Genomic DNA, 140,981 nt, shown 5'->3' on the forward strand with positions numbered 1-140,981 from the left:
GGAGAGGTACTGACCTGGCTGAGTAGTGCACCCCAGAAATCTGAACAGGATTTGGGGGGGGGGGCTGGGTTCTTGAACCCGGGAACACATAAGTTTAAAGCACTTGAAAGCTTTCAAGGAAAAGAAGCAATGTTAGAGTCATCTGTAACTGGCAAGTAATCTGTGACAGGGAATCTGAATGCAAATAGAAGGACGAACACAGGGTGTGGGGAGGAATCACAAGCAAAGGGAAGTCAAGTAAATGATCCATTTTGTTTCCAAGGGACAGACACCCCTCCACCCTGGTGGAGCCATCCTAAGTACCCCTTCTGTGGGCCTCAGTTTCCTCTTCTATATTATGAAGTGCTTGGATTAAACACTCTCTTTTGAGTCCCTTCTAATTCTGAATTTGTATTCACAAAACTGACTCAGAGAAAATGTGAGTATATCTGTGAAAAGCTACCAATGTCCCAAACTCAGACTGAACTGGATGAGTGAGCACTGCCCAGAGTGCCAGCCTGCTGGGCACTGGGGCTCTGGGGTCAGCTGGTGGCAGGTGGCAGGTGCTGCTGGGGTGGGACTGGGGTTTGAATCCTTCTGCCAGGAGCAAGTTGCTTTTCTTCTTAGAACTGCAAAATCTTCATTTGTAAAATGGGGAGGATACGAACACATTTGGAATTGTGGGTTTAAATTAGATAATGCAAGCAAAATGCTTGTATAATAATATCTAAAAGCTTCCATCTATCAAGCACATGGCCAGTATCTATTGTATTAATATTCTTGAAATGAGAATTTTTAAACCTTTCTCACCCTTTTATTTCTATCTCTATTAAATTTGTAGAAAATATTGCAACCAAATCAGGTAATTTGTTGTAGTGGTGTTTGTTTTTTAACACACTTGCCTTTTCTCGTTTTAACAGAATGAATCCTAATTCATTCAGCCTTCCTGAATATCGTATTCAGATACACACACCATCCATGCTTACATCTCTAACTGCCATCACTCATTCTCTGTTCTTTTTCATTTGTGAAATAGAACCGAGAGAGTAATTATTTAGCAGCTCCCGTGTGCCGGCGGCAGCCAGTCGGGATTCCTTATTCCGTTGATGTCACCATTTAGATGCTCTTCTCTACACCTTGGCCTATTCCTCCGGAACTTCACTTTGCTCGTTTCAACAATGTTTCCACGTCCACCTCGTCCTCCATCTGACTCGTCATGAGGCTGGATGCCCCACTCCCAGCTTCGCACCCGGTTGATACAGAATTCAGCTCCACCAAGCTGAGAGGGCGCGCCTCCCCGGGCCAGGGTGGGGCACCAGGTTACCAGCGGCCTCCTGCCTTTTGGGTTTAGTTCCCCGCAGGGGACACCGTAGGCGGCTATGCGGTCCGGCCACTGCCCCCCACCCCTCGCGTCCGGCCGCGCCATGGGTTGCGGTCTCCGTGGGGGCGGCAGCTCCTGTACTGGAGGTTTGCGCCTGGCGGGGCACCCCGGAGCCGCGGGGAGCCCAGAGGCGAGGCCAAGGCGGGGTGGGGCGCGTCCGGGCGGGGAGGGCACACTCAGGCAGTGCGGGGGGCGCAGAGGGCAGGGGCGGGCGGGCGGGCGGACGCGCGACGGAGGAGCGAGAGGAACGAGGGCTGGCTAGTGCCGGGGCCGCCCGCCCGAGGGGGAGGAGGCTGCGCTGCCCTTGCCGCAGGTTTGCTGTCGAGCGCGCAGGAGGCAGGGACATGGGTAGGGTGCGGTCTGCGCGGGGCCCGAGCCCGGATCTCTTCCATTTCCCCTCTCACTCGGCCCCGGGCTGCGCCGCAGACGGCAGCAGCTCCCGCTCCGCCCCAGCCGCCTGACCGCGGGGCCGGGGTGCTAACCGCGGGGCCCGCCAGCCGGCCGGCCCGGCCAGCCCAGCCCAGCCCGGCGGCCCGCAGCCCCGCCGCCCGCCGCCCCCCGCCGCCGCCGCGTTGCCAAAACAAACGGGCCGGCCTATTTATTGGCGGCCGGCGAGCCGGGCAGCTCAGAGTCGAGGCGCCGAGGGGGACAGCGCGCCGCCACCAGCCAGGGCCCCGGGCCCCCGCCCCGCACCTGAATCCCGCCGGCCGTGCGCCGCGCCGCGCAGCCCATGGCGCCCCCACCTGGAGCCCCCAGAAGCCACCCGGACGCCTGAGCCCCCGCAGCGCTCCGGTCGACTCGCCCACCCACCAGCCCACCAGGCGTCCTCGCCCGCCGCTCCTCGGGGCTCCCTGGCCATGTCTCCCGCCCGGCTCCGGCCCCGCCTGCGGTTCTGCCTGCTCCTGCTGCTGCTGCTGGTGCCGGCGGCGCGGGGCTGTGGGCCGGGCCGGGTGGTGGGCAGCCGGCGGCGGCCGCCGCGCAAGCTCGTGCCGCTCGCGTATAAACAGTTCAGCCCCAACGTGCCCGAGAAGACCCTGGGCGCCAGTGGCCGCTATGAAGGCAAGATCGCGCGCAGCTCGGAGCGCTTCAAGGAGCTCACCCCCAACTACAATCCAGACATCATCTTCAAGGACGAGGAGAACACCGGCGCCGACCGCCTCATGACCCAGGTGAGCGCGACCCGCCCTCGCAGGGCGCCGCCGCCGAAGCACCGCCACCTGCCCGGCCCTACCCGCCCCCTGGCACCTTTCCTTGACTGGCTGGCACGCCCCCTGGCACCTGCCCCTCTCGCCGAGATGGGCCGGCTGGGGTCCCGGCGGAGTGCTGGCAATCCCCGAGCCCGCCGGAGGCTGTGAGAAGAGCTCCCCTCTGCCAAGCGCCACAGCCCAGCGGGTTGGCGGTGGCCCCTTCGGCCCTAGAGTGCTGGCAGCTCAGGTCAGACGCGGCTCCTGGAGGTACCTCTGCCCGACTGCCTCCCGCGCCTGCAAGATGCACCAGTCCCTCTGGCCTAACCTTCCGCACGGCTGCGCCCCTTTCAAGTCGAGGCGATTCGGCAACCCGAGAGGCGAAGCTCCGGGCGTGGAGGGTCCCACTGACCTTTCCTCCCCGCGCGCTCTCGGTTCGCTGGGAGGCCCGCTCCGGGGTCTGGGTTAAAGGAACAGCGGGCAATGGTAGAGCCAAGAGGCGGAGGTAGGGAAGGGATCTTGCCGGGGAGCCCACGTGTCTATCCCCAGAGCCAAGCGGCGCAGCTGCAGTTGAAGGGTGGGGGTGCCGGGCCGCCGGGCTCTGGGACCGAACTTGGGGGAATCCCTGGGTTTGGTACTGTGGATGGATTGAAAGAGAGGGGCTGGGGTGCCGGGAAGCCCCACAGCAGAGCTAAGGCTAGTCGTAAGTGCTCGGAACAGGAGGCGCGCTCAACCCAAGTACCTGGGGGAAGGGTGGGGGCGGCGGGGCGGGGAGCACACTTTCTTCCTTGAGGCCGAGTTCGAGGGAAAGTGACCTAGGTCCCCTTCCTCGGTGGGCTTCCACTGCAGGCAGGCAGCCTGCTTTCTAGATGCTTTGCGAAGGGCAGTTAGACCACGGCCCGCAGCACGCGCCCAGGCGCCGGGGCTGGCCGGCGGTGTCGGGCGAAGGTTGACTGGTGGCTGGGCCGGGCCGGGCGCTGAGGAATGCAGATAAGGATCCGGGCCACGGACTGGGCAATCATTGACAGCGCGTGCCCGGGCTCTGGACCCGAGTAGGGGAGGGGTGGGGGGGAAACAGGGGCGGGGAGCAGGGGCCGCGGGACAGACAGAGGTGGGTGGCTAGAAGCCTGGCGGCCAGGAGCACGCGGAGCTCCCTCTGGGGGCAGTGAGCGCCCCCAGCTAGATTGCAGCCTCGGAGGACCTACGGGGTCTTGGGTTTTAGCCTCTGTTGGCTCCTGGGAGACCGAGTCCAAGGGTCTGTGGGGGCCCTCGGCTCTGAGGGGTGGAGTAGGTTGAGAGGTGGGCTGCCCACATCTGGCAGCTCCTGGCACCTCTGTGTGAAGGACTGTGGAAGGACTCCTCTTCCCAGGCCCCTCTCCTAAGGCAGCTGCGGGGTTCCTCGGGTTCCAGGTACGAAGAGAGCCAGCGCAGACGATGGTCTCTACAGTCCTTCCCCCAGCGCGGCTCGTCTCCCACTTCATGGGAGGCGGAGCATGAAGTGAGCACCCCGAGGTCAAACGCTCCGTTTCTCGGGTCCTTTCCCAGATAGGGGCGGCGCGGGGGTGCTGAGTGCTCTTGACTCAGGGAGAACGCTACTTGGCGTTTATCAACCTGGAGCCCACCCCTCGCATCGGGAGACAAGCCGCGCGGTCCTCCATCTGGCCGGGTCAGACGGTAGCCGTATCACCAGCTCTGGTTCCCGGGCTGCCGCTTCCCCGGAGCGGGCGTAGCCGGTTTGGGATCGTGAGGGTCCCAGCGGGAATGCCTCGTGGCGCCGAGGAATCCCGGCAGGCTTGGGATTCCCCTCCAACACACCCCTCAAGCTGCCGAGCCGCTCCGCACCTGCCGCGCCCCGGCCGCTTCTCGGGCCTCAGCCCTGGGGCTACGGTGACACCTACTGGGCACCTCTAGCCTTGCACGCCTAGCAGGCCGGCCGCAGGCAAGTCAGCTCCGGTACGTCCTTTACCTTCTAGGCAGCAGGCGGTCCCCTGCTGGTCCCCTGGTGAGACAGAAGGGCCCGGCGCTCAAAAGGTGCCGTAACTCCAACAAGAGAGAGAGCTCAGAGACAGGTCCCCACGGGTGAGCGGATGGACGCGCCTTCCAGATTTGTGGCGCCATCGCGCGGTCCAGATCCCGGTGGGGTCAGGGGATGCTAGAATGGAAGGAAGCACTTTAGGGCTCTCTGTTTCTAAGAGAGAAGGACGGAGCACCCTCCCGGGTTTCCAGGCTCCAGCGAGTGCTGTAGGAGAGTAAGGGGCGGGGCTGCGCGCTCACCTGCACGCGGGCTAGCCCCTCCCCCAACTCTGCTCCCTCCCCTCCCGCAGCGCTGCAAGGATCGCCTGAACTCGCTGGCCATCTCGGTGATGAACCAGTGGCCCGGGGTGAAGCTACGGGTGACCGAGGGCTGGGACGAGGACGGTCACCACTCGGAGGAATCGCTGCATTACGAAGGCCGCGCGGTGGACATCACCACGTCGGACCGCGACCGCAATAAGTACGGACTGCTGGCGCGCTTGGCAGTGGAGGCCGGCTTCGACTGGGTGTATTACGAGTCCAAGGCCCACGTGCATTGCTCCGTCAAGTCCGGTGAGCCGCTGCCGGGGGACTGGGCCCGGGGCCGGGGCCGCAGGGCGTGGGCAGGCGGCGCTGGGCCCGCGGGAGCCAAGAAGGTGAAGAGGCCCACCCAGGGATGGAGGCGGGGACCCCGGGGACCAGGACGTCAGCGGCGCTCCCCACTGCTGCCCTTGACCACCTGCTCGGCCCGTGCCTGATAGTGTCATGGCAGGAGCCTAGGGAGACAGGGTCCTGTCCCAGCGATGCTGGGTGCTGACCAGGCGGTCCACAGTCCAGAGCCTGCTGCAAGTGGTGCAAGACAGAGCAAGCTGGCCAGATGGAGAAAGCCAGGCTGACAGAGAGACGGCCTCCCCATACACAGTGGTGCAGAACTGGGAGGTGGGGGTGGGGCCAGGGGCCAGGCTGTGCCCAGACATCCGCATGACTGACTGGGAGCCAGGAGCTCAGAGGTTCAGAGCGCACAGCCTGGCTGCAGGTCAGGCCCTTTAAGGCACTGTGTCTGCTCCTCTCAGGGGGCGCAGGCGTCCCCAACCTCTTCCCCAGGGCCCTGAAGCTGGACTTTGGGGGGCAAGGACAGCCGTGAGGGCAAGAATAAACAGAATGGACTTAATAAAGTGGATTTTCCCATACTGGCCGCTTTGTTGATCAGAATTGGCAGGCGCTGGGGCCTCGTCCCCTCCCTCAAATCTTGTCTGCATCCCTGCCACGTGCACTGAACCCCATCATGGATGCTTCACATGGCTCCTATGTGGACTGCCTGCAGAGTCCCCTGACTGCAGGCTCGGCCCTCTGTGCTGGCCCCATGCAGCGATCACACTCACAGACCTGGCGCATTGAGACCAGGCTCTCTTTTGTTCCTCATCCCACTGGGCTCACAGTGGTGACCCTATCCTGACCTTTCCCCTCTGTACTTCCCTGTCAACTGTATTTACTTCAAGTCACATCGACCCCTCACTTGCAAACACAGGCCCGATGCCAGTTCCCAGAGGGACCACTTCCCTGCATTACTACTGACCTCCAAATAGTATCTTGCATCCCACCCACTGATGCCATTGTGTCCTGTCCCCGCACAAGGACCCAGCACATGAATTGAAGATGGTGATTTCATCCTGGCCACTGAGTCACGCCCTGGCCTGGCCATTCACTCTGAGCTTCCCCAGGAGTCTGTGTTCTTGCCACTGACTGGCCCTCCTCTTGCTTGGTATATAGACGCCAAGGGCCAGTTCTGGCATAGAACTTGGGATGTCAGTCCAAGAGGACAATTTTGGGGGGGCATCTGAGAGATGGGTGAGAAATAATGGGACATCCAGACCCCAGAGGCATGAAGTGACTTACCTTCTCCTCGAGGCTGCAGCTTTGGGGTGTCAAGTCACAGCTGACCCCTTCCTGGCCCAGCTGACCCTCAGCCTCTCTGACTGCTTCAGTCTTATCAGGATTGGGAGCAGGTGGGGGAGGGGTTTCACCTGGGCTTCTGGAGGACCCTTTCCCTCATGCTCCCTGGGCTTGGAGCCTCAATATGCTCCTCTCATGAGCAAAGGATTAGGCTAGGGAGGAAGGCAGATCATACTGTGGGCTGGGGGTGGGTTCAAGGCTGCAGAGAAAGTGGGGGGCAGGGAACATGACATGGTGATGGGGAAACAGCCTGGGAGTAAGGGGCACCTTTGGCTGTGCTGGGGAGGATTGCAGTGACTGGGAATCCGAGCTCCACCCAGTAATGCCTTCATGTCCCTTCTTCCCACAGAGCACTCAGCCGCAGCCAAGACAGGCGGCTGCTTCCCTGCTGGAGCCCAGGTGCGCCTGGAGAGCGGGGCACGTGTGGCCTTGTCAGCTGTGAGGCCCGGAGACCGAGTGCTGGCCATGGGGGAGGATGGGAACCCCACCTTCAGCGATGTGCTCATTTTCCTCGACCGTGAGCCGGACAGGCTGAGGGCCTTCCAGGTCATCGAGACCCAGGATCCCCCGCGCCGCCTGGCACTCACACCCGCCCACCTCCTCTTCACGGCCAACAATCACACTGAGCCAGCTGCCCACTTCCGAGCCACGTTTGCCAGCCAAGTGCAGCCTGGCCAGTATGTGCTGGTGGCTGGGGTGCCAGGCCTGCAGCCTGCCCGAGTGGCGGCTGTCTCCACGCACGTGGCCCTGGGAGCCTACGCCCCGTTAACAAGGCATGGGACACTGGTGGTGGAGGATGTGGTGGCCTCTTGCTTTGCGGCCGTGGCTGACCACCACCTGGCTCAGTTAGCCTTCTGGCCCCTGCGACTGTTTCACAGCTTGGCGTGGAGCAGCTGGACCCCAGGGGAGGGTGTGCACTGGTACCCCCAGCTGCTCTACCGCCTGGGACGTCTCTTGCTGGAAGAGGGCAGCTTCCACTCGCTGGGCGTGGCCGGGGCAGGGAGCTGAAAGGATCCTTCTACTGCCCTCCCAGAACTGCCCACATGGGTCCAAAGGCCTCCCCACCAGGAGGGCATTGGCCTTGCAAGGGACCTGAATGGGGACACTGGTTCCCACCATCTCCTCCACCACAAAGATACATCACTGAGACTTGTACTGGGTGATGCCAGCGTCCCCCCAGCCCCATCTTGGTGTAGTGACAAAGCTGCAAGCTGAGCTGGCAATGGGGCGTGGTCTCTCCTTCTATCCTAGAGACCAGTGGGTCCCAACCCAGCCAGCCCTCACTACAATTTTTCATTCCTGCCTCCCCCAATGGGGAGGGCCCATTCTGTCCATCTTAGGCCCCTCTTGGGTGGGCTTGCACCTCAGTTGATGCTGCTAGATTCCCTGGGAGCCAGCAGGGAGCTGGCTGGACTCAATGCTGCCCAGAACTGAGCAGGCTGCAGGGTAGGACAGCCAGCCTGGCCATCCTGAGGCATGACCTTCCTCTCTGGCCACACTCTTCGGGACACATCCAGAGACTGTTGCTGTCAGTACACAGAGCTGTGTGTTCCAGCCAATGTGATCACAGTGCCCAGGACGGGGGCAGTGGGCTAGATGTCCTGCCCACCCTCTGCCCAGGCTATACATTCCCATTTCTGCTGAACCATGACCCCCACCCCCTCCTCCGGTCAGTCTCCCCCACCTTATTTATTGGCACCGAGGGGGAAGCCCATGGGAAAATTTGGGGATGTTTTGGTCTTTTCTTCCTTTTGTAATAAAAATTATTTAAGTTGTTAGAGCCCTAGAGTCCAGAACACCAAGTAGGGCTGATACACTGCTAGCCTAGAACCATGGGTGGGGCCGTCCAGGGCTGTGTGCACCTTCCTCCAAAGACAAAACCTTCAGAGCTACCACCCTCTTTGCAGGGCCTTTCTCATCCAGTAGGTCTGCCAAGTCACAACAGAGGGCAATTCAGAATGGGCCACAAGGCAGATGTGAATTCTACAGAATCTCTTCATGATCCACAGTGAAAAGTCAGAGACTCATGCCCCAAGAAAGACCAGAATAAGTAGGGGAAGCCCCTTTACTTGGAAACAAGGAGATGTTTCTAGATAAGTAAAGTGATCATGGAATTTTTAGATCAGTTCTTTCTCTAGTCTGTGTTAGGCAAACTTTGGGGTCAGCATGCAGAGGCCTTGCCTGGCCCAAGTTAAGGTGCCTCCCCTGCTTATTCTGGTCTCTCTCAGGGCCCAAATCCTGATTCTTGGTCCCACTTCTAGGATTCTTCTTTAACAGATCTAGATCAGGGTGACCCTTGTGGTCCAGTAGATTAAGAATCTGCCTGCCAATGCAGGGCACACGGGTTTGATCCCTAATTCAGGAAGATTCCAGATGCCTCAGGGTGACTAAGCCTGTGAGCCACAGTTACTGAACCCGGAGCTTCTAGAGCCCATGCTCTGCAACAAGAGAAGCCACCATGGCGAGAAGCCTGCACCCCAAACTTGAGGACGCCTATGTGCCGCAACGAAGACCCAGCTCGGCAAGAAAAAAAAGAAGATCCAGATTGAGGCCTAGGAACTGATTTTTACAAATACTCCAAACATGGCAGGTAGTCCATAGATTACACTTTGAGAAACATTGCTTAGTCGGAAGGACACCAGTTTATTGCCAAAACAGGATGACCCCTGTCTTCATTTTCTCTTGGTCTCTGCATCCACAGCAAGTTTTACCGTACTCATTATAGACCAGCTGAGAGTCCCAGATCCATTGATAACATTGTTAAATATTCAGGAATACTCTGAAGCAGTTGAAATAGGCCATAGTGGGAATATTTACATCATATTGGCATATGCTGCCAATTAGGGCTCCCTTGAGTGTGGAGAGCTAGTTGTGAAAGCACACCCCTGCCCAGGTTCTAGCCTCTGATAGACATTTCTGTCAGAAAGTGGCGGGGGGAGGACTGCCCTGACTCTTACTTTACCATCCCCACTTCCATGGAGGAATGCTCTAGAGAAAACTTCATTGCTCTGGAGAATGTCATCTGGGAGGAAGAGGCTGTAATGACAACTGCTATCATTTAATGAAGACTAGATCCAACCAGTCCATCCTAAAGGAGATCAGTCCTGGGTGTTCATTGGAAGGACTGATGCTGAAGTTGAAACTCCAATACTTTGGCCACCTCATGCCAAGAGTTGACTCATTAGAAAAGACCATGATGCTGGGAAGGATTTGGGGGCAGGAGGAGAAGGGGACGACAGAGGATGAGATGGCTGGATGGCATCACTGACTTGATGGACATGGGTTTGAGTAAACTCTGGGAGTTGGTGATGGACAGGGAGGCCTGGCATGCTGCGGTTCATGGGGTCGCAAAGAGTCGAACATGACTGAGAGACTAAACTGAACTGAACCATTTCCAAACATTGTTCTAAGTAGTCTACATGTAGCACCCACTTCATTTTCGTAACAACCCTTTGTGGTATATATTATGCATGCATGCTAAATAGCTTTAGTCATGTCTAACTCTTTGTGACCCTATGAACTGTAGCCCACCAAGGATGCAGTAATTTTTGTCCATGGGATTCTCCAGGCAGGAATACTGGAGTGGGTTGCCATGCCCTCCTCCAGGGGATCTTCCCGACCCAGGGATTGAACCCACATCTGTTATGTCTCCTGCACTGGCAGAAGAGTTCTTTACAACTATCACCACCTGGGAAGCACAGTATATACTATATTCTTACCATTTTCCAGATGAGAACACAGAGGTACAGCAAGGTTAAGTAACTTGCCCAGGATGATGCAACAAGTGACAGAAGCAGGATTTGACCCCATGCATCTGGCTTGCCTTTTCATACTGTTCATGGGGTTCTCAAGGCAAGAATACTGAAGTGATTTGCCATTCCCTTCTTGGAAGAAAAGTTATGACCAACGTCGACAGCATATTAAAAAGCAGAGACATTACTTTGCCAACAAAGGTCCATCTAGTCAAAGCTATGGTTTTTCCAGTAGTCACGTATGGATGTGAGAGTTAGACTATAGAGAAAGTTGAGCGCCAAAGAATTGATGCTTTTGAACTGTGGTGTTGGAGAAGACTCTTGAGAGTCCCTTGGACTGCAAAGAGATCCAACCAGTCCATCCTAAAGGAAATCAGTCCTGAATATTCATTGGAAGGACTGATGCTGAAGCTGAAACTCCAGTACTTTGGCCTCCTGATGCAAAGAACTGACTCATTATAAAAGACCCTGATGCTGGGAAAGATTGAAGGCAGGAGGAGAAGCGGACGACAGAGGATGAGATGGTTGGATGGTATCACCGACTCAGTGGACAAGGTTAAGTTACTTAACCTTGCTGTACCTCTGTGTTCTCATCTGGAAAATGGTAAGAATATAGTATATACTGTGCTTCCCAGGTGGTGATAGTTGTAAAGAACTCTTCTGCCAGTGCAGGAGACATAACAGATGTGGGTTCAATCCCTGGGTCGGGAAGATCCCCTGGAGGAGGGCATGGCAACCCACTCCAGTATTCCTGCCTGGAGAATCCCATGGACAAAAATTACTGCATCCTTGACATGAGTTTGAGTAAACTCTGGGAGTTGGTGATGGACAGGGAGGCCTGGCGTGCTGCAGTTCATGGGGTCGAGAAGAGTCAGACACGACTGAGCGACTGAACTGAACTGATCTGGCTCGCAGGTCCACTGTTCTTACCAGAGGCTTTTCCTTTGGTAAACTTGGGTCTTTTCCAGAAGGCATGCTCAGCATTTCAGGACTGGAAATCTGCTTTGTCATGCCACCTGGAGTGGACTACACATCGCCTTGTGGAAGACACTCACAGACCAGGTTCATAGGGACCAGAACATCTATGAACACCTTTGCAATGAGAAACAAAAGGTCAAGGTCAGGAGGCTCTGGTCCATTCATTTGCACATTCTGTCTTTTACAGAAATTTTGCATGGGGTGGGGGAGAGAGTGAAAGAGAGATTGAGGCTCTCTGTTATGGGGGGCCTACCTTCCCCTCTTATGGGGACTGGGGACACTTTGTCCTGTAGACACAGAGCCATTTGGTGTCCCTAGACCTTCTGTTCTAAAAGAGCTTCCTCAGGAAATACACTTATCTTCAGAGATGGCTGCAGAGATTCAGAAAAGCATTTTGAATCCAGACCCTGGAAAGACCAACCTTGGGATAGAGGTGAGGCCCTTCAGTTTTTCGGGGAATCCTGACCCAGAACTGTGGTGATGGTACCAGCTGGACAAGTAGAGTCAGCCTGGAAAGTTATCCTTCACCTCTGCAGTGCTATAGTCCAGTTCCTCCCACCAGAACCAGCTTGCTTATCCTCCTTAAGATGCTGAGGCCCAGAGGAAGGTCAGCCATACCACCCAGACCCAGAGAGCTACTGCTCCGATGCGTGCTGTTCTTCATGGGCCTAAGCTCAGCCCTGAAGGCCGTTACATCCACAGTGGTCATTGCTCTCCCGCAACTTTTGCCTGCAGGGGGCTGCCTGGGGAATGGCTTCTGACAGTGAGCAGCGGTGTGTTGGAAAAGGCTGAGCCAATGCAACAATCCTTTAGGCAACCAGGCCTGCTGTTAGCACTTGCAGCCCCAGGATGGGAAGTGGAAATAAGTGAGTGAAAAAGTGAAGTGTTAGTCGTTGTCTGACTGTTTGCAACCCATGGAGTGTTGCCTGCCACACTCCTGTCCACGGAATTCTCCAGACAAGAATACTGGAGTGGGGAGCCATTCCTTTCTCCAGGGGATCTTCCCAACTCAGGGATCAAACCTGGGTCTCCTGCATTGCAGGCAGATTCTTTATTGTCTGAGCCACCATGAAAAATCTTAGTAAAATGCCCCTTCAGGAGATCCAACTAGAAAAGGCAGCACTCCTGGCCTGGCACCAGGAAGTCTGTTTAGGAGAAAGCCTCACACCATGGGGAAGGAGCTCACAGAAGGTCTGGATTTCAGGCCCCGCCCCCTTGTCTGACCAGCCCTTGTGCAGGGTACAACTTGTAGAGACTTCAACTCTGGCCCCAACTGGTCTGGGTCTCTGCCAGGCTCAGACAGATTCTGCCAGTGGTGACAATTTGGAGAGAAGTTCCTACAGCATCACACAAGAGGGGCTGGGGAGAAATAAGCAGGGGTGAGGATGGGATCTGCAATGTCTGGAGACTTCCTGGAAGTGGTTTGGGGCTTGGCATAAATGACTTGGGCAAGAGGAGGTGGATGGATCATTGGGAGCAGGTGTGTGGAGGAGAAGCGTAGGGCATGCTCAAGGACTAGGAGTGTGACTGGGGCTCAAAGGCACCAGGAGGGGAAATGGAAGTAGGGGAGGAGAAACGCTGAACCCCATGAAAGGGCAGAGGTGAAGGCCTGGTGAGAAGTGCTGAAGCAGAAAACACCCCCAAAGAAGGGATGGAGGCCCTCGGTGGGGAGCACAGGCTCTGCTGCCCACCTGAGAGGGTGTCCCTGCAGCAGGAAAACTTTTTGGCAGGGGTTGGTGGCAGCAGGTCTTCCAACCCATGCCCTCTGCCCCCTGGGTGGAGCAAGCCTCCCGGAGCTTGGGCCCACATCCCACACCCCAGCCTAGTTCTCAAAGCCTCTTTGTTCCACTGGGCCAAGCTTTGGCCAGCCCAGATCTGATAAGGCCATGGTAGGACAGATAGCAGCCCCACCCTGCAAGCCTCAAGCCACACCCAGGCTGCCTCGCACGCACACATGCACGCACATCTCTTCTGCCCCAGAAGGGCCTAGATGCAGGGACCTTCCCACCCACACCAGAGTTAGGGAGCCTCAACCTCTGGGCTGGCCCCCTCCTGCAGTCCACTCAAGACCCCTCTCATATGCATGGGTAAGCAGGATAAGGGAATTACCTCCCATTTCAGAGAGAAATAAATGAAGTGTCCCAGAGGGAAAATAACTTGTCCGCAGTTATTTCTTCCACAATCAGGAGTATCAATTGCTAGCTCTGCTCTTTACAAAAGTGAAAGTAAAGTTGCTCAGTCATGTCCAACTCTTTGCGACCCCACGGACTGTAGCCTGCCAGGCTCCCCTGTCCATGGGATTGTCAAGGCAAGAATACTGGAGTGGGTTGCCAACCCAACGCAGGGATCGAACCTGGATCTCCCACATTGCAGGCAGTCTCTTTACCCTCTGGGCCACTAGGGAAGCCTCTGCTCTTTATATTATCTTTTAAACCCTAACATCGTGTGAAGTTAGGTTATTCTCAGTTCTTTTTTGGCAAAGAAGAAACAAAAGCCCAGAGAGGTGAAGTTACTTTCCTAAGGTCACACAGCACATTCCAGAGCAGAATTCAGGTCCCGTGCAGCAGCAAACTGAGGGAGATAGGAACTGACAAGTTACCCACCCCAGAAGGAGAGGAATGCACTCCCAGCCTTCACCTAAAAGATCTGATGGGGCTGAGGTGGCCAAGAATCTCCAGGAAGGTGATCCTGGAAAAACAACACTCTAGATACTGTGTGTGTGTTAGTTGTTCAGTCATGTCCAACTCTTTGCAACCCCATGGAGAAGATCTCATTTTGATGCAAGTGGCAATGTTTAAAATATGTCCATGAATTACTTGACACTCCTCTCCCCTTGAATCTGGCCTGAGACTAAGTTAGGAAAGACATATAGCTTCTGTCTGGTTCTACCCTGAGCTTGCCAAGCTGGAAAGGCTATGGATAGGTGTTCCCAGCCCTAACCTAGTTGAGCTCCCAGCCAATAGCCAGCATCAATTGTTAGCTGTGTGAATGCACCATCTTGGATGTCCAGTCCAGTGGAGCCTTCAGGAGGCTGCAGCCCTGGCCAACACCTGACTGCAACGGCATGAGAGAGTCCAGTTGAGAACTGCCTGGCTAAGCCTGTCCTGAATTCCCAACCCACAATATCACAAGCAAAATAAAACGGTTGTTTGGAATCTTGGTGTACTTTCTTACACAGCAATGGTAACCAGAACAAAATGCAAAGAGGAGATGGGGTTTGGTGAGGACAATTTTGGAGGCTTTCCAGAAGCCTTTAATACACTTTTGCATGAAAGTTTTTTTTAAAAAATGAAGTGTGCATGAGGCTGGGAGAAGGGTGGTGCTTCTTCATCTTCTAAAGGGGCAGCGTGAGAAGACACAGTGATGGGATAAACTCGGAGCAGACAGAGACAAAGGGAAGGGCTGGATAAGCTAATCTCCACACTCAACTGATTGAAAGGATGCTCCTTACCTACTCTGGTAGCAGGGTCTCTGGTGACAGCAAACTTGGAGGAGTGGAGAGCCTCTGGAAGGAAAGGAGTTTCTGCATGTGGGCTAGTGGGTAGCAAGGAGTTATACACAGCCAATAAGGAAGGCTACTAGAGGTTTTTAAAAACCCAAATGTTGGATGCTGAAGAAAGTGCTCAAAGTTTGGGGCCAGACCTGAGAGAGGGGCTGGACATTCCCATGGATGGTTGGACACTTACCAGGCCTTGACAAGAAGGTCCATGAAAATGAACTGAGAAGCGCACTGTTACCCTCATGAACTCCCCCTGTGTCTGCATCTAGTTTTTAACATATGCCTCTGAATGCCCAACATCAGAAAGCTACTCTTGGCATTCCCTGGTGGTCTCTGCATTTTAGGTGGTTAGAACTCTGCCCTTTCACTGTTGAGGGCTGGGTTCCATCCCTGGTCAGGGTACTAAGATTCCACAAGCTGCATGGCATTGCCAAAGATAAATAAGTAAAGGAGTGTGTGTGTGTGTGTGTGTGTGTGTGTGTGTGTGTAAAACTCAGAGAAAGGTGACCAGGCAGGTCATAGGGAATGGTATTTCTCCGTGGAGTGGTTGGAAGAGTATAGATGGATAGGTTTCTTGGTTCTGAATGCTTAATTCTAGAGAAGCAAAAGATAGGTGGGTTCGGCATCTAATAAAGAGGAGGAAAGTGCAGTTTATGGTAGAGAATCCTAGCAGACACCACTCTAGTCAAGTGATCAAGCTCATCACCGGTAATACATATCAACAAGATGTACCCTCTGATATTTTGCACTGAGAAGGGCCTATAACTCTGTTATGCTTCCCAATAATGCACATCATACTCTAATCACAAGGAACAAACCCAGATTGAGGAATATTCTACAAAATAATTGACTCTACTCTTCAAAAGAATCAAGATCATGAAAGACAAGGAAAGATTCAGGAAATGCCGAAAGTGGGATCCTGGATTGCATACTGAAACAGGAAAAGGACATTAGTGGATGAGCTTGTGAAACCCAAATAAATTCTATGCTTTTCTTAACAGCATTATTATACCAATGTTAATTTCTTCTTTTTTATAAGTGTCCTATGATCATGTAAGAAGTTAACCTAGGAGGAAGCTAGATGAAAGTTTTTAGAGAACCACCTGTACTATTCTTGTGCACATCTAAAATTAACTCAAAACTTTTAAAATTAAAAAAGAAAATCTAATAAAAAGAGAATCTCATGGACCAAAAAAGGTAGGCTTCCTTACCATCTCTAAGTCCAAGTCAACTTCCACAACCAAAGGAAGCCAGTTACACTAAACTGGTGGTCATGTTATAACATCTTTACTTGAGAGAGGGCTCTAGTCAGATAGGGATTGGAAAAGGGTTTGAGGAATTAAATAGGGTAGAAGGCACAGAATAATGGTGTTCTTCATTTATTCAAAATATATAATGAGTCAGGCTCTGTGCTGAGCTCTGTAAACCTTTTATCCTGCTTAAACCTCATGACTTTTGAGCCATCTGTTAGAAGTTCTTACAGAAATGAAGGAATAAGATCCGACAGCTGAGGGCTGATGGAGTTGGGGTTTAAATCCAGTCTGATTTACTCCAGAGCTTGCTCTGAACCACTCCACTGTACTGTCTTCTTAGCTGTGACCTGCATTCAATTCATGCCTCAGGGTTCTGCACTGGTGTGGGTGGGGGAAGAGGAGAGAGGAGGCAGGAGGAAGGGGATGGCCTAGGATGGGCTGGTCAGCTGGAGCTGTCCATGGTTCTGGCCAGAAGGACGTGGAGCTCAGGAGCCTGTAGGAGATGGTGATGAGGAAGACAGCTAGGAGAGCTAGTACAGAGAAGGAGCCTGCTCAGACTAGAGGGAAAGAGCAGTCAGACATGGTGGTAGGTACCAATAAGAAGGAATGAGAGAGAGAGAAAAACTTCAAGCTTTGACTTAAAATAAATAACCACGTCTACAGAAGCTGGTAAGGTAGGATTTATCCTCAGGTCTCACTTGCAGTCAGTACACCAGTATTATCCTGTGTAGCTCTACTGGTTGTTAAAATCTGGAAGTACTGTTAGTGGGTGCCCTCCGTCATATCCAACTCTTTGTCACCCCATGGACTGTAGCCCACCAGGCTCCTCTGTCCCTGGGATTCTCCAGGTGAGAATACTAGACTGGGTTGCCATTTCCTTCTCCAGGGGATCTTCCCAACCCAGGGATCGAACCCGAGTCTCCTGAGGCTCCTGCACTGGCAGGCAGATTCTTTACCTCTGAGCCACCTGGGAGAGACTCACTTTGTTACTAGTTAGCAGATAGTCACTGACAGAGTTCTCCACTACTATGGCTGCTCTCCATACCTCACAACCTGACACCTAAAAGGTTCAGGCTGGCACAGTATGGGCTCTCAGGACCCAGCTCTGGCTCTAAGTCTCCCTGGTATCCATTCTCATAGGTCAGTATGCATACTGTACCAATTGTATTTTGAATACTGCCCCTGTTTGCCCCATTTTACAGATGGGGAAAGTGAGGCTCTGACCTGTTTAACCATTTGCCTCAAATTGTTCAGTTCTTAAATGGTAGAATCAGGACTTGAACTTAGTCTTCTAGGATTGAGCCTCATGTCCTTCTCCCTCCGTCTCCCCTACTGCTGGCCTTGTGCTTGTTCACCACTTGGTGTGGACAATGAGGGGGCAAGTTGAACAGGTTCTTTGGGTTGGCACAGGAGAGTTAGAAAACCCTATAAGGGTCCCAGGCAGAATGGAACTCTTTCCTTTGAATTGTATTGCCATATGGCAGTCTTCCCCGGCCCCTGACAATTTGTATCCCAGAAGCCCTTTCAGGCTGGAGGTGTCATCAATCTCTTGACATTCTCTCCACACCCAGCAACTTTAGGGGGCCATGGCAGCTTAATGGAGAGAATGCTCCATGCCAGCTCCTAGACGCCCTCTTATCTACAGTCTTCTTTTCACCTCTCAGGCTGGGCTTATACAATTTACCTTACTAATTTTGGAGCTCAGGCACTTCTGTGGGAGGACCTACCACTTCATTTCCTTCCCCAAACTTAAGTACATCTTCTGATTTCAGAAGCAACGCTGGAAACTGAGTCACAGTTGCAGGTGAAGAAAAGTGGGAGAGGGGTCTTCAAGTACTGGAGCTGGGTGCCTTGCCAACTGGGCAGCAGATCATCCTGGCTTGTCATTTTGTCTTTCTCCACCCTAGAGCCACAGGCAGCCTCCTTCTTGGAGAAACAAAAGAGGAGGATGTGGAGAGGAGAGACACTTTCTACCTCTCCTGTGTGCAGTAGAGAGATGGGGAGATGGGAGGAGGTGAGGATGCACAGAAAGCTGAGTAGCCAAATTATAGGGACCTTCGGAAGCCGTAGTTGCTCAGTGGTAAAAAAAAAAAAAAACCTGTCTGCCAATGCAGGAAACACAGGAGATGCAGGTTCGACCCCTGGGTTGGGAAGATCCCTGGAGGAGGAAATGGCAACCCATTCCAGTATTCTTGCCTGGAGAATTCCACGGACAGAGAGCCTGGTGGGATACAGTCCATGGGGTTGCAAAGAGTCGGGCACAGCTGAGCAACTGAGCACACACCCATTTAGCAAGTGACCTTCTAGTGTGTGTGTGTATGTGTGTGTGTGTGTCTATCTTTGTTGACAAAGCATGCATCAAATACTTTACATAACTGACCACTCAGTCCCTATGTAGGCCTTTTGATAATTATCCCCAGGGTAAAAGAAGAGGCTCAGAGAGGTCATGGGACCTGCCCAGGGTAACACAGCCAGTAAGTGGCAGTCAGGTCTCCCTGATGAATTAACCTCAGATCTGTCTGATTTCCCAGCCCAAAGTCTTCTGTCTTTCACGGGAGGGATATTGGGGGAAAAAAGCTTAGAAAAGATATTTTTGTGTGTGCTGAAGCCCAAATCACTGAATGTGCTTTGTCTTTATCACCATTGGCTTCCAGCCAGGAGGACTGGAGTCCTACCCATCCTCCTTCTTCCCTTTCTTCTACATCTGGTCTTTATCCAGGTACTGAATCATCACCTACCCTCGTTCACAGCCTTGAACAAAACAGTGCCCACCCTGTTGTCTTTCTTGAGCCCACAAAGGAGATGGTCCCCAGGACCCAGCACCCATTGTTCCCTACAGGTTCTGGGATCCTGAAATGAGGGACTTCTGAGACAAGCCCAGCTTCCTCTCCCCTCCCCAGGTTCATCCACTGCCACACTCCTTTCCATGCTTTTTGCTTCCTGGGGCTAAGTCCAGCTTGGGCCTCTCCCTGGGAGTACACCATGCTAGTCAAGGTCACTCATCAGCAGAGCTCCCAGGAGGCAGGCAGAACCCTGTCGAAGTAGAGCCCGCAAGGGACCAACCAAGAATTCCCTCTCACGGTCCCAAGCCCAGAAGCCACCACTGACTGGACAGACCAGCTCTGGAGGGACGCTCCTTCAGTGAAGAGGCACAAGGGTGTGTGGCTCCTGGAATAAGCTTTCTAGCTCTAATCTCCTTAGGGTTTTCTCACTGGGATTTCTGAGGCTACCACTGAGCCGTGCCTCCAGAGTTACTGCCCCTTACTTTTTCGTGGCCTAAGAATAGACAAACAGGTCCTTTTCCCTGTTCCTCAGGTTCAGCTGAGTCAGGCTGACCATTTCAAAAAGAGCTTAAAGGAAAACAAAAAGGAAATCATTATAGAAACCACAAACAACATAGAAGTGGTAATGTCCAAAGTGCAGGTTTCCTATTCTGAGAATAATGTTAAAACCAGTGAAAAGCTCACCAAGTTCCACATTCCTTGATCCCAAGAAAACTCCAGACCTAATTGTGCTGGCATAACGTAATGGGCCTCTGGCCTGACCCTTCATTTCAGCCTCTGGCCATGTGATCTCCCAGGCCAATTAAGGCAGCACTGTCATCTAAGTGTATCTTTTACCTTTAAACTCCAACTTTCCCAAAATGAGAGTTTATTTTCTGGGTTTATCCGCAGAGTCTCTCCCTCTAACATCCACCCTCCATCATTGTCCCGGGTAGTGAAGCATCTTTAATTGCCCATGAATGAACTCAGATTTTCAGCTTCAGTCACCTAAGGAGTCTTCACCAAATGAGACTCTTCCCTGCAAAGGACATAGGAACAAATGAACCAGTGGGCTTCCAAAAATCCATATTATGTGTAATAATGCCTTCTTCAAACATCCACCTTCAGATCCCTTCAAAAGAGTTAGCTTTGTGCTGGGCTGGAGGAAATGCCAGGAGAAAATGCCTAGGAGACATTCCCTTCCACCTGCAAAAAAGAATTCATTTGCAATGCAACAGGCAGGTAAGAAATAACTACTGCTTTTAAGTTAACAATTGCAATCACAGAATGAAGTTCCGGGTGAGATTCTGACTCTATCACCAAAGGGTATCACAAAAGAACAGAAACGACTCCCACTGCTCTGACAAGTCCTTGGATTAGCCTCCTTCGAATTTGGTCGTCAACTAAAGCCAAGATTTCGGGGACGTCCCAACAACTGGTAGAAGACAGTTACAACCAGCAGGGAAAGTTGGAGAATAAAAAATACGGGTGAACGGTGAAGTTGGGCGGAGTCTTCGCTTTCTCTGATCCGTGACTCCTGCGGGTAGCCGTCGTTGCCCTGGGATATCAGGAGACGCCGTGACTCGTGCGTCTCGTATCTATAGAAACGACAGCATGGCGGCGGTGTGAGTTCTGAGCGTTGGTCCCAGCGACCAGGCGAGCCGCGCGAGTGGCCAGGAAGGTATCTGTCTTAGGAGACCGTCTCCTTTGGGATGTCGTGACGGGGTCCCCTCAGTGTCTCTCGGAGAGCCCCGAGGGACTAAGACTTGGGCGAGATCAGCCTGGAGATGTCTTAGAGGATAGTGAAACCGCTCTAAGTATATTTTATTTTTTCTTGGCAACCCGCCACTTTTTACACTGGTCATCTTAGGAATTTTTAGGTTGGAAATTAGGCAAATAAAGGAAGCTGGTTTTTTTTTTTTTTTTTTTTAAGGTTCTCAAGATATAAAAAAGATACGAAAAACAACACCTCCCTTGCCCTGTGTCCTCGCAATGATTGCAGTCTTTGGAAGAGTAGCACATGCTAGTGTGGAAGTTATCATTGTTAATTATAGTAACATAGGTTTGCCTAGGGCTTTTTCAAATTCTGTTTCTTTCACAATTAAAGTCAATTTTGTGAAATAGGATAACCTTCATTTTACAGGTGAGGAGACTGAGGCTTGAGGAGATGGAGAAACTTGCCCATCTCAAATGAATCGGAGCAGATGCTGGGACCCAACTTTTCTTGCTCCAGGACCAGTGCTCACTTCCCTAAGCCCTAAGCCCTGGTCTGGACCAGCTTTCTACCCTGTTATCTCTCTTTTTTTCCCTACAAATGCTGATCAGAGATTTTTTTTTTTTTTTTTTCCAGAGGCAGAGGCTGTTTGTAGAATCCCCTACAGTTACAGGCGTTACTGAGCCAGGTAAGTACTAAAAAGCCATCCAACAGCAGAAAGGTAACAGGGCCTTCCTCCCTGTCTCACCAGCTTGCATCTCTTTAATTCCATCTGAATGTTCACTTCCAACTGAAGGTAGGAGCTTTGCCTGTCCTGTCTGGTGCCTAGCACTGGTACATAGCAGGCATTCAGTAAATGCCTTGTGAATGAATGAATGAGTGAGTGAATGTAAGATAGTCCCCTTCAGAGGGTTTGGTTGCTATTGTTTAGTTGCTCTGTTATGTCTGACTCTTTTGTGACCCCATGGACTGTAGCCCACCAGGCTCCTCTGTCCATGAGATTTCTCAGGCAAGAATATTGGAGTGGGTTGCCATTTCCTTTTCCAGGGGTTCTTCCCAACCCAGGGATTGAACCCACATCTCCTTCTTGGCAGGCAGATTCTTCACCACTGAGCCACCAGGGAAGCCCCTAGATGGTTTGGACTTGTTGCCAATTAGGAAAAAAGTACATCAACAGAATCTTTTGGTCTGGATGAATGGTGAGGAGGGTATGGGAGAGTGTCTGATGGAAGTGTGGAAATTTCTAAAGGGCGACCATAAAACTGTTTCCTAAAGCATAATATGTTATAATAAGGGGTTGAACCCCAAACTGGAAAATAAATAATTTCAGGCCAAATAAAAGATGACTCACATCTAATCATAAATTGTTGTAAGGATTAAAATACATGTGAAAGACTTACAACACTGCTTGGCACATGATGAGTTCTCAATAGACGTTCTTAGAAGTTGTTATTATTTTTGAAATTGTTATTCAAAGAGGTGGGGGAAGATACTGAGTAATCTTTAAAATGCACATATGTTCAAAAAAGGAGTACATTGATGCTGTCAAATATGGTAGCCACACCTGGGTGTATATGCAGAAGGAAGGGGAACTTGAGATGGAGCCAGAGCCAGTTTGGGACCCTTGTGTGTCCAAAGCAGGGCCAAGCACCCTTTTGAGCATTTGATGAAAGCTGTGGACACTCTCCCTGGAAAAGAGCATATGCCCATACCCATGAAATTTGCGTATAATTTGCCTATAACATTTACATATAATTTCCAGACACAGCATATCAGTGGATCCCTCTGCTTTAGAGGTTGATTCATTTATCCTTAGATTGAATCATCATTTCAGTGAAGGCTTCCTTTAAACCTGGATTAAAAGCAGAGACATTACTTTGTCAACAAAGGTCCGTCTAGTCAAGGCTATGGTTTTTCCAGTAGTTATGTATGGATGTGAGAGTTGGACGATAAAGAAAGCTGAGTGCCAAAGAATTGATGCTTTTGAACTGTGGTGTTGGAGAAGACTCTTGAGAGTCCCTTGGACTGCCAGGAGATCCAACCAGTCCATCCTAAAGGAGATCAGTCCTGGGTGTTCATTGGAAGGACTGATGTTGAAGCTGAAACTCCAATACTTTGACCACCTGATGCAAAGAGCTGACTCATTGGAAAAGACCCTGATGTTGGGAAAGATTGAGGGCGGGAGGAGAAGGGGACGACAGAGGACGAGATGGTTGGATGGCATCACCAACTCAATGGACATGGGTTTGGGTAGACTCTGGCAGTTGGTGATGGACAGGGAAGCCTGGCTTGCTGCAGTTCATGGGGTCACAAAGAGTCAGACATGACTGAGCAACTGAACTGAACAGGTTGTGTGCTGATGGAAAAAACTCAGAAGCCCAAGAAGCCTTCAGTCTCATTTGCCTTTCCTTTGTCCTTTATTTCTCTTCTCAGAGGAGGCCAGCCATGTTCTGAGGCAACACGTAGAGAGTAAAAGCCAGGTAAAAGCAATGCATATGCTTCAGTGACACTCATTGGGGACTTACTGAGAAATGCCACGTGTGGCTGTGGAGAGCAGTGCTGCATGGGCCTCATCCCCAGTTCCCTTTTCCAAATGGCCTTTCCTGAATGGTGAGCCTCTAGGCTCCCAGGCAAAGCCCTGGGTCTTGTATTCAGGCTCGTTCCTCACGTGCCACTTCACACCTGTTGCCAGAGCTCGGGAGCAGGCAACTCCTCCATGATCACAGTGCCCATGGTGAGTCTTCTCCATTGATGTCTCTTTCTCATGCCCCTCCTGTCTCCTCTCTGGTCTCTTTCCAGCTCCTGACTGGCAGGAACTCTTGGCTTAGCCAGAGAGCTTCCTTCGGACTTGTGTTCCCGGCACCCGATGCTCATTGAAGCAGCCCTCAGCCTCCTCATGAGGACTAGGGACAGCGGGGACTGCACCATGAACTCCGGATCGTGCCTGAGTGCCAGCACGGTGGCCTTTCCCACCATCACTGGCAGCAGCATGGCCATAAGTGCCTCCGGCAGCAGCAACGCCAGTGCCTTTGTGAGGACGCCTGTGGGGCCGAGCGGGGTGGATGGGCAGCAGGGCGCCAGGGGTCGGAATCTGGGAGGGCCCCTCTCTCCTGTCCCAACCCCATTACTAGACGGAGGGATGGAATACACAGAGCCCCAGGCCAACTGGAGCGGTGGCAGCTGTGAGCATGATGGCGGAGAGGAGAAGAATGTCGGCGAGATGGGAGTTTGCGGCTGATAAGAGTAGCCTGTAGTTCTCTCTTCCTTCACAAAGGTCTTCTGATCTTGATGCCTAGGGCTTTGCCTTTGTCCAATGGGTGCATGTTGTTTGCTTTTTTGCAGCTCTCAGGGCTCTCTCTGACAGCACTGGGTCAGGGTGGCCGGTGCTCGTCTAGGGAGGTAACATAGGGGTCCGACTGCGTTTTGTGCAGCATGTGTCTGTATCATGTGGGAGCTCTCGGGTTGACTTAGATGTGATGCTGGTTGCATCTGCCTCCCTGTGGACCATGGTCATCTCTCCCCTGCATCTGTGCCGTTCCAGGCCAGTTTGCACACAGATTCATTCAAGGCCCTTCCCCACTCTGCTCTGAGCTGGCTGGAGACTGGAAGGTAAGAGGAGGGGTGAATCTCTGCTTTTGACAGCGTCTCGGTCGGCATCTCTCTGTGACTCCCATCGGCACCAGACAGTGCTCTGGGTTCTGAGAACCCCACCTCTTCCCCTCACTTGTGTACAGTGGCATCTTCTTTGTAAAATTATATTAAATTAATTTGTTTATTTCTTTTTGGCTGTGTTGGGTCTTTGTTGCTGCACATGGGCTTTCTCTAGTTGCAGTGAGCAGGGGGCTGCTCTTCGTTGTGGTGCATGGGCTTCTCATTGCAGTAGTTTCTCTTATTGTGGAGCCCATGTTCTAGGTGCACGGGCTTAGTAATTGTGGCACATGGGCTTAGTTGCTCCTCGACATGTGGAATCTTTGTAGACGAGGGAGCAAACCCATGTCCCCTGCTTTGGCGGGCTGATTCTCAACCACTGGACCACCGGAGACATCCCTGGTGGCAGCTTCTTGATGTTGTTAACTTTGAGGTTACTTCACTAGCCGCTGGTTGTGCATTGAACTCCTTATTTTAAACACCCAGAGGGGCTTCTGTTTTTCTGGTTGGACTGATTGATGCATCAGCTGATGTTTATAATAAATGACCCTCGGTCACCCATGTCACCTTTCCTCCGTGGGCAGTTCAGGCCATCTGACACTCTGTATATTTTGAAACCGAGATGTAAGCTCCAAGAGAGAAAGGATTTGATGGTCTTGTTCACTATTATAGGCCTGGCACTAATCTCTACAGTGTCTGGTGCATCATAGGTAGTGAAACACATATCTGTTAAACACATACATTTACCCTTTGTTGTTGCTCAGCTGCTAAGTTGTGTCCCCACGGACTGCAGCATGCTGAGCCTCCCTTATATAGTGATGTAAAAACAATACTTGGTCAAAGTTAAAGGAAAATGGCAGTGAATTTACATTCACTGCCATGAATGGTAGGAAGAGGCACCTGGTTCCTCCTGCCATCTTGCTGCCGCAGAAGTTTTCCATTCCCCTCCCTCCTCAGATAGTTAAGGGTTAGGGATCAGCCTGTGAAAGGATTTGCTGTTACAGACAAGGAGTGTTGGTACAGTGAACCTCTAGCATCCTTAGGAGAAGTGCTTGGAGTGACCTCAAAGCCAAGGCATCGGGTGTGGGTTGGCCCCAGGCAAGTTGGCTCTGTCCTCTGTTCCACCAGCCAGGTGAGGGATGGGAGAGGAAACGGTGGAATATCCCTGTGCCCTGGAGAAGTTCCAACGAGGGACGTCTTAGAGAAGTTCTCTACAGGCTTCTGCAGAGAAGGGGTAGGATGGGGAGGATGAGGAGGAGAAGGCAGCATCTGAACCGAGCGGTGTCTGAGGGCCCGCTGGGGAACAGAACAGGCCAGCTAAGGCTGCTGAGTGTGCTGGGTTAAGTGGCTGACAGAGTGGTCTGGGGAAGGCTTCAGGGGCAGTGTCTCAGGGAATCTAGTTGGAAAGCCATTCCAGTGACCTCAGAAGAGGTAATATCAGACTCCAGGGCCTCCCTGCCTCTCACCTTCTCTCTCCAGACCATCCCCCATGGGACAAGGAGTGGTGTAATTCATTACCTTCTAGAGCTGGGGCGATCTTAGCCCATTCTCTGGGTCTTTGAAGTCTTCTCTCCTTTCTCCCTGCCAACCGGACAGCCTGCCAGCTCCATGGATACTCAGATGTGCTTCCCAAAGAAGCAGGAGAAAGTGAAGAAGAGGGTCGTCTGGGACATTGAGGTGGCTGAGGAGCTACAGTGGAAAGGCTGGGTGTTGGGGAAGGAGATCACCAAAAACCTGGTTCTGAAAAATCTCTCCTTGAAAATCCAGAAGATAAAATACAGGTACCAATATGAGGGATCAGAGACTAAGTCCCTGAGCCCTCAAACCCCCAAGGCAGCCACTTTTAAAACAAAAGTCATACAAAACCAAAAGAGTGTATAGAACATGTATAGTTTGAACAGTTGTTGAAAGTGGAACCCATGTGACCAGGTTAATTAATGGAGTAATAACAGTGTCTGAAGCTCACCTTCTCTCATCATGTGTCCCCCCAGCACTGGAACACTTTCCCTACTGGTAAAGGTAACCACTGTTCTGACTTTCATGATAATGATTTTCTTGTTTTTCTCAAAAGGGTTTGCCACTTATGTTTGCATCCCTAAATGATATAGTTTGTTTACCTGCTTTTCTTATGAACTTTATGTAAGTGGGATAACATGATATACTTTTGTTGTTGTTGTTCAGTCACTAAGTCATATCTGATTCTTTGCAACCCCATGGACTGCAGCATGCTAGGCTTCCCTGTCCTTCACTATCTCACAAATGCTCAAACTCATGTCCATTGAGTTGATGAGCCTTCCAACCACCTCATTCTCTGTCTCCCCCTTCTCCTCCTGTCTTCAACCTTTCCCACCATCAGGGTCTTTTCCAGTGATTCAGCTCTTCACATCAGGTGACCAAAGTACTGGAGCTTCAGCTTTAACATCAGTCCTTCCAATATTCAGGATTGAATTCCTTTAAGAGTAAGTGGTTTGATCTTGCTGTCCAAGGGACTGTCAAGAGTTTTCTCCAGCACCACAATTCAGAAGCATCAGTTCTTCGGCGCTCAGCCTTCTTTATGGTCCATCTCTCACATCCATGCATGACTACTGAAAAATCCATGGCTTTGACTGTATGGAGCTTTGTTGGCAAAGTAATGTCTCTGCTTTTTAATATGCTGTCTAGGTTGGTCATAGCTCAGTTATATTCATAAGACTCATCCACATGCATACATAGTTTATCCTTTTTAATCACAGAGTAATAGTTCAATGTATGCTTCTATGTGTTTGTGCATTCTTCTGCTGAGGAACATTTTGGTTGTTTGAAGTCTGAGACTGTTAGCAACATTGTTCAGCTATTGCACAAGTTCAGGTTTTTCTTGGGTAGATACAAAGGAATAGAACTACTGTGACTTAGAACATGTACATGTTTGCTTCTTACAGATGTTTGTACATGTTTGCCAAACTCGTTTCCAAAGTACTTATATCCATTTATATTCCCACCAGCCACATATGAGTATTCCCATTCCTCTTTATCTTTACCAACAATTGATATTCTTTAGACTTAAATTTGTTGCCAATAATGCTAATTTGTTGTAGGTTTAATTTGCATTTCTCTGATTTCTATTACAATTAAGTGTTTTTTCCTATCTTATTGGCCATTTCGTTTGTGAAATTCCTGTTTAAGTCTGTGCCCATTTTTCTGTTAGATTATCTTTTTTTCATTTTTCAAAAAGAATTAAAATGTAGCTGATTTGCAATATTATATGAATTTCATCTGTATAGCATAATGATTGAGTACTTCTATAGATTATATACTCCCTTAAAAGTTATTACAAGATAATGGCTATCATTTCCTGTGCTATGCAGGATATCCTTGTTGCCTAACTTTTATTTTATTATTTTAAGTTTAGGTTTATTTACTTATTCTATTTTTGGCTGTGCTGGGTCTTTGTTGCTTTGCATGGGCTTTCTCTCGTTGCGTCAGGCGGGGTCCACTCTTCACTGCAGTGCTTGGGATTCTCATTGCAGTGGCTTCTCAGGCTGTAGGCACATGGGCTCAGTAGTTGCGGCTCGAGGATTCTAGAGTGCGGACTCAGTAGTTGTGGCATGAGGGCTTAGTTGCTCCTAGGCATGAGGAATCTTTCCAGAGCAGGGATGGAACCTGTGTCCCCTGCATTAGCAGGCAGATTCTTATCCACTGTGTCAACAGGGAAGTCCTGCTTATCTATTTTAAATTTGGTAGTTTGTTTCTCTTAACCCCATACGCCTATCTTGATCTTGCCCCTTCCCACTTCCCTCTCCCCACTGGTAACAACTACTTTGTTTTCTGTGTCTTTGAGTCTGTTTCTGCTTTGCTATAGACATTGGTTTGTTTTAGTTTTTAGATTTCACATACAAGTGATATCATGTAGTATTTGTCTTTGTCTGACTTACTTCACTAACCATAATATTCTCTAGGTCCACCCATGTTGCTGGATTTCATTATTTTTTTGTGGCTGGGTAATATTCCATTGTGAGTGTGTATGTGCGTGTGTGTGTGTGTGTGTATGCCACATCTTCTTGACCTATTTGTCTGCTGATGGTTGCTTGGGGTGCTCCAGTATCTTGGCTATTGTAAGCAGTGTTGCTATGAACATTGGGGTACATGTATCTTTTCCAATTAGTATTTTTCTTGTTTTTTTTTTTTTTTTCCTGGATATATGCAGAGGAGTGGAATTGCTAGATCATATGGTAGTCCTATTTTTAGTGTTTTTAGAACCTCCATACTGTTTTCCAGGATGGCAGACCAGTTAATATTCCTACCATTAGTATACAAAGGTCCCCTTTTCTCCACATCCTTGCCAACGTTTGTTATTTGTAGACTTCTTGATAATAGTGCAAGGTGATATCTTGTTGTTATGATTTGCATTTCTCTAATAATTAGCAATGTTGAGCATCTTTTCATGTACCTGCTAGCTATCTTTACATGTTCTTTGTAGACTGTCTTTTTTTAATAGATGTTCTTATTGAAGATACTAATTCTTTGTCAGTTATGTGTTGTGAATATCTTCTCCCACCTTGTGATTTGTCTTTTCTTCTATCATGTATTTTGAAGAAAAGGCATTCTTAATTTCAAAGGAATCAAATGTACCAATATTTTTTCTTTTATGGTTGATACCTGCAAGTTCTTCTCTACCCTTATCTAGTTCATGAAGATTTTCTCCTATAGTATCTTCTAAAGACATTATAATTTTGCCTTTCATATTTGTCTTTTATCTACATGGAATTGATTTTTGTGAATGGTTTGAAGTAGGGATTCAGTGACTTTTTTTCCTCTCAAATCAATTTCCAGTTGTCCCAGCACCATTTATTGAAAATTTTATACTTTGCCTTATGATCTCCCTACCACTGATGTTTATCAAGTGTCCATACATGTAGGAACCATTTCTGAATCCTGTTTTGTTCCCTTGCTCTATTTATCTCTCCCTGGGCCAATAAATATCATCTGGAATTGATTATTAAAGCTTATAATAAGTTCTATAATAAGCTTATAATAAGTCTTGATTATCTTGTAGTTTAAGTCCTCCAACTTCATTCTTTCTTAAGATTGTCTTGGCTCTCATTGGACCTTTTAACTTTCATAAATGTCTTCAAATCAACTTAAATAGATGCACGTAGACAACCTTTTAAGATTTTGTTTAGGATTTAGTTGAACATATAGATCAATTTAGGCTTTCCAGGTGGTTCAGTGGGGTAAAGAGTCCGCCTGCAATTCAGGAGACGCAGGAGACACGGGTTTGATTCTTGGGTCGGAAAGATCCCCTGAAGGAGGGCATTGGCAACCCACTCCAGTATTCTTGCCTGGAGAATCCCATGGACAAGAGGAGCCTACAGTCTATAGGATTGAAGAGTTGGACATGACTGAAGTGACTGAGCACACAGGCATACACACATAGATCAATTTGGGGAGAATTGACATCATTACAAATTGAGTCATGAACATGGTGCCTCTCTATATTTCTTTAGGTCTTCTTTCATGTCTTTCAGTAAAATGTAAAATTTTCTCCATAGATGTCTTACACATCTTTAGTTAGAATTATACCCAAGTGTTTTAAATTTTTAGTGATGTTGAGTATATCTTTTAAAGTTGTTTTATTTTTCTGCTTGTTGCTGGTTTTTTAGAAAGTCATTTTTTAAAAATATAGATGCTTTGTCCACACCCTTGTGCCCAGCAACCTTGGCAAATTCTCTTGTTAATTCTAATGATGTGTTTGTTAATTCTGTCTTCCATGTACATGTTCATATCTTAAATGAAAATGGCATTTTTTTCCCTCCCTTTCCAATCCCATATCTTTTCTTTCTTTGTCTTTCCTTCCTGCACTATTGAAAAGGAAAGTGCTGAACAGAAGTGGTTATAGAAGACATCCTTGTTTTGCTCATGATCTCAACGTGAAAGATTCCAGTGTTTCACCATTAATTTGCATGTTTCCTGTAGTTGTTTTTTTTTCTTCTTTTTTTAGACTTTATCAGGTTAAGGAAGTTCCCTTCTATTCCTAGGTTGCTGAGAGTTTTTGTCATAAACATATGTTGAAGTTTATTTAATGTTTTTCTTTATTGAGATGGTCATTTGTTTTTTTCTCTCTTGATTTGTCAATACGGTGAATTACATTAAATGATTTTTAATTTTCTTTTTTTTGGCTGCACCACAGGGCATGTGGGATCTAACCTGCACCCCCTGCAATGGAAATTTGGAGTCTTAACCACTGAACTGCCAGAGAAATCCCCTGATTTTTAAAAAAATTAATTATTTTTTGGCTGTGCTGTGTCTTTGTTGCTGTACATACACTTTCTGTGAGCGGGGGGCTTCTCTTGTTGCAGCGCGTAGGCTCTGGGGCGCACAGGGTTCAGTAACTGTGGCCCACAGGCTTAGTTGCCCCGAGGCATGTGGAATCTTCCCAAACCAGGGATTGAACCCATGTCCCCTGCATTGGCAGGAGGATTCCCAACCACTGGATCATCAGGAAAATCCATCCCCACACTTTTTTTTTTTTCCCAATGTTAAACCAATGGTGTATTCTTAGAATAAACCCAGCTTGTTCATGATTGAGTATTCTTTCTATACACATTGCTAAATTGTTTTTGCCAATATTTTGTTTATGGCTGGTACTGGCCTGTAATTTTCCTTTCTTCTCATAACTGTCAGGTTTTGATAACAACATTATGATAGACTCACAGAGTATTTTGGGGAGGGTTTCCTTGTTTTCTGTTGTTGGGAAGACAAGGCTAGAATTATCAAGTGCTCCATGCTGCTTGCTGCAAAGCCATCTGGCCTGGTCTCTTCTCTGTGGGATGGTTCTTTGACTATTTATTCAATTTTTTGGATAATTTTAGGTTAGGGTGGCCACAAAATGTATAATTCTTGAGTAACTTTTGGTCAATTATACATTCCTAGAAATGTGTTTATTTTATCTGAACCTACTGGTATAGAGTTTTTGGCAGTATTGTCTTTTTTTTTTTTTAGTAATTTTGTCTATTTATTCATTCACTCTCGGCTGTGCTGGTCTTCGTTGCTGCGTGGGCTCCTCTCCACTTGCGGCGAGCAGGCGTCACTCTCTAGCTGCGGTGCGCGGGCGGCCCCATGCAGCGGCCCCTCTCGCTGCAGAGCGGGGCCTCGGTAGCTGTGGGGGCACAGCCTTAGTTGCCCCCCACAGCATGTGGGATCTCCCCAGGCCAGGGATGGAACCCGCATCCCCTGCGTTAGCAGGTGGGCCCTTAACCACTGGACCACCAGGGAAGTCCGCTCCTGTATCTTTCCCTTCAGCGCTCCGTCCTGGAGTGAAGGTTTGGGATAAAAATGGTGGCACGCGAGAGGCAATTCCTACTGGGACATAACCCCTGTGTTTCCCCTTCCACAGTCCCACCAGCTGCTTAGCTTTCCAGGGTCTCCCCTAATCTTTCTGCCTCTTCTAGTTTTCTGATCCCAAAGTGTGTATTCCTTGGCTCCCTCCCACAGGCCCCCCAAGACCAAGTTCTTCTTCACGGTTGTCCCCCAGCCCATCTTCCTGAGCCCAGGCCTAGCCCTCTCACTCCCCGTCATCTTCCGCCCTCTGGAGAAGGTAAGGCCTGCCGTGGCAAGTGGAGGACAGGGAGGGACATGGGCACAGTGACCTCGGAGCAGGGGGCCAGGGCAGAGCAGTGAGGAGCCCCCCTGAACCCAACCACCACACCCACATCCTACCACTTGGAGCCAGAACTCATTAGACAGAAGGGGCTTCCGGTTGGATGTGTGGGGTGGCGGGGCGGTGGGGGCAGCAGGGAAGGCTGCGCTACTCTGTTGGCCATCAGAAAGCCCTGTATTCCTTGGCTTCTTCCTGCTCTCAAAATATTCTCCCAAAACTTTGTCCCTCACAAAGAGGCCCCATATCTCTGAGACCAAGATGGCACTACAGCTCAAGTAACTGACCTTGTCTTCAGAGACTGAGAAGGAGGAGGGCCATGGCCTGGCCCAGCCCTCCACGGTTATGTTGGGGAGATGGCCAGGGCCAGGGGGAGGTGGGTACCACCCGGATACACTGATCAGTCACTGCCTCTGCCTCTCCCCCCCGCCCCCACACACCGCAGAAGGAGTATGTGGACCAGCTGTGGCTTGAGAAAGCGGAGGGGATGTTCTGTGTGGACTTGAGAGCCACCCTGCCCTGCCACAATCTGATCTGCCCACCGTCCCTGCAGTTGCCCATGTGCGCCATGGGGGACATGGCCGAGGCCTGGTTCTGCCTGGAAAATGCAGGGTGAGGGCAGAGGCTGAGGCTTGGAGGTGGGAAGTGCGACAACTGGGAGGAGGATTCCTGGGAGCAGGAGAGACCGGTGTGTGGGGTGTGGAATGGGGTGTGGGAGTAAAGGGGGCATCTCTACCTTTCTAAAGTAGGGGCAGTGGTCAGAGGGGGCAAAGTGGCTCTGATCCGCATCTCCCCCACCGGGTCCCACCCCCAGGGACCTGTCTACCTTCTTCACCTGGGAGTCCCCCAGCCCATTCCAGATGCTGCCGACCACGGGGCTGCTGGAACCAGGCCAGGCCTGCCGGATCAAGGTGACCTTCCAGCCCCTGATGGCTGTCATCTATGATGCTCAGGCCACGTGCTGGTATGGGGACGGCAGCAAGCAGAAGAGCAGCATCCAGCTGCAGGCTGTGGGTGAGGCCCGACCTCTCACTCGTCCCCAGAGCCCCCCGCCGCACCTCCCTGGGAAACAAAGCCTCCAGTGTGCTTCCCCCCACCCCCTCCCTGGCCTGGCCCCCAAGGGACCTCCATCAGCCTCCCGCCCTTTGCCGAGCCCCACAGGCTCTGTCATCTCTTTGCTTCCCTTGGTGCCACAGACCAGTGTTTCCCTGGTGACCCGTGTCTTCCTCGAAGGGGCTATTCTGTTTGGGGCCACAGAGGCCCTGGTGGGTTTCTCCCCAAGGCTGTCCACTCTCTCTGCCCAGCCAAATGCGCCCAGCTGCTGGTGAGCATAAAGCAGAGGAACCCGGAGGACCAGGATGCCGAGGGCTTCCAGAAAGTGCTGCACTTTGGCTCCATTGCCGTGGGCTGCACCGCCGAGAGGCAGATCAAGCTCTATAACCCATCAGCAGTACGTGTCCTGCGCACGCGGGGGGCGTGGGGGCGGGGCGGGGGCGTGGGGGCGGGGCTCAGGGACCACAGGCCCGGGTGCACCTAACACCCACTCCCTGTACCGCATGCTGCAAGCCTCGCATACCTACGTCTGTTGATACGCTCGTGTCGACAGGGGTCCCCCCATCATCTCAACTGGGGGCTGGGCTGGACTATCCCGTGACCCCCCCCCCCCCCCAGAACAACCCCAAGACCAGCCCTCAGGTGTCCTGATTCCAGGACCACTGCTAGCCCTCGTGGTACCTTTGGGACAAGGCAGAGGTACCCGCTCTGGGCAGTCCCAGCGCAGGGCACACGGCTCAGCCCCTTCCCTCCTCTGGGCCGAGGCAGCCTTGCTCTACAATCGAAGCTGATGACCGAGGCAGAGGCAGAGCTTCAGCGGGGCACCTTGGTGATGACAGACCACTCCACCCTGTAACCGGACCTTCCCTGGCCCCACAGGTGAGTGCCCCCTTCAGGATCGAAGTGGCCCCAGACATGCTGGTCAAAGACCAGGCCTTCTCGTGCCCCACTGCCCACGGCATCGTGCCCCCCGGAGAGAAGAGATTCGTGTCGGTGTTCTTCCACCCCGAGACCTTGGACGCCAGGACCATGGACTACTTGTTCATCGTGCCCTCTGGCTGTGCCTCCCAGACCCAGCTCAAAGTCGTTGGTTTCTGTAGAGGTACTGGCAGTCCCAGGTCACGGCCCTGCCTCCAGAGACTGGAGCAGCCCCTGCTTACAACTGACAACCATCTGCTCCCAGATGCCCGGGGCCTCCCTACCCTTAGCCTGGGTGTCTGCTGCCCCCTGGTGGGCTCAGCTAGGAATCAGTTAAGGTCACCTGGAGATACGGTTCCCATACTCACCCCCCACCCCCTCCTCCCAACCCCCCCCACCGCCACCCCCCATCCCCCCACCCCCGTCACCTGGCGATCTGCTCAGGCCACTGGGGTGCCAGGCCTTTCCAACCCAATCTTACTGTCTCCAGGCAGCACTGCCTCCCATCGGTGGGACCCTTGGAGACCCCCCCAGGTGGCCAGGTGGCCAGGCCCACTCACAGCACACCCCCCCCCACCCCACCCCCCGCCTCCTCCGCCCAGGTCCTGACCTGTCACTGCAGCATCACTGCGTCGACTTCAGCTGGGTCAACCTCGGGACCCGCTCGGAGCAGTCCCTGTGGATGGAGAACAAGTCGGACTGCACGGCCTACTTCCACTTTGACATCGACTGTCAGGAGAGCGTCTTCAGCATCAGACCTGCCTTTGGGACCCTGGTGGGCAAGGCCCGCATGACCCTCTACTGTGTCTTCCAGCCCACTCAACCCATCATCTACTGCCGGCGGGTGGCCTGTCTCATCCACCACCAGGTGACCTGCCGGGGAGGGATGAGGAGGGGCTCCTCTAGGTGCTGGAGAGGCCGATCCAAGGCCCAGTCATGAGGACAGGGCTCAGTGCTCAGTCACCTGTATTCTGGAACTTGCACGGCTTTCTCCTCCAGGGCCCCTGGCTTGGCTTTCAGAGCCAGTGGTTGGCTAGGGGCAGGCGGGGGCTCACTTCGAGCCAGGTGGGCAGGCCAGTCTTGCCCTCACTGCTGCCAGGCTGGGACTTTGGTCCTCACCCCACGTAGCACGTGCAGGGCAGAGAGCCTTGAGATGACAACCCCCACCCGGGCCCCCAGACCAGGTGGTACACGCTGTGCCCTGATGAAGCCAGTCTCTGGCCAGGGTGGCGAGTGGAGGCTGAAATCTAAGCTCACACAGAAAATGTCGTAGGACCCACTGTTCCTGGACCTGATTGGGACATGCCACTCGGAGAGCACCAAGCCAGCCATCCTCCGGCCTCAGCATCTCACATGGTACCGCACGAACCTGGCACGGGGCCTGACGTTCTATCCGCCCGACATCCTGGGCGTCATGCTGAGGGAGAGGAAGCTGGAGCAGGATAAGAACGGTGCCCTGATGATCCCCGTTGAGGTTCGATGTGTCCCTCTGGGACCCCGGGGGGCTGTCCACCCTCCCAGGTTCACACCCCACCCTTCTCTAGCAATCCTTGGGCAGTCCCGCGATCCGCAGTGCCGTGGGCATTGTTCGTAGTCAGGGGGTGTGACGTGTGGAGCTCTTGTAGCCTTTTCCAGAAAGGAGCACAGAGATGAGGGGCAGCGGCTGGAGAACTGGCCCCCACCAACCCGGCTCTTCCCACGCAGGACCTGGAGGACATACCGGCCCCGCAGTATCCCCTCATCCCCCCAATGACTGAGTACTTCTTCGACGGTACCAATGACGTGGCCATCTTTCCCCCGCCCGTCAGCATTGAGCCTGTCGAGGTGGATTTTGGTGCCTGCCCCAGGCCCAAGGACCCCAGCCCCGTCCCCCTGTGCCTGATGAACCATACCAATGGCAAGATCACCGTGGCCTGGACGCGCAGGGCTGACTGCCCCTTCTGGGTGACCCCAAACACCTGCGATGTGCCCCCTCTCAAGTCCACAGCCCTGCGCCTGCATTTCCAGCCACCTCACCCCAATGGCCTGTATGCCGTGGAGCTTGAAGCCTTTGCCGTCTATAAGGTGTGTGGGGGCACACGGGACAGGGGAAGGTGGATTCTCTGCCCTGGAGCCTGAACGGCAGGGTGTGGAGTCGGAGGGGAGGGTGGGGTGAGGTGGGACCCATGCTCTCTGTGCCGGGCTCTGCTCCCTCCTCTCCTTGCCTCCTTGGCTGGACTTTGGCCTTGGTGGTCTGTCTTTCTCCCAGGTTCATGTCCTGCCTTGACTGAGGGGCTTCTTGGCCCAGCTGATTATGTCTCCCTCACGTGTGCCTCCCACCCTCTCTGGAGGGAGAGCTCAGTGGGGCTCAAGCCCTTTGGAAAATTCTGGTGCACGTAGTTTCCTGGGCCTCCTGGCTGGGGGGGCTCCTGACCTCTCGCTAGTCCTTGAGGTAGGAAGTGGTCCTTCTGGAAGAGCCGAGGGCAGGACCTCCGCCCTGGGGGGACAGAGCCTGGGGCACCCAGTAATTACGTGCGTGTAGGAAGGGGCTTCTCATCCGTCTTCCCCTGACCAGGTGGCCAGTTCAGCCTCTCAGCCCCAGACGCGTCGCTCCCTTCTCGTTTCCAGCCCGTCCTCCCCTCCCCTCCTTCTCTGCTCTGCCCACCTTGCTGTTCTCGCCCGATGGCCGGGTGCTGGGGCTGAGGGAAGAGCAGGGCTGCACAGTCCAGATCAGGGTCCCTCACCAGCTCTGTGACCTTGGGCTCCTCCCTTAGTGTATAGACCCCTGAGCTGTCTTTTCATCTATAAACTTGGGAGCGTATCCAAACTTTGGAGAAGTTTTTCCAAAGCTGAGTCTTTAGTTGCCTCTGTTCCAATATCTTGGCTGTGTGGGAACTCAGAAGTTTGTAGGAGTGAGGCTGTGGATGTCTGGCTTGGCTGAGCTCGTCAGACTTTTAGGCTACAGGTTGCAGTCCTAAGCTGTCCGATATGCCAACCACCAGCCACGTGTGGCCACTGAGCTCTTGAATTGTGTCTAGTCCAAACAGACACACTGTCAAGGGAAAAGACGCTGATTTCTAGGACTTTGCACAAAAAGTATGCAAAATGCCTCCTTCCTCACATATATATGCCCCATGTATGGTGATGCCATCATGTGCGTGCGTGCGAGCTCAGTCACTTCAGTAGTGTCTGACTCTTTCCAACCCCATGGACTGTAGTCCACCAGGCTCCTCTCTCCATGGGATTCTCCAGGCGAGAATACTGGTGGGTTGCCATGCTCTCCTCCAGGGGATCTTCCTGACCCGGGGATTGAACTCACATCTGCCTGCTTCTCCTACATTGCAGGTGGATTCTTTACACACTGAGCCACTTGGGAAGCCCAATGCCACCATCTATATGCATCACACACATAGATATATGTATATGTATGTATATATATATATGTATGTGATGGCATCACCAATGCAATGAACTTGGGCAAACTTTGGGAGATGGTAAGGGACAGGAAGACCTAGAGTGCTACAGTCCATGGGGTCGAAAAAAGTCAGACATGACTGGGCAACTGAACAACAATAATACATACACACACAGATATATACGGGCTTCCAAAGTGGTGCTAGTGGTAAAGAACCTGCCTGCCAATGTAGGAGACGTAGCGAGGTGGGTTCAATCCCTGGGTCAGAAAGATTGCCCTGAAGGAGGAAATGGCAACCCACTCTAGTATTCTTGCCTGAAAAATCCCATGGACAAAGGAGCCTGGTGGGCTACAGTCCTGGGGTCTCAAAGAGTCAGACACAACTGAGCGACTAAGCATGCACACACATATATGTATATGTAGGTATAATGTCGAAACAATATGATTTTGGATCTACTCAGTTAAATAAAATATATTGTTGAAATAAATTTTATGTGTTTTACCTTGTCGATGTGGCTACTAGAACATTTAAAATGATGTTTGCGGCTCGCACTTGCGGCTTGCATTCTGTTTCTATTGGCCAGTGCTCTCTGGGCACATTCCTGCAGGATGAATGCTGCTTTCACATCCCAGCCCCACCCTCGTCCTGCTGGAGGATTAGAGAGCGTGTTTGCTGACTGCTTGGTGCTGCGTGTCCAATGCGGGGCCTGGCGCACAGCGGGAGGGGCTGCTATGGCTGTGGTTCCCCCACTGTCTTCCCAGGGGCCCCTCCCCCTGGACCCCATGTAGGGTTCCTGCAGCTCAGGGGGCAGGCTGGGGTGCCCCACCAGGTCAGACACCGCGGTCGTGGGTGTGGTCATCCCACAGGTCCTGCGAAGCTACAACAACATCGAAGAGGACTGCACGGTGTGCCCATCCTGGTGCTTGACGCTCCGGGCGCAAGGCCACAGCTATTGCCCTGGCTTGGAGCACCACATCCCCCAGTACACCCTGGACGCCCCCAAGGTGAGCGTGGCCCCAGCCGCAGTGGGAGGTGGGACAGGGGGCTTGGCTCTGCCATGGCCTGCAGATCCCTCCCATCTCTGGTGGTCTCAGAAACACGTCCAGTGCTCTCCCTGGCCGTCCCAACCTCCCCACCACCAGCCCCTGGGGCTCTGCACCCATCTTGAAGGACTGTCTCCTGGACCACTACAGTGGGACTGGGAAGAGTCTGGGGCTTGAACCACTGGCCTGCTCCATCTGAAATAGTTCCCTGGCCCTCTCACGCTCAGCTTTAAAGTGTCCAGCTCCTCTGATTGCATGTTAACTGAGTGCTGGCTGGGAATAGGACCTCCCAGGCCATGAGCCCCTGCCCTCAGGGATCATCCAGCCCAGCAAGTGTCTCAAGGCTGGCCCTTTAGCTTAACCCTGTCCTGAGGGAGTCATCATTCCCAGGCCTCTCCTGTCTTGGAGGCTCTGTCTGACCTGAGCCCCAGGATGACATAAAGTTGAGAAACACAGACTCTGGAGCCAGATGGCCAAGTGCCAGTTCTGGTTCCCCCTTCGATGCCTCTTCCCAGCTTCTATTGCCACCATCAGTCTTTTCATCCAGCTGCTCCACTCTCCTGTCTCGCACTTGCTGGAAAGACGTTACTTTTGCACTGTGTGTTTGGGGGTGATCTTGCCCCCTAACTGTTACAGTGCTGCTCAAGGGCACCCCTTCCCACAGCCCTCCTGACTTCCCTGGGGTCTCCTCACTGACCACCCCCCCCCCCGGCCCCCGCCCCTTTCCCTTGGCCAGTTCCTTACAGCAGTTGTGGCCTTTACTGAAATCTAGCAGAATTCTGCACCCATGTTGCCCACGTACCCCTCTCCCCCACCTCATGCACCTATGTTCTTTGTCCCAGCTGAAGGGGGCACCCGGGCCAGCAATTTCAGCTGTGCATTTGGTAGCCAACCCAGCTCTTTGCCTCGTGCTGGCCACACCCTAGATGCCTGAGGGATGTTTGGGACTGCTGGGGCTTTCCCTTTCCCAGAGTGGGGCTCCCCCCTTCCCCCCACCAAGGCCGCCTGCCTGAGAATTACCTAGAAGGGGCTGCTTACCCCAGAGCTTCTGCACCTGCTTCTCTGAAACGGGGATCTCCAAAAGATGATTTGTGGGCACTTTAAGAGCCCCAGTGGCTCAGGCAGTAAAGAATCCGCCTGCCAATGCAGGAGACACAGAAGATATGGGTTCGATCCCTGGGTCAGGAAGATCCCCTGGAAGAGGAAATGGCAACCCACTCCAGTATTCTTGCCCGGAAATCCCCTGGACAGAAGAGCCTGGAGGGCTACAGTCTATGGGGTCCCAAAGAGTTGGACACAGCTGAGCAACTGAACAACAAGATGAAAAAAACTTGTGGTGGTGGGGTCCTGGGGTCCTGAATTTCCTGGAGCCAGTCCCTACGGCTGCTCCATCTCCTTGTCTGGATGTCTGTGAAGATTAGAAGCATTTTGGGGGGGGGGGGCCGAGCTGTGTCCCTCCATTCCCTGCCCCAGGGCACTGACCGGGTTGTGCGAGGGCATCTTGGGCCTCCTGGGAGATGGCTTCACCCATGCCCACACAGACCACCTGGAGTGTGCGTGTGGGGTGGGACTGGGGAGGGCGTGCAGATCTGAGCCTGGACCCCTCCTCTCTCACACCCCAGCTCTTTCCTGCAGTGTCCCCCAGCGAACCCTCCTACCGCAGCCTGCTCCTCATCAACAAAGGCTCCATGCTGCTCACCTACAGCCTCGCCCCCAAAAGCAGCTTGGACATCTCCCTGCGGCCCCGCTCGGGCCTCCTGGGCCCTGGGGCCCACAAGATCCTCCTCACCTACACCTACCCTAAGGGCAACTCCTGGAAGCAGCACGTTTTCTACCTGCAGTTCAATTCCTGCCCCCAGTACCTCAAGGTAGGCGGTGGGAGTAGGGACTGGATCCTTCGGAGGGGGCCAGAGTCTGGGGCTTCCCTTTTCAAAGCCACATTCTTGGACTGGCCTTTAAAGCTCCCCTAAAATAGCTCAGGGGCTGCTCCCCATCCAGGCAGTGACACAGCAGGGAGAGGATCCCTGGGTCATGTCTGGGAACGGCTCTCCCCAGGAAGCTGCCTGTCCACTTATAGGATCCGGAGCAAGAAAAAGGGGTGCAAAGATCCCCAAGGAAGGAATAAGGGCAACCCAAGACTCATGACTACAGATGGTAGAAGGGTGTTTGGGGCTGGGCCAGGGAAAGGGTCCGAGGTTTTTAGACTCACGTCTGGCCAATGAAATGGCCTGTACATCCTTTTTCGGTGCCTGACTTCTTTTCAAGAACCATCTCCTGTTCAGTCACTACGTGCGTACTCTGCCTTTGACGGAACCTGCCCGTACCCAGGGCCCAGGGTGGGGCACCTTTTGCTGCTCTCTCCGAGGGAGAAAAGCTGCCCACCCCTGATCTTTGGGGGAGCCAGGGCCACAGGGCGATGTCAGGGCACTGTCCTCCCTTCACTGGCCCCAGGAGGTGACCATGCAGAGCCGTGAGGAGCCGCTGCAGCTGAAGCTGGACACCCATAAAAGCGTCTTTTTCAAGCCCACCTGGGTGGGCTGCTCCTCCACCAGCCTCTTCACCTTCCGAAACCCCTCCCGTCTGCCCCTGGAATTTGAGTGGAGGGTCTCCCAGCAGCACCGAAAGATGCTGTCTGTCCAGCCCGCCAGAGGGATTATCCAGCCCAACGAGAGCCTTGTGAGTGCCTTGCCAAGAGCAGGAGGGAAGGATACCCATCATCCTCACCTTTACCATCATCTCTTACTCATGTCTCTCTGGGGCCAGGCTCACCCCTCCATCCAAACCACAGTCATTTCTTCCAGCCTTATGCGTAGATATGACTGTTACCATCATCTTCACCCCCATTTTACAAAGAATTGAGACTTGGGTTGGGAGGAAACCATTTACTAAGACTGTGAATTAAGAGGTGCAGAGCTGGGACTTAAACCCGGGTTTCTGATGTCAGTGCCCAGGGGCAAGTCTATCCTCCATCCTCGGTCCCCCAAAGCTGGGAGGTGGTGCGGAGCACCTAGATTTGGGGCTAATGGGTGGCTGTCATTAAGGAGTGAGGAAGGGAGCTTCTGGAGGTCAAAGCGGTAGGTCCTTGTGCGGGGGCACAGGTGAGACCCAAACCAGCAGAGCCCCAGCCCTGGTTTAGGGTCTCCTAGTCAAGGAGGCCAAGCTTGAGCTGAGAACCACCAACACACGCTGTCTGTTAGAGCCCAGAGGTAGTACTCTGTAAGGCAAGAGACCACACAGACTCTGGAGTCCAGCCTCAAGAGTTCACATCCCCAGCTCCCACCACGTGCCCTCGTCAGCTGTGTGACCTTGGGAGAGTTACCCTGCTTCTCTGCATCTCCAGTTTCTCATCAGACAATGAGACACTAAAATAATACCACTTACCTCTGGGGATAAGTGATTGAAGGCCCGAGGGAGATGACAGAGTACACAGTGTGTGTAAGTGCCTGGCTCAGGGAAACACTCGGAAAGGTTTTCCGTAGCTTGATGTTCTGCAGTGGGACCTCAGACATCCAAGAGCTGGGCGGGGGTTCCCAGAGACCCCCCCATAGGGATAATGTCTGTGACCCCAGACGCTGACCTGGACCTTCAGCCCTCTGGAGGAGACCAAGTACCTGTTCCGAGTGGGGATGTGGGTCTGGGAAGCCGGCCTGCCCCCAAACACCAAGCCCTCCACCACCACCCACTACATGCTCCGGCTGGCGGGCACGGGCATCACCAGCAGCCTGTCCGTGAGTGGGAGGAGCCCGGTGGGTGCGGGGAGGGGAAGGGGAGGAGGGGCAGGGCCCAGGTGGGAGGGAAGGCCCCAGAGTGCCTGACCCCACGAAGGCAGTCTTCTGGCCTCCTGGCTCTCCCCGCTGGATCCGCTCTTTGGGGACCCTCTGAGGCTGGAGTGGGGGGCAACAGTGGGGGGGGCCTGGGGGGTCCCCCACCCCGGGATGGCAGACTCTGGCCCTCAGGCACAGGAGAAGGAGCTGGACTTTGGGAACATGCTGGTGAATGGCAGGCAGACCAGGATGCTGGTGCTCCTGAACGACGGCAACTGCACCCTCCACTACCGCCTCTTCCTGCAGCAGAGCCACCCCGAGGCTGTCGGGAACGGGCCCCTCGGTACTTAGGCCTGGGCGGGAGTGAGGGGCATGGGTTCACACTGGTTAACCGGACCATGGTCTGGGGACAGGGCTTGAAACTTGGTGCTTCCACTTGCTAGATGTGTGGGGTTGGAGGGTGATTGTCCTCTCTGAGCCTCAGTTCCCTCATCTGTAAAATGGGGCTACTGGTGGTGCCTACCTCCCAGGGCAGCTGGGTGGAGCAAAGTGCTTAGCAGGTGCCAGTGACCCCAAGACTGGTCCCCACTGTCTTGGCCTGGAGGAAGCTCTCTGTTCCCCATTTCCTGGCTCAGAGCCTGCTCTCTAATCAGAGCTCTGCTGGCCCTGGGAAGAGTGGCGGGGACTGGTGAGAGGAAAGGCCGGGCCCCTCTGGGCTGCGCTGGGGCCCTCTGCCTCTGACCCCACCCGGCCGCCCCTGACCCCACCCGGCCACCCCTGAGCAGCTCTGCAGCTGGACCGCACAGAGGGGAGCATGCCACCCCGGTCCCAGGACACCATCTGCCTGACTGCCTGTCCCAAACACCGGTCCCAGTACTCCTGGACCATCAGTTACGCTCTCGTCTCCCACAGAGGTACCTGGGCCATCTGGCAGAGTTGTCAGGGCCAGGGAGGAAAGGCAGAGGGCTGTGTGAGCAGGACCTGGGGTGGGAGGATGCCAAGAGTCCAGACAGAGCTGGCAGGATGGATATGAACGTGCTAGGATGTGCTTTTGGGTGTCTGGTGTGCATGCCTCATACCAACCACATCTGTCAGTGTGGGTGTCCACATATGCGTGCCTGAGCTGTGGAGGACTCGGTGTGAAGAGTTGGGCACTGTGTTTACCTACTGAGGGATCTCAGGTAACTCCTCAGCTGCCTTGGGTCTCAGCTTCCTCCCTCATAAAACCAGGTTGTTGCCAGCCTGCCCCGGGGCCACCTGGTGGGAGTCCAGGACAGCACAGTCAGGGGAGCACAGGAGAGTGAGTGGCTGAGAGTGTGGGCTCCCTGGAATTGGATCCTGGCCCCAGCACTTATTAGCCATGTAACCTCAGCAAAGTTGTTTAACTTCCCTATGCCTCAGTTTCCACATCAGTAAAATGGGGATAATAATGATGCACAGGCCAAAAAAAAAAAAGTACAGATACATGTTACCACATGGGCAAACTTCGAAAACATTATGCCAAGTGAAAGAAGCCAGTCACTAAAAGCCACACATTGTATGATTCTGTTTATGTGAAATACCCAAAATAGGAAAGTCTAGAGACAGAAAGTAGATTAGTGGTTGGCAGGGGGGGGGAGAGGGGTGAATGGAGAGTGACAGCTACTTAGTACTGGGTTTGTTTGGGGAGGCCTGAAAATGTTCTACAGTCAGTGATGACGATTGTGCAACTCTGTGAATATACGAAAAAAATCATTGCATTGTGTGTGTTGAAAGGGTTAATTTGGGGGACTTCCCTGGCGGTCCAGTGGTTAAAGCTTTGCACTTCCACTGCAGGGGGCACCCAGTTTGATCCCTGTCGGGGAACTAAGATCCCACATGCTACATGATGCAACCAAAAAATTCTTTCTAATTTTTTTGGCTGCACTGCATGGCATGTAAGTTCCTATTTCCCTGACCAGGAATCGAACCGGCGCCCCCTGCAGTGGAAGCACAGAGCCTTAACCACTGGATCGCCAGGGAAGTCCCCCCCCAAAATATTTTTAAATGGTTAATTTTATGGTATATAGATTATATCTCAATAAAGCCATTAGTGAGTTTGAAAATGAATAACGCACATTAAATACAGTGGTGTTTGCCAAGCACTTAGGACAGTGCTTGGTTCACATAGAAAGTATCAGATAAGGTTTGGCTGTTGTTGGAAGTGTCCGTGGAGTCTGCTCCTGACTAGGGTCCCGGGGCAGGTTGCCCGGGACCCCTGCACCCACAGTGTGTACTCCGCTCCCCAGGGGAGCTGGCAGGTGAGCCCACCCCTCTCTCCCATACCCCCACAGATGACAAGGCTGGGGAGAAGCAGGAGCTATGTCACGTGTCCCTGACGGCCGTGTACCCCCTCCTCTCCATCCTGGATATCTGCTCCATGGGCAGCGCCGAGGGCATCACCCGGAAGCACCTGTGGCACCTCTTCTCCCTGGACCTGCTCAACAGTTACTTGGAGCGTGACCCCACCCCCTGGGAACTCACCTACAAGGTGCCCACCCGGCACAGGTGAGGTGGGCCTGGGGGAGAGGCAGAGCCCGTCTGGGAATGTTCTTGGAGCAATATTCCACTCGTGCCCCCAGCACCAGGCCCTGTCCAAGAAGGGGCTCCCTATCTCCCGCCCACCACCAATGTCTGCCCATCTCTGGTGGGGCCTGGAGAAGGCTGAGATTCACTTGAGGTCTCAAATGCTGACCCACCCCTGTGCCTGAGTCCCAGATTCTCCAGTTCCCCACTGTGGGGAGATGGGTGCCAAGCCAGCCACCCCTGGAAGGACTCCAGCCTGTCCCCAACCCTGTCGCAGACCATTTCTCTGCTCCACACAGTACCAGCCAGATCCCCCCTGTCTTCACCACTCTGAAGCTCAATTTCAATTTTGGGGTGGCACCGATAGATGCCCCGCCCTCCGTGGTGCTCCTGGCCCTGAAGAACAGCGGCATGGTGCCCCTGGACTGGTATGGAGTGGGGTACTGGGGGACAGGGGCTGGAGGTGTTCTCTGGTTAGTTGTAGCCCTGGCCACCTGGTGTCCATGAAGTGTGCCCCTGACCCCGCACATTGATTGGATGTAGACGCCAAGGTAGGACTAGGGTCACCCAACGGGACATCAGATCTGGCTGAGTCACGTCCATAGGCTCAGAAGTGGTAGACTCACCCTGATGGAGACTGGTAGTTGTTTAGTCACTAAGTCGTGTCCTACTGCTTTGCGATCCCGTGGCCTATAGCCCGCCAGGTTCCTCTGTCCATGGGATTTCCCAGACCAGCATTCTAGAGTGAGTTGCCATTTCCTTCTCCAGGACATCTTCCCCACCCAGGGACTGAACCCCCATCTTCTGCATTGGCAGGCAGATTCTTAACTGCTGAGACTGGCAGGGGCAACGTCATAGCTTAGCGAGTGGGAAGTAGCCACCACGCATGTGCCACAGCTGGCCACTAGGACCCTCTTCTCCAAGCTTCACACCAACCCTGTGAAAAAGTCCTCCTCCGCTGACAGTCTCACAGATGGGAGGCTAAGGACTCAGGCAAGAGCTCTCAGCCATTAGAGGCAGAGCCAGTTCCCACCCAGATCTGTCCGGGTCCAGAGCCCCCACCTACACAGGTTAGTCAGCAAGAAGCTACAGGGTGCCCTGGGCACTGAGCTAGATGCTGGGGCAGCCCCGATAGAGCCCCATGCCAGCGGGGGCTGGGCCTGCATGGGGCGAGTTGAGGGTCTCTGGTAGGCTCTGCTGCCGCAGCGCCAGTATCAGGGAAATGACTGAGCTGAGCAAAGCCACGTGGGGCTGTAGGAAGAGTCAGGGCTGGACACGGAGCCGCTGCGCTTCCCGGTCACACGGGGCCCAGGCCTGGGGACCTGAGTCTGCCACGCTGGGCCCCTCCTGTGCTTGGCTTAACTCCCACGGGGGCCCCGAACTGGTGCCCAGTTAGCATCCTGTCTCCGTGCCAGCGCCGTTTCTTTCTTTCCTCCCTGCCTCTGCCACGCACCTTCATTTCCCAGGAAACTTCCTTTTGATGACTTCCAACTTTGCTTGGCTAGACAGAGGTGAGAAAGAAGTGTCCCCATCTGGGTCAGGCTTGGGGGCGGGGCAGTGGGAAGAGAGCCAGGGGCCCAGCCTGGGCGTGGCAGTGGGTGGATGAGAGTGGACATAGGCATCTGTGATCTCAAGAGCCTTGGGGTGCATGTGGCTGAGACGGGGTGGCTGTATTGTCCCCCGTGCAGTGGCCACCCCTTACTCTCTGGGTTTTCCTGTCCCTCCCTGTGTTGGAGGAGGGGGAGCTGGTTCATTAAACATCTTCTGTCTGAGAAGGGCTGGGACTGTGAGTAACTAAGGGCTCCTGGCCCTGAGTGACTGGGAAGCTTGGCAGGCTGTGGCCTGGTGGGGAAGGCCTGGGGCCTGCCTGGAGCGCTGCGTCAGCCATTCACTGAGCTGTTTGAATGGCCAGGAGCCAAGGCCCTGCCGGGCTCAGGAGTGGGGGCGGGAGAAGCGGCGTTGGCCGGTGTCCTGGTGTGGAGCAGTGTATTTTGGTGGACTGTGTGTGCATGTGTGTTTGTGCAGAAGCACGCCAGCTCTCACTCTCAGTGGAGAGGGTCCAGGTGGCTGGAAATCGGGCAGGAGGAAAGCCAGGCAGAGTGCCCACTGAGCCGGGCCCGTCCATTGGGAGATCGTCTGAGGTTCAGGAAGGCAGTCCGTGCTTCTTCCTAGATTTCAAACACAGGGAACCTTCCTAAGAACACTTGACTCTCCTCGGCTTTTTGTGGTGTTGTGTTTCCTTTCAGTTTCTTAGAAGGCTATTTTTAAAAATTCTAGCCGAGTCTCTGCTAAACTCATAAGGAACAGACCGAAGGTTTTATTCCTGCCAAGATCAGTAAGAAATGGGGAGTGTGGGCTTGGCCTGGAGGCAGCAGCAGGCAGGACAGAGAACCCCAAGTGGGTTTGGGGGGAGCATCGGGGAGGGGGGAGCTGGGAGCCATGCTGCTGCCGCGCCCCCACCAAGCCTCCTCTGCTGCCTCTGAGCTTGGCCTGGGGAGATGTTGGGCCGTGCATTTAAAGGGTGATCCCTCTCAGGCGTCAGGTGCACAGGTTAACGTCATCTGTTCCCTCATTCATTCACTAAGCCACTGGCCAAACGCGGACTGGGGCTTCCTAGGTGCAGGCCCCAGGCCCAGAGCTCAGAAGAGAAAAGCGGACTTGCCTAGGCCCTGCCCTCCCGGTGGGCAGACCGGCCTTGTGGTGCGTGGTGAGTGACATGCTGTGAAAGACCCTTGTGCAGCGTCGAGAGCTCCTTCCCTTGGATTTAGAAGTGGTGGAAGGGTATGCACACCTCAGAAACGCTTCCTGGAGAAAGTGAGACCTGTAGGCCAGGGAGCAGAGGCAGAGAGCCTTCAGAGAGCCTTTTAGACAGAGGGCCTGGTGCAGACACGGGTAAGAGGAAACGGCACAGTGTGACTGTAACGTTGATAGGGACGTGGGCAGGGCCTTGGAGTCCTCCGCTGGGCGTGTAATTCTTCTCCTTCTGAGGAGGATGAGCGGTTCGAGGCAGGGGGACAGGCTGGCAGGTTTCCACAGTCCCAAGCTGGGGCCCCACACCAGAGGACTGGCAGGGATTATTTGGACGGAGTTGGGGTGAGAGCCAAGAGGGAAACTGCGGACAAAGTAGCAAGGTCTCCAGTTTTGCTGTGGATCAATATCCTGCAGATAAAACGACAGAAGCAAGTAACAGGTAACGGTAACAAGTCCAACGACCCAAGGGTGATGGAAGAAAAGTAAGAACCACCCCCCGCAGCTCCCTCTCCAGTCGGCCCTGGTGGGCTTGGCATGTGCTTCCACTCTCAGCACTGGTACAAGGCACCGACACACGGACACAGTTACTCTTCCATGTTTTATTACGATAATGGCATGATGTTACATGTATTACTCTATTCAGCATTATAACAATAATATTGTCACCCACCCTTATGTCAGAAATATTCATTTTTAGATCAATAAAGGTCAGTATATAGAGATGTAACTCATTCATTTTAATAGTTGCATAATATCCCGTAATATGAAAGGACCTTATGTCTATTTTGTTTTGTTAATTTTTTAATTCTTGGTATTAAAATTTTTTTTAACTGTTTGACCACGCCATATGGCATGTGGGATCTTAGCTCCTCAACCCAGGATTGAACTCATGTCCCTTGCACTGCAAGTGTGGAGTCTTAGCCACTGGACTGTCGGGGAAGCCTTTACGTTTTTAAACCACTCCTTTCAGATGACGCTAGTTGTTCCCAGTGCTTTTTAATGTTTTTTTACCATCACTAACAAAGTTGTAATAAACATCCTTGTGTGTGTGTGTGTGTGTGTGTGTGTGTGCCTGCCTGCATGCGTGCTTACATTTTTATCCCTGCAAGTTAATTCCCCCAGATAGAATTTCTGAATCAAAGAGCATTTTCTATTCTATGCACTTTCTATTCTAAAAGATGCTATCAAAATTCCTGCAACAAAAGATGGGAGCAATTCCTTCTCTCCCTGTGTTTGAGGATGTCTGTCCTTCCTAAACTTACCAGCATCAAATGTAACCATTTTTCACGATTCAGATGTGAAAATACTTAAGATTGATTTGAGGGAATTTTGATATGCATTTTCCCAAGACTCTCCTTGAGTCTTTTCAGGTGCGATGCCCATTTTTCCCCACTTCTGGCTATTCCCTGTTCATATACTCTGCCCAGTTTGAGGCCAGTTCATCCCTCTGAGAGTGGATGGAGCCTTCTTTTCAGATTGTGATCTTGGGACCCCTTTATCACTTATTTGGGCACCTTTTAGAATGCAATATCTGCTTTACTGGAGCACCCGGCATCACAGGGGCACTGATTCTATGCCCAGCCTTGCTTTGGACTCAAAAGTGCCAGTCTTCTTGGGACCCCCTAGTTGGTGCTGCTCACATTCCTAGGTGCCTCAAATGGCCCTTCCTAAGTGCTTTGTCACACAGACCCCTCCAGGGTCACTGCCAGGCTCAGAGTGGCCACATACACAAGCAGCCCCTTGACCCCTGGTACCCACAATGGGAGCCCCAATTTCCATTCTGCATTTAGTCACTGCTTCTGTTCCTAGGTTTGGGGGCCATTATGAAATGAGAATCCACAACCTCAGTGTTTGCTCAGCCTTGCAAGGGACAACTTGCCTAGTCGGGGAGAAGAGGGGGAGGTAATAGAGGAGGCCTCCATGCATCCCACCTGGGGCTCAGAGCTCCTGCCTCTGGTCTGACTGAGAGGCTCCTCCACCCTTCTGCTTTGCACCCCTCCCCCAGGGCCTTCCTCTTCCCGAGTGACCAGCAGATCGACCTGGAGCTTTGGGCAGAGCGGGCCGAGTTTGACTGCACAGAGCTGCACCAGATGCGCGTGCAAGACAATTGCATCTTCTCCATCAGCCCCAAGGCTGGGAGCCTGAGTCCCGGGCAAGAGCAGATGGTAGAGCTCAAATACAGGTGCTGCCCCCTCCGCTCACCCCGCCCTTCCAGTCCTGAATACCTCCATTCCCCCAACTCTTGGAGGAGCCTGGCCTTACACTGTGTGACTCCAGGGTACCCTGAGTGGCCACCACCCTGAGAAGGTGTTGCCTTCCCACCTGCAAGGGAGGTTTAATTTTCCTCTTGCCCCATCCCAGCTCAGGGATTTCCACGTAGCCAGCCCAAAGCCACAAGTGTGCTATGCCCCTTTGTTCTTCCACCCACGCCAAGGTTCAGTAAGTCATCCTGGACTGTCTCCTCCCTTCCAGCCATCTGTTCATTGGCACTGATCGCCTCCCGGTGCTCTTCAAGGTGTCCCATGGCCGGGAGATCCTGGTGAGGTCCTGCCCTTGTCCTGTCCTGGAAAGCCTAGAGAGCAACACAGGGAGCACCATTCCCCGGGGAACTGGGGTCCCCATCTCTCCACTGGGTACTTCAGTTCCTCCCAGGGAAGGATGCTACTCATGGGCTTTCTATTTCCAGCTCAATTTCATAGGTGTGACGGTGAAGCTGGAGCAGAAGTATGTGCACTTCACCTCCACCAGCCATCAGTTCATCCCTGTCCCCATCGGCGACACATTGCCCCCAAGGCAGGTCAGTGGTCTACGTTGTCCTGGTCACCAGGATGCTTAAGTGTTGTTCTCTGTGTGTGTGCATCAGCCCATGACAGGATGACAAGGCCCCTGTCCTCGCTCAAAGAGGTGGGGTTACAGGTTGAACCTCCAGATTGGGCAACTGGGAGAGACCCAAGGCGAGAGGTTTCAGCTTCTAGGCACTGGTGCTAAGCCCTTTGCCAGGCCCTATTCTCATGTAAAAGCAGGGGGGTTCCTTCCTCTAACACAGGGTTTTTCAAACTTGACCATGAACTGTAGTATATTTTGGAAAACGCAGTTCATACATACACATCCAACTGAAACAAAAGTATCACAAATCAATATGTACACCACTACATGCTGAGTGCTCTGATGTTTTCTTTTTTATTCTGTTCCACTTTTTAAATGCCAGACATGACCTGATAAACTGGTTTCAGTACACCTGCTTACTAATGGTTGTCGGTCACATCTTGAAAATCACTGCTCCAAAAAGGGCATCTTTCCAGAGGCTGAAATGCTAGAAAGTTAATCCTCATGGAGCTACAGAATTGTCTTTATTAATTGGAGGGAACCAGGTTCCTTCGTTCTGAAAATGTATGCTGGCAATCTCCCAGAGGGAGATGTAGAATTTTTCCAAACATTTCACAGCTCTGAAATTTCTAATCATTCAGATGCCCTTGTGTTTCTGGGCAGGGACCTCCAGCCACTCAGCCTGGAGCAAAATCAAAGGGCTTCCTAGACCTGAGAGAGGGTCTCATGGCCCCAGGCTCTGCTCACTTCCTTACACAACCCCTCTACCCACTGGCTTCCCAGAAGCCTCACCCAGAAGCCCAGGCCCTCAAAAAGACAAGCAAAGACTCATATGCTTCCTGGAGAGCTTTCCAGAGAGACCAGACCACTCTCCTGTGACCCTGAACACAGACAGTGGAAAATGGGCAAAGGAGAAGACCAACTTGTACCTCCAACCAAACTCCACAACTCCTTTCATTCATAAGATGATGACAGATGATGGCTGGGACCTGCAAGAAGGCAGCAGAAACAGAGGGAATGAACAGATTTAATCTACATTTTGAAGACAGAATCACTGGGACTTGCTGGGGATTAGATCTGGAAAGTAAGAGAAGGGGATGGGGGAAAATGTATTGGATTCCTACTTTGAACTACTGGGAATATGTAGGTGCCATTTGCTGAAGTGAGATACATGAGGGGGAGGAATAGGTTGTAAAGAATTTGGTCTTGGCCAAATGTAAGATGCCTATGAAACAACAAGGAGGAGTCATCAAATAGAAGTTGGATACCGGGTCTGAAGCTCAGACAGCGGTCCAAGCTACAGGAAAAAATGTACATTCAGGAGTGGGTGCTGAGAAAGATGAGGGGGCTGAACCTAAATCCAGATAAGCTCTTTATTCTCACTGTCTTCTTTCTCTTATCTCTAACATGGAGCCTTGGACCAGAAGACCTCTGGTTTCAGGCAGGACGTTCTGTGACTCCCCAACTTCAGGGTTAGTCTTGGGGGACCTCATACCTTCCTTCTGCTCCCTTTTCTGTCTTTAAGCATAACTGCCTCTAATGGCAGAGGTGGAAAGTGGCAGCCTCCTAGGTAATTAGAATGAGAGCCTAGAAAACCATGAAGGGTCCAGATGATCAGTGCATGGACATTTCCCTAAATTCCAACACTATGGACACAAGCATTAGGGTCCCCTTACACTTGACTTAGGTAAGTTGAGAGCAAATAATATAAAGATTACATATTATACTAAAATGTTACAGGCTAAAAATACAGTTGTATACTTTACGGGTGATCCAGCCAGAAGGGAAATCAGAAGTTTTTAGGGGAACTCTGGGACTGTAAGGGTGACGTCATGGAGATCAACCCACCCTGCCACAGTGAACACAGAATCCCAGGCTCCCTGCGTGGTGGCCTTGAGCAGGTGTGAAGATTCCTCTATTCCTCCCCCTGCAGATTTATGAGTTGTATAACGGTGGCTCGGTGCCCGTAACATATGAGATCCAGACCAACATCCTGTCACAGGTTCAGGAAAAAAACTTTGATCACCCCATCTTCTCCTGCCTCAACCCCAAAGGGGAGATCCAGCCAGGCACAACTGCCCAGGTCTTCTGGATCTTCTCGCCTATTGAGGCCAAGACCTACACGGTGAGCAGAAGCCCCAGCTCACACAGGGTGGGGGTTTGGAGGTGGCCGCCCCCCAGCAGGCCTTGCTCTGACCAGGGCCTGCAGCCACCTTCCTAACCTCCCAGGTCGATGTGCCCATACGCATCCTGGGATGGAACTCGGCCGTCATCCGCTTCCAGGGAGTGGGCTACGACCCCCACGTCCTGGGGGACACGGCCCCGTCCCACAGCCTCTCCTTGTGGGACAACAGCGCCATCCACTCAAGGCTGATGGTTCCTGGGCAGGTAAGGCAAAGGGAGCTGGGAAGGCCTGAGGCCTAGGAGGAGCCTGAGGGCCCAGGGTGGCTGGCGCGGTGGGACGAGGAGGCAGAAGGAAATGACACAGACTTGAAAAAGGAGAGGGAGACGGAGGTGAAGTCTGGAACCGATCCTCCTCCATGTTTAGGATGCAGCACCAGCTCCATGAGAGGCTTACCCTGCCACCTAGCGCCCACAGGTGTTCCTGCTCAAGGCTCTCCACCTGCTGCGGGGGGCCCCCATCCACCCTCGCCGCCGGGCATTTGGGGGGGGGCACTGGAAGGGGTAGAAAGGAGCTATTCTAGGGCTCTGAGATATTATCTTCATACAGAACAGCCTCTCCCTTGGATCTAGATGGATTTTGCTGAAACATACCTAGGGTCAGTAACACTACCTTTAGTTCACACACTTCTCTCACTGTTTCGAGGCCTGCCACATTCATCCATCCACCATCCATGTATTTCCCCACTGACCCACATGCCCATTTACTCATCCCCGTATCTATCCACCCATCCATCCATCCAACCATCCATGCACTCATCCAGTTACTATCCACCAATACATCTGCCTGTCTACTCTTCCCCTTCTCCCCTATTTGGACTCTTACTGAAGGATGAATACCATGGAGGACACAGTTTGGGGGACACAGAAAAGTGCCAGACAGAGTCTCAGCTCTGGAGGCACTCAGGGTCTAGACCAAGAAAATGCCCCTTCCATGGCCTGTCTTTCCAGAAACCCCTACCACACAACTCCTGCTCTGTGCCTGGTGAAGATGCCAACAGCTGACTACCTATTAGTTCACAACTACCCTTCAGAGGCTCAAATTATATTGGCCTTGCTTCTGCTTTTTCTAAGCAAATTCTGATTTCTCAGCCCTTTCAAGCCTATTTTTAATGGTCAAAACCATAGGCTTTAGAGTAATACTGTCTGGGTTTATCCTAGAGACCTTTGGAAAATTATTTATACTCTCTGAACATCTGTAAAGTGGGGACAATAGTGGTGCCTATATCCTTGGGCCACTGTGAGAATTAAATGCATGTCACTTGCCTACAAGGGTACCTGGCCTGTTGGAAGCACTTGTGACTGGTACTGATGGCTAGGCTTAGTACTTCTTCACCTCCCAAAGTTGCTGTTGTGTTGTCTCCACCAACAGAATGTCTTCCTGTCCCAGTCACATATCTCCCTGGGAAACATTCCTGTGCAGAGCAAGTGCAGCCGTCTGCTATTCCTTAACAACATCTCCAAGAACGAGACAATTATCTTTGCCTGGCAGCTGAAGCCTCTAGACTTTGGGGAGGTGAGAGTTCCCTGTGTTTGCAGGGAACCAGAACCTTCAGAGGGCCTTTAGACTTATCCCATTCCATCCCATCCCACTCCACTCCGTCCCATTCCACCCCACTCTATCCCATCCCACCCCATTCCATGCCATCCCATCCCACCCCATTCCACTCTATTCCATCCCACTTCATCTCACTCCATCCCACCCCACTCCATCCCATCCCACTCCACTCCGTCCCATTCCACCCCACTCTATCCCATCCCACCCCATTCCATGCCATCCCATCCCACCCCATTCCACTCTATTCCATCCTACTTCATCTCACTCCATCCCATCCCCCTCCATCCCATTCCATCTCATTCCACTCCATCCTACTCCATCCCATCCCTACTCCATCCCCTCACACCCCACTCCACTCCATCCCATCCCACTTCATCCCACCCCACTTCATCCCACCCCATCCCATCCTGTGCTATCCCATCTTGTCCCATTCCATCCCTATGAGGCTCCAGAGAGACTCCTTCCCCAAATATAAATAGGTGTCTGTGAGTCCTATGAAAGGAAAGGTGGCTCCCGAAGAGACAATCCCATTCATGGTGACCCTGAAGGCCTCAGTGCATGCCAGCTTCTATAGCATGGACCTGGTATGCAAGGTAGGACCACTCTCAGAGAGAAGCTGGGATGGCACACAGCTCCCAATCTTGGGTGGGGGGGGGGCGGTGCAGTGGTCTCTGAGATCCCCAGATCCGCCCCAAGGCCTCTCTTCCAAGGGCCAACCTCTGGAAAAGTGAGGGGCCCACAGCACAGGCCCAGGCCAAGGCCCTCCAGACCTGGTCTTCTCTCTTCTTTTCCTGAGCCACAGGTGTACCAACAGGAACACCTGAGGCAGTACCGTAAGGAACTGCAGGAGTGGAAGGACGAGAAACTGCGGCAGGAAGTGGAGTTCACCATCACAGATAGGAAAGTGAAGGTGAGGAGGGCAGAGTGGGCTCTGAAGACCACAGAGCCTTCTGGTTAGCCCTGCCAGAGGGGACAGAGGTGGTGATCCAAGGTGGTCCTAAAAGCTGACCAGCTTGACATAAAAGATTAGATTTCTTTTATTAGACTAAGCATAGCCCCTCCCAAGAAACTGTGGATACAGAAAGCTGGTTGACCATTCCCTGCTTCGTGTAGACTATTTAATGAGTGGCTACTGGGTGCTGGCCACTGGGGATCCAGCGGGAAACAGGCAGAGCTTGCCTTCTGGTGGAAGGGAAGGTGGCATAGTGTTTTCAGGTGGAGGCTCTGGAAACAAGTGTCTGGCTTAATTTTCCAGCTTTGATGGATCTTAGCCAAGTTATTTAACCTCTTTAGTTCTCTCAACTATATAATGGGAGTCATATGACATCTGAGATTGGCTTCAAGATAGTCTAGATGAGAAGACTGCCATGAACTGCTAATTGTTGAAGCTGGGTTGGCGGTAATGGAGAACTCTTTGTAGCATTCTCAGCACTTCTGTATACTTTTTAATAATATGTATTTTTAGTTATTTATTGGGCTGCACCTGGTCTTAGTTCTGGCACACGAGATCTTTGATCTCCCTTGTGGCACGTGGGATATTTACTTGTGGCATTTGGGGTCTAGTTCCCAGACCAGGTATTGAACCCGGGCCCTCTGCATTGAGACCATGAAGTCTTAGTCACTGGACCACCAGGAAAGTCCATTTGTGTGTACCTTTGAAATTTTCCATGTTAAGAAGGTTTAAAAAGGGAATTCCCTGGTGGACGCGTGGTTAGGATTCTGGGCTTTCGCTGCCATGGGCCAGGTTCAGTCCCTGGTTGGGGAAGTGAGATCCCCCAACCGGTGAGATCCTTTGTGCAGGGTGGCCAAAAACAAACAAACAGAAAAGGTTAAAAAGAAAAGTTTTATAACTTTTAAAACACAAATAAATAATCCACTTTGTGGCATTGGTGGGAGGATTAAATGAGTCGATGCTTGTAGATTACCTACAACAGTGCCTGGTACCCAGAAAGGCTTCACTCAATATGGGCTAATATTAGTATTTATGCAGGGGGACTGGGGATAAATGAGTCAACATGTCCACCTTGCTTCCTCCTCCCCATGGTGGCACTCTTGCACCTTGATCGCCCCTGTGTCTTCCACACTGAACCCTCAGGGAGGCACTGCTCCCCTCTGAGGCTCTGGCCCAGCTCTGAAGGCAAATCATGTTTTGAGGGCTATGGGAGAAGGGATTTCTGAATTAAGGCTTAATATGGGAGGCTGTTTCCTCATCCCACTAAACCAGAGTGTTCCTGGGCACCAGGGACAAGTGATGTTGGAGCAGCCTGCACTGTTTGGTGGCATCTCCTTTCCTTCCCTTTAGCGAGGTAGCCAGATTTTCATTGTCTGTAGGCCGCACTTCCCTGGGGAATGTTCTGGAAGAGGGTGTGGCTGGGAGTTGTGCAGGACCAAGAGGGCAGCAGGTGGTGGCGCTGACTTCAGGCCCTCTGTGGGTTGGCAGGAAGGGTAGGACTAGGGGAATCCCTCTAGGCCTCTTGCATCCTAAGCAAGGGTCTCTTTGCTTCCACAGAAAAGGGCATATTGTACAGCTTGTGAGCCTGCGAGAAAGTACAAGGTGAGGACAAACCCAGGCCCATCTTCTTGGGATGTCTTGAAAGGATCCTTGCTTGCTCCCCAGAGATACCTCCAACCCCCAGTCCAGCCTCCTGGAAGGGAGGGATGAAAGTAGCGATGGGTGGGGATGAAATGCCAGAGGTGTCACCAAAGGCCTGGTTGGGGGACTAAGCACCCATCAGTGATGGGAGTACAGTCCCCAGCTCCTATTATCCGTGCCTCCTCTTTCCCAAAGACACTGCCCCCCATCAAGAACCAGCAGGATCTCAACCGGCCGACCAGCTGGAACCTCAAGATGGTGAAGGAGGAGACATGCTGGCCATGCCCCCAGCCGCCTTCACCAGGCATGCTCTGCCTAGGCCTCACTGCCCATGCCCATGCCACCGATGACTTCCTGGCCAGCTACTTCTCCGACTTCCCCCGCCACTTCTTGCACTGGTGAACTCTCAGGGAGGAAGGGAGGGGTCTCCTTTCTCTGCTCTCTGCATCGCCCCTTCCCCACACACACCAGAACAGGGGCTACCCAGATCTAACCCTTGCTGAGGGCTTGGAGCACATGCAGCCATCAGCAGGACTACTGGTGCCCTGCTGGGCCCAAGATGCCCCCATTACTGTCAGGCCCTTACAAGGAGGGGCAGAGAGCCAGAGCCCCCGGGGGAACACACCTAGGCCTCCCTGCCTCCCCTCCTCCCTTCCCTTTCCACCTTGGAGCATCTCCAAGTCCTGTGCTGACTCTGAGAGTTGAACTTAATTCCCAAAACGCAGCAGCACTATTTTTGGGTTAAGACTAGAGGCTGCTGCAAGCTCACATATGTCCTCATGACCGGGCAGCCACCATCACTGCTCGTGCCCCTGACCCCAGCATGGTGGCTTGCCCAGGCCACTCATAATGCTATGGCCTGCCCCCCAGGGAGCTGCCAAAGAGGATGTGCCCCAAGGTGGCGTCGGAGGTTGGTGAGGAAGAATCCCCTGACAACTGGGCCTCTGTCTCCAAGCAGGAGAAACAGCTTCTGATTGACTGCCTCTCCGCCATCATCAGGTGAGCACCCTCCCCAAAACCCTCACCCCTCTGTCTCCCTTGTGAGTTCAGCCAACTCTGGGTCCACCCAAAGCCCCACATGTCCCAGCCCTTCCTTTCCTAAAAGATAGAACTTCACAAGATCCTTCCACGGGTTGCTCCAGGCTCTCCTGGAGGGTGACCTGGCTGGAGGGATCCTCAGGGCTGGGTCCCAAGGTACTCAGGGTTGCAGCTGGTAGATGGGGTCTGGAGCTAGGTCACTGTTTTCCAAGGCTCCTGCCCTCATCTGGGTACCTCTGACCTCCTGGCTCTTCCACTATCATATAATGATCGCCTTTAAGAATCCAAGGGGGAGGGGGACCAGAGATGTCCTTTTCTAAAGAAGGAACGGCGGGAAGAGCAACTGATCAGCCCCCCACCAGCACCTGTTTGTGGCCACAGTAGTCAAGAACCACCCCTCGGGGAACCCTGAAACCAGAATCCCCCACAGAGGGCTGCAAGGCCTCTCAGTGAGGACCTTCTCCTCCTCTGCCCACCCAGGGGCTTGCTGGAAGACAAGCTCTTCCATGAGGCTGTGGGCCAAAACCTGGTGGAACAAATGCCTTACTTCTGCCAGTTCTGGAATGAGCAGTCGGCCAGGTTCATGGCCCACAACAGCAGCCTGCATGTGGTACCAGCCTTGTCTCAGTCCTCCAAGAGCTCGGAGTTCAGCAAAGACGAAGAGGAGGAGGAGGAGGACAAACGGAGGCTGGGGAGTAAGGAGGGGGAAGAAGAGGAGGAGAAGGAGGAAGAAGAAGAGGAGGAGCTGGAGGAGGAGGAAGAGGAGGAGGAGGAGGAGACGGAAGAGGAGGAGGAGATGGGCAAGGAGGAGCTACGGGAGCAGGAGGGGGAAGACAAGGGGGAGAAGCTGCCCTGGACAGAGATGAAGCCCTTGCTGCAGCCCACATCCCAGGAGTCCCTGAAATGGCAGTGGCAGCAGCAGATGAAGGCCTTACTGAAGGAGAGGCAAGAGCAGGATGAGAAGGAGGCCATCAGCCGGTGAGCAGCCAGGCCCAGGAGAGGGTTTGGAGGGAGGGCTGAGTGCAGAAGGGTCCTAGGAGGCAGTGGTGTGCTGGGTCTCTAACTGTGTCAGCTTCTCTTTCCAACTCCGCGTTCATTGACAGCGCTGCTGGAAGCTTAAGGCCTCAGGGGCGCTATGTACAGAATGGCGATCTGAGCTTTAATTTTTCTTCTCCGAGAGCAGACTATTAACATCTACCATCACACCACTTGCAGCAGGGTGATTATAGTCGTCAAAGTCACTTAAGTGACTTTCTAGAGCCAGGAGCAAAGTACCAAGTCTTCTTGCACTGCCGTTTCCTGGGGCTGCTCTGTGGCTTTCTGTCCACGGTGTGATTCCCTAGGAGCTCCTTCTGTGCGGTCTCATGGCTCAGAACCTTTCCCCAGCCCTGGTCCTGGGATGGGAACCCGGATTGTCTGAGTTCGAATCCCTCTCCGGTACCAAGAGCATGACGTTGAGCACCTTGGTCTCTTTGAGTCATGGTTTGAACGTCTGTAAAACTGGGACAAGAATGTTTCATAGTGTTGGGAGGGCGGGGAGTTAAGTGAGAATCCACCTAAAGCTCGCGGCAAACGGTACAGCACAGAGGAGGCCAGCGGAGAAGCCCAACCCAAGTCGGTGGCGGCGCTGACCTCGGCGCACCCGCCTCCCTCCGCGCAGGCTCCCGGCTTTCGCTATCCTGCAGGAGGCGCTGCTGGAGAACATAATCCAGAACATCCTGGTGGAGGCAAGCCGCGGGGAGGTGGTGCTCACCTCGCGACCACGCATCATCGCCCTGCCGCCGCTCAGCGTTCCCAGGTGGGGGCTCCGGGGCCAGCGGCCGCTGGAGGGCGTGAGGGGCGGCAGGGGAGGACAAGGGCGCCAGGAAGCTTCTCCTCCACTCCCCCTACCTGGGGCTTTCTGTCTTCCAGGATTCTGAGTCCCGAGTTGCTGCCGGCAGCGGTCCCGGGGCCGCAGCAAGCGGAGATGCCCGGCTCGTTTGAACCGCCCCCCACCGACTGTTTGCAGACGCAAGCGCCCACCCCCTCCGACTTGCATCTGTAGATTCCTCCCGGCCTTTTCTCCATCACCCCTCAGTAAAGCAGCTAGCTCCCCCCCAACACACACACACATCTGCTTTCACTTTATTTCCTCGTAAGCGACAAGAACTCGCGCGCAGTCTGAGAGGCACAGACGGTGGAAGCGGCCAAGGTGGACCGCACTGACTCGGAGCTGGGAGGTTGAGTCTCTCCTTTCCACTCGGCAGCTGGGCGAGACTTCTGCGGTCTGGCCAGTGGAGGGCGCTCCGGGTGGTTTCTGGCCGGCTTTTACCCCAGCAGAGCCGGGTGGCCTGGTCTGCACAGCAGGTGGCCGCGGAGCAAAAGGGGCCATCCCTTCCCTTTCCCTGCCGCACCTGCTCCGAGGTTCGGCCCTTCCACTGCTAGCTTTTACTCAGCATCTGCCGGACTCCCGGGACTCTGCGGAGGTTGACAGGAAGGGAAATCGAGGCACGTCGAGGAAGGTCAAGAATTTGACGCTGGGACGGGGTCGGAGCGCATCGCTAGGCCGCGGGCCACAGACCCTATTAAATATGAATCCGAATCCCCCAGGCCAGGGGATGCCCCAGTTTCCCTAGGACACCCAGCCTCCCGCTCCCCCTAACCTCCGCCTGGTAGCCTCTGTCCACGGCTCCTCCCCACACCCTCCCCGAGGCAGGTGGGTGGAAAAGTGACATCTGGTGTTGTTCCAGAGGCGCCCAGGTCCCCGACACCCCCCTCCACCCCCACCGCCAAGGCCTCGGAGGAGCTCCAGCCCCGAAGCCTGGGCGGGGGTGGGGAGAGGGGTGAGGGGGCGCTCCGCCTCCTCTGAGTCAATATTTGCCCCGAGCAAACGGGCGCCCGGACAGGTGTGAGTGTGTGTGTGTGTGTGTGTGTGCGCGCGCGCGCGCGTGTGTGTCTCTAGGGGCGGGGACTGGGTAGGCCGTATAAAGCGCGCTGAGCCGGGGCTCCCGCACAAGCTCCGCGGCGTGCGCTGGGGACCAAGCCAAGCTGGGCCGGGCCGGGTGGAGGGTGGCCAGGAAGGGAGGGGCGGGCCAGGTGCGCACCTGCAGTGGCCGCCGCGGCCGCCGACGTGTCAGCCGCAGATGCGCGCAGGTGAGGGCGGCGGCCATCGAGCGCGGGACAGCCCGGCGCTAGCCGAAGACCAGGACCAGGAGACCGCCGAGGGCCACAGCCAGGCCCCGGACGCCCCGCTCCCGCCCCGCGACGAGCCCCTCGCACAAACCGGACCTGAGCGTTTTGTTCGTTCGGCTCGCGTGAGGCAGGGGCGGCCTCTCAGCACCCGCCCGGGGACCCGGGCCGATCGCCACGCAGGCACCTGTCGCCGCCGCCGCCGTACGGGTCGGAGAGGCTGTGCGCCGCTCCCCGGGGACATCCGGCTCCCATCCGGCTCCGCCCGCCCTGCCCTGTCCTGCCCGCGGCTCAAGGGCTGCCCGCTTCGATTTCGGATAACGCGGGCGGGCCGAGCCAGCTCCGCCGGGTGGCGTAGGGGGTCCGGGGGCCAGGTTAGGCGTTCTTCGGAGGTGGAAACCCGGGTTTCTAGTCTGGCTCTGTCCCAGCGACTTCTGTAGTCTTGGGCAAGTCATTTCCCGGCTTCTCCTCGGATTTTCCCACTTGCACAAGGAGAGGGAGGTTAGTCTGGCCTCTCGTGTGGGGCCCACCAGTCCCCATTTTCTGGTTTCTGGCCTTTTAGCAATGATTTTGAGCCCCTTGGCCTGCGAAGTTGGAGGCTCGCAGGGGTTGGAGCAACAGCTATGAGGTGTGGAAAATCTGGGTCTGGGGAGCTAGAGTCACATTGAATCAAGTTCAGTTCCTCCTCATCTCTTTGGTGCTGACATCCTGAGGGTTCACTCCCTGCCATCTCCTTGGCCCATCTTGCAGTCTCCCCATCTCTGAACAGATTGCCTGAGAAGGACAAACACAGGGTCTGGTAGCCCTTGCCTGCTGGGGGTGCCAGGCCCTGCAGTTGACCTCCTCTCCTAGACTTCATAATCCCAAGGTCTCTTGTTTCAGTCAGCTGAGGGTGGGGTGGGTCTAAGTGGCCCTCAGATTAGGTGGGAGTTCATGGGTCATTAGCTACAACCCAAACCTAGGACAGGCCGCCCCCTTTTCAGTGACTAAGAGTGTTAAGATCTGACTGGAGAGAGAAAGATTGCGCTAAACCCCCCACCCCCTGCTTGGAGAACCTAGAACTCAGGCCTGGGGTCAGTTGAGTCCCCGTCCTTGTTTCCCAGTGTCTTCCCATTCCCCCAGAACTGATGTCGATGCTAAGTCAGCCCCAGAGAGAGGGCCTAGTTGTAGGTCAGGGGTGGAAGGAAGGTTCCTTGGACAACAGTAAGGAGCTCCCCAGTTTCTCCTAAAGGTGAGGAGACATCATGAGGAGGGACTGTACCCCCACACATCTAGGCCGAGGAAGCCCCCAGGGGGATGGGAATGAGGGTCAGGAGTCGCTGGTCCCTTCCCACTCCAATTTGGAGGTTCCTGGGGGTGCTGGCTTTCCCCCTCTACCTTCCCTCCACTTCACTGCCACCCCTCACCCAGCTACCCGCAGGTTCCACAGGATCTGCTGAGTCTTGGCACAGAGAAAGGGAGGGGGAGGGGATGAGATGGCTCTGACAGATCCCAGGCAGGGCTGGGGAGAGGGCGGACTGCAGGCTGGATCTACGTGCAGCAACCCTTGGGCAAGAGGGTGGGGGGAGGCCCATGCATGGGTCCTGGGCTGGGTGTGTGCAGCTCCCATCCTGGCCTCCCTGACCAGGCTTCTGTCCTGGGCCCAGCCCTCTGCTCCTTGCCTGGCATTGATTGATCTGCCTGTCAGGGGCCTGGTCTGGCCCTGGCACATCTTCCCTGTCTTTGTGGGCATCCTCTCCCCTTCCCCAATCATGGAAGTGGCTCAGAGCACTGCCCCCCTCCCTGGGATTCCAGACCCTAGGGCTGCAAGACAGAAAGGTCTCCCCTTGGAATGAACCCCGCCCCCCCCCCCAACTTATAGTGTTTCATCAGTGGACTGGGGTCTGCCCCTGTGACAGAGAGCCACTGTCTCTTCCCCTGCTTCCAGGGAGGGGGGACGGTGTCCGCAGACTTCCACCTCCCCATCCCCCCAAGACCCGCATTTCCTGGATGTGGCCGGGATTTGGCCTCTCCTCCCGGTCCCTCCTCCCCTGCCGACCCAGGGGTGGAGTCTCCAGGCGCCAGGCAGGCCTGCAGGTGCTGGGCTTGGGGAGGGGGGTGCTTAGCAGCTGGTGTTCGAAGCAAGGGGGGGCACCCCCTCCCCCTTCCTGCGCAAAGCCGGAGCCTGCTTCCTGTCATCCCTGTCAGCACCCTGGGCGGGGGAAGGGACAGGTAATGGAGGAAGTGGAAAAAAGGAAAGAGCACTTGGAGTGCGGCTGTAGAGGGAACAGGGAAATCACCGATAAGAAAGGGAGAGGAGAGAAGGATGTGCAAGAAGAGATGGGGGAATCCAAGCAGGAGCACCGAGGGACAGACCGTGGGTGCAGCCCAGCGGGCATGGAAGATTTCAGAGTCCAGAGAGGCTGTATCCACCACCACCCCCAACCCCAGACTTGAGAAAGTGAGAGCTGGAGAGAGGCCAGAGACACAAAGAGGCAATGTGAGATAACAAGGGATGTACACTCCAGAGAGATGGAGGTATTTGAAGATGTTGGGTCAGAGGTCAGGGTAACCAGGGATGGAAGCTACTGTGTGTGTGTGTGTGTGTGTGTGTGTGTGTAGGAAGGGGAGCTGTATGAAAACAGCCTCCATCCCAAGCCACATCTTCGGGATGGGGAAATGCTACCCACAGCAAAGGAGAAAGAGGTGGCTTCTACCTGAGTTGCAACTGTGATCCAGGATTGGAAGGGGAGGTGACACTCCTATCTCCTGGGCACCCGTAATGCCCCAGTAAAGGGCAGAAGGTGAAGAAGGGCAAAGCTCAGGCCACAGTGAGGAGTGAGGGGTGTGGATCTGACTTCATCTCTTCCCCTTTCTCTCTCAGCCACTGCTGGATAGACAGCTGCAGCAGCTGCCCCTGGCCCCACTGCCCACGTGTGGATTCTACCCAGCCTTGGAACTTCTGGGTGTGGAGGCCACCCAGGGTCTGTGTGAAGTGTGGGGACCGGGGAGTGGAGGCACTGGGTTGGGGAGGGTGGTGTTGTACACAAGCGCTAATCCCCAATCGGGCCAAGGCAGAACCAGAGCCTCACTGACCTTCTCGGAGATTAGTCCCCATGACAACAGTGGCAACTCGCCCCCTCATTCTGGCTAGGCCAGGTGTGTGTGTAAAGGGTGGGGGATGGGGGGGCAGGCAGAGGCTAGGGGAGGAGGGAAGGGAGTCTTCCTGAGGCATCACAGGATCACAGGAGTAAGGGTTGGGTGGCCCCTCCAGGGTCAGCATATAGCTTAGTTTTCAGGTACAAACCTGTGGCCCCAAAAAGGGGAATGACCCGCCCAAGACCACATACGGAGCCAGGAAAAACACTGAGACCACAAGTCAGGTCTCTGGTTCCATCTGGAGAGCAGAGGACTGAGCAAAACAAAAGAAATAGGGATACCCTCCCCACCTCCCCCCCACTGAGCTCATCATTAGAGTGGTTCTAATGGGGTGAAGCAGGAAGGCTCCCCATTCTGAGAGCCAGGCTGCTTTCCACAGGGCATGTATTGGATGGGGGGGGGGGCATATATGGGATGGGAAGGGGGGATGCAGCTAGACTCGATGCCCTGACTCCTCCCCACAACCCAGCCCAGCCCCAGGAGCAGGGGGCACGGATGGGGAGCCATAGGAGGACAGCAAAGCCAGTTGTAACCACAGCCACCACAACAGTAACAGTGAACATTTATTTGATACAGGTCAGTGCTGGGTTTTACATGCATTTAAATCTTCACAACAATTTTAAAGGGAAAATTTGAGAAGTACAAGTTCATCCAGCCTATTAGCAGGGGAGCTTGGATTTGAACCCAAGACGCAGCCCACACACTTAACCCTTCAGTGTCTGTATGATCGTGACTGGGTGACTCTGATGACCGTGGAGTGGGTGGTGTGCACAATGAAGGTCCACGAGGCACTCAGCACAGTGGCTGAAACACGGTACATTTGACTAAATAGTTAAGGAATAAAGGAGCGAACAAACATCTGCCCGTAAATGAACATGACTGTTGAGGTGTTTGTTGAGCCTAAGAGAGACTGTTCACAAGGGACGCATGTGGGATCCGTCTGTGTGAATGTGAGCACGTGTGTGCCCTCTCCCTTCAAGTCCTGCAGTTCTGCTTCTGGGTGAGTGGGTGGCGGTGAAAGCTGCTTCCCACCTCCCTGGATGGGGCCAGTTCTCCCATCCCTCCGAGGGGCAGAGAAGAGGCGCTCTGCTGATAAAGGGACCGGACGAGGAGTCTGTGAGGGCAGGGCTCTCACCCCTTCCAGACCCACCTCTTTCAGGCCCAGCTGTCAGACCCAGCCTGAGCTGCGCTAGTCTCTCACCCATGTTATCTCTGTCTCCCAGGAGACTAGCCCTCACAGCCCCGGGGAAGGTGCTCACTGCCTGTTCCCTGCTCCCTCCCGATCTTGGGTGGGGGTGGGGAGTGGAGGAGCAGTGCTGCAAAGGAGGGGCTGGCGACAGGACAGGGTGGGGGAAGGCACCCTTCACAGAATTTGCATCTGCAGTCACCAAAGCCCTGGCTGATTTGCCAGTGAAATGAAGGAAAGGGGTAGGAGCCGGCAGACGCGAGGACATTGGCCATCGAGCAGGGGCCCTCTAAGCCGCCCAGCAGTACTGTGAAGTTGGGCTGTTCCAGGGATGGGGCCCTACGTGAGGAGGGCGTCACTTCTCCTGGGATGGAGACCTCCGTGAGAGTCCAGGGGTGCATTTGAGGGTTTCTTCATCAGGTTGAGATTTCCCCGTATGGGATGGGCATCTGAGTGGGATCCAGGGCCTCACTGAGGATACAGGACTGAGTCTTAGGGCTTCTCTGTGGGATATTAGGATGCTTCTGAGATGAGTGCTTTAGTAGAATCATGGAGAGGAGGAATCCTGAGGATTTCTCTGTGGGACCAAAGGTCCCTATATGAGATGAAGCACTGGATAGGGTGGCAAGTTCTCTTTGGGTAATGAGATCCCAATGAGATCTTGAGGTCTCCTGGATGTGTAGCCCTGAGGACACTTTCTTTTTTTTTTGTCCGCCTAACTCCCTCCCCCACCCCTTCCCGTGAGAGGCTGTGGATGTGGAGGAGGTAGGGGTGATGGTGCTGAGCTGGCAAACAAAGCCACCTGTGCATCCATCCTTCAGGAAGCCCTGAGCACAACTGATCTGGGAAAACAAACAGGACCAGCTGCTGGGGGGGGGGGGGGTGTGCGGTAGGGGGCTAGGAGGGGAGTGGGTGGAGGAGGCTCGGGAGGCTGGAGGTGGATCAGCTGGTGGAGAAAGGAAGCAGGAAGGGGGTCCCAAGTACCGGAAAGGGACAGGGATCCCAGAGCCCCATTCTAGCACACTGGGCAGGGCTGCCCGACAACCCCTTTTCCTCAGGGGCTCATTCTTCTCTTTCTTGATGATTATGAGGACCACCAGAACCAGAGAGAGGTCTGGAGGGACGTGAGGAGCCTGAGAGAGGTCTAGAGATCCTGGCAAATGGCTATGGGTGGTGTTGGTAGCTGTGCCCATTTCTGAGAAAGCCAGTGAGGACAGGTAGAACTAAAAGCCACTGACTATAGTATATGGGTGGTGGGACCCACTGAGGCAGAGGAAGGAAGAGGCCAGCTAGTGCCTCAGCCTCACAGCTGCTTTAGTGCAGAGCCAAGATCAGATTTTAGGACTCGGAGAGAAGCCATGACGATTCTCACACACAGGTCTCCATCTCAAATTCCAGCTGGAATTCTAACTTGGATCTCAACTGTGTTATCTCCCCCCAAGCCTTTGAAAACACACACACACACACATTTGAAAACACACACACACCCATCTCCTGTGGAATATGGTGATCCCAACTTGGGTCTCAACTGTGTTCTCTCCCCCCAAGTCTTTGAAAACACACACACACACACACCACCCATCTCCTGTGGAATATGGTGATCCCACCGACACCTGGACTGGAAATTGCCCTCCCAGCCCCAGCTCCCGAAAACACAATGACTGTCCTCGGACAAACACCTCCGCAGCCTCGGGACTAGCACTCACCAGCCGCGTCACTGACCAGCGCAGACGCACAGCCTGACGCACTCGTCTCCGGCGCCTGCAGCGCCTCCAGGCCTCAGCCTCCCATCAACTCCCACTTCCATTGCCCGCGCTGCTCCCGCCTTTGCGCTGGCGTTCCACCCGGCACGGCCCGCGCGCCCCCCCTGGTGGCCGAGTCCAGACTTGCTGGATAGAGACAGGGGAGGAACAGAGAATGTGTCACCGCTGCCACAGCCCCACTTGTGAAACCGAGACCAAGTGCTTGGACACGAAGAGTCTAGGACTGTTTCTTGCCTCCTTCGATACTTTGCGTTTCCCCTTTTCTTGGCTTCGAAAAAGTATACCCTATTTGACCACATCCCCTCTAGCACAGGGAGTCAGGGCTGGTCATGCTTCTGACCCCACCTGCAATCAAATTGGGGTTGTCCTGCTCTGATTCCAAAATTTCCAAGCTGGACTTTACTCCCTGTGTTTTAGGGCCTCGTACTTTTGGCCTTCACCTTCACACACATCGGGATCCTGGATAGCAGTTTCTCAACAGTGAAGAGAGAGACTCAAGGGAGACCCCAATACCCCCATGCTGGCTCTCAGCATGCCAGAATTTCAAGGCTGGGGAGGTTGGCAGGATGGGCAAACCATCACCCCCTATTCATGGCAGCATTTCCTCTACACAACTTTCCCTAGGGACCTTTGGCCCAACCTGACCACCCTGTCCACTCATTTGAGACATTTTATTGAGCAACTTCCATGTGTCTTGCACTGTGCTGGGATGGAGAAAAACAACTGAAAACAAGAGTGACACAGCCCCTGCCCCTTTACACTCTAGTACAAAAGGAAACACTCCATACAGCCATACACAAAAGATAAAAAAGACAACTTTACAGAATAGTAAATGCTATAAAGAAAATTGGGTGATGTGAAGGACAGTAAATGTCAGAAACAGCATCACCCAGGTGATGAAAAAGGCCAGCACACCAAGACCTTGGCCAGCACGCCAAGACCTTGTGACTAAGACACTCCAGGTAACAGGAACCGCCAGTGCAGAGGCTCTGAGGCTGGAGTGAGGTTGGCAGTTTTGAGAAAGCATGGAAGACAGCGTGGTTAGGCGTCTGGATCTGTAGCATCGGAATCTGGCCTGTGAGCCCCTTTAGTCACCAGAAGTTGTGTGGCAAAGCACTCCAGTCTAATCATGCTCTGACACTGGCTAGCTGTGTAGATTTGGAAAAGGCTCTGTACCTCTGGCAGCCTCTTCCACACTTCCACATGGTAAGTTCATCCAACCTTACCATGTTGGACTGTTGAGCCTATAAGGGAAGCACTTGGTTCATGAGGAAAACGAAGTATTAGTTCCCTTCTTTCTCACCCCTGCACTTCTTTCTGGCATACCCCCTTCATTAAGGAAAACACAATTTTGCCAGAAACTTTTGTGGCTCATTGACAGCCATGATGGCTAGGAAATTCTGCTGCAAGTTGTAAGGAAATTTCTTTCCTGGAACTTGCCTTGGGGCTCCAAGCATTTCCCCTTAAATTTCTCCCTCCCCAGACCCTACCTTTCCCCCCCCCCCCCCCCCGCACACACACACAAGGCAGTGAGTTTGGGGTTAAGAGCCTAGGAGGCCCAGTCGTGCCTACTCCCTGGAGTTGAACTCTTTGTGACCCCTCAGACTGTAGCCCACCAGGTTCCTCTGTCCATGGGATTCTCCAGGCAAGAATACTGGAGTGAGTTGCTATTTCCTACTCCAGGCGATCCTCCAGTCTTAGGGATCCTGCCCCCTCTCCTGTGTCTCCTGCATTGGCCAGTGGATTCTTTAACACTGCGCCACGTGGGAAACCAAGAGCCTTGGATCTATAGTCAAAACAGAAACCCCAGGGTCACACCTCAGCTGGGCCACTTCTCAGTTGTGACACCTCCTGGACTGCATCCCGGTGTTACCCTCTGGGCCGCAGGATCTTCTGTGAAACGCCAGGCAACAGCAGCGTCTGCCTCAACATATCGATGCAAGAATTACTTGAGATCTGAGCTGAGCGGAGGGTGTGATCCGACCTAGGCGCTCAATAATCAGCTGCTAGCTCTCAGGCTGAAGTTGGGACTGGGGGTCCCAGACCCAGGAGCTCTGTCTGGTGGCCGGCCGCGTCGCAGTTCCAGCCGCACATCAGTCGAAAGCGTTTTTACCTACCTACTGCCGCGCATCACTAAGCAGGAAGCATCACTAGGAACAAAACTAGTGGAGGTGATGGAATTCCAGCTGAGCTATTTCAAATCTTTACTAAAAGATGATGCTGTTAAAGTGCTGCACTCAATATGCCAGCAAATTTGGAAAACTCAACAGTGGCCACAGAACTGCAAAAGGTCAGTTTGCATTCCAATCTCAAAGAAAGGTAATGCCAAAGAATGTTTAGTCGACCGCCACTCCCTAAACGCTTTGTAAATCCGTGCCTTCCCTCGGGCGCTTCATTCTCTGCGCTCAGCGCCGTCTTGCGGCGAGTCTTGGTCATCGCCTCGTCTCAGCATCTTCCCGAAAGAAAACTCTGGGAGCTCTGGCTCGGAGTCTGGGAACTCCAGCTTGGGAGGAGCCGGGCCGCGGTGGCCCACCTTCCAGGGAAAAGAGGACTGAGCTCGTAGGAAGGTCGCTTGTGAGGAGCCTTGTCTACTTCCTCCTTAGCGTCGCCCCAAAGAGAAGCCTCGACCTAGGGCTGAAGAAAAGGTGTTTAGACGCTGGGAAGAGCTTCAGCATCTCGAGTCGGGGTAGCGCGGTTTTAGCGGGATGGCCACAGGGTGGCCTGGCACCTCTATCCCTGAGGGTCTGGGCCAGTGAGGGTGCGCCTTGCTTGGCTCAGGCCCCCCAAAAAGAAAAAGCGGAGTCAGCCTCGGCTGTGGCGGGCGCCGGACGTGTGTCTCAGCACTTTCTATTGTCATCCCCGAGGGCTGGGGCCAGGTCAGCGGCTGCGGGAAAGGCCTCGGCCCCACCCCCACCCCCGAGGACACCAGAGCTGACCGCAGCCTGCCCGCTGACTCAGCTCCCCCCACCCGGGCGGGAGAGGGTGCGGGGAGGGGGCGAGGCCTGGTATAAAGCCCCGCACGCCCAGCCCGCGCGCAGCCTCTCCATTTCCTTTCTTACCGCGCTCACCCACCCACCTGGTGAATATTCGGAGCTGGGGCGGGGTCTCTTAGGGCGGGGAGGGCGAGAAGGGAAAGAGCTGCTAGCAGCTCGGGTCCAACCCTCGGGTCCTTCACCTCCCACCGGGATCGGGCGGGCCTGGGCCGGGAGGGGGCTCTGGGGACGCTGAGCACCTGGTCCCGTCCTTGTCCACAGCGCCATGAGCAGCGCCCCCGCGCAGGGCCCCGCTCCCGCCAGCCTCACGCTCTGGGATGAGGAGGACTTCCAGGGCCGCCGCTGCCGGCTGCTGAGTGACTGCGCCAACATCGGCGAGCGCGGGGGCCTGCGCCGGGTGCGCTCGGTCAAGGTGGAAAACGGCGCGTGAGTGATGCCCCCGGCGTGGCTGGGCTGGGCGGAGAGGCGTCAGGCTCCCCTGGCCCAAGCTCCGAAACTGGGACCTTGGCCCCCAGTCCTCCATTCCCCAGACTGTAGAGAAACCCTGCCTGAGAGAGACCCACCAAGATGGAAAAACCCTAGGCGTCCTCAAAACTCCCCACCAGCCCCAAGACAAATCATGGGAGAGATTGTATCCTCCTGGGAGCCAAAGGGATGAAGGCAAGAAGCGACCCTTGGCAGGATTCCGTGAGGCCAGCTTGAGTCCTAAAGCGGTTAGTTCACAGCATAGTTTTGTCCTCTCCAAAGTTGGATGACTCTAAGCTTTTTTTAACAACAACAAAAGCCAAGTCTCTTCCACTCCCCCCACCCTGGCTTCCTAGAGACTGGGGCCCTTGGGAAAGCCGGGGCCCCAAAGCTATTGCAGTTTATTGCTATCACAGGTTGCTACCACAGGTTAGGGGGCTTCCTACACCCACCTTTGCAGGGACCTATCCTTGAGGTAGAAGTGCTTATTCGGGTGATTCTCATAGACTGGGAAATTCTTTCCAGCCTGGGAGCCCTGATCTGGAAGCCTGTACCCCTCCAACCCCAGATAGCAGCAGGCTTTGGGTTTCTAGCCTCTAGAGGGACTGGGTTGCCTTGGGATGAGAGTGTCAGGGGAAGGGCCTGGGGTGGAGGAGAAGATTGGTTTTCCTAGCAAGCAAGGGGATGTGAGGCTGGGGGTGTGGGGGGGGAGAGGAATGAATGGGGCTATGGCAGAGGCCTCCCAGGTTCCCTTATCTTCCCCCAGTTGGGTGGCCTTCGAGTACCCTGACTTCCAAGGACAGCAGTTCATTCTGGAGAAGGGTGACTACCCTCGGTGGAGTGCCTGGAGCGGCAGTGCCGGCCACCACAGCGACCAGCTGCTGTCCTTCCGGCCAGTGCTTTGCGCGGTAAGCACAGCCCTCCCCCTCCTCCCCTGCAGCCTAGCTCCTAGCTCCAGGTCCTGGCCCCGTCACAGCACCTGGGAAAGCCTGTCCACTCACTGTACAGGGGTGTGTAAACACAACTCCTAGACGGGTAGTAGTGGCATTACTTCTCAGAACCAGAGAGTTCTCCAAGAGTTTAGACCGTGGGCCTAAACCAGGCGTCAGAAATCAGCACTATGGACAGCACCGCAACCGTGCCAGTCTTGCGCTCCATTTCCCACTTCCAGTCGTCCACACTAGTCAGCGAGCGCTTTTGTTTTCACGCAGCCCTGTGAGGCTGGGGTAACTGTTGTTAACCTTATACATAGGTGTGGAAATGCGGCTCGAAGGGAAAAGTGGTTTGCCTCTGCTCACAAAGCTTAACATGAAGATGAGACTAGAACTCAATCAGGGATCAAGGTTGAGAAAGGGATGGTCTGGGTGTGTATGCTTCAGGGAGCAGGGGAAAGGGTTGTTAATGAATCAAATGCACTGGAGGGGAGGATCTGGGGCTGTGGGGTGGAGGACAGAGAGCAGGTACTGCCTCAGGCCAGGTTCTCCATTCCAGGAGGCCAAGGAGTTCTGCAGGGAGAAGGTCCTGGGACAAGGGGAGCGCAGACTTAACAAACACTGATGATTCTGCCATCACCCTTCACTGGGTCCTACCCTATGAGTGGCCATGCCCAGAGTCCTGGGCAGGGGAGTGGATAGTCAATGAGACCTTGGGGAAACTGTCTCGCATAGTGGACCAGATTTCTCTTAGGACCTCTAATTTTCCTCCTGCAAAACAGGTCCATGTCACAAGATTCTTTATTTTTGACCTGGAAGGGTCTCTGGAAACCCCCCTTCTAGTCTCACCACCCCAATCCAAAGCCACAGAAGGGACCAGACTGGGGACCTCTGAGCACCCCAGCTTCCCAGACGGATATGGAGCTGATGGAGTGAACTCTGGGTGTGCTTATAAACCCTGTCTTCACTGCTTGTGTTGGGCAGGAGGATTGGGGGAGTGGGGCTGAGAATGTATCCATTAGCACCTCTTTGGAGGGTCTGACCTGTCCACTTCCCCTTCTCATTCCTCAGAACCACAGTGACAGTCGTGTGACACTGTTTGAGGGGGAAAACTTCCAGGGCTGCAAGTTTGAACTCAATGATGACTACCCATCCCTGCCTTCCATGGGCTGGGCCAGCAAGGATGTGGGTTCCCTCAAAGTCAGCTCTGGAGCGTGAGTCCTGGGACTGCAACAGGGGACTAGAGCAGGGAGGCAATGGGGAGGAAAGGTGGAAAAGGGGAGGAGGGTGAGGAAAGGCGACAGTGCTAAGAGACACAGTGAACACACACGCTGGGGGGATGGGGGATTGGAGGCGTGAGGTCGTGGGAGACTTAGAGGCAAGGGGAAGTGAGATGGTGGAGAAGATGGGGAGGGAGGGGGGCACGTAATAGGAGAATAGGAGTCAGGGGAGCAATGTGGGGTAGAGGAAGGAGTTGAAAACCTGAGTGAGGAGGCAATGAGGGTGGGAATAGGAGGTGAGATGAGGAAGGTGTTAGGAAGACCCGGAGCAGTAGACAGGGCAGGGAGAAACCATGTAGGGAAAACTGAAGCCATGATTTTGGAGGTGGGAATTGGGAGCTGAGAAAGGAGGACCGGCAATCAGCAGACATCACTAGGGGTGGGGGCAGAGCCAACTTACCACCTCTGTGCCCTCACTCACCTAGGTGGGTGGCCTACCAGTATCCGGGCTACCGGGGCTACCAGTACGTGTTGGAGCGGGACCGCCACAGTGGGGAGTTCCGTAACTACAGTGAATTCGGCACGCAGGCCCACACCGGGCAGCTGCAGTCCATCCGGAGAGTCCAGCACTAAGTCTCACAGCCCCAGCGCCTCCCCTGCGGACCCTCAATAAAGGCTCCTGAACCTGCCTGCCCCTCTTGCCTCCTTCTCAGTGTCTTGTTTTGTGACCTTCACCTTCATCTTTCTGAGAGTCCTTCTCTGCCAACCTGACCATTCCCCTGGGCCCCAGGATCCTTGACTATGGAGCATACACTGGCTTAGGATGTAAGTGGCTGAGATGGGGCTGAGATGAAACTGCTGCTAACCATCCTCAGGAACTTGTTAAATGCAGCCAGCCCCACACCTCTCCATGATAGAGACCTCTCAGCTTGGACCAGGGGGTCCTGCTAGCCCAGATAGCGCCTTTGCCATCCCCTGGTTTGAGTGCACACGATGCCATGGCAGGGCTCGTAGCTTAATTTCAACCTTCACACAGCCCCCCTGGGCCAGGCACCATCATACAGGGCAGGATGTCCTTAACTCTGTGCAGGAGCCCCTTTGGGCCCCTCTCTAACCCCTCACAGGCATTTCCAGCCTTTCTCTTCATCCTGGCTCCCTATCCAGCCTAAGGGAAACTTGCACCCATTTCCCAGTTTTGTGGAATCTCCGCCTGACAGAGGAGCAAGGGTGTGAGAGGGGTAATTGGTGGGAGGTCCCACTGCTTTCTAGGGGAGACATCCAGTCTCTAAGCTGAGCCCCAAACCCTTTGAATAGCAATCCTTCATGTGGTAGTGAGCTCCAGAATTTTACAAAACATCTTCATTCCTTGCCTCTCGGCTGTCTCAAACAACTCCCTCCTCATTCTTCCTACCAACTCTTCAGAAGACCAGTGAGCTGGAGAGACCACCCCTGAGTCACTGACCACAGCGGGCCTGTGTTCCGGGGTAGGTGGTAGAAGCCCATAGCCATGTTTTTGGGGCTGAGTGTGGTAGCAGCCATTAGAGTCCATGGCACCAGTATAGCTTCTTCCTAGTTCCATCTTTGACCCAGTTTACGATCATCTCAGCCCCACATAGGCAGGACATTCAACACCCTTGGGATGCCCTTCATCCTGTCCCTCAGGGATGCTTGAGTTTTCAAGCCGCTGGTGGATCTAGCCACAGGGAGGGTTGGCCCAGATCATTGCCTCTGTCTGGGGGAGTCAAGGCAATGTTGAAGAAAACTCAGACTTGGACCTGGGCAGTTCCAGGGGCCCAGCTGGGGAAAATTAGGCATCTGCTCCCTTGGGAAGACCCTCCCAAACCAAAAGTCAGAACACCTGGGACCCAGCCACATAACATCCCTGAGTCTCAATTCCCTCACGTGGAAACTGGAGCTCCAGACTCCTGCCTTGTCTCTCTCACAGGACAAGGATTGTGAGGATTCAAGAAGGACACCCTGAAAATGCTTGTGATTCAGAAAAGCACTAGGACAGTTACCATAGGCCCTGCCTTCCCCCATGGATCTCAAGGTTGGGTCAGAGGACCAAGGACAGAGTTCTAGACGGAGTGTGAATTCTGCTTTATGCCTGGATGGGTTAGAGAGTCCATGGCCCCTGTTGCATTTAATCCTCCTAACAGCTTCCATTCTTCACCAGTTTCACCAATGAAGAAATGAGCTCCTCAGAGAGGGAGAAGCCTTAAATGGATGAGGTTATCCATTCAATTGGTGACAAAGCCAGTACCTGAACACAGGGCTTCTGACCCCAAATCCAGACTAAGTGGAGGCTGATCTGAGCTGTGGTCAAAAGCCTTGGGCCTCAGCAGAGCCCCAAACCTCTGTGTCCTCCAAAGGAGTATGGGGTTCCTGCATGGTCACAGGCTCTTAACTGTGCCCTTGGGGGTTGGTAATATTAACAGCTACATATATGAAACTTTATCTGAGCACTCAGCATGTTATATAAGCCTAATAATTCTGTATAGTTGGTATTCTAATCCTTATCTAACAGATGAAGAGACTAAGGTATAGAGGTGATGTAATTTTCTCCAAAACCACACAAACTAGAAAATGAGGGAGTTGAGCCCAGACCCAGGTGAACTGGCCTCAGAGCCCAGCAAGTCATCTCCCCACCACCTGCTTTGGGGCAGGCAATGGGCAAAGGGAGATCTGGTGTACTCCATCAGCTGAGCTGCCCTCCCTCCAGGAAGGCCCATGACTACCAAAAACACCCAGCAAGATGCGTTCGGGAACTTGCAGTGTGACGCTGGTCAGGGTGCACCCTGTGTCTAGGTCTCAGTGTCCCTGCCTGTACAATGAAGGAGTCGGGAGAGCTAATATTTGTTGCAGTCTTTGCCAGCATGAATGGACCTTCTAGGTTTTCTTAGACCCTGGGGTCCAACTCTGCTCTCCACACCAGCAACTAAAGAGAAGGAGGCACAGATGCCAGGCTGGGCCTGGGTGTTTTCACCTTGCGTGCTTAGTCGTTCAGTCGTGTCCAACTCTTTGAGACCCTTTGGACTGCAGCCTGTCAGGCTCCTCTATCCACGGAAATTTCCAGGCAAAAAGAGTGGAGTGGATTGCCATTTATTCTCTAGGGATCTTCCTGATCCAAGGATTGAACTTGCATCTCCCAGGGATCCATGTCTCCTGTGTCTCTTGCATTGCAGGCAGAGTTTTTTCCCACTAGCCATCAGGGAAGCGCCTTTCCATCCTCCTATTCTGGGCAGGCTGAATGGGTGTGCAGAACCCTGTGGGACCCACACCCACCCAGTCATGTGGGAGGCGATGGTGGAAGCTGCCTAGACCTGCTCATTGACTGCACTCAGCCAAAGGCCAAAGTGGATGGAGGAAATCATCTCATTTCTGGGGAAGCAGCCAAGATCCACATAGGTCGGAGCTCACCCCTCACTCCCTCACAAGCTCTTCTGATAGCCCACCCCCTCCTTCAGCCGCTCAGTCCTCAGTGAGGTGAGGCAGAGCCTGAGTTGTTTGTCCTTCACCAGCTTGGAGCTAGGATGTCTGGACAGACCCCCACTCTAAGTGCCTCTCCCTTCTCCCTCAGCCTTCTGCTGAGACCATTAAGTGAGTGAAACTTTCTGCCTCCCCAGTCTTGCAACGTTGGTCTCCTCCTTCTCATTTTCTCTCTGGGGAAGTGACAGAAGGCTTGAAGGAGAGGGAGTAGGACCTTGGCCCCACCCTCAAGATGCTCTGCTCCTTTGAAGCCCTGAATTTTGTCCCCAGCCAGCATCCCAACTGCTCATCTTTTCCCCACCAGATTCCACCTCCACATCCTGAAGCCTCTATCTGTATCCCTTGAGGATCCTCTAGGGTCCTGGGATCCCCCCATTTCCTCCCACACTCCTCCTTGGCTCCTTCTGATTTTTGTATCCTCCACCAGGAATGAGGAACAACCCAGCGGTCACACCAAGTGAAGAATGCACAGGGTCCCCACCTCGAGCTGGAATTCCCAGCCTTTCTCAGTCAGGCATCCCAGGACCAGGGATCTTACAGGTAACCTGCTTACTCCAATCCAAGTGCCCTGAAGTCCAGGCCTCCTGTCTCCTTGAGTCAAGCAGTGGGAAAGAAAGGCTTTGAGTTTATCAGTTCTGCCTGGAGTCACCAGATGCTGTATGGCTGCAGGTGGTGCTCCAGGCCCAGGGCCTCATTTTCAGCCAGCATCCCTCCCGATGCACTTCTCCAGAGCCAGGAAGCCTCACCTGTATCCAGAGACTCCAGGCCACCACTTGGGAACCACATACCCGCCTTTGTCCCTTTCCCAGAGTGGATTTACTTCCACTTTCCCTGGGTTGGGGGCCTTGTACAGTACATCTATTTTAACTCCTCTTCTGCTAGAGCAAGGTGCCAATTGCAGCCTAGTTCAGGGATAATCAGGAGTAGTTGTGAGGGTAGATGGTTAAGCTGGGATGACAAGAGATGGGGAAAGATAGGAGAGAAGTGCTTGTGGTGGGTGGGAATGGAAGGAAGATCATATGCCACAAATCAGTGGGAACAAATCAATGAGAAAAGGAAGAGAAAGAGAGAGACAGGATGGAGAGGTAGAGAGGAGACAGAAGGGAAGATAGGAGGAGGAGGGTGGAGGACTAGATGAAAGAAGGAGAGACCTAAAAAGGGAAAAGAAGGGCAACCCACTAAAAGTTAAGGGAGACACCCCAGTGATGGCCCAGAGGCCTGGGAACCCTGGAAAGACAGGAAACCCGGGGAAACAAGAGGGAGACAGTGAAGGAGAGCGGGTCTCTAGGGAAGAGCAGAGAGCGGAGGAGGAGGAGGGAAAAGTAGCGAGGATGGAGCGGGGCAGATAAAGAGAGCAACGGCTGCCGACCCGGAGCACAGCGACAGGCGAGAGGGAGGGAAGCGGAAATTTAAAAGTGAAGATGCAGATAACGCAGCCTGGAGACGGGAACCCGGGTAGGGGTGGGGGGAGGAAGGGGAGGAGAGTGGAGCAGTGAGGTGGGGGGAATGGATGAAAAGGAGTGAGCCTCCCCCTCCCCGCGTTGTGGCCCCAGGGGTCCGAGGTGGGGCCGGGGTAGTCCACCCCGTTGCTGTTTGCTCAGAGTCAGGGAGGCGGAAAAGAAATGGGCTCCTGACCCCCGTCAGAGCGCCAGGCCCAGGCCCATCCCCCGCGCGTCTCCCGGGTTGCGGGGTGCGGGGGGCTGCCTGGCGCGCTTGGCTGCCGCGCGGCACGTCGGAGACTTTATTGCGATGGGGCGATAAGAGGGGCGGGGGCGGGGTCCGGGGGGCCGAGGCGGCAGCTCTTTAATTAAAACGGAAATTGCGGCCCCTGCCCGCGCTGGGGGCCGGAGGGTTCCGAACAGCCTGGTAGCTGGGAGCGTCGCTCCAGGACCCCCCCACCCCACATCCCCCGCCGCACTCGGGCAGCCCCCTCCTGCCAGGCCCTGCTGGACCGAGCGCCGCCTTCTTCTCCCTGTCACCTCGGTCGCCTCGGGCGGGGATCTGTGCCCCGGAGCTCAAAGCCTGACGCGATCCCCCCCTCTTCCATCCCCCCCCCCCACCTCCCACCACCCAGTCCCTGGCGGCGATGAGACAGAGCGGCGCCTCCCAGCCCCTGCTGATCAACATGTACCTGCCAGGTACCAGGGACCAGCTGGGGGCTGGAGGCACCGGGACCCGGGGCGGGAAATCTGGGTTAGGGCTTGGGACAGGGATGCCGGGGTCCAAGGGAAGGGGGCGCGGTCCAGAGACTCGGATTGCTGGCAGAACTGAGCCAGCTAGGGCATCAGGAAACCTTAAAAGCAGAAGGAGCGCTTAGAGGTTTAAGTGTGAGGTCTAGAGGACTTGAAGTGAGCACAGTGAGAGCCTGGGGAGCCAGGAGCGCCGGCTCGGGGGCTGAAAGAGCCTGGTAAAGGAGCAGGGGTCTTCAGTGTTGCAAGGGACTGAGCGCGCGTGCAGTGTTGGGGGGCTGTGGTCAGCCGGGCGTGGCCCGGGCGCCCTCGTGGCTCCTCACCTCCGTGCTCCGAGCGTTCCCACCAGCCCAGCCTTCCAGGCGTCCCCTCCTCTCCGGTGGGCTCTGCGCGCTCCAGCTCGGCTGGCGCAAACCCCGCTCTGCTTTATAAGGCTCCCGCCGGCCCGTTCGGAAAGCGGATTTCCTTTTTCCTGGACGCGTTTCCTGACTTGGGCGTTATGGAGGGGCTCCGCGCGGCGCGCGCCCGGGCCAGGCTCCGGGAGGAGGAGCCGGACGAATAGGGCCCCCAGCCTCTCGCCCGGGAACCATGGCACCCCCCGCTTCCCCCTTGAGCCTTGGCCTGGGGGGCTTTCGGTCAAGTCGGCAACCTCCGCCTGGATCCGCTTGACTGTTTTCTCTCGCTGCCACAGATCCCGTCGGAGACGGTCTCTTCAAAGAAGGAAAGAGCCCGGGCTGGGGACCGCTGAGCCCCGCGGTACAGAAAGGTGAGCTGGCCGCCGGAGTGTACGGGCGGAGTCGAGGATGGGGTCCCGGGGCACCCGCCGCATACCGACAGGCGCCACTGTCACCCCAACGGCGGGTGGGAGCGATGTGGAACGCTGGGCTTTGGGAAACGGCGGGTCCGGGCCTGATTGTGGGGAGGCTGGGGCGGTGGGGGGTGGGAAACATTCATTTGGCCTTTGGCTCTGGTACCTGCTGAGACCCAGTGTTGACCCTGCCGGCCAGGGCAGGTTGAGAAGACCCTGCCGCCCCCACACCACCCCGGCCCGCCCCTTTTCAGCTGGGAATGTTTTTCTCCTGCTCTGGTGCTTGGTATTCTTTCCCTACTGGCAGCAGGAGCACAAGGCTTGGACGCCACCCAGCAAGGTGATCCCGGAGAAGTGCTCTCAGGCCACTCCAGGCTGAGTCACCATTAGCACCAGGGCCAGCTCCCACCTGCCTCACTGGCCTGGCCAGCCTGGCTCCGTGAGCCAAGTCCTCTAGGCCATTTCAGGTGTCACCCGCCTTTGGCTGGTCGCTAAATTACCCTTGGCTTTGCCATGCTGGCAGCGGGACCTGGCTGACCTACCAGGGAAAGCCTCCCCACTGGTCCCTGCCCAGTTGGTACCCTGTGCGTCGTCACTCAGTCATGTCCGACTCTTTGTGACCCTTTGAACTGTAGCCCACCAGGCTCGTCTGTCCATGGGATTTTCCAGGCAAGAATTAGTGGAGTGGGTTGCCATTTTCTTCTCCAGGAGATCTTCCCGAACCAGAGATTGAAAGTGAATCTCCTGTGTTTGCTGCATTGCAGGCAGATTCTTTACGGGGGGAGGGAGGGACGCCCCATAGTTGGTACCCTAGATCTCATCAAGTGACCGATAATTACCATGACCAGAAAAACAAGGCCAGCAACTGCTTTATCTAAAAGGGAGCACAACACCCAATAGGAATGAGTTTCCAAGCCTCTACATCTCTCAGTACCAGATGCACATTTCCCCCACCCCTTGCTGTGCTTCTGACCCTAAAATGCAGTGTTCCTGACCTGGAGCCAGGGAGCCCTTCCCAGAGCTGATGTGAAAGGATTGGGGTCAAAATTATGGTGGAGGGCAGCATCTGGGTTCTGAGGAAATCACTGAAAAAAGAAGAGAGCTTCACCAGACTCAATTTAAAACAATAATCAGACAACTTCGAGGGAAATCCATTTTATTCTAAAAGAGTGTGTGTATACATGCTGGTAGGTGTGAGGACTGGGATGGGGTGGGGTGTGGTGGGGTGAGGTGCGGTGGGGGTGTGGTGGGGTGGGGGGGGTGGGGGGGTTAGTTCTGTCAAGATTTTTCTCCACTTGTCTGACTGAGGCTCCAAGACAGAAACAGAAGTTCTCACTACCCACTTATCTGGGAAAACCTCCTGGCCCTTTCTAGCAACCCTGAAAATCTGGACAGGGCAGAAGGGCCTGGAGTTTGGCCAAAGATGGGCGGAGGCAGGGAGCCAAGCACAGAAGTGTCTGGGTCTCCTCTCCTCAGAGCTGTGTATCATGTCCCATGGGAACTGACACCTTGGTACCCTGGGAATCCCGCCTGTTCCGAAAAAAAAAAAAAAAAAAAAAAAGGCTGAACTGGAGTAGCCCAAGCACCAGACGCTGGCAAGGGTGGGAGACTTCAGAGGCTGCCGTTCCTCTCACACTTAGGGAACCACTGTCCCCATCCCAGTCTGACATGGTATCGCAAGGAAGCCAGACATCACCTCTTCTCCACCTCAGGCATAGGTTTCAAGTGTATGCCTTGTCCCGTGGGCCGAGTGATCCTGTTGCAGGCCGACTTCTTCCCTCTGGATTTCTGGACATGGTCCAGCTGGGATGTGGCTAGCTAACCACCTATGTAGGCTACCCCGAGCGGTTATGCAGGCTCTGCACCCGGTAAGGGCTCTCAGGCCGAGGGGTGATATCCCGCCTTCGCTTACCTCCAAGAGCCCTGTGCCTTGGAGTACCGCTGCCCCCACACGGAAGAAGTGATGCTTTCCCTTCGCTCCGTAATTCTTGCAAAGCTGTGCGCCCGTGGGGTTGCGTTTCCATTGTGCGAAAGCGCGGTACTGCCTAGGGACGGTTTTGCTGATCATCTCCTCCCTGGCCAGCCGCTCCAGCTGCGCCCAGTTACTCAGCTGGACGTGCCCCTTTCCTCCCTGACACCGGCCCCCACATCCGACTTGGGCGGGGGGAGTGGTGGGTTCTCGCACCCCACCTCTTCCCCGCCGCTCGCCTCCCTCATCCCGCCTGTGGCTGACCGCCCCATTCCCCACAGGCAGCGGCCAGATCCAGTTGTGGCAGTTTCTGCTGGAGCTGCTGGCTGACCGCGCCAACGCTGGCTGCATCGCCTGGGAGGGCGGCCACGGCGAGTTCAAACTCACCGACCCAGACGAGGTGGCGCGGCGCTGGGGCGAGCGCAAGAGCAAGCCCAACATGAACTACGATAAGCTGAGCCGCGCGCTGCGCTATTACTACGACAAGAACATCATGAGCAAGGTGCACGGCAAGCGCTACGCCTACCGCTTCGACTTCCAGGGCCTGGCGCAGGCCTGCCAGCCGCCCCCCGCGCACGCCCACGCCGCCGCCGCGGCCGCCGCCGCGGCCGCCGCCGCCCAGGACGGCGCGCTGTACAAGCTGCCGGCCGGCCTGGCCCCGCTGCCCTTCCCCGGCCTCTCCAAACTCAACCTCATGGCCGCCTCGGCCGGCGTCGCGCCCGCCGGCTTCTCCTACTGGCCAGGCCCGGGCCCCGCCGCCACGGCCGCCGCCACCGCTGCGCTCTACCCCAGCCCGGGCTTGCAGCCGCCGCCCGGGCCTTTCGGCGCGGTGGCCGCGGCGTCGCATCTCGGGGGCCATTACCACTAGACCGGGTGCCCCGGGGGCCTCTCCCAGCCGCCGGGAGCCTCGCTCAATCCCACCCACATACGGGAGAGGGGGCCGGGGCCTCCCCCTCCGTTCTTTCCAGCTCAGATTTGATTCCACGCGCTGCACCCAGGCCCGGGCGGGAAGGGACTGACGTCGCCTCAGTCTTTCTTTACCACTGGATTTGCCCCCGCCTCGTCCCGCAGCCCCCGAGGGAGGGTGACTGTGCCCCCACTTCTAATCTTCTAGACCCCAGGTCCCTCCATCTCTCCTGATTTTCCCTCCCCTCCATCTGTGTTTCCCTCTGGCTCCTGGAAGCCCCTCTGATATGACCCCTCTCTCGAATTCCAAGTCTTTTCTCATTATTCCCCTCCTGCCCCCCCCCCCCCCCCGCCCCGGCTCAGTCCACCTTCTCCTCTCCCGGCACCTCACACATTTCTAGGTAGCTTCCAGGCCCCCTTCCTTCCCACCCCCAACCCTCCTGCAGGACTGCAGTGTGTTTCTATTCCCTTCCAGACCTATTAAAGCTCCCAAGCTCCCCGCTGCTTCCTCTCTCTGTTCTTAGCTGCCCCAGAAACTTTGAGGGGGGGTGGGTCGGGGCGGGGGTAGGGGCAAGAAGGTAACCAGACGCCCAGCTCAGGCGTGTGCAGAAAGGCCTGTCAAGGAAAAGCTCCAGAGAAGGAGGGCAGGCAGCCTTGGGTTCTACTGGAGGGGAGCGCAGAGCTCCTAGTGAGTGGGTTCCAGCTGCAGCCCCCTCCTACCTCGCAACCGACCCCTTCTCTGCTTGCCTTGCTGGGCCTTCCGCTTGCCCCTTCTCACCTTACCCCATCCTGACTTCTCCCAACGCGCCCTGGCATCCCACCTACCCTCATCGCACCCATCCTTCCACAAGTTCCTTCCCTCATCCCAAACTCCACCCCAACTTATCTTCTCATCTTCACATCATCACATCCCTCAGTCACCATTTCATCCCCTTCCCCACCGCCCCTCTCCTCCCTATCCTATCCTCACTCAGACTTGTTTTCTCACTCCCACTCACCAAGCCCCGCCCGCCCGCAGCATTTCCAACGTTCTCTTTTCTCTGGATCTGCGTTCTCATTTTCAGAGGGTAACCTCCCCTTCTGCGCCTGCCTCTCCCCTCCGGGCTTGCGGCTGCAAACCTCCTTCTCGCGGGTGGCGCGCGCCCTCTGCTGGTCTGAGGAAGATAAGCCAGAGCCGGGTTCTGCAGCTAAGCTGAGGATCCGACGTGTGAGCGTGCTCAGCCGCTTCAGTCGTGTCGACTCTTTGCGACCCTCTGGACTGTAGCCCGCCCGGCTCCTCTGTCCAGGGGATTCTCCAGGCAACAATACTGGAGTGGGTTCCCATGCCCTCCTCCAGGGGGTCTTCCCGACCCAGGGATCGAACCCTCGTCCTTTATGACTCCTGCAATGGCAGGCAGGTTCTTTACCACTAGTGCCACCTGGGAAGCCTTCAGGCCAAGTTTAGCTTTCAGAGAGGCGCGCAAAGGGAGGAACGCTAGCCCTGCATCCCAGGTCCCACCTCGAGAAACCTGAGAAGTGGATCAATTGATGGTCCTCCTGGCTGAGCCATTTTCTTCACCACCTGAGGCTTTTCTGAATACTGTGCCCACCCGGGGCCACAGCTCTTATGCTTTCTTCACGCCTCTTACAAAACCTGTAGGCAGGAAAACTGCCTTAAACTCGTTCCCTTAGACGGAAACAACACAGAGGGCAGGCCTTCTCCGTGGTCCTCGTGTTTCTTTCCCTGGGGCCATATCCCTCCTGGAGACTTGTTGCCTGGAGACTGCCTGAGGCAGTCAAGGAGATTTCCCTGTGCCCCGTGGGCAGGAAATGCAGGGGGAAGGCAGGTCAATTATTAATAAGTGCAGGGAGAGCCTGAATGCTCCTTCCCAAAGGGAATGAAATCATCGAGGTCCATCTAGGGAAAGAGTATTTCTTTTCATCTTCACTTTATTTTTTTCTGGTTTTCTAAATAACACACTCAGCATAGAAAATTTGAAAAATAGACAAGGCCTACATTAAATACCAGTTGAATGAAATATGTAATGAAACATGGGGAAAAGTCACCTACCATCTCATTACACAGAGGTCACTGTTTATAACCCTTTGTCATAATCACCTTCCTTTTCTCTACGCCCTGTGGAATTAAATGGTGCCTGCTTTAGTCCCTTTCTGGAGAACGAAATGGCAACTCACTCCAGTATTCTTGCCTGGAGAGTTCCATGGATAGAGGAGCCTGGCAGGCTACAATCCATGGGGTTGCGAAGAGTCGGACATGACTGAGCAACTAGCCCACGCTTAGTCCCTTAACATTCTGGCATCAGCACGTTCCATGTTGCTATGCTCTGTAGACCTCATGAGGTGGACGGGTGGGATCATGCATTTCAGGCAGCAGATGGCCAGGGGAGGAGTCTATCCTGGTGAGGAACTCAGTGACTCCGAGGGAGAGGCAGAGGGCCTCTCTGCAGAGGGTAGAAGCTGAGGGGAAAGAAAGAATACACAAGGGAGACAGAACCAGGTCCCAGAAATATCTGGGCTGCTAAGAATTGTGGGTTGAAGGTAAAAAGGTGAAATTTCCTGGCAAGGAGTATGAGTGTCTTAGTTACAACACTTAGCGGTGTCTTAGTTACAACATTACATGGGAGACTGTAAGCTAAATGCAGAAAAACCATTGTGTTCTGAGGATGCATTGATGCAGCTATGGCCACCCTGGAATGAAGGAAATGATCCACTTGCTGTAGTGATTGTGCCCCTAGGACTTCCCCGATGTTCCAGTGGTTAAGAATCCACCTGCCAATGCAAGGGACATGGGTTCCATCCCCGGTCCAGGAAGATTCCACTTGCCAAGGAACAGCTAAGACCCTGCATCACAACTACTGAACCTCTGCTCTAGAGCCCACAAGCCACAACTACTGAAGCCCACGTGCCACAGAGCCTGTGCTCCACAACAAGAGAAACCACTGCAATGAGCAGCTCATACACCACAGCTAGAGAGTAGCCGCTGTGTGCTGCAACTAGAGAAAGCCCACATGCAACAACTAAGATTCAGTGCAGTCAAAAAATAAATTAAAAAAAAATGATTGTGCTCCCAGCATGTTGTACATGGTGTTATTAATAGATAACACCTTCAGGAGAAGATCAAATGGAGAACAGATAGAATAGTGGACATACCAAATGAAGAAGGAAGAATGCTGGGAAACCAACCATGGGAAATGTGGTCTGGGAAATCACAGTAGGGAATGAGACACAGAAGCTGTCCTCAATTATTCAGAGAGCTTTCTTGTGGCAGAGCACCTGGACGTGTGTACTGGGACACATGGTAGAAAGCTACAGTGAGGCAGATATGTCAACTTGATCTCATGGAGAACCTTCTGCCATGGACCTTGACAAGGAGTGCTTTGTCACTGGGCTACTAACCTTCCTTGGAAGGTTGAGAGGGGAGGTGGGTTAGCTTACTTTGAGATTCAAAGTCCTGTGAGTGAGTTGGTAAAGGAGGGATTTGGGCATCATTGGGAAGCCAGGGGAAGTGTTAGATTAGACGGTTTTCTTACCTATGGGTTTCCTGGGTGGCTCCGATGGTAAAGAATCCGCCTGCAATGCAAGAGACCTGGGTTTGATCCCTGGGTGAGAAGATACCCTGGAGAAGGAACGGTTACCCACTCCAGTATTCTGGCCTGGAGAATCCCATGGACAGAGGAGCCTGGGCGGGCTACAGTCTGTGGGGTCACAAAGAGTTGGACACAACTGAGTGACTTTCACTTTCACTTTTTCTTACCTATGACATCACATCTTTAGAGCTCACCCTGCCCTCTATTCTTTGCTTCACACAAGCCAGTTTGGGAAGCTTATAGGATGGGGCATTAGAAAACCTGAGTTCTGGTCGTAGATTGACAACTGACTTACTATTTAACCCTCAGATAATTCTTCTGGGATTCCATTTACTGTCGTCTTGGATTGATTCCATTCCACCCAAGCCCTGATGGAACCACACTCTTACCACACTCAGCTTCCTGATGACCCAGGCCTGTCCTTATTGACCCTTAACCCCTTGGTCTTTGGCTCTCCAAGGTATTGATCCCACCATTGCTTCTCTCTCCCAGTCCAGGGTACAGCCCCTTTCATTCCCTGAAGGTCTGAGCCTTTTCTCTCTCTCTTCACTCATGTCACTGGTAAAGATATGGCTCACTCACCACCCCACCCCCTGCCATGCACTTGCATGACAGAGTTTACAAAGCACCTTCACATCCATTGATCTATTGATCCTGTCCAGGGTCAGGGAGGAAGACAGAGGGGCCTAGATGGCTTTATCCACTTGGAGGATAAGTAAACCAAAGCCCAAGATGTTACGAAACTTGGCCAAAGTCTCAGGGCTTGTCCCTGGACCAGGTTCCTCACCAGGCCTTCTCCCAGTGCTCTGAGTGGTTTCTCCATAGTCCGAGGTGGCCTTGGTCACCGTGTTTATAGGATCACTCCCCCATCCTCCCAGGATCACACAGACCCATGTCTTCTCCACTATGTGTGCTCCTTGTGACCAAGCTCCACTTGCCTTCACTTGGCAGATGGAATCAGAAGTCCAACTAGCATGCCGTGTGAGGACATCCATAGCCACATGCTCTAGACCTGCACAGCCACAGAGCAGTGATGCCACCCAGGGCACTGAGGCCTACAGATCACCTGCTCGTACGTCAGCCCATGTGACCACAGGCAGACACCAAAATGGGTTGCTGTGATGTACTTTTCTAGGCTTCATTCCTTCACATTCCCTTTAAAGTATCTTTTACATGCACTTCTTCAACCTGTTCCTTAACCTTTTCTATAATTCACAGCAAGTAGAACTGCTGATAATAAAATATGTGCCTGCCATTCATTGAACCTGACTCTGTGTCGTGCTCTGCCCCATGCTAATACTTTACCTGTGGTCTTTCTTTGCCCTGGCCACACCTTGCCAGGTGGGGATGGTTATCTCCACTTTCAGGTGAGGAAACTGAGGCTTTGAGAAGTTGACTGCCTGGCTCAACCTGTGACCCCATAGCTCAAGTCCTCACCCATCACACCAGCTCCTCTCCCACTGGGCCTTCTTGGAAAGCCTCCTCCTTGTGTGGAGGTGACCTGCAACCCACTGAGGGGTTAAGTCTGAAGTCACGTGGTGAGAAAGGGCAGAGCAGAATCTGAACCCCGTCTGATTTCAGAGGCTGTGAGTTCTCTGAACCACTGGGGATGTGAAAGAGCTTTATATGCTAAGGTGTCCTAGAAGCAATAATAATAAAACTAATACTTATTGAACATCTGTGTGTCAGGCATTATTTAAGGAGCTTTACATTCATCCAAGTCCTCATAACCCTTTGGAGTTGGGTTTAGTATTATTCCCATTCTATAGATGAGGAAAACTCGAGACACAAAAATATTAGATAAATCGCTTGCAGTCACAGTGCTGTTAAATGGCAGCAAGGTGATTCAAGCCCAAGCAGCCCAGTTTTCACTTCCTTCCCCATCCCTTATTCCCTTGATCCTTTCTCATGGAAAACTGAGCAGATTCTGAGAAGCCCAGGAAGTGGCAGGATAATTTTCCCAAATCTCAGCCCAATCCTAGGCTAGGTTCCCAATTTCAGTACTCACCTTGGTTCCAGACAAATTACAGAGTGAGAAAAACATTTTATTTTTGTTTTATTTTTTAACACCAAAAACATTTTGTATTGGGGTATGTGTAGTCGATTAACAAAGTTGTGATGGTTTCAGGAGAACAGTGAAGGGACTCAGCCATACATATACATGTATCCATTCTCCCCTGAACCCCTCTCCCATCCAGGCTGGCACATAACATTTAGCAGGGTTTCATGTGCTATACAGTAAGTGTTTGCTGGTTATCCATTTTAAAAATAGTCATGTGTACATGACCTTGCCAAGGTCCTTAAATATCCCTTCCCCCCAGAAACCATGAGTTCATTTTCTAAGTCTGTGGGTCTCTGAGAAATACATTTTAGAATCTGTGGCCAGAGTGACCCCTGCATTTATCTTAAATGGCATGATGGAGCAGAGGTAGTCCAGAAGGACATGGATTCAGATGCAACCTCTGCCTATCTCCTGTGGGAAAGAAAGGGCTACTTGCTCTCTCTGAGCCTCACTGTCCTCATCTGTAAAATGGAAACACTGGTTATATCCACCTTGTTGGTTTGCTGCCATGGGCAGAGCATATGCCTAAAGATCCCAGCACTGAGGACCATTCCATAACTACCATCCCCCAGCACTGACCAACCAGCCCAGAACAGCCCCCTGCTCTGGGGGCTCACACCACCTTCCCCAGTCTAATCCCCCCAGCACTGCACCCAACTTCTTCTATGAGTCAGAGAAGCTTCTTCTGTGAGGTTGGGGGAGGAGGAAGTAGCTGAGGGAGGCTGGAAGGCCAGATCCTGGGTTCCTTTTTCTGGGAGAGGAGGCCAGGTTGCTTAGCAACACAGCAGGAAGTTATCACGGAGGCTCCAGACAGGGCTATCTTTTTCTATTCTGCAACATAGAGAATCTGGGGCAACATCAGATGGGGAGATGAATGGGGAAATAGGGAAGGGTCCCAGGCTCTGATAACCTCTAGGCTTCATTTTCCTTTTCTATGATCACCTTTCCAGTTCTTCAGTTCATTCCTCTTGGTTTTCTACCGTTGACAAGCAGACAGAGAGACAAGTTCTAGGGCCCATCCTCTACACGTGTTTGTCCACTGGCCGTGTCTGTAACCATGTGCCAAAAGGGCTAGATTTGGGACCCCTTTATATGTGTCCTGTGCTTTACAGTTAGCAAAGCATATCCATATGTATGATTTCATCAGATACAATAGCCTCTTCAATTCCCATATGACAGATGAGGGGAAAAAGTCTGAAGGTCCCCCCGTGAGGAAACGGCAGGGCCCAGATTTGCTGCAAATCTCAGCACGTTTCTACTACATATTGCAGCACGGATGTTAGTACAGCATCGGCCCACTGTTGTGCCTGCTATTTCGTGTTCTCACAGTTTGAGGATTCTTCATGCCGAGAGTCCTGAGGTGCCCCCAGTGAGCATCTTTCCCCACCCTTCATCACAAAGCAGGTGAGTGGAGGAGGCAGGCCCAGCTGTTCTTCCCTGCTGGGTCAGGGGGCATCCTTGGAGTGGAGAGTCCCACGAGAGGCCTGGTCTCCTGGCCCAAATGCCTAGACTCAGGAATACTGCTGGGCTGGGCCAGGCTGGCACAGGCATCTAACTCACCAGCAGCTGTAGCAAGTCCCCTGGCTGGCATTCCGGAGAGAGGCACGTGGGTCCCACTGGGGCCGAGGCCTGGCAGCAAGGAGTAAACACATATCACCCAGGTCACAGATTGCTCATGGGAGGCCCAGGCCTCTAGGGCTCCCTACTGCCTTGGGGGCCAGCAGAGCTGGTCAGAGCAGCTTAGGGTCCCCTTCTGGACCCTGTGTTGGTCCCTTGATCCCTCTGTCAAAATGTATTAATAGTGCTGACTACCATAGCAATGGTTGTTACTCCAAAAACAGTAATATTGTCATTCTTATTATAGCCATTTGCTAAGACATCACAAATCTGAGTTTCTTGTTTCCATCTGATAGATGAGAAAACTGACATTCAGAGACGTTGAATAACTGTCTTAGATCAACTTTTAGTAAATGTAGAGTAGGCACTCAAACCTCTGGCTCCTAGTCTTTTGTTCTGTACATCATATAACACTGCTTTCAAATGTCAGGAGGGAAAAAGGAGTCCCAGAGGAGCATTCAGCCACTTTATCCTCTGTCCCCAACTTGTACCTGCCCAGGATCATGGCTCAGTTGGTGTTCCACAAGGAACAGGCAATTTGAAAAAGTATTTTGATTAGAGCTTTATCAACTTCCAAAAAATGATTTGAGAAGACTTACTATATAGCCACTGCTGCTGCTGCTAAGTCGCTTCAGTCGTGTCCGACTCTGTGCGACCCCATAGACAGCAGCCCACCAGGCTCTGCCATCCCTGGGATTCTCCAGGCAAGAACACTGGAGTGAGTTGCCATTTCCTTCTCCAATGCCTGAAAGTGAAGTCACTCAGTCGTGTCTGACTCTTTGTGACCCCATGGACTGCAGCCTACCAGGCTCCTCTGTCCATGGGATTTTCCAGGCAAGAGTATTGGAGTGGGGTGCCATCGCCTTCTCTGTACTATATAGCAGTATACATAAAACAGAATATTCAGCTTTAAAAGACAAAAAAGCAATTTTTGCAATATGAGAAGCATTCCCATAAGTCTGGGAAAAGGCAGTGGTGTCTTTTTTACCCCTTCTAACCTTGTCATCATTGCTACTACTGAACATTCTATTGGAAGTCCTAGGCAACACAATAAGACAAGAAAAGTTATCTGCTATATGCAAATATTAGGTAGGAAGATTTCAAAATGTCCTAGTTTGCAGACAATATGATTGCTTCCCTAGAAAATCTAAGAGACTCGACTGGAAATCAATTAGAACTAATGAAAATAGTATATCCAGTAAGATACAAGGTTAGTACACAAAAACTTCTGCTTTTTCCATACTGTGTAGAAATAAGGAAAAGAATTGGGAATGACAGATTTACAAGAGCAGTAAAAATACATTCCCAGGTGAACCTAATGAAATACATGGGAAATATCTAAATGGAAAAATAAAACTATAAATCTTCACTAAGGAATATAAAAGAAGACCTGAATACATAGAATACTTAGCATGTTTCTGGGTGGAATGACTCATTATTATAAAATGTCAGATCTGTCCAAATTAATCTATAAACTCTTAAGTCTCAATCAAAGTCCCAAGATTTTTTTTCCAAAGGGATTTTATGGAAACTGACAGGCTTGGCTCTAAAGTTCTTCTGGATGATGTATTTGGGGGACTTCCCTGCTGGTCCGGTGGTGGTTAAGAATCTGCCTTCCAAAGCAGGGAATGTGGATTCAACCCCTGGCTGGGGAACTATGATGCCACATTCTTCGGGTTAAGGAGGCCTGCACGCTGTAGCTACTGCGTGCAGTGCCTCAATTAGAAAGCCCACGAGACACAGTTAGAAAGAAGCCTGCAGGATGCAACAAAGACCTGGCATAGCCAAAAATAAATAAATATTAAAAAAAAAAAAAAGAATAGCCACGACAGTCTTAGCAAAAGAACAAGGAGCATACCACAAAACTACAGTCATTTTATCAGAGGTGTGGTTTAGCACAGCAGGAGTCACATAGACCAGTGGAACCCAGGAGAGCCTTGAAAACAGACCCATAGACATGTGAAAATTTCATAAAAGATAGAGATGGAATACACTGGAAGAAAAGGAAGACTGTTCAAAAGATGGTGCAACCTGTTATTCATTTGGGGAAAATAGTTCTCTCTCTCCTTCTCACTACATACAAAAATAAATTCCAAAATAAACTAATGAAATAAAGACACTATAAAACATACTATAAAAATACCAGAATAAAATTCAAAAACAGAACAAATCCTAATCTCCAAATCCAGCATAAAACAAGAACATTCAAAAAGAGAAGAGGAATATCAAATATCTAGGAGGAGTTAGTTACCACAGTTGTGTCCTAAAGATATATATTTAATTGTATACTTGTTGACAACCAAAGCAAAACATGGAAACTGTCACTACTTTGGTTCATTTACCCATTTTCCATTTATTGAGATCTACTGTCAGTTCATTTCAGTTCAATCGCTCAGTTGTGTCTGACTCTGCAATCCCATGGACTGCAGCATGCCAGGCTTCCCTGTCTATCACCAACTCCAGCAGCTTCTCAGACTCATATCCACCGAGTCAGTGATGCCATCCATCCATTGCATCCTCTGTCGTCCCCTTCTTCCGCCTTCAATCTTTCCCAGTATCAGGGTCTTTTCCTATGAGACAGGTCTTCGCATCAGGTGGCCAAAGCACTGGAGCTTCAGTTTCAGCATCAGTCCTTCCAATGAATATTCAGGACTGATTTCCTTTAAGATTGACTGGTTTGATCTCCTTCCTGTCCAAGGGACTCTCAAGAGTCTTCTCCAACACCACAGTTCAAAAGCATCAATTCTTCGGCTCTCAGATTTCTTTATGGTCCAACTCTCACACCCATACATGACTACTGGCAAAACCATAGCTTGGACTAGATGAACCTTTGTTGGCAAAGTAATGTCTCTGCTTTTTAATATGCTATTTAGGTTGGTCATAGCTTTTCTTCCAAGGAGTGAGTGTCTTTTAATTTCATGGTTTCAGTCACCATCTGCAGTGATTTGGGAGCCCAAGAAAATTAAGTCTGTCATTGTTTCCCCATCTATTTGCCATGAATGATAGGACCAGATGCCATGATCTTAGTTTTCTGAATGTTGAGCTTTAAGCTCACTTTTTCACTCTCCTCTTTCACTTTCATCAAGAGGCTCTTTAGTTCCTCTTCACTTTCTACCATAAGGGTGGCGTCATCTTCATATCTGAGGTTATTGATATTTCTCCAGGCAATCTTGATTCCAGCTTGTGCTTCATCCAGTCCAACATCTCACATGATGTTCTCTGCATATAAGTTAAATAAGCAGGGTGATAGTATACAGCTTTGAGATACTCCTTTCCCATTTTGGAACCAGTCCGTTTTTCCACGCCCTGTTCTAACTGTTGCTTCTTGACCTGCATACAGATTTCTCAGGAGGCAGGTCAGGTGGCCTGATATTCCCATCTCTTGAAGAATTTTCCACAGTTTGTTGTGATTCACACAGTCAAAGGCTTTAGCGTAGTCAATGAAGCAGAATTAGATGTTTTTCTGGAGTTCTCTTGCTTTTTCTATGATTCAACAGATGTTGGCAACTTGATCTCTGGCTCCTCTGCCTTATCTGAATCCAGCTTGAACATCTGGAAGTTCTCGGTTCATGTACTGTTGAAGCCTGGCTAGGAGAATTTTGAGCATTACTTTGCTAGTAATGATCTACTCTTCAGGTGCTGCGCTAATTCTCATTGTTTAAAGAAAAGATATGAAGAAGCTAATGTGAAGTGGAATATTTTCCCTAGCTTTATTGTTTGTATAAGTAACAATGGGTGTTCCTCAGCACTTATGTGAAAGATAGAGAAATGTTCTTTAAATGGCCTTAGATGGATCCTTGTAAGAGTGTGTACGTGTGCATGCCCATACTCTCTGTGTGTGCTTGTATTACACATGTGTTGTGCATGTACACACACCCATGCCTGCTGGGATAGATGGGGGTCTCACTTCTCTTGTCCAGCAAGGGACATTCTTAAATCCTAGGGATCTGGAAATAGCTTGAAGAGGAGGAAGGGAGTGAAGTCACTTTGGAGACATGTGAAAGAGGAGGAGGGCAGGGCTGTAGATGTGTGCTTCTCCTTTTCCAGACACTGGAAAAGGAGTGTCACTTTTTCCCATTTCCTTCTTTCCTTTTATTTATCTTCTATCTCTTTTTCTTTACAATTTTTCTTCTTTTTTTAGGTAATAACAATAGTTTAGTTTGTTGTAATTAACTAAAAAGCTCAGAAAAGTATAAAGAAGAAAGTAAAACTGGTCTTTTAAAATCCTCCCACTTAGTGAGAACAACTATTAAAATTTTAGGCTTCCCCGATGGCTCAGTGAGTAAAGAATCCACCTGTAATGTAGGAGACATAGGTTCAATCCCTGGGTCAGGAAGATCCCCTGGAGGAGGAAATGGCAACCCACTTCAATATTCCTGCCCGGAGAATCCCATGGACAGGGTCTCAAAGAGTCAGACACAACTGAGTGACTAAACAGACAAAAACATCCTAAAACTTGGCATTGCTGCACATACACATACACACAGATTCAGTATATATCTGTTGATTGAGGGCAGGAAGAGAAGGGGGCAGCAGAGGATGAGATGGTTGGGTGGCATCACCGACTCAATGGACTTGAGTTTGAGCAAACTCTGGGAGATGGTGAAAGACAGGGAAGCCTGGCGTGCTGCAGTCCATGGGATCGCAAAGAGTCAGACACGCTGAGAGACTGAACAATAACAATTGGTTGCCTACTGCCAGGTGCCGGGAATCTAGCAGTGAACAAGATAGACCATTTATTGACAGGATACAAAATAAGTAACAAAAAATTATCAGGCAGGAAAAAATGTCATGAAGAAATCAATCTGAGGTATGTGATGAGGGGTGACTATGGGGCAGATTGAAATGAATTCATCAGGAAGAGGTAGCTGTTAAGTGGAGGATCTGAACGACAGGAAAAGGACAGCTATTTAAAGATCTCTCTCTCTCTTACATAAATGGGACGACATTGTTTTCAACCCACTATTTTCACTTTGTCATGGTCATTTTTAATATAGATTAATGTATTATTTTTAATGGTTCATAATATCCCAATGAATATTGATTTGTCACAGTTTACTTCATCTCCTACTGACACAACCAATTTTTTATTTTTATAAACAATGTTATGATAAGTATCCTTGTATCATGTCTTTTTCCACTTATCACCTTAGGGCAAATTTCTGGAAATGCAGTAGTTGGGACAATAAGTATATTGCCTTTCACATTTTGATCCACAGTCAAGTAGCTCTCCAAAAATACTGGACTAATGTATATGGCAACAATAGTGCAAGGAAGTGCACATTTCCCCATTTTTTTTTTAAATCATGGTTGGGATTTTCTATTTTTATGATCTTTGTCAGTGATGCAATATCCCACTACTGTTTTGACTTGCGTTTCTTTAGTTAATAGTGAAGTCAAGTATCTTTTTTGTGCTTATTGATTATCTATATTTTGTGTGAATTACCTCTTCACAGTTTTAACTATTTTTCTATTGAAAATATATTGTGTTACAATTATGTTCTCTCAGATTGTCACTTGTTTTTCAATCTTGTTTATGGCCATTCTTTTTCTCTGTGTCTCTAACATTCAACTTAAGTGGAATCAATCTTTTTCTTTAAGATTTCTCCACGTCTAAAAAGATGTTCTCTACCCAACCCAATCATGAGAAATGCGGGGCTGGAAGAAGCACAAGCTGGAATCAAGATTGCTGGGAGAAATATCAATAACCTCAGATATGCAGATGACACCACTCTTATGAGAAACTGAAGAAGAACTAAAGAGCCTCTTGATGAAAGTGAAAGACGAGAGTGAAAAAGTGGACTTAAAGCTCAACATTCAGAAAACTAAGATCATGGCATCTGGTCCCATCACTTCATGGGAAATAGATGGGGAAACAGTGGCTGACTTTATTTTGGGGGGCTCAAAAATCACTGCAGATGGTGATTGCAGCCATGAAATTAAAAGGTGTTTACTCCTTGGAAGGAAAATTATGACCAACCTAGATAGCACATTAAAAAGCAGAGACATTACTTTGTCAACAAAGGTCTGTCTAGTCAAGGCTACAGTTTTTCCAGTAGTCAAGTATGGGTGTGAGAGTTGGACCATAAAGAAAGCTGAGCACCAAGGAATTGATGCTTTTGAACTGTGGTGTTGGAGAAGACTCTTGAGAGTCCCTTGGACTGCCAGGAGATTCAACCAGTCCATCCTAAAGGAAATCAGTTCTGGGTGTTCATTGGAAGGACTGATGTTAAAGCTGAAAACTCCAATATTTTGGCCACCTGATGCGAAGAGCTGACTCATTTGAAAAGACCCTGATGCTGGGAAACATTGAAGGCAGGAGGAGAAGGGGACGACAGAGGATGAGATGGTTGGACGGCATCACCGACTCAATGGACATGAGTTTGGGTAAACTCCAGGAGCTGGTGATGGACAGGGAGGTTTGGCATGCTGCAGTTCATGGGGTTGCAAAGAGTCGGACACGACAGAACGAGTGAAGTGAACTGAACTGACCCAACCCAAGATGCAATAATAATATTATAAACACATGTTTTATTCAAGTATTTTGTTTAATATTAGATTACTATCACATATTAATTACTATTTTCTAATTATGCAAATAACATTAATACATTGTTGCAAAAATTAAACTCCATAGATAAGGCAAAAGTCCCCTAGACAACATCAATCCCAGTTCCTTCCCAGAAGTCACTTAATAAGAGTGATCTGTATCTTTCTTAAGCTTCTATTATACACACACAAACACACAGAAATTACAGTTTGATTTGTTTTGCTTTTGCATAAATAATATGGTACTATGTATATTGTTATGCAACTTTTAATGACACTATGTGTGTGGAGATCTTTCACTTTGGTATGTACAGTCCAGTCCATCCTTTCAAACTGAATATTATATCAAAGCATTTTTAATTTCTAACCTACTGGTGGATATTTAGGCTGAGTTCAATTTCTCTCTCTCTAAACAGTAATACAATAAACAAATCTTTATCATGTCTCTTTGTACATTCAAGTATTTCTCTAGGGTCAATACTAGAAATTGGAATTCCAGGGTAGAAAATATATGCACTTGAATTTCTAATAGATACTTTCAAATTGTTCTCTCTTCTAAGGTTTTTATAATTTTTTTTAAATTTTTTCATCAATTTGGAACTTATTTGGGGGCTAAGAATGAGGAAGGATTGATCTTTTTTCTTCATATAAATGACTATCCAGTTATACCAAAAGCATTTACTGACTAATCTATCTTTTTTCCCAATGGATCTGAAATGGTGCCTTTATCATCTATTAAATTCCCACCTATGCTAGAGTTTAGTTTGGGATTATCTGTCCTGTTCTACCGATACATCTGTTCCTACATCAGTGCCTTATGCTTTAGCGACCTTAGCTCTTTAGTAAATTTTAATATATGGTAGGGCAAGCCTTCCAGCATTAGTCTTATTTCTTATGCTTTTCTTGATGTCCTGCACTTTTCTGGGGTAATATGTAAATTTTTTAAAAAGGAGTAAAATGTATAAAGGTTATAAAGAAATATCCCTTTTCATATTTACATTGTTTATCATCACCCCTCCTTCCTTTTAGATTGTCATACATAAAAATGCATGCAGAGAGACTAATTTTATGATATATTGTCTTGAAGCCAAATATCAGTCACAGGGGGAGGTGAAGCAATGGGGCAGGGGAAAGTTGTAAAAGGGGAGTAACTATGGTGGGCAATGTCACCAAGTAGAGATCTTGGGAGCAGCTATCTGCTAAAGAATTAGAATCCAGGGGAAAAGAAATCCCCTGGAAGCCCAAAATGAGTTGGGAGAATTTTAAGCCAGAAACTAAGAGGTTAAACCTGAATGCCTAGGGAAAAAAGGAAAGCGGGGTGCTAGAGTACAAAGCCAGACAGCCAGTCTGCAAGTGTAAAAGAGAGATTGCTTCTAAAAGCCTTATCAGAATATTAAACTCAGATCAAAGGAACTTGAATCCTGAGACTGTGCTCCGCAGTTTATCTGTCTTATACTCAATCTTTAATCACACTGAACTAAAACACTTTTTGTATGCCTCATTTATACACCTAACCTGTGTGAGTATAGATGATCTTCTTGGCTGTCTGACAAGATGCTGAAAGGGAAGGTAATGGTCTTTATATATATATATATAAAGTTATATATAAAATTATATATATATATAATTTATTTATTTGACTGTGCCAGGTCTTAGTTGTGGCATGTGGGATCTAGTTCCCTGACCAGGGATCAAACCCTGGGCCAACTGCCCCGGGAGCTTGGAGTCTTAGCCACTGGACCACCAGGAAAGTCCCGGTAATGGTCTTAATAAAGGTATTTAAAGTTTAACCTCTGTTGTCTTGAGGCCACTCATGGCAAGTGCTGTTTATGGTGTATAAAGGGGTCAGGAGTTGCACTTAAAGTGGGGCACATGAAGAAGGCCAGGCCTCCAAACCTGGCTACCAGATGTCCCTGGTCATGGTGGCATGGTCAGAGGGACTGCTTTGGCAGCCTCTGTGGTAGAAATCTTCTGGAGATGCCCATCTGGGTGCCTGTGGCAAAGTCCTGGCCACAGAATGTCCCCTTGGATACTGCCAGATGCTCTGGTTGCTGAGCACCCTGCCTGGCAGGCAAAGCAGTTACCACGACAACCACACACACACACACACCTCTGTGATTTTTTTGTGTTTCTCCTTTCCCATTAAGTATCAAGGTATTCCAGGGACAGGCAGGCATAGCTCTCAGAACAGAACGTCCTCTGCTCCAGGAAGCAGGGCAGGGAAGGAAAGTGGAGATGTGTATATGTTATGATTAAATGAGACTTCATCAGTGTAAATGCCTATGTACCTGCTTCTGTGTTCAAATGTGTTGTATATCAATGCATGTATCAGCATGTATCATGCAAATGGTCGGATCACAGTTTATCTGCCCATTTGTTTCCTACTCCCCTCCCCTCTCTGTTGCCCCTGTGCTGTAAGAATCACCCAGCCCTCCAACCTTTGCTGAGCAGAAGTGCTGAGTCATGGCTCCAGCTGGATTTCTTTCTCCTATCCTCCATCTCCAATCTTTCCTCAGCCCACCCCTCCCTCATTCCTGCTGGACTCTCTGGGCCCTCTTCACCACCTCTGTCCTAAGCCTGGACTCCTTTTCCCAGAGGTTCACTTCTGGGCAGTCAAGAGAAGGCACGTCACTCTGTTTCTGCATTTACTCCCTTCCACTTTGCCTTCTCAAAAGACTGCTCCGAGTTCTGCTCTTAATGACCACCTTCTCCCTGAGAAAACAGGAATCTGACCAAGTTTGACCCAGGAGGCTAATTCTTCCACATATTCGTGCTGATCCTCCTCTGGTCCCTCACTACTTAATCGGATTATGGCAATGTCTCATGCCTGGGGCGTGGCAAGGAAGGTGAGATTTAATTTGCCACCAGGCACTGAGGCTTTTTTCTCATTCTAGGTCTCCAAATGCCAGACCACAGGTTCTTGGAGGCAAGCGCGCTGTCGCCCACCTGTACGTGTGTGTGTCCGAGTGCGCATAGGAGTGTAGTAATAGAAGGGTGCTGTGTTTGTGCGTTCAGGGGCAGAATCTAGAGGCCCCTCCCCAAGGATGTTTGAGGGTCTCTGTAGGCTCTCGAGTCTCTTTCCCATCCCCGTTGGGCTCTTCTAACACAGAAATCCCACTCAAATAGTCTCGATAACTAGTTCCAAATAAGAGGGACCAGGATTGTTCTCTGCAACCTCCCCGCCAGAGGTGAGAGAGTGGAAAGTGCTCGCTCCTCTCCCGCCCCGCCCCGCCTGTTCAGTCTGGTTACTATGGCGACAGCCGCGGGGTGACCCAAGTGCTCCTCCCTCTCTCCTTCCATACCTAGAGAGATGACGGCACCGCGCTGACTGCGCCAAATTCCAGCCAATGGGCGACTGCTCCCGCCTTTCCTTCCACCAGCTCTCCCCACCTCCCCCCGGGGAACTCGATTCACAAATCTGAACTGGGGATTTCCGGCTACTGGCCGGTTGAGAGGGCGCTGGGCAGAGTCCGGGGAAGAGTTGAGATCTGTCTTCCTAGGAGGACAGTCTTCCTGGGTTCTTGGGCCAGACTCCTGTAACTTACCACCAGAAAGGATCACATCTACTCCCAAATTATCCGGAAAACCTAACTGAGGCGGTCTGCAGCTCCTCCTACTCCTGCATGCCCTCCCTCACCCTTTCCGAGTGCGCCCCGTCAGTACCACGGACAGCGAAACAGGGCCTTTCTAGGTGGGCTTCTCCCTCTTCTCTCCGAATGCTCCGGAGGTCTCCGCGGAGACCAGGGTCACAGACGCCAACGCTCCACTGCAGCCAGGGCCTCCTCGGGCCAATGAAAAACTGAATGGGGCGCTTAGTTAAGTGGTTAAGAAGGCAATGGGGACCAAAGAGGAATCTCAGGCTAAATAGCTTACTTTCTTCCTTCAACCCCAAAGAATGGCTCCTGAGTCTTCCAGGCTGCCTGTGTACTAGCTTCCCTGGCGATTAAGGGCTAGGTCTGAATCTCAAGCAGGGGTGGGCCTCCCAAAGCTTCCCTGGGTAGGCATGTGGCTGAAACAGCCTTGAAGCAGCCCCATGGGTAAGGGAAAGAGTATGGGGCTAAGTGTAGCATTCAGGCCCCACCTGAGAGTGGTGAAGACAGACTTAGCCAGGCCTGACTGAACTCTTGACAGAATGAATGGCAGAGAGAGGTGGAGGAAAGAGAAAAAATAACAATAACTAGCTGATGCTGCCTCAATGAGCCACTCTGTAAAAGGGGAACAACTTCTGCTGTCCTCATCACTTATCCCCTAAATGGCCTGGGTGTTAATGCGCAGGTGGTCAGAAAAGATGAAGGCAGGGGTGGCGGGGGGTGGGGGGACGGGGTGGGGCAGGAATCCAGCCTTACCACCAGGCCTCATCCTCTGGCTCCCTCACTTTGCTCTCTGTAAGATGGAAGTCAGTGGGGGGAGGGGTGACGGAAACAGTAGCCGTTCTCAGGGACTCGAACCCCCCCCCGGCCCCCGCCACTAGGCCCGCGGGGGCCCGAGGGCCCTGCCTGCGATAGTTTCGCTCCCGCTTCCTCCCTCCCAAGGCCCAAAAAAAGGCTGGCGCAAAAAAATCTGCAGGCGCTTCCAGCGCTTTATAGTTCTCTCCCGGACAGACGGACAGACAGACAATGCGGCCCGCACCGTCGGCCCGCATCATTGGCACCTTGGACACGGCACCAGGCCCACCCCAGTCCCTGGTACCCTCCCGGGAGAATTCTGGTCCGGCCTCAGATCAGCACCTCAGACAGTTCCGGGCCCAGCCCACCCCTCCCCCCTCCCTCCGGAAACAACCAAATAAATTAAAAGTGGGGGTGGGTGGGGGGGACAAAAACACCTAAGGGCAAGGAAGAGGGGTGCTCCTCCCTCAGAGTAAGAAGAGTATTCTGTCTCCTCCCACCCTTCTGCTGAGGCGCCGCCGCCACCGCCGGGGTGACCTCCTAGGTTGATTTTTGCTCCCAAACCTCAGCCTCCTGAAGGTGGCATCCCCCTCCCCCCAACTCCCGGCATGCAACACGTTGGAAAAGGTGGGGAGAGGTGGTGGGGATGGGGCGAAGGACCATCCTGGTGGTTGTTTGGGCTCCCAGGGTTGCAGTTTCTGCTGTACCTCAGTCGATCCCAATCAAGAACTCATGTTCCCTTCGGTCTGGGGAGGAGAATACGGGGTCGCAGTCGGAGGGAGAAATGCAAGCCAACACAGGCGGAGAGGGGGGAAGGCAGACGGGAGGGGGAAGATGGTGACACATGCCAGGAGCGAGGGAAAGAGAAGAAGGGGAAATGGGGACAGAGGTGCGGAAAGAGAAACGGGGCAATGAGAGCGAGTCAGGTAGTGGGTAAGATGGAGACGGAAACACACACCCAAGGAATGGAAAGTGGAACTGCGAGGAGGAAGGTGGGAGGGCAAAAGATGAAGGAAGGAGGGAAGGTGAAGATACAGGAAGGAGATGAAGAAATGGACAAGTCCGAGGGAGACGGACTTACACAGAGAAGGGAAGGGGAAGACCCGGGCAGAATTGGAGAGATGAGAGCGCAGACAGATAGAAAGGGTGAGGTTGGGGGTTCCTCTCCCGCGCTCATCCCCCACCCCCACCCTGCGCCCAGCAAATCCAAACGCCGAGGCCTCTGGCATCCTGGCCTCCACCTTCCCCTGCGGGGCAGGGGCGGCTCCTCCTCCGGCCACGGCGCGGAGCGGCGGTAGCAGCGGCGGCAGCTTGATGGTCCTGGGAGCTCCGAGTGTGTGTTAGGGGCTGGGGCGGGGGGCTGGCGCGGCCCTGGGTTATCCCTAGCGGTCCAGGTTCATAGTCCAGTGCTTGGCTCCAGTCGCGCAGCTGTCCCTGGCGGCCGAGGAGGAGGAGGAGGTGGAGGGAGCCGCGGGCGCGCCCCCGTTGGGTGGACCCCCGGCGCTGGCGGAGGCCTCGCCCTCGTTCTTGAGGTCTTGGAAGACCTGCGTGAAGAAGTGGGGGTCGGCATTGAGCCTCAGCATCTGCGGGCTGAGCCGCTGGATGAGGCGCAGGCAGCGTTGCCAGAAGCGCTCCTTGTCGGGCTCCACGAGGAAGGGCTTGAGCGGGTAGGAGATCTCGTTGCCCATGTAGGAGTAGGCGAGGTAGAGGCAGGTGAGGAAGGCGGCCTGCAGCTCGGCGGCAGACGCCAGCTCATCCCCGCGCAACGACTCGCGGCACAGCAGGTACACGAACACCAGGTTGGCGGGCGTAATGAAGGCCTGGTCTTGCCAGCCCTGCAGCAGCAGCGAGCGGTCCACTCCGCGGAACCAGCCCACCAGCTCGCCTGGGCTCAGCTCCTTGAGACGGTAGCAGCGCCGGCACACGAAGTCGCCCAGGCAGCGCAGCAGCTCGCCGGTAGAAGCCTGCACGATGACCCGCCGCGGCGAACCACCAGGGACCGGCGGCGCCGCCTGCGGGGCTGGGGGCGGCGGCGGCGGCGGCGGCTTCCCTCCGCCCGAGCCTGGCGGCGGAGCGCCGGCGCTGCCCCCCGACGGCGGCTCGCAGGTGGCGGCGGCCGCGGGCACGGTGGGCACGGGCACCGCCAGGGGCTTGGCGGCGCCGCCGCCGTCGGGGGGATCCCGACCTTTGCGGAGAAGGTTCTCGCGGTTGCGTTGCTGGACCAGGGGGTCGGGGCCGGTGGACGCTGGCTTGGGCGTCACCTTCTTGCTGCCTTTCTTCTTCTTGGCGGACGCGGCCACAAGGCGCTTCCAGGTGAGCGCGGAGATGAGCACGGACGGCCGTTTGAGCCGGCTCTCGCCTTTGCCGCCCTTGCCCGCTGGCGGCGCCCCGTAGCCCCCCAGCGCCTCGTCTCCTGCGGGCGGCGCCTTCTTCTTCTCCTCGGGCAGCCCGCCGGGCCTCCGGCCCTTGGCCGAGGAGGCGGGGGAAAGAGACAGCACCGTGCCCATCCTGCAGAGCGGGGCCGGCGCCCGGGCCCCGGCGGGAACCGCGGGCGGCGCCCCTGCCCGCCGCGCCGCCGCCGCCTCTGCTGCAGCCCCCGGGGACCCGGCGGTGGGGGCCCAGCCCCGGCCCGGGCGCGGGAACGGGCAGTAGAACGCGGCTGCTTTGGATGTTCTGCGCCGGCTGCTCCGGGTCTGAGCTGCGCCAGCTGCAGCGTCAGCCCCACCCCTTGGGCCCAGTCTTCGCCGTGCCACGCCCCGTCTCACGCAGCCAATCCTTGCCCAAGCTGTCCTCCTAACCGGCAGCTGCGCTGACCAATAGAATCTCTCATGCCATCCTCAAGTTCCGCCCATTCCCATGCCTTGGTCTCTGGTCCAGTCCCTTCACCAGAAAGGCGAAAGGAGGAGGAGGTGGCTGGTTCGAGGACCTCGTCAGGGTCAGAGCCGGTGGGTGGGTGGGTGTGGGAGGCTGCTCCCACCTACCCCTACAGGTCCTAGGGCCCTGAGTCAACTTGTTTTGATGCACTGGATCGCGACAGCAGAGATGCCATGGGAACAGCCTTCCTCCCCTTTTGATTATGTGCTGGGGCGGGGGTGGGGGCGGGGGCGCAGCGTGGGCAGCTGCTTCATTGAGGCGAGTGCTTTCATCAAGGCGCCCAGGCCCCAGCTGGGTCGCACTGCACCAGCTCCTCCAATCTAGCAGTCGGTGGATTCCCTCTTAACTCTCCTCCCCTCCCTTCCCCCATGTGGCCACCAGGGAAGACTGCAGCAGGGGTATTGCTCTGCCTGTGATGAGGTGTTGGCTGGGCCCTGGTCTGTCTGAAGGTCGCAACCCGCCTCCTTAGAGGCCTTTACTCTGGGGGTGGTAAGACGCTCAGATTTGTCGCCGAGGCCACGGTTTGCCGACCTGATTCTCTGCTGATGAGTCTGTGATAAGAGGCCCTGAGCTCTTGTGCTCTTTGCCCCTCTCCCCTCCAATCCCCTGATTTCACACTTGGGTGGATGATGGGTGATTGGTCCCTGGGGAAAGTCTGGAAATTGGTCTGTCCAGCCGCAGATAGCAGGCGGCCCTTCTGTGCAGAGTGAGGCCCAGGAGGGTTGGTCCCACCCATGGCCAGTCCTGGGTCCAGGCTGAGATGGGTTTTCATTGTCACATGCTCCCTGCTATTCAGGTCCTAACTGACCCCATTCCCAGCTCCAGGCTATTAGGCTGGGTCCTGCCCATTTCTCTCTGGGTCTGTCTGTTCTCTCCTCAGCACCCATAAGGCCCTTGTCCTGTATTTAGTATTCTCTAGGCCTTACCTGCAGGTCTGGAGCCCAGCTGGTTTTGGGCTGTTCTATCTGCCTTGAAGGACTGTGTCCACCCTTCTCCTGGCCTGCTCTCTGGCTCCCCAGCACAGGAATCTTCTGGCTTCTTAAGTGGACTTTGGAGGTAGGTATGGGTTTCATGGAGGACAGAAGCCTTCGCCTATCCCTGGTGGGTCAGATGGTAAAGAACACGCCTGCAGTGCAGGATCCCTGGGTCAGTAAGATCCCCTGGAGAAGGAAATGTCTACCCACTCCAGTATTCTTGCCTGGAGAATCCCATGGACAGAGAGCCTGGTGGGCTACAGTTGATGGGGATGCAAAGAGTCTGACACAACTGAACGACTAACATACACATGGATTCAGCAGAATTCTGACTTGGCCCTGGAGTCACCTCTATGCTCCTCAGAGACCACCAACCCAGCTCCAAGGATCCACTGCTGTCAGGGCGTGTGTGTATGCACGTGTGTACCTAGTTCATTCCAGAGAGGCTATTTCAGAATCCCCGGGGGCTGCCAACAGAGGCACCAGCTTTCTCAGCTGTCCCACAGGCCCTCCCCCACCCCACCCCACCCCTGTGGGGGCCTGTGGTCCAGCTGTATTGATTCCCTACCATACACCACCTTACACAGGCCAACTTGTACCCTTCCCTGACTCAGCACTCAATTGTACTTTCTCAGTGGGGTCTCTCCTGTTCCCTTAGATCTGATCTTTGTTCTCTCACAGTTCAAGCTGACCTGCCCAACCTCTCATTCTCCCCATATTTACTGAAAAATGTTCCCTCTTTTCAGTTTCTGTAATTGGTCCTACTTCCTCCTACAAGGCTTTCTGAGTCAGCCTTTATCTGACACCCAAGGAACAGTCGGTTCACCAGTAGTTAAGGACAGGCCCCATAGAGACTGAGTTGCACTGGCAGAAACACCAGCCACGTGGATTTGAATGGCACGTGGATCCTCGCTCCCAGGAGTCCCTCACTGACGTAAGGCCTACTGCTGGTATCATTCAGGACAAGAGTCTATGCAGCCCCTACAGATGTCACCACTATGGGATCCCCATTACAAGCCCAGCGGTCCTGCTGTCCTTTTAGAATTGAGAGTTCCCTCCTCTGCTTCAGGTGACTTAAAAGATCTTATTTCCCCTTCTCATCTTCATCTTGCCCTGCCTCAGACCCCCTCTCTTGGGCTCACATGATCACCACTCTCCTAGTCTGGTCATCCCTCTTGAATCTCTGAGCTCCTATCACTGGACCAGGACCCTCCCTCAGACCACCAATCTGCCTTTGTCAAACTCTTGAAATTCCATCTCCTTCAAGATGCTTTTACGGACTGACTGAGAGGGACCTGACGCCCTTCCTAACATCAATCTTTCTAACCTCTTCCCCTGCCAGCAGCAGCTGCTACATAACAACTCAGTTAAGGGCTGGGCTCTGAGTTCTCAGTCCAAGATGTGCAAGAAGAATATGGATGGAATTTTAAAGGACAAGAAGACAAAATAATAAAAGCAAATCTATAAAGAGTTACGGCATTCCTGTTACCAAAAAAGCTTGCAGTATTAAGGCAGGAGAGAGGGAGTTATGTCTCTACAGGGTGGAGGCCAAGGAGGATAAGCACAGTGAAACTGGAAAGGCATCCTGAGAAGGTGGGCTTTATGGAAGGACAGTGGACCACCAGGGACTCCCAAATGAGCCCCATCTTTAACGGAAAATCCAATGGCAATGCTGCTCAAACTCTTCTGCCCTTTGGCTGCTTTTTATCTGATAAGTCATGGTCTAGGAGGCAGGAGTTTTCAGTTCAGTTCAGCTCAGTCGTGTCCGACTCTGTGACTCCATGGACTGCACACCAGGCTTCCCTGTCGATCACCAACTCCCAGAGCGTGCTCAAACTCATGTCCATCAGGTCGGTGATACCATCCAACCATCTCATCCTCTGTCAGGAGTTTTAGTCCACAGCTTATTAATTGTATGACTTGGGGAAGTCATTTCAGCTCTCCCTTCACATTACAATGCAAGAATTCTACATATTTTTATTATTAGGCAAAAAAAAAAAAAAATTACTGAAGGAGGAAGATAATATCTTGGGATTAAACTTAAAAATGGTTCTTAAAGCCTCTTCTAGCTCTACGAATCTGTTTCTAAATAAAACCTGCCCTGTGAATCTGTTTCACTTTCTAGCTCCAGTCCTGTCTGGTTCTCCCTGTTTCTGCCTGATGGGCTCAGGCTCGTATGCACAGCATCTGTGTGAGGCCTGCCCTTCTGCAGTTCTACCCAGGAGATGAAGGGGAGGGGTGCTCAGGCTCTCAGCAATGTAAACGTTCCTAGGTCCTTCCAAGCTTTAGGGGAGGGAAGCCTGAAAGATGGTGCAACAAAGGACAGGATGCCAAGATGGCCAAGTTCCAGGGTCTCTCCAGTAAACATCAAGGCGGGAGGCCCTGGAACTCAAGGTCATTGCATCTCATGTCTCCAAGAGGCCCCTACAAAGGGGCTGATGACAATGTAGGTTCTTAAAACAGCCAGAGAAGAGACTCAGCCTGGGCATCTGAATGCCTGGATCTGGCTGCCTCCTACCCTGATTCAGTACTCCCACCCGAAGGCCTTGGCTCCTGAGGTGTGCAAAGGGAGAGCATATGCACCAGCCCTCCCTCCCTCTATGGAGGACCTTACCCCAGGGGAGCTGGGGTGGGGAGGCAGTGGAGGGAGTAGGAACCCCGCCTCCCCCCAGGCAACAATGGGGAGTGTAGAAAGAAAGCAGAGAGGGACTTCCCTGGTGGCCCAGTGGTTAAGACTCTGCACTTCCAGTGCAGGGGGCAGGGGTTCGATCCTTGGTCAGGAACTAAGATCCCACATGCCTCGCATGGCCAAAAAAAAAAAAAAGAAAGCAGAGAGAAGAGATGGACTTGACAAAGGAGGTGCTGCTAGCTGCCAAGAGGGAAACCCCATGTTCTCATGCCTTTCAATTTCCAGCAGACCCTGTGCTAGGCGGACTTAATTGAGGAGCCCAAATAAAGGCTTTATAGAAAAGAAAATAGGGTTGATAAGCACAGTTGTGGAAGTGGTGCTCCGGGACAGGGAGAGAAGAGACCAAGGCTGAGAAGCTGGAAGGCCCAGGATTAAGGGTCAGGGGAGGACAAGGGCGAGGCTGGGGCTCCTTTTCCTTGCCCTGAGCTCTGCTCCCTTAATAAAGCCTTGGTCTATGCTCTAGGTTCCTGATGCCAGCCCTCCCACATCCTCATACTTCTTCATACTTGGACTTTCTCTCCCCGGCTCTCTGGCTCCTGCTTTCATCTCCCTTTGTTGCCCCCTAAAAACAGTTCTCTCTACCCAGTCCTCCCAGCCACATATATATATATGTGTATATATATATATATACTCTCCAATAGCTTTATTTCTCAGTTCATCTTCTCCTGCCTCCACCAAGCCCATTTTTTGCCTCCTCTCTTTCACCCCCCAACCCTAGCCACAAGCATCTCTGTCTCTTCCCTGCCCTGCTGGAGCCCAGCATAGCACTCCAGATGCAGGAGCAGATCAAGAAGGGTGGGGGTGGTGGCTGTTGCTTTTCTGGGATATTCTTAGCCTGTCTGGGGGCTGGAGCTGGAATCAGCGTTTCCATCTCAACCAGGCAGGTGGCTGCAGGAAAGCTGCCGCTGTGACTGGGTCTTTGTGTAGCTGTCTGTCTCCTTCCCTGTCTCTCTCCTCTATCCTGATTCCACCCTGTGAGTCCTACCTTCCCATCTTGGTGCCCTGGGATGGGAGAGGGGTTCTCTCTGCCCTGACTTGAGCCCAGGGAGGTTTGAAAAACCCTGTCTTGGAGACTCTTGGGTGAAGAAAAGAGGCTTTGAGAACTCTAGCTAGATATTCCCTGGGTTCCCACACAATCTTTGCCTCTGCCCCACTTTCATCTGCCCCAACAATCCCTGTTGTTCAGTTGCTCAGTCGTATCTGACTCTCTGTGGCCACATGGACTGCCAGGCTTCCCTGTCCTTCACTATCTCTCAGAGTTTGCTCAAATTCATGTCCACTGAGTCTATGATGCCATCTGACCATCTCATCCTCTGTCACCCCCTGCATGGAACTTGATCCCTAAACTCTAGGGATGTTCAGATCCCTAAACTCATGATCATGAGAGCCTTTCTAATCTTGACTTAAATTCAACCTGGAGTTTGGGGGCTGCCTCCTGAGAGAGGCTGAGCCCTGGGTTACAGTGCTTCTTTGGGACTGAACAAGGAGCTCACTGTCCCAGACTCCTTTGTTAGCAGAAGGAGGGGCCAGGAAGAGATCTGATTCATTCACAAATAGCACTGAAAATATTCGTCACCTTAAAAAAAAAAAAAAAAAAGACTGTGGTGGTTCATATATGAGTTCTAGAGTCATGCAGGTCTGAATTCAAGCCTAGGCCCCCACTTATGAGCTGAGGGACCTTGGGCAAGTTTCTTAATTCTTCTGAGGCCTGTAAAGGTGGACCATCATAGGGTTGCTGTAAGATTTTATTTAATTTCACAATGAAACACAATGCTTGTATATTATATGTGCATGGTGCTTGGTGTTACAAAATGTGAGTTACTTACAAAATTACACTGTCATTATTTTTACAGGGCAGGAACAGTTTGTCTGACCTGTACCATTAGCATTTTTTTTTTTCTCTCATTAGAACATTCTTCATTAAAGGGCAGGGGTTGTACTATCATTTCTTTTTGTTTGGCTTTTGAGACCTGAATTTAGAGCTATCCTTTCTTCTGGGCCATTATTCTGGCAGCTATTGCTACTCAGACTGTCCCTGGGTGGGGGGTTGTTTGATTTGATTCCTGAGGTCACAAAGACCTGCCAGCATATCAGGCACTGGCCCCCTTCTCCAGTTCACTGTGGGCCTCATTAATTTTGTGAAGCTGTGTGTACCTGCCATGTGCCCGGCACCATGCTGGCCCTGCATTCTGACTGCACTTTTCAGAGGGCGTTCTCTGGCTACTCATCTCACACCCTGCTATTTCTACAAAGCTCCTGAGACTCCATGGAGGGTCAGATCTTCTTTTCAAGAGTTTTGAGAAAATGTTCTGCAAAATTATGAAATCCATGATAGCAAATACTATTTGAGAAACTGTCAGCTAGAAAGTACTGGGTTAGGGACTGGGAATAGGAAATGGAATTGGGGCGGGGGTGACCTCTGGCCTTCAAAGAATATAAAACAGAAATTACAGAGAGATGAAAAATAATAATAAATAGTAGTAAGTTGATCCGTGTCCTCTGGTGAGTTACAGAGAGTGGGACTGGACCACTTGACCAATCCTGCCCATCCCCCTCCACCTTCTACCTTTGCAGCTAATCTAACTCCAGCTTATCCTGAAGTCTTGCAGGTAAGCAACCACTGGCAGGGGGGTAAAATCAATTTTTAACTGAGGTCCTGTTCCTCTATCTGGTATTGTGTCCTCTGCAGTCCATGGCCTTTCCTCTCTGCCCTCAAGCTGTGATAATGCTAAACACCTTTCCCAAGGCAGAGCCAGGCCTCAGCCACCTCCTGCTCACTACCCTCTGAGCAATGAGGAGTAGTTAGTGAGTAACTGCTTGTGGGAGGAGCCCTGGTAGATCTGCTTATGGCCCAACACTGGAGAGGAGCCACTTCTGTTTACTTCCTATTTGTCCAGGGTCAGGGGCTGACAGGGGATGGGGTTTAGATAGATTTGTAATAGATTCGTTAATTTACACTTTCATCTCTGTGGTCTCAAAATATAAGATCAATCCTTTATTTTTATCTCCTTTAAGTGAAAAAGCAATCCTGATTTTATCACCTAGAGCCACACACATACTCACTTTTTAAAAAATAATTATTTATTTTTGATTGCACTGGGGTTTTGTTGCTGTGCGTGGGCTTTCTCTAGTTGCAGGGAGTGGGGGTTGTTCTCTACTTGCAGTGCGCAGGCTCTTCATTGTGGTGGCATCTCTTATTGCAAAGCACAGGCTCTAGGCTCATGGGCTTCAGGAGTTGTGGCTCAAGGACTCCAGCCAGAGGGCTCAGTAGTTGTGGTGCAGGGATATAGATGATCCATGGCATGTGGAATCTCCCTGGACCAGGGATCGGATCTATGTCCCCTGCATTGGCAGGTGGATTCTTATCCACTGTACCACCAGGGAAGTCCCATACTCACTTTTGATTTGGGGTAGAGGAGTGGGAAATGGCAACCCACTCCAGAATTCTTGCCTGGAGAATCCCATGGACAGAGGAGCCTGGTGGGCTACAGTCCATGGGGTTGCAGAGTTGGACATGACTGAGCAGTTGAACAACAAGAAGGCAGAGGAGAAGTGTAAGGAAGTGTAAAGAAGTGTAAAGTCTGCTAGGTTAATTGGTAGCTTCTAAACTACTCTGCCTAGCAGAGTCATCTGAAGGAACTTTGTAAAAATACAATTTCTGAAACCTATCTCAGACCCATGGCATCATAATTCTTTGGGTGGTCTTAAGAGAAAGAGGAAAACTTGGGGAGATGGCTGGGTCCCACCTGTTTCTTCTGTTAAACACCACTGCTCCTGCTGCCAGAAGAGTATCCAATCTCCCTGCAGTAAGAATACCCTAACTTGCTTTAGGGAAATCACTTCTCCCACACTCTCAATTCATGTGGTTTACACGGGGCAATGGGCGTGTCTTTTCCATGTACCTAATGGCCAGACTCAGGACCACCTGTACTGAATACTGTGCTTTACAGCTTATAAAGCACATCCTTAGACAAGATTTCACCTGATACTTCCAACACCCTCGTTAATAGTTATGTATCTGACCATCTACCTCCCTAGTCACAATGGATCAGAGATGGGCTGACAACCAAAGCCAATCTTAACAAGATGCTGTTCTCAGCGTTTTACTAGAACTATTGAGAATGAGATTTTTTTTTTCCTCTGAGGCTGCTAAGCATTGAGATGTTGGTGACTCTCTTGCCCTCACATGGAGAGAGGTCATCTGAACTAATACCCATGAAAACAGAGGCAACATATGGAGGGACAGATTCCTCATGTAATTTTAGCCCCTGGATCCAGCTGGACCTAATGCAAGTCTATGACCTAATAAATACCCCTCCTTCCCCCTTTTTTCCTAATCTTAAAGTAATTTGAGTAGCAAATTTCATATTTGCAAAGGAAAAAAGTTCCAATAAATAGAACTTTCTGCCTGGAAATTTTCCTTTTGTTGCTAACTTCAGAGAAGTACGTGTTGGGTCTTGATGACTGAAGGGGGTGGTCTCTCGCATCTGGTTGTCAGAGAAGGACTGAATCTGGATGAAACACTGTAGACCACAACCTGGCTCCTGACCCCAAGGCTTATTTCCTGCTGAATTTCTCAATTCTCCTCGTGCAAACTGTAGCTGGTGATTGGTGTTTATTGGATCCCAGTAACCCTCAAAGTAAAAGCCTTGGGACAAGAAAGCCATTTCCCCACAGCCTGCACAATTGTCAAGTCTTCTTTCTGGGCAGCTGCCAGGTTGCATTCCTTGGAGATCAGCTTCCTGCTAAATAGGAAACTTGATGCTTCACCCTCCATCATGCTTCTGAATCAAGTTTGCCCCCAACCAGTGTAAGAGGCAGCTGTGGCCACACAGAACCATTTGTTATCATCAGGGCCATTAGCACAATGTCTCTGAGGAGCAGGGTAGGGGTAGGTTTGAGCTTTAAGCTGCCCCAGGATTCTCTTCCAGGACTTCTGTCTGGCCTGCCCTTGGGGAGCTCTCTCAGGAGGATGGCCGGGGCCCCAACAAAGCCACAATTTTGGGTTACAACATGGTTCATCTCTCTCTCTCTCTTAACTCTGAGGCTGCTTACTTTCAAGTAGCTTCTGGATTATTCTGCATTAGGACAATATTTTCCTATCCTACTCTATGATCCAAATACACAATCTTGATAGTGATTGTGTGACTACCTCAGCGTCCATTTAGAATTCATCTTTCCATTCATTCACTCAACACAAATTGATGAGCAAGACATTTTCTTTTTTTTTTTTCCCTTTGTAGGGGAGATATTGAATTAAATCTGACTCCTAGTCTGATTCTATTGGGGTGGAGGAAAATTCAATCTCAGTTGTTATGGGGACTCCATCCTCCTCCCAAAGGTTGCACAATATGTCCAGAAAACAGAAGAAGGTCTCTAGCACAGACCTGTGGGAGAACTTGTTGTCCAAGCCCAAAGAGCCCCTCAAAGTCTAGCACCTCTACTGTTTCTAGGCTATGACTGAGGGTTGGGAATCTTTAAAATTGCTATGCAATATGTGAAAAATACAAAAAGTTATAAGAAGTAAAACAAAAAGTGTGTGCATGTGTTCTATGTTGCTTCAGTCTTGTCTGACTCTTTGCGACCCTATGGACGATAGTCTGCCAGGCTCCTCTGTCCATGGGATTTTCCAGGCAAGAATACTGGAGTCGGGATGCCATGCAACCAAGGGATCTTCTTGATCCATGGATCAAACCCGTGTCTCCGGCAGCTCCTGCACTGCAGGCAGATTTTTTACTGCTGAGCCGCCAGAAGCCAAAACAACATACTTGGTTTAAATAATAAAATATTGCCTACAGTTTCATTTCCTCATCTTCTACCCAATAGCCTTCTTTTCTCTATCACTAACTGCCCAACGAAATAACCAGTGTTCCAGATTTGGTGTTTATCTTTTCATATATTTCTTTATCCTCCTATTACATATATAGATTCCAATTAAGCAAATGTATTGTGATCATTTTATATTCTATTTCCCGTCTAAAGTGAGCTTCTTGAAGGCAAGGACCATTTCTCATTTGTCTTTACACCCGAATGCCTAGAACATTGGCTGGCCCCACAAATCATAAAATGGCTAATGTGTATTGGGTACTTACCATGGGGTATGTAGTGTTCTATGTGTGTTACATGTATTATGCAACTTGTATGTATCATGTCACTTAACCACGTTAATAACCCTATGAAGTACATATTGTTTTTTATCATTTATACTTTACAGAGGAAGAAATTGGGGCACAGAAAGTTTAAGTAACCTGTTTGAAGTCAACAGCCAGGTAGTTCTGAACTAGAATTTGAACCCAGGCCATCTGACTCTAGTGCTTGGCTTTATAACACTACACTGTGCCTCCTACACAGAGGTAGCAATCCTGTAAAACGTATCATTTGTAAGCTTCAGGGACTCTCACTTGGCCAGACCCCTTCCAATGTCCTGGGAGGGGCCCTATTCATGTATTCAGAGTTTTATGATTTTTCCAAAATTTGAAGAATTGGTGTTTTAACCAAAATTGGTTAAGATGCTGTTTCCATTCCAACTCCCCCCCCCCCTTTTTTTTTAACCTGCTTCCTTATGCAGAGGGTGTTGAAATTCTATGACACTTCCTGGGGTCAAGATAAAATTGGGATAATATTTCATTTGGACTTAGTGGCTATATTAGTTTTCTGGTGTCACTATAACAAATTACGACAAATGTGGTGGCTTGAAACAATTAAGAATTTCTCTCATAGTCCAGAATCCAGGTGTTGGCAGGTTTTGTTCCTTTTGAAGGCTCTGAGGCAGAATCCATCCCATGCCTTTCTCCTAAGCTTCTGATGACTGTGTCAATCACGTGTGATATGTCAATTGGACATATCACTCCAATCTCTGCCTCTATCTTCACATCACTTGCTCCTCTGTGTCTCTCAAGTCTGCCTATAATGCAGGAGCTGCTGCCTTTCTCTTAGAAGGACACCTGCCATTGGATTTAAGGCCTATTCAAAACACAGGATGATTTCATCTTGAGATCCATAACTTAATTATATTCACAAAGGCCCTTTTTATCAAATAAGGTCATATTTGTAGGTTCTATAGGTTGGAACATGGATATAACTTTGGGGAGGGGGAGGCAGAGGTGGGGAGCCATTCAACCCATATAGTGAGGTGTAGTTTTGTAATCTGCAGGCACTTTTATGTACAGCTGTAGCATTCATTCTAGGTGTACCTCTTTTTGTATTTATAACTTCTTTCTCTAACAGTAGGAAACCTGGTTCCCATTTTCCTCAATATATTTCCTGACTGTATTCAACCCTTTGTATGTTATCAATCTCCTATAACCTTCACTTCCCTTCCTCTGCAAATCTTCCATAAATGTCTTTCTATCTGACCTAGGGTTCTGATACCCTGTGCCAGGCCATCCCTTATGTAAAAGCTCTCCTTACCCTTCTGGGGTCTAATGGGGTCTACCACACTGAGACCTTTGCCTCCTCCTGTTGGGGCACCAACACACCACACCAGGCTGCCTAACATGCCCTCCCTAGTCGTCCTGGGCCCTGAAGCCCGTACTGTACCACCCTTCTACTGCAAGGTCCTCCTCACCCCATTCAGGCTCCAACGCCCCAGGCCAGGTCATTCTCCCTATGGAGATGTCCTCCCACCACATCAGATATAATTACTAGTGAAATACTAAAAGATTTCCTCCTGATACTAAGACCAAGACAACAATGTCTCTATTATTACTTCTATTCAACATTATACTGGAGATCTGAGCTGAAAAGGAATAAAAGCTAAACAGATGGAAAGAAAACTTTCTTATTTAGAGACTACAAGACTGTACATGAAGAAAAAAGAAGAATGTATGAAATTAACAAAAGAGTTCATCAAGGTCACCAGATATAAGGGTCAATAGTTTAAAATCAATTGTATTTCTATATATAAGCAATAACAATTAGAATTGAAATTTTTAAAGTGATGTCATTTATCATACATCAAAAAAGCATCAAATACCAAGAAATAAATCTAAGGAAAAATATTCAAGATTCTACATGCAAAATTAGGAAACAGTAGTAAAAACTATTAAAGAAAACCTAAATAAACAGAAAAAATATATACTAATGGATTGTAAAACTCAATAGTGTGTCTACTTCCCCCAGATTTGTCAAAAGATTAAATGCAATCCCAATCAAATCCCCAGTAGCTGTTTCAATGGAAATTGATAGGCTGACTCTAAAATTTATATGGAAATCAAAGAGCCAAAAGAGTAAAGACAGTATTGAAGAAAAAGAAGTTGGAAGGCTTATCTACCCAATATCCAGATATTCCAACTTATTATAAATCTATAATGTCTAACACCATGATATTGGATAGACAAATGGAGAAAACTCCATGAACAGACCCCTAAATTTATGGTCACTTGATTTATGATAAAGTTCTAATACCTGGGGGAAAGGATGATTTTTTTTCCCAATAAAAAGTGCCAGACAATTAATCTCTACCTCACACCATACACAAAAATCAATTCTAAATGGATCATAGACTGAATACGGCTTCTTGATGATAACTTAAGAAAATATTTCCATGACTTGGAGTAGGCAAAGATTTTATAAACAGGACATAAAATGTAAAATAACTAACCAAATGAAAAAGATTGATAAACCGGACTACACTAAAATTGAGAACTTCTATTTATCAAAAGTCATCATTGAGAGAATAAAAAAGGAAACCCAGAGAATGGGAGAAGAAATATTGGGTTAGCCAAAAAGTTTCTTTGGGTTTTCCATAATATCCATAGTATCTATGGGAAACCCAAACAAACTCTTTGGCTAAACCAATATATATCTGCCAAAGGACTGGTTATAGAATATAAGATGAATCTCAGAATCATAAAAAAGAACAAATCAATCAGGAAAAGCCAGACAACTCAATTTTTTAAATGGGTAAAAGACTTGAACAGGTGTTTTATAAATGGGAACTCTAAACTGCCATTAAGCTTTTGAAAAAATGCTAAACCTCATTAGACACCAGGAAAAATGTAAATTAAAACCACAGTGAGATTTCACTACAGTCCATCAAAATGGCTAAAATGAAAACAGACAGAAAAGAGCATGTGCGGGTAAGAATATGAGCAACAAGAACTCTCGCACACTGGTAACGAGTACACACTGACAGGCTGTTGTTGCTTAGTCACTAAGTCATGTCTGACTCTACGACCCCACGGATTGTAGCCCACCAGGTTCCTCTGTCCACAGGAATTCCCAGGCAAGAACACTGGAGTGGTTGCCTTTTCTTTCTCCAGGGGATCTTCCCGACCCAGGGATTGAATCCATGTCTCCTGCTTAGCAGGTGAATTGATTATCACTGGACCACCAGGGAAACCCCCAAATTGATAGAAGCACTGTGGAAAACACTTTTACAGTACCTACTAAAGCTGAACATATGTATATCCTGTGACCCAGAATTTTAACTCCTAGGTTTATAACCTACAAAAATATATATAATATATATATTCACCATAAGACTATACTAGGATGTGCTCAGCGTGTATGTGTGTGAGCTCAGTTGTATCCAACTCTGGGTCAGAGTGAGTCTCCTAAGTTCACAGAGTTCCCTTTTCTGCTATTCTCATCTAGTAATAAAAAATGTGGCAGCATGCTTTCTAAGGTTTCTTGGCTCTGCTCCCCTCCCCATTCTTGTCTGAGCCTTGTTTTGTCTTTATCTTTGTTGTACCTATCCTGCCCAGTTTTGATTCTTCTCTAAGTACTTTCTTCTTAGCGTGGGCTCCTGTCCTGGCAGAGAGCCCTGATGGCCAGCCACCTTGAGAGTTCACTAGGGCTAGAGTCTCATTTATATCAAACCTTCCTGGAGACTGTTTGCACTCACTCCCTGCTGGATTAAGTAAAACCCTTCCCAGTTTCTGCCACGTTCTTAAGTTGATCCACCAGCACCTATCAGTTATCTTCATGTCCCTCCTATTCTCAGTTTCATCAGAAGCTCACTGCTTCCTCTGCTTGCTTCTGCACATACGCCAGTTCTGGGTCTTGGTGCCTTGTCCTCACCCACTTGTATTTTGGGTTTCGTGGGGGATATCGTGCCATCTAATTTTGTCGTAAATGTTATCCATGGGATTGTAGTTTTGCTGACTGTTATGTCTGTTTTTATGTAGGGATTTAGAGTGAAACACTGCCTTTGACATAGCTACCTTCACGGAATTCCAATGTCTTATATCTTCTTGTGGATGGTGGTTGAGTGTGTTCTCTGTACAAAATCAGCAATCCGTGCCCTTCATAATTGTGTACTCGCTGTATGTATGTTATAAATTGATAGAAAGTTTACCCTTTATTAGTCAGAGTTCTTCAGAGAAACAAAACAAATATGGTGTGTAGATAGACAGACAGTTCGGAGTGGGGATTTATCTTAAAGGATTGGCACATTCATCTTAAGGAAAGATTTATTATGGAGGCTGGCAAGTCCAAAGTCTCTGGGAGGTAAGACAGCAGGCTGCAGACCCAGGGAAGAGCTGATGTTGCAATTCAAGTCTGAAAGCCACCTTAAAATTAACCATATAGCCCCTACCCTACAGAGAACCTCAATTTGTACTTATAGATGAGACTCAGAGATGCTAAGTAACTTGCCCAATGTCACAGCGACAAAGGAGTAGATCCAGGAGCAGAACCTATCCCTGAGGGCAGAGTCTATGCTCTTTCCACTACACCAGGTGAAAGGTGTTCTAACAGACTCCAGTACAATTTTCATAGCTATTTTGCAGGTCCAAGACACTGTCCTCCTTGACAGGGGCTCCAATAGTTCTGCTTTTGCCTTCCACTTAGCAGCCAGAGTGATCATTTCAAGACGGAAATCCGATTCTGTCACGGAGAACACTTCAGTGGTGTGTCACTCTTTGTCCTTCCAGACTGCCATAACAAAAGTCCCATAGGCTGGTGGCTTGAATAACAAACATTTATTTCTCACAGTTCTGGAGGTTGGGAATTCCAAGATCAAGGTGCTGGCAGGTTCAGTGAGAGGCTCTGGTGAGAGCCCCCCTTCTGGCTCACAGATGTGTTCTCACTGTGTCCTCACATGGTAGGAGGGGCAAGAGGGCTCTCTGGAGCCTCTTCTATAAAGATGCTAATCCCATTCATGGGAGCTCCACCCTCATGACCTAATCACCTCTCAAAGGCCCTGCCTTCTAATACCACTGGGGTTAGGATTTCACCATATGAACTTTGAGGGGACACAAACATTCAGTCTGTAACAGTAACTAAGAATACAGGTGTAACTTTCATGATAAAGACTATATATATATATACACACACACACACACACTATATACTATATATATGTATATACTATATATATATATATATATACACACACACATATATATAGTTTAAACAGGTTAGAAATTTATCAACATGTCACATATAGTCTGAGTTTAACAGCCTGGGGCTGCCATGGATGCTCCATGATGATGTGGATCTAGTTTCCCTCTGTCTTGCTGCTTTGCCATCCTTAACATATGGCTTCTATCTCATGGTCTAGGATGACTCCTCCAGCCCAGCGAGAAGATTTCAGCCGATGAGAAGGAAATAGGAGGAAATGGAAACCTGTCCTTTGCTCACAACCCACTGATCAGAACTTGGTCACATGGGCAAATCCATATGCAAGTGAGTATGGAAAGTTATCTTTTAACTGGGTAGCCAAAACTCTAGGATTTAAACGCTAAAGTGTTTAGGGAAATGGATGTTGAAGAACAACCAACACTCTATACCACAAATGGCATTCCTTGGCTCTTACAAAAATATATCGTCTCTTGGTTTTGCCTTTCCAGGCTTTAGTCTGGCCTCCCAGAAACCCCCACCCCACCTGCACCCTCTAACCACACCAGCCTTCTTCCAATTCTTTGAGTGTTCTATTCTACCCCCAACCCCAGGGCCTTTGCAGGAACTATTCCTTCTGCTGTAACACTTTTCTCCCACATCACCTAATTAACTCACTCATTCTTCAGATGTCAGCTCAAGTATCATTTCCTCAGGTAGGCCTTCCCTGATCCTATTCAAATACAAGTATCTTTCTTAACCACTCTTATCCACCATGAACACTTCCTTTACCATACTTTGCTCAGTTATCATTGTATACCTATTGGATAATATTCAACTAAAGGCCATCTCCTCCTCCAGACAGGAAGTCAATAAAGGCAAGGCCAGTTCAGTTCTGCTCACTTTGTATCTCTAGCACCTAATAGAGTGCAGGGGACAAATAATTTTCTTGAAAGAATAGATGAGTGAGTGACAGTGAGTCCCTGAAATTGTCTGAATGACACTGACAGGACAATTTCAGCTATGTGGACAAGTTCTCAGACCACATGGCTTCATCCAGAGACTTCTCAGCTCTACCGTCACTGTTGCAAGGCAGGAATATCTAAATCCTTCGGCAGGCAAAATGGTTGGATGGCACCACCAACTCAATGGACATGAGTCTGGGTAAACTCCAGGAGCTGGTGATGGACAGGGAGGCCTGGCATGCTGTAGTCCATGGGGTCGCAAAGAGCCAGACACGACTGAGCAATTGAACTGAACTCTGCAGGCAGAGAATGGCTTGTCTGAATTCCACATTATAAGGTTTGATTTTAGCATCCAGTGCACTGCCCTCTTGCCCCTGAATGCACACATGTTCTTTCAGGCTTTTAGCATTTTTGGTTTGATGAGGTTGTCTTTTAAAAGGAGGCAGGTTGAATTCTGCCAGATTGCATCTCTGTACAGAAGCCTCACACCCGCATCATGTAAAGGACTGGCTGCCCAGAGATCCAGAGCTTAGCATACCCAGAGGGAGAAAGCACTTGGGAACTCCCATTGGAGTTAAAATGGAGTCAACTGGAGAATTTCTGCAAATCAAAGATTTCACTCTTCTGCATTATTCCTGGTCCAAACATAAAGATCTCTGCAGACCTCAGAGTTGTAACTGGATGCTTTTGGCTACAAGTCACAAGAGACTCCTTCTCAGCTGACCTTTCTTATTACATATCACAAGGAGCCTGGAGGCAATGCAGCCCAGGGTTCTTTGTTGGGACATTCCAGGGAAGACTTGAATTCTCTACATCCCCAATTTATACAAATGGTCTACTTTTTCTCTTTTTCCTTCAACAATGTATCATTCCAAACAAGATTATAAAGAACTACCTTATGCTTTGTTTTCTTTTTAAACTAACTAGTAACCCATCTTAAAGAGATACCATGCTTTATTTAACCAATCCCCTCTTGATGAACATTTAATTTGTATCCAGTCTTTTGCTTTAGTAAACAATAATGCTTATTTAACTTATATGCAGAGTACATCATGGGAAATGTTGGGCTGGATGAAGCACAAGCTGGAATCAAGATTGCCAGGAGAAATATCAATAACCTCAGATATGCAGATGACACCACCCTTATGCCAAAAGTGAAGAAGAACTAAAGAACCTCTTGATGAAAGTGAAAGAGGAGAGTGAAAAAGGGGCTTAAAACTCAACATTCAGAAAACTAAGATCATGGCATCTGGTCCCATCACTTCATGGAAAATAGATGGGGGAAACAATGGAAACAGTGACAGACTTTTTTGGGGGGCTCCAAAGTCACTGCAGATGGTGACTGCAGTCATGAAATTAAAAGACGGTTGCTCCTTGGAAGAAATGTTATGACCAAACTAGACAGCATATTAAAAAGCAGAGACATTACTTTGCCAGCAAAAGTCCATCTAGTCAAAGCTATGGTTTTTCCAGTCATCATGTATGGATGTGAGAGTTGGACTATAAAGAAATCTGAGCACCGAGGAATTGATGCTTTTGAACTGCGATGTTGGAGAAGACTCTTGAGAGTCCCTTGGACAGCAAGGGGATCCAACCTTGGATCCTAAAGGAAATCAGTCCTGAATAGTCATTGGAAAGACTGAGGCTGCAGCTGAAACTCCCAATACTTTGGCCACCTGCTGCAAAGAACTGATTCATTTAAAAGACCCTGATGCTGGGAAAGGTTGAAGGCAGGAGGAGAAGGGGACGACAGAGGATGAGATGGTTGGATGGCATCACCGACTCAACAGACATGAGTTTGAGTAAGCTCCAGGAGTTGGTGATGGACAGGGAAGCCTGGCGTGCTGCAGTCCATGGGGTCACAAAAAGTCAGACATGACTGAGCGACTGAACTGAACTGAAACAACAACATGATGCATAAGTTATTCCAGGTGTGAGTGAGTGCATCTGAAGATATATCCTAGAAGTGGAACTGCTTGGTCATAAGATATATACACCATTTGTAATTTTACAGATAGTGCAAATCTGCTTTTCATGTGGGCGATACCAATTTACACTGCCCTCCCCAAATATGAATGGCAGCGCTTTAAGTGTTTTTGATACTTCAACTTAAACATAGAGTGGAGAAACTATGATGGATGCCTGAATGGTTTCTGCATAGAGAAACAATCAGTGGGTTGCTTATCAACTCAGTCATTTAACAAGCCTCAATCCTCCTTTCAATAAATCGTTAGCCCTGTGGACTAACCCATCCCACCACTGTCTAAGGGATCCAGGCTGTCCATGTGCAGGCCATGTTTCAGAACTCAGCACCAGTCCCTTCGTCATTCTATCCACAAATGACTCCTCCCTATATGTCTTTTTTCTCCATCTCCATCTGGCCATCTCCTTTCCTTCCTTAGACCCAGTTAACATGTCCTCTCTTCCGTTAAACATTAGCTGACACCTTCAGGTAGGATTAGTCACTCTTCTCTGCTCCTACGGAATTCTGTTCATACCCCAATCATAGCACAAATCATCTGTAATATAATTATCTGCTTACCTGTCTCCCACACTGCGCGTCTCAAGGAGAGAAACCTCATCTTCTTCATCTTTGGGCCAGTGCCTCCACACATGGTGCCTGGCACATTAATGGTTCACAGTAAAGCCTTGCTGAAATGAAATTAGGCAAGGACACAATTTAGTAGCACCAGTAGCAAATGTAACAGTCTTTTTCTTTTTTCCTTTTCTGGTGGCATTGATCAGAGGGTCAAAAATACAGATGCTTCTGAATATTTATGTTTCTGAACTTTCCTCTTCTCCTTGAGCCTGTTCTGTTCTCTGCTATATTCTCAGTGCCTAAAACAATACCTGGGAGACAAGAGGTACTTCATAAATAAATTTTGAATAAATGAATATCTCTGATCAGAAGAAACATCTACAGTACAGCTAGAATTTTATTTATTTTTTTGCCTGTTTGATATGGCTAGAGGGGTATTTCTAACTCTTTCAAAAGCCTCAAGCTTGGTCCCTTGTGTGCCAGTTCTGTGTGTTTGGCTTTTATTTCACCTCAAATTAATGCATGTAATGTGCTTAGCACTGGGTCAGGCACTAAGCCTTTTTTTCCTTTGGCAGTGTGGTTTGTAGGATCTTAGTTCCCTGACCAGGGATTGAACCCAGGCCCTTCACAGTGAAAGCGCAGATTCTAAATACTGGGCCACCAGGGAATTCTCCTAATTTTATTATTATTGCCACAAGTTCAAGCATGCTCCCATCAGCTCACCACCTGTGCTAGTCTCTTCATCTCTCTCCCAGCAGATAATGTGGCCCTGATCCCTGGAAAACATGTGAAACAATTTACCAGCTGTGTGATGCTGGGCCAGTTTTTTAATTAAGAAACTCTCAGAGGCTCAATCTCTTCATCTGGACAACAAGCATTATATTAATATCTACCTCTCTGGATTGTTATGAAGATTAAATGAGACAATTGTGGACACTGCTTAGCACCATGTGGGTCTCACAGTAAGCATTCAGTTACCATCATTACCATCAACATCATCTCTTCTTTTTGAGGGGCTCATTCCCACAGCCCTTCTGGTTGACTATAAATCTTTAGCTCGTTCTGGTGTTTGAAGCATCACCAGAAAGCTTGTCTTGACCATGTGTGAATGAAGTTCCTGCTCTTCCCTCAATGCCCTCCTGTCTGCAGTATGTGAAGATATTTATTTCACTCTCACAAAAATGTTTTGCTCTGAACCATTCCCAGGAGTTGGAAGTAGGCCAAGGGAACTTCAAATCACAAAATACTCAGCCATCCACTCTTCCTGATCACATCTCTGCCTGATGTCCTGTATTTGGCTGACACTTCACTCTGCCATTTCACTAGGCCAATTTTGATGAGCCCTATTTCCCAGAGACTCACTTGTGCTTTTGCCTTGTAAATTTTCAGGGAACGTGAGGTTATCTCTGATCCAGAGACCATTATTTCACCTTCTCCCGGGGGCCTTCATCTAAAGAGGAACTGTACACTGTCTTACTCAACTAGTTTTGTGCATGTTACTGTTTTATGAAGCAAAACAATGTATGGTAGAGGAATACTGAAGTATTAGGAATTGTAAGGATAATTATAGAGACTAGAAGATAACTCACATAGAAGTCAGGCAGAGGTTGTCTCTGTGGAGAAGGGCTGCTGCTGCTGCTAAGTCACTTCCGACTTAGTCGCACAGTGTCCGACTCTGTGCGATCCCATAAACGGCAGCCCACCAGGCTCTACAGTCCCTGGGATTCTCCAGGCAAGAACACTGGAGTGGGTTGCCATTTCCTTCTCCAATGCAGGAAAGTGAAAAGTGAAAGTGAAGTCTCACTCAATCATGTCCGACTCTTCGAGACCCCATGGACTGCAGCCTACCAGGCTCCTCCATCCATGGGATTTTCCAGGCAAGAGTATGGAGTGGGTTGCCATTGCCTTCTCCGGTGGAGGAGGGAGGGGGATATAATTGTGGAAGGGCCCACAGGGAGCATTATGGAACCCTCATAATATTTTATTTCTTAACCTAAATAGTGCATTTATGAAAGTTCATTGGATGATTAATCTTTAAAGTATACATATTCATGTAATATATTTAAGTGATTGATATATTTCTTAATTTCTTAATAATATGGTGTACTTTTTAACTGCTTGAAAAATGAAAAACATTTTGAAAGAGGAAGGAAGAGTGGAAGGGAGGAAAACAGAGAGGGAGGAACAGAGTGGGGAGGAAGGCAGGAAGCTAATCTGTTAATAGGAAAGAAGGTGCCAATGTCAAATTCCCATTTTTGGCTGATATTATTCCAGGAGGATCAATTCAACAGTTACTATGTGGATCAGTTTATTAAAAATTTTTAACTGTGCAGGTAATCCATGTTCAAAATCAAACATTCTAAGCATCTTTCCTCAGACAGTCTTCCAGATCAAGATGTCTCTCATGGTTTTAGGGTACAGAATTTCTTAGGGAATCTTAACCTTAAAAGTGCTTCTGTAGCGAAGATGGGACAACTATTCATCAGGCCAGAATATGAATCAACTCTTCAGTTTCACATTGAGAGACCTCTGCTTCCCATCCCCCAAATTAACTCTGCCACCTTCAGTACTTATATCTCAAAAGACACTTTTATTCACCAGTTATCTAAAATACCACTCTCTCAGCATGGGGGTTCTGAACTTGGGCTGGTCACCTCTCCTTAGGCAACCTGTTGATCCCGCACTCCTGGGAGGTCACCATATTGATGCCAAACTTAGTACAGACACCTGATCAGCATAGTACACTACAACCCAGAACTCCTGGGCTTAAACAATCCTCTAGCCTCAGCCTCCCGAGTAGCTGGGACTATAAGCAAATGCCACCACACCTGGCACCAGGGGTCTTAATTTTGAAGTACTTTCAATGATTTCTGCCAAAAGTCTTGCTGGAATTTGTTTCCTGAACTGGGTCAAGGCTGAAAATGCTTGGTATGACCATAACCCCTTCCTAAGACAGTTTCTTAAATATACTGGTAAATCTCCATGCTGTTACCACTTTATGACCTCGTCCTCCACTCTACTCCAACCACAGCTATTAGCCCAGGATTGGGCACCTACCTTATGATAGATTACCTGAATGTGAGCCAATGCCCTTTGCATATTTGTTAAATAGGCAAATAAATGAATGATGACCATGATGTGACCTGGCACAAGAGTATTGCCAAGAGAATTGACCATGTCTAAATGAATCAATTTCTGCTTTATTGACTACGCCAAAGCCTTTGACTGTGTGGATCACAATAAACTGTGGAAAATTCTGAAAGAGATGGGAATACCAGACCACCTGACCTGCCTCTTGAGAAACCTGTATGCAGGTCAGGAAGCAACAGTTAGAACTGGACATGGAACAACAGACTGGTTCCAAATAGGAAAAGGAGTACGTCAAGGCTGTATATTGTCACCCTGCTTATTTAACTTATATGCAGAGTACATCACAAGAAACGCTGGGCTGGAAGAAGCACAAGCTGGAATCAAGATTGCTGGGAGAAATATCAATAACCTCAGATATGCAGATGACACCACCCTTATGGCAGAGAGTGAAGAGGAACTAAAAAGCCTCTTGATGAAAGTGAAAGAGGAGGGTGAAAAAGTTGGCTTAAAGCTTAACATTCAGAAAACTAAGATCATGGCATCTGGTCCCATCACCTCATGGGAAATAGATGGGGAGACAGTGGAAACAGTGTCAGACTTTATTTTTTTGGACTCCAAAATCACTGCAGATGGTGACTGCAGCCATGAAATTAAAAGACGCTTACTCCTTGAAAGGAAAGTTATGACCAACCTAGATAGCATATTAAAAAGCAGAAACATTACTTTGCCAACAAAGGTCCGTCTGGTCAAGGCTATGGTTTTTCCAGTGGTCATGTATGGACATGAGAGTTGGACTGTGAAGAAAGCTGAGCGCCAAAAAATTGATGCTTGTGAACTGTGATGTTGGAGAAGACTCTTGAGAGTCCCTTGGACTCCAAGGAGATCCAACCCGTCCATCCTAAAGGAGATCAGTCCTGGGTGTTCACTGGACGGACTGATGCTGAAGCTGAAACTCCAATACTTTGGCCACCTCATGCGAAGAGTTGACTCATTGGAAAAGACCCTGATGCTGGGAGGGATTGGGGGCAGAAGGAGAAGGGGATGACAGAGGATGAGATGGCTGGATGGCATCACCAACTTGATGGGCATGAGTCTGAGTAAACTCCAGGAGTTGGCGATGGACAGGGAGGCCTGGCATGCTGCGATCCACGGGGTTGCAAAGAGTTGGACACGACTGAGCGACTGAACTGAACTGAACTGAAATGAAATGAATCAATCAGATTCACACTCTTGCAGAGCTGAAACTGAGATGCAGAAGTTGGAAGCTGATAGTATGTTGTGAAATTGAGTGAACACAAAAAAGAGGGGGCAGGTTGCAGAGGTTTTGAGGCCACAAAGAAGCAGAAGCCAGGAGTAAGCAATATTAATGAACAAACAAATGATATTCAGAGAAGAGATTGAAGCAGTTGACTGCTAGCAGGAAGAGTAGGAAAATCAAGGAAAGAAACAAGCTGAGTCCCCATGATGGCAGGGAACTGAAGCACTTCTGATATTGTGGGCATGATAATATGACCTAGTCACAAATTTTACTTAAGGTCCTAAATCATCTAGTTCTTAAGTTTTGTCCCAGGTTACCTACAGATTAGCTGTTCTTGGTTTCTTATAAAATACTGACCTTCTTGCTACATGTAGATGGTGATATTACAATTTGTAGTATACATCTTAAAAGAAGGCAAGAAAAAGATAAAAAGAAACAAAAAACAGTCTGTGATTCATTTTGAATTAATTTTTGTGAAGGTGGAAGATCTGGGACTAGATTCACTACACTACCAATATTTTACAGCTATAGAAGTCAATGATAAAGAATAAATACTGAAAGAAACCAGATGGGAAAACACCTTACTTATAGAGGAGCAAAGATGAGAATTACATCCAACTTCTCAGATACCATGCAAGCAAGAGGAAAGTGGACTGAAATATTTAAAGTATTGGGAGAAAAAACTACCAACCTAGAATTCTGTACCCTGCAAAATTATTCTTCAAAAGTGGAGGAGAAACAGACTCCCTCAGACAAACAAAAAACTGAAGGAATTTGTTACCAATAGATCTGCCTTGCAAGAAATGTTAGAAGTTCTTTAGAGAAAAGGAAATGGATCTCCATAAAGGAAGGAAGAACACTGGAGAAGGAATAAGGATAAGTGAAATAAATGCACTTTAGGAACTTCCCTGGTGGTCCAGCGGCTAAGACTCTATGGTCCCAAAGACTGGGCCCAGGCTTGATCAGGGAACTAGATCTCGCATGCCATGTGCAACTAAGAACTTGCCTGTCAAAACTAAAAGACCCCACATGCCGCAATGAAGATTGAAGATCCTGCGTACCACAACTAAGATATGGCTCAGTCAAATAAATAATTTCTTTTAAATATACTTTAGATATAAAGACATAACTAGGTAAAACTAAAAGGATAGAAAAAGACATACCATGCCAGTACTAAAAGAAAGCCAGAGTGGCTATAATAATATCAAAGTAGATCTCAGAGAAAATATATAACCAACAATAAAGAGGATAATTTATAATGATAAAAAGGTTAATTCAACAAAGGAGCATAACAATCCAAAGTGTTTATGAACCTAAAAACAGAGCTCCAAGATTCACAATGCAAAAACTGATAAAACTGCAAGGAGTAATCAACAATTATATTCATATTTCAATATTCCTTTGTCAATAATTCACAGAAAAGTGTTGACAGAAATTCATAAGAACACAGAAGGCAAGAACAACACTATCAACCAACTTGACCTAATTGCCATTTATAGAACATTCCACTTAACAAAAAACATACACAGTTTTTTCAGTGGTCTGCAGTTGAGGAGAACCATCTAGGTAGGAAACAGTTGAGTGTCATTAGCTTTAAGTATGCAATTAAAGTCTTGGCAACAGAGGCAAAAAGAGTGTGGAAAGTGAGAAGAGAAAAGGGCCTATGACCACAGGATAAGTAAAGGAGGAGGAACCAGCGGAACAGCCCGAGGAGCAGCCGGGAAGTAGGAGAAGCAGGAGAGTGAATGTTATCAAGACCACACGAAGAGTGTTTCACACAGGGAATGGTCCATTGAGTCAAGTCCACATTTATTCATTCAACAACTCTGAGCACATGCTACATAGCAGGCACTCTGCTGGGGGCACAATGGATAAACTCTTCTGGACTTTATCATCTAGAGGGAAAGACAACTGAATAAATCTCTCCAATAAACCTGTAATTACAAAAATGGTTTTGTGAGAGCATACATCAGAAGAATGCTGTCTTCCTTGTGGGAGGAATATTTGAGCTAGGTCAAGCTAGAAGGGCACTAGATAAAACACCAAAAACACTGCAACAAAAGAAAAAACAGATAAATTGGACTTCATCAAAAGTAAAAACTTCCATGCTTCAAAGAACACTATCAGGAAAGGGAAAAGAACACCTGAGCAGAGGAGAAAATGTTTGCAAAATGTATAAAGGATAAAAGGGGCTTCCCTGGTGGCTCAGACAGTAAAGAATATGCCTGCAATGCAGGAGACCCAGGTTCGATCCCTAGGTCAGGAAGAGTCGCTGGAGAAGGGAATGGCAACCCACTCCAGTATTCTTGCCTGGAAAATCCCATAGACAGAGGAGACGGTCGAGTTACAGTCCATGGGTCGCAAAGAGTTTGAACACAACTGAGTGTCTAACACACACACAAACGATAAAGGACTTCTTTCTAGATTTATTTAAAAAAAACTTCTAAAACTCAATAATAAAAGACCAATAATCCAATTGAAAAATGAACAGAGGATCCAAGGAAGATATAAAAATGACTAATAAGCGTGTGAAAGTTCAAAATCACCAGCATTAAAGAAATGCAATCCAAAACTATGAGATGCCACTTCAAACCCAAAAGGATGGCTATAATGATCATTTTAAAAATGGAAAATAACAAGTGTTGGTGAGTATATTAGTTTTCTAGAGCTGCTGTAACAAATCGTCATAAACTGAGTGTGTAAGTAGCAAAAATTTATTGTCCCACAGTTTTTGTGGTGTTAACAGATAAACTGAGGCATATATAAAAATGGGTGAAGGAAAACATGCAATAACGTTGTATCAGGAAACACGCATGGCCCACTGGAGAAGTAAAAGATCAGTGGAATGAATCTGGAGAGATCTGGGTCTGACCATGCTGGCTGGAGATTTGAGTATTAATTCTAAAAGCAAAGGGGAGCCACTGAAAGATTTTAAGTAGAGGTGGATAGGACTTACATTTGAAAAGAGCATTGGTAGCAAAGGAGAGTCAGTTAGGATTAGGAGAAAAGTTAAATTTAGCAATAAAGAAATTAAGTAACCTTGGATAAAACCAGTTCAGGTGAGTAGACAGGATGACTAACTTGGAGAACTGGAAAGGAAATGGAGTCGGCAAAATTATACTCCACTTAGTAAAGCTTCTCCCTATTCCGGTCTCCAGGGAAACAGATCAAAAATATACTTGGCTTGAGAAACAATAAAAGACATGTTTGCATGCATATTCACTCACAGCCGGTTCACCAGCTTCTGTTTCTGTTCAAGGATTCCACACTTACCCTGACACAGAGGGAGGACCCATGGCTGCAGTTGTTCTGATGGTTCTCTTTCACCACATGCTGGCCTTTTATCATAGCTGGGAGGGGTGGAGGGAGGAGGCTGCCACCATCCGAGATTTGGAGGCACTTCAGAAACACAACTTGTTTCCCTTTTATCTTTACTGAGCCTCTCTTCGGGACTCTACAACCCAGAACCCAAAGGCAGCCCAAGTAGACACAATCAAGCCCTAGTCAAGAGAAGACCTACCTAAAAACGCCCCAAGATGCCCTGGCTACTTCAATGCTCCCAGACCGGAAAGTCCCAGTAGAAAGAGGCAGTTGTCTTAACAGATGTAGGTTAAAATACTGATAGCGGCAGTTTTGCTAAGTTTATAAAAACATGATCGTGTGAACACGTTGCTAAGATCCATACCATGGCCACAAACGGGACCTGGGCAAGTGGCCCTCCAGAAGGTGAAGTTTGGTTAGTGTCAGAGCAAACCACCTCCGCGATCACAAAGGCTCCTTAAAAGGCTGAGCCAAAGGGAGGGAACTTTATTTACGCTTGGAGGTTGGTACGGAGCGGACAGAGCTAAGCTCTGGGGAGGTAAGGAGGGGCTTCGACACAGTGGCTCACAGCGCGTGGCAAGCCCTGGTAGCTGCCCAATGGATGAAGCTGTGACCGCTCCCAGCCTAACCCCACACCGAGGTCTCCGCTGACCCAGCTTCCCACTCCTGCGTTGCTCGACCGATTCGCAGAAGGGACAGCAACCTCCAGCCCACACGCCCCTTCCGCAGGTTTCAAAAGGAGCGCGCCCCCTCGGGCCCGCCCCCTACTTCCGGCCTGGAAACCCCTTGGGTCCCGTCAGGTCTCGCGATATTGCATCTTATAGCCTGCGAAGCGGGGTGGGATAGTCGCACTCTGGAATCTGCAGGAGCTAACCCTTTGGGGTATCGTTTGACACGCAGGCTCTTTGCCCGACCCATTTTCTACCACCGCTAACGGGGCTATAAAGGCTCACCGGCTCACTTAAGTCCACCAGGCCCAAATAGTTTAGATCAGGAGCTGAGCGGCAGGGACTCGCCGCCTTCCACTCCGTACCCATGCCTGACTGTGGCCCTGGTCGAGTTTTGCAAAAATATTAATGACTGCCTGTTCTAGGCGTTCACTGGAACGTGTTTTTTTTTTTTACCCTCATTACACAGATAGGGGAACTGAGGCTCAAAAATGAAGGAAACGCCTAAGGTCACAGAAAAAGAGTGAGACCAAAATTCGAACCCAGACAGCCTGACTCCAGCTCTAAAGCCTCTTTATCGTTACTGCGATGGAACGATTTGTGAACAATACTCCTCCCCCTAGACTCCTATAGGAGAGTGTAGCTCAGTGAAAAGTTTTGGGTTCACGCAGATTCATGAAAATCTAAACACTTTGTTGTTGTGTGACATTGAGCAATTTGCTTAACCTTTCTGAGACTCTTTCAACTAATAGATGTGGATGATACTACATGGGATTATTGTGAGTTGTCTATATTCAGACCCTACTCCAAATAAGCTGCTTAATAGGTGGAAGCTACTGCTATTATCACGCTACAGTTTTCAATATTTAGGGGATACTTAATAAACTAAGTGAGGAGAAGGCAATGGCACCCCACTCCAGTACTCTTGCCTGGAAAATCCCATGGACAGAGGAGCCTGGTAGGCTGCAGTCCATGGGGTCGCTAAGAGTCGGACACGACTGAGCGACTTCACTTTCATTTTTCACTTTCATGCATCGGAGAAGGAAATGGCAACCCACTCCAGTATTCTTGCCTGGAGAATCCCAGGGACGGGGGAGCCTGGGTGGGCTGCCATCTATGGGGTCGCACAGAGTCAGACACGACTGAAGTGACTTAGCAGCAGCAATAAACTCAGTGAAAGTGAATGAATGGAGGGAGAAATGAACTCTCTCTGGGCTGATACCAGGAGGTCCTTGCCTCCACCTCAGAAATCTTTTATCCCCTCACCTGATGTGACTACACTTCAAAAGACTTGAAGTGGGAAATGACTGGTTATCTTCCACAGAGGGAGGGGTATGTGTGTATGTGTGAACTTGTTATTGAAATAAGATACAGAAAAGCATACAAATCATAAGTGTACTCAAGTATTATAAAATGAACATACTGGTGTAACCAGCCCCTTGATGAAGAAGCAACATTACCGGCTCCCAGAAACCCCCTCATGTTTCCTTCTAGTCACTCCTTCCCCTGCAGGTGTAACCACTATTCTGCCTTCCAATAACATAAATGTCTTTCCTGTTTTTGCATGGGTTGCAACTGGAATCCCCTGGCATGCCTCTCTCTCTCTGAGGTAGAAAAACATCTGCTGCTGCTTCTCATAAGGGTTCCCTTAATAAAGATACATGTGTCTCTGGTAGCCCTTGTCTTTGCCATTATACCCTAGATCTTTCCCTCTCTACCAGGAAGGCCCTGGGAAAGTAGGAGATGAAGATGCACTGAGCCATAAGATGGTCGTGTCTAGCCCCACATGATTCCAAATAACAGTCTTCCCTCTGCCCTGTTCAATGCACCCCTTCCCGCCTCCGCTGAAGCCCCTTTCTCACTCAGGGTGATGAGCTTTCAGAACCCCTGCTGTCATTTCCTGTGGTCTGGCAGTCCCTGACCCACTAGGTATGTCTGTTCATGCCCAAACTGCAATTGTGGGCATGGTTTTGTTCACTTCCAAAGGATTCCTGATGTCATATAGGTTAATGGACATGGGTTAAGGATTCTGGGTGTTCCGTCTCAAGGGGGCAGTGTTGCCTAACACCATGAGATAGTCCAATCCTTAGCCCAGTCAAGAAGCCCCATTACACAGTTACTATCCTCAAACCTGGGTTACATAGGAGGAGGGTAGGCTCAAAGAAGTTTAAAGGATTTGTCCAAAACTATGTATTTTGTAAGTGGCAAGAATTAGACTTGGGGAGTACCATTTGATGCAGGTCTAGAACACTGGGTATCTCCTGAAGACCTCTATTCAATGAGACTAAAATGGACCAGTTGCAATGTTGTATTATATATTTTTCTATCTAGTACTTAAAAGAACTCCGGGAGACAGTTTTTATTTCCATATGGCAGATGCAGAAACTGAGGTCCAGAGAAATTGTTTTGCCTAAAGTCACAGGGATGGTGAGACTAAGCTAAGATTGAACACCTTTGAACCCATCCATAGACGACTCCCAAAGCCTGGCTCTTTGCTGTGTCCTGAGCCACACTAAGCAGAAGGTTTTTGACAATTGCAAATATGAGTGGTACATGGATAGGATAGGAGACTGAGGGAACATTCCAGAGAGAACAAAACATGAACCACCAAGGGGCTGATTTGATTCTCCATTACTGTGGAGCAAATCACCTCCAATTGTAGTGGCTTAAAACAACAATTTATTACTATCTTCACAGTCCAATAGGACACTTAGCTGGGCAGTTGTCACTGGGGGTCTTTTCTGCAGTTGAGGTCAGATGGAGGTTGGAGCTGGAGTCATCTGAAGACTGAACTGGGCTGGATATCCAAGAGATGGCTTTTTACAATCACATGTCTGGCATCTCATCTGAATTATTTCAGATGAGATGAAACAGATGGGGACTAGCCAGGAATTTCTCTCTCGCCACATGGCCTTTGCCTGTGCCTTGCTTAGACTTCCGCATAGCATGGTTGTCTCAGAGCAGACAGACTTCATACATGGTGACTGGCTTCCCCTAACATTCCAAAAGGCTGAGGCAGAAGCTGCAAGACTTCTTATACCCTGTCTTTGGGAGTCATGTAGTGTCATTTCCACAGCTTGCTATCCATGAAGATGAATCATCAGGCAAGCCAAGGTTCAAGGACAGAAGACAATACTTAGGTGTGAATATCTAGGAAGTGTGCTTCGATAGGGACCATCTTTAGAGATCAGTTGCAACAAGGGGCTGAGGCAGGAAGGATCAACTCAGGAGATGGCATATAGTCCTGCTTCAGTGGAACATGGTGTGCAAGAGAGAAAAAACTAGAGGTGATGGTTTGTGGCAGAGAATGGAGGGATTCAATGATGCAGTCAGGAACCGTATATGTGGGTACACACTGGGTGTTTAGACTGGCATCTGAGCCTCTTTCCTATGCTGGAGTATTCTCCTTAGTGGATGTCTTGGTGAGAAGTCAGATACTCACTCCCTTGACCCCCAGCAGGAAGGTCACAGAACTATGACCTCAACAGTGTACAACCAAAGCAATGATCCCACTCAGGACTCTGAGTCTTCAGCAAATGACCCAAAGAAGCAGATGACTATTTATGAGTCATCCTAGAGGCAGCACCAGTCGGTTCTCATGGTGGTGGTGGCTATGTGAGACCGAAACCCAGAGGAAGCAGCCCCCTAACCAGGCTGTTCCTGGGAAAGACCTGAATGAGGTTCTGGCTGCCTAACTTCTCTTGGTCCTTGACTATTTCCAGAGCCTGTTTCTTGAGGCTTCCTGTCAGTTCTGTGAACTGCCTGATATCATTACAGTAAATTCCACTTCTACTTAAGTGAACCAGAGTCCATTCCTACCATTTGCAATTAAGTACCCTAATTGGTACAAAGACCAGTTGAAAGCTTCAGCCAAAGGAAATGACATGATCAGAGCACTTTGTGGAAGATAAAAATAGGAAAATCTGATAGAGATAAATCAAAGAGGTTAGTTGGGAGGCTGTCGTGACATCTGAGGTGTGTGATGAACTATGATATTGACAGTGCCAATGAAGGGGGAGAATGGGCAGGTTTTGGGCAGTCATAGAATATGGAAAAGAAAGGAGAGGAGAAAGTCCAAGTTGACAGGAGTTTTGAGCCTTAGTAATGAGAAAAATGATGATGTTACAAAGAGAGGGGGAACTAATTTGAGAGGGAAATCATTCATTCATTCAGTTAACAAACATTAAATGCCTGCTCTACGCCAGGCACTGTTCTAGGCATTAAGAAGTCAGCAGTGAACAAAGTCCCTGTTCAGGTGATAGATCAGTTGGTAAAGAATTTGCCTGCAATGCAGGAGACCCCGGTTCGATTCCTGGGTATGGAAGATCCCCTGGAGAAGGAATAGGCTACCCACTCCAGTATTCTTGGGCTTCCTTTGTGGCTCAGCTGGTAAAAAAAGAAAAAAAAAAAAAAAAACCCGCCTGCAATGCAGGAGACCTGGGTTTGATCCCTTGGTTGGGAAGATTCCCTGGATAAGAGAAAGGCTACCCACTCCAATATTCAGGCCTAGAGAATTCCATGGGCTGTATAGTCCATGGCATCTCAAGGAGTTGGACACAACTGATTGACTTTCAGTGAATAAAGTGAAATTTCATTCCTTGTATTAACAAATACATGCATGAGATCATGAAACTGCTGTGGTGCCACAAACACATAGCAAAATATGTTGAGCTGACAGCCAGAACTTCAAGAAGGATCCTATTAAGGAAGGCTGGTAGAAAACTATAAAACACTGATGAAAGAAATCAAAGAGGACACAAACAGATGGAGAAACATACCGTGTTCATGGATTGGAAGAATCAATATTGTCAAAATGGCTATTCTACCCAAAGCAATCTATAGATTCAATGCAATCCCTATTAAGCTACCAATGGTATTTTTCACAGAACTAGAACAAATAATTTCACAATTTGTATGGAAATACAAAAAACCTCAAATAGCCAAAGTAATCTTGAGAAAGAAGAATGGAACTGGAGGAATCAACATGCCTGACTTCAGACTCTACTACAAAGCCACAGTCATCAAGACAGTATGGTACTGGCACAAAGACAGAAATATAGATCAATGGAACAGAATAGAAAGCCCAGAGATAAATCCACGAACCTATGGACACCTTATCTTTGACAAAGGAGGCAAGGATATACAATGGAAAAAAGACAACCTCTTTAACAAGTGGTGCTGGGAAAACTGGTCAACCACTTGTAAAAGAATGAAACTAGAACACTTTCTAACACCATACACAAAAATAAACTCAAAATGGATTAAAGATCTAAATGTAAGACCAGAAACTATAAAACTCCTAGAGGAGAACATAGGCAAAACACTCTCCGACATAAATCAAAGCAAGATCCTCTATGACCCACCTCCCAGAATATTGGAAATAAAAGCAAAACTAAACAAATGGGACCTAATGAAACTTAAAAGCTTTTGCACTACAAAGGAAACTATAAGTAAGGTGAAAAGACAGCCCTCAGATTGGGAGAAAATAACAGCAAATGAAGAAACAGACAAAGGATTAATCTCAAAAATATACAAGCAACTCCTGCAGCTCAATTCCAGAAAAATAAATGACCCAATCAAAAAATGGGCCAAAGAACTAAACAGACATTTCTCCAAAGAAGACATACAGATGGCTAACAAACACATGAAAAGATGCTCAACATCACTCATTATTAGAGAAATGCAAATCAAAACCACAATGAGGTACCATTACACGCCAGTCAGGATGGCTGCTATCCAAAAGTCTACAAGCAATAAATGCTGGAGAGGGTGTGGAGAAAAGGGAACCCTCTTACACTGTTGGTGGGAATGCAAACTAGTACAGCCGCTATGGAAAACAGTGTGGAGATTTCTTAAAAATCTGGACATAGAACTGCCATATGACCCAGCAATCCCACTTCTGGGCATACACACTGAGGAAACCAGATCTGAAAGAGACACGTGCACCCCAATGTTCATCGCAGCACTGTTTATAATAGCCAGGACATGGAAGCAACCTAGATGCCCATCAGCAGATGAATGGATAAGGAAGCTGTGGTACATATACACCATGGAATATTACTCAGCCATTAAAAAGAATTCATTTGAACCAGTCCTAATGAGATGGATGAAGCTGGAGCCCATTATACAGAGTGAAGTAAGCCAGAAAGATAAAGAACATTACAGCATACTGACACATGTATATGGAATTTAGAAAGGTGATAACGATAACCCTATATGCAGAACAGAAAAAGAGACACAGAAATACAGAACAGACTTTTGAACTTTGTGGGAGAATGTGAGGGTGGGATATTTCAAAAGAACAGCATGTATACTATCTATGGTGAAACAGATCACCAGCCCAGGTGGGATGCACGAGACAAGTGCTCCGGCCTGGTGCACTGGGAAGACCCAGAGGAATCGGGTGGAGAGGGAGGTGGGAGGGGGGATCGGGATTGGGAATACATGTAAATCCATGGCTGATTCATATCAATGTATGACAAAACCCACTGGAAAAAAAAATAATAATAATAAAAATTTAAAAAAAAATACAAAAATAAACTCAAAATGGATTAAAGATCTAAATGTAAGACCAGAAACTATAAAACTCCTAGAGGAGAACATAGGCAAAACACTCTCTGACATAAATCACAGCAAGATCCTCTATGACCCACCTCCCAGAATATTGGAAATAAAAGCAAAACTAAACAAATGGGACCTAATGAAACTTAAAAGCTTTTGCACTACAAAGGAAACTATAAGTAAGGTGAAAAGACAGCCCTCAGATTGGGAGAAAATAACAGCAAATGAAGAAACAGACAAAGGATTAATCTCAAAAATATACAAGCAACTCCTGCAGCTCAATTCCAGAAAAATAAATGACCCAATCAAAAAATGGGCCAAAGAACTAAACAGACATTTCTCCAAAGAAGACATACAGATGGCTAACAAACACATGAAAAGATGCTCAACATCACTCATTATTAGAGAAATGCAAATCAAAACCACAACGAGGTACCATTACACGCCAGTCAGGATGGCTGCTATCCAAAAGTCTACAAGCAATAAATGCTGGAGAGGGTGTGGAGAAAAGGGAACCCTCTTACACTGTTGGTGGGAATGCAAACTAGTACAGCCACTGTGGAAAACAGTGTGGAGATTTCTTAAAAAACTGGACATAGAACTGCCATATGACCCAGCAATCCCACTTCTGGGCATACACACTGAGGAAACCAGATCTGAAAGAGACACGTGCACCTCAATGTTCATCGCAGCACTGTTTATAATAGCCAGGACATGGAAGCAACCTAGATGCCCATCAGCAGATGAATGGATAAGGAAGCTGTGGTACATATACACCATGGAATATTACTCAGCCATTAAAAAGAATTCATTTGAATCAGTTCTAATGAGATGGATGAAACTGGAGCCCATTATACAGAGTGAAGTAAGCCAGAAAGATAGAGAACATTACAGCATACTAACACATATATATGGAATTTAGAAAGATGGTAACGATAACCCTATATGCAAAACAGAAAAAGAGACACAGAAGTACAGAACAGACTTTTGAACTCTGTGGGAGAAGGTGAGGGTGGGATGTTTCGAAAGAACAGCATGTATATTATCTATGGTGAAACAGATCACCAGCCCAGGTGGGATGCATGAGCCAAGTGCTCGGGCCTGGTACACTGGGAAGACCCAGAGGAATCGGGTGGAGAGGGAAGTGGGAGGGGTGATCGGGATGGGGAATACGTGTAACTCTATGGCTGATTCATATCAATGTATGACAAAACCCACTGAAATGTAGTGAAGTAATTAGCCTCCAACTAATAAAAAAAAAAAAAAAAAAAGGAAGGCTGGGCCTAAAGAAAGATTGGTGGTCATTCCCAAAGACATTCATTCATTCACTTATTGAGCACCTACTATGTACTTAGTACCATTTTGCCATATTGTTCAACTGCTAAGTCATGTCTGACTCTTTGTGACCCCATGGTCTGCAGCATGCCAGGCTTCCCTGTCCTTCACTTTCTCTTGGAGTTTGCTCAAACTCACGTCCATTGAGTCAATGATGCCAATCAACCATTTCATCCTCTGTCACCCGCTTCTCCTCCTGCCCTCAATCTTTCCCAGTATCAGGGTCTTTTCCAATGAGTTGGCTCCTCACATCAGGTGGCCAAAGTATTGGAGCTTTAGCTTCATCATCAGTCCTTCCAGTGAATAGTCAGGTCTGATTTCCTTTAGGATTGACTGGTTTGATCTCCTTGCAGTCCAAGGGACTCTCTCAAGAGTCTTCTCCAGCACCACAATTCTAAAGCATCAATTCTTCAGTGCTCAGCCTTCTTTATGGTCCAACTCTCACATCTGTACATGACTACTGGAAAAACCATAGCTTTGACTATACTTTCTTGGCAAAGTGATATCTCTGCCTTTAATACGCTGTCCAGGTAAGTGGTTGTAAGTACTTTGGCTGTTGTTCTGAGGGAGATAGGAAGACTGGAGAATTTTGAGCAGAGCATGTGCACTGCATGATTAATATTATGCTTTAAAAGGATCACTCTGGCTGCTATGTATAGAGTATGCTGGGGATGTGTGAGGGCAGAAGCAAGAAGATCAACTAAGAGATAACCACAGTCATTCAAAGCAAGAGACCATAGTGTCTTGCACCATGATGGTAATGATGGAGGAGGTGACATGTGTCCAAACTCTAGCTATAAACTGAAGGAAATCCAACAACATCTGCTGATGGACTGGATGTGAGATGTCAGGGAACTAAAGGTGTTCCCTAAAGTTCCCTAAAGTTCCCTCCAGCACTTTTGACAGGAATATCAGTTGGCATTTATGGAACTGGAAGGATTGAGAATTGTATCTAAATCTTAAAAAGTGAGCAAAATTGTCTCCAACCTTCCTGTCTGCTCACCTTTCTGAATAATGTGGCTGAAAAGCCATGATGTGGGGTCCAACCAAAGTGAAGCAAGCATGTGGGGGCAGAGTGGACACTGGGTTGGCATAAGTTATCAAGGCCAAGATAGAAGAAGATGATATCTGCAAGGAGAGTGGAGGGAGCAGCAGCAGCAGCCAGGAATAGGTTACTTACAAAGGGATAAGTCCAACAAGAAGAGAGAAGAAAGTTATGCAAATAAAAAGGGAGAAAAGTATCATAAATCCTGTAGTGTTGGATGGGAATTAAGGTATTTTCTGAACAGACAGTTTTCTCTACACATTGACAAATGATTGATAAATATATAGATAGATAATGTGTGTGTGTTTAATCAGACACAAATTTCCTAGCACTCTCGGTAAGAGACCCGGAAGCAGTGATACCTCAAGAACAATGAGCACACCTGGCACCCAGGTCTTGTTTTCTACATGTCATTCTCCATTAAAAGAAACAACGGTCCCTTGGAGAAACGGCTGGTTACAGCACTTGAGCAGAGAAAGTACAAGATGAACCTGGAACATCCTGTTGTGCCAGAAAGTAAGGAAATACTCAAAGAATTGTGGTGACAGAAGTCAGCCTGGCAGCTGGCCAAGTCTGGGAAAGTCTAAGCATCAAAATAAATAATGAAGCAATGAGTAAAACACTCACATCTGTAATATTGTTGCATAAAGCTGTATAGCCCAAATCTAACCATGAGGAAACAACAAATAAACCCAAGTTGAGGGACATTCTACAATATAATAGGTCTGTAGTCTTCTGAGTCATCCTGGTCATAAAAGTAAAGGAAATCTTAGGAACTGTCTTAGACTGAAAGAGACTGGAAAGACATGACAACTAAATGCAATGAATAATTCTGGACTGGATCGTTTCATCATTAGACCAATTGAGGAAAGTTCAGTAAGATCTGGCAGTTAGATAGTATTAATGTATCAATGTTAATTTCCTGATTGTGAGTATTGCATTAGGTTATGTAGGAAAGTGAAAAGTTTGTAAAAGTGTTAGTAGCTCAGTCATGTCTGACTCTTTGCAATCCCATGGACTCTAGTCCACAGGTTCCTGTTTGTGGGATTCTCCAGGCAAGAATACTGGAGTGGGTTGCCATTCCCTTCTCCAGGGGATCTTCCCGACCCAGGGACTGAACCCAGGTCTCCCACATTGCAGGCAGATTCTTTACTGTCTGAGACACCAGGGAATATACCCTAAAGTATATATGCTAAAATGTTAGGCATTGTGTAGGCAACTTATTCTCAAGCAGTTCAGGGAAGGGGAAAGTTCTTTGTACTATTGTAACTTTCCTTTTACACCAAATAAAAAGAAAAAAGATAAGGAAAGAGTGAACAGAATCTCTGAGGCAGTGGAGAATGAGAGGAGGATGAGGCAGTGTGACATCAAGCACGTGTACCAAAGGGTTAAATATGTCTAAGGGGAGGACATTTAATGATGTATAGTGTTGCAAAGAGATCAAAGAAGATCAAGACTGGGGAAAAGGTATTAAAATTATTTTCTACATTGTTAATCATGACAGCATCTTTATGCATAAGTGTTACAATGGAAAATAAATCAGGTATTCCATTCACAACAATACTGGATATGCATTTGGATTTGAAGACCCTTCTAACAATTTCTCAGTTCTTTAGGCCCTGAAATTCAGAGGTCGGAAGCCTGGTTTCCCTACAAAGCATTATGATTTTAAGAAGAAAATCACAATGACATAATCATATTAACCCTTGGTAGGAGGTCTCCCTAATTCCTAGTTTTAAAAGGGTTCTTTTACCATTTAAAATATTCTAATGATGTAATTCGGTGGTCACATTTTGAACAAAAATATTCTGGAAATGAAGTTATTACCGTGCCAAGTAACACATGTGCATTAAAGGTAAACGAAAAATGTAGATAAAATGGAGACAAATTTTAAACCACCTATAATTCCATCATCCAAAAATAATTTGTTAGCATTTTGCTGCCTATTTTAGACTTTAAAAGTGCAAATCACATCTATAGTTTTTTTTTGTTGCAATAAAGGAGGGATACTTCCTTGTGCTATTTTGCATCTTGCACACCCACCCCCTCCTGGATGAAGAGCAGACAGTCTCAGTCCCTAAATATACTTCCAACCACCTCATTTTTAAGGGCACAGCGAGGAATTCCATCCAGCAGATGGGCAGCGATTTATGTAATTATGTTCCTATTTGCGGACTTTTATGTTGGGCGCTGAGAGACCTCACCACAGTGCTTGCCCTCGAAGCCTGAACGACTGAGATGGGAGGCTGGGTGACAGCTGGGTCCCCTGGAAAAGGTTTTAAGCACTCAGGGACCGAGGAAAGAGAGTCAGCGAGGCCGCGGCCGGCGGAGAGCAAAGAGCCTAAGGAGTCGGATTTGGGAGCGACGTGAGGCAGAGGGTGGGGTATACGCAAGGGCATGGGGCGCCGAATGGGTGGAACCCGAAATCCTTGGAACTGGAGCGAGACCCCAGGAGGGCGGCGGTCCAGGCGGAAAGCTGGTGCGCCGCCGTTAGGCACCAACAGAGGGCGCTGGGTCCACAGCAGTTCCAAGTGGGCGGG

At 50.4% G+C, this 140,981-nt stretch overlaps 5 protein-coding genes across 5 annotated transcripts; 4 read left to right on the forward strand and 1 right to left on the reverse strand.

Annotated features, from left to right (window-relative positions):
* Positions 1 to 2,202: 2,202 nt before the first annotated feature.
* Positions 2,203 to 8,290, forward strand: IHH (Indian hedgehog signaling molecule). The gene is made up of 3 exons (XM_061148723.1): positions 2,203 to 2,529; positions 4,869 to 5,130; positions 6,860 to 8,290. Exons 1-3 carry the CDS (start codon positions 2,218 to 2,220, stop codon positions 7,516 to 7,518), a joined length of 1,233 nt encoding a protein of 410 aa, XP_061004706.1. The 5' UTR covers positions 2,203 to 2,217; the 3' UTR covers positions 7,519 to 8,290.
* Positions 8,291 to 23,319: 15,029 nt separating this feature from the next.
* On the forward strand, positions 23,320 to 66,802 carry CFAP65 (cilia and flagella associated protein 65). Its single transcript, XM_061147975.1, has 37 exons — positions 23,320 to 23,493; positions 25,713 to 25,897; positions 31,587 to 31,689; positions 32,195 to 32,361; positions 32,564 to 32,763; positions 33,054 to 33,199; positions 33,682 to 33,904; positions 34,323 to 34,588; positions 34,994 to 35,194; positions 35,425 to 35,784; positions 37,982 to 38,119; positions 39,781 to 40,026; positions 40,610 to 40,834; positions 41,728 to 41,886; positions 42,115 to 42,265; positions 42,708 to 42,836; positions 44,235 to 44,448; positions 44,766 to 44,894; positions 49,223 to 49,399; positions 49,690 to 49,756; positions 49,904 to 50,014; positions 51,977 to 52,168; positions 52,273 to 52,431; positions 53,597 to 53,740; positions 54,262 to 54,375; positions 54,585 to 54,692; positions 56,292 to 56,336; positions 56,571 to 56,773; positions 57,246 to 57,374; positions 57,894 to 58,391; positions 59,074 to 59,211; positions 59,325 to 59,453; positions 59,660 to 59,816; positions 60,410 to 60,955; positions 63,445 to 63,557; positions 64,943 to 65,008; positions 66,673 to 66,802. The coding sequence occupies exons 1-37, from the start codon at positions 23,335 to 23,337 to the stop codon at positions 66,800 to 66,802; spliced, it is 6,627 nt and encodes a 2,208-aa protein (XP_061003958.1). The 5' UTR covers positions 23,320 to 23,334.
* Positions 66,803 to 69,904: 3,102 nt separating this feature from the next.
* Positions 69,905 to 72,911, forward strand: CRYBA2 (crystallin beta A2). The gene is made up of 4 exons (XM_061147912.1): positions 69,905 to 70,087; positions 70,893 to 71,034; positions 72,130 to 72,272; positions 72,764 to 72,911. Exons 1-4 carry the CDS (start codon positions 69,927 to 69,929, stop codon positions 72,909 to 72,911), a joined length of 594 nt encoding a protein of 197 aa, XP_061003895.1. The 5' UTR covers positions 69,905 to 69,926.
* Positions 72,912 to 77,826: 4,915 nt separating this feature from the next.
* FEV (FEV transcription factor, ETS family member) lies at positions 77,827 to 81,601 on the forward strand. Its single transcript, XM_061148724.1, has 3 exons — positions 77,827 to 77,905; positions 78,648 to 78,722; positions 81,015 to 81,601. The coding sequence occupies exons 1-3, from the start codon at positions 77,854 to 77,856 to the stop codon at positions 81,599 to 81,601; spliced, it is 714 nt and encodes a 237-aa protein (XP_061004707.1). The 5' UTR covers positions 77,827 to 77,853.
* Positions 81,602 to 100,273: 18,672 nt separating this feature from the next.
* On the reverse strand, positions 100,274 to 102,363 carry CDK5R2 (cyclin dependent kinase 5 regulatory subunit 2). The gene has a single exon (XM_061147913.1). It carries the CDS (start codon positions 102,344 to 102,346, stop codon positions 101,222 to 101,224), a length of 1,125 nt encoding a protein of 374 aa, XP_061003896.1. The 5' UTR covers positions 102,347 to 102,363; the 3' UTR covers positions 100,274 to 101,221.
* Between the last annotated feature and the right edge of the window lie 38,618 nt (positions 102,364 to 140,981).

The sequence above is a fragment of the Dama dama genome, chromosome 8 (genome assembly GCF_033118175.1).
Source record: "Dama dama isolate Ldn47 chromosome 8, ASM3311817v1, whole genome shotgun sequence".
NCBI lineage: Eukaryota > Metazoa > Chordata > Mammalia > Artiodactyla > Cervidae > Dama > Dama dama.

Excerpts from the sequence above, each read along its gene's own strand:
- IHH (XM_061148723.1), top strand. The coding sequence starts at position 2,218 with ATGTCTCCCGCCCGGCTCCGGCCCCGCCTGCGGTTCTGCCTGCTCCTG. Across the intron at positions 2,530-4,868 it reads CCGACCGCCTCATGACCCAG|CGCTGCAAGGATCGCCTGAA; the intron begins GTGAGCGCGACC and ends CCCCTCCCGCAG. Across the intron at positions 5,131-6,859 it reads GCATTGCTCCGTCAAGTCCG|AGCACTCAGCCGCAGCCAAG; the intron begins GTGAGCCGCTGC and ends TTCTTCCCACAG.
- CFAP65 (XM_061147975.1), top strand. The coding sequence starts at position 23,335 with ATGCTCATTGAAGCAGCCCTCAGCCTCCTCATGAGGACTAGGGACAGC. Across the intron at positions 35,195-35,424 it reads CCCTGATGATCCCCGTTGAG|GACCTGGAGGACATACCGGC; the intron begins GTTCGATGTGTC and ends CTTCCCACGCAG. Across the intron at positions 35,785-37,981 it reads AAGCCTTTGCCGTCTATAAG|GTCCTGCGAAGCTACAACAA; the intron begins GTGTGTGGGGGC and ends GTCATCCCACAG.
- CRYBA2 (XM_061147912.1), top strand. The coding sequence starts at position 69,927 with ATGAGCAGCGCCCCCGCGCAGGGCCCCGCTCCCGCCAGCCTCACGCTC. Across the intron at positions 71,035-72,129 it reads TCCGGCCAGTGCTTTGCGCG|AACCACAGTGACAGTCGTGT; the intron begins GTAAGCACAGCC and ends CTCATTCCTCAG. Across the intron at positions 72,273-72,763 it reads CTCAAAGTCAGCTCTGGAGC|GTGGGTGGCCTACCAGTATC; the intron begins GTGAGTCCTGGG and ends TCACTCACCTAG.
- FEV (XM_061148724.1), top strand. The coding sequence starts at position 77,854 with ATGAGACAGAGCGGCGCCTCCCAGCCCCTGCTGATCAACATGTACCTG. Across the intron at positions 77,906-78,647 it reads GATCAACATGTACCTGCCAG|ATCCCGTCGGAGACGGTCTC; the intron begins GTACCAGGGACC and ends TCGCTGCCACAG. Across the intron at positions 78,723-81,014 it reads GAGCCCCGCGGTACAGAAAG|GCAGCGGCCAGATCCAGTTG; the intron begins GTGAGCTGGCCG and ends CATTCCCCACAG.
- CDK5R2 (XM_061147913.1), bottom strand. The coding sequence starts at position 102,346 with ATGGGCACGGTGCTGTCTCTTTCCCCCGCCTCCTCGGCCAAGGGCCGG.